The 144,179-nt window shown below is 44.0% G+C and overlaps 1 protein-coding gene across 1 annotated transcript; it reads right to left on the reverse strand.

Annotated features, from left to right (window-relative positions):
• Positions 1-2,829: 2,829 nt before the first annotated feature.
• On the reverse strand, positions 2,830-95,735 carry WLS (Wnt ligand secretion mediator). Its single transcript, XM_046645344.1, has 12 exons — positions 95,406-95,735; positions 58,143-58,415; positions 34,693-34,817; positions 29,821-29,982; positions 28,672-28,808; positions 25,644-25,812; positions 24,155-24,252; positions 23,722-23,785; positions 21,657-21,800; positions 20,369-20,452; positions 13,662-13,815; positions 2,830-3,793 (listed from the first exon to the last, which is right to left on the reverse strand). Exons 1-12 carry the CDS (start codon positions 95,509-95,511, stop codon positions 3,684-3,686), a joined length of 1,626 nt encoding a protein of 541 aa, XP_046501300.1. The 5' UTR covers positions 95,512-95,735; the 3' UTR covers positions 2,830-3,683.
• Positions 95,736-144,179: the final 48,444 nt, after the last annotated feature.

The following is a 144,179-nucleotide window of genomic DNA, read 5'->3' on the forward strand; positions in this document are numbered from 1 at the left end:
GGATTCGAACTAACGAAACACTGGGCTGCCTGCAGCGGAGCGCGCGAACTTAACCACTCGGCCACGGGGCCAGCCCCCAGGTTGATGGTTCTTAATAAGGGCTTTTTCTTACCTCTTGAAGAGTTTCTTGAACTTTCCACTGATTGAAAATGGTTGTGTTCAACCTGCATTCTTGAAACTGAAAACTTCTTGAGCAGAACTCCTGCGTGGCGTTCCATGTTTGTGGAGAAGACAGAACACACAGAGGGACAGGCTGCAACCTCTCTCCTTTCAACCTCGAGTTTCTCCTCCAACATCCATCTATTCTCTTCTGTCTCACAATGAAAGTGTCCTTCCACTCTTCCAAAGCCAACCCATCAACCCGTCTCCTTAACCCCAAATTTCTGGTCTCCCTTGGGGCACCTTCCTTGGGCTTCTGTTGCCTCATTATCATCTTGACTTCATGGCTGGCTCTCCCCACCTCAGGTTTACAAACTCAGTCCAGTTCTCTCCCCAGATTAAAAAACACAAGCCTGGCCTCTACTCTGGTTCCTCCTGGAGCCCCCACCCCACCTCTTCCCTTCCCATCAGGACCACCCATTGACTGCTCCACCCCTCTCTAACTTCTGCCCTTGCCCTTGAGAAGTTCTCACACAGGAACCATGAAATCCAGCAGGCTTCATTCAATCCTTAAATGCTGTGGAATCTCTCAGGATATCACACCTTTTTCCCCCCATGAATCTGGTTCTTTCTTTGGCTTCTTTAACATCTCGCATTTTCCTGAGAAGTGTACCTCATCTTCTTCCTCTCACCTATTGAATGTGGCCATGCCTGGTTCACACTCGGGTCCTCTTCCCGACACTTTGATGCTGTGCCCGAGGAGTGAGCTTTACTCCTCATTTGCTGCGACAATGGCTGCCAGATCTCCTGCCCTGAGTGGTCTGCTTCGCTTATCACTTCCAATTGTTAGCTTACCAATTCCTCCAGAAGATGGCTTTTAAAGCCCAGCCCAGGCAAATCCAAACCTATCATCTCGCCCCCTGTGATAGATCTTTTCTGATTGTTTCTCCAACTCCAGATGGATTTTCCATTTTTTGGAAACTGAGCCCCATCCACAGGGTAAGCTGCTAGCAGCCATCTGACTTGACTTCCTGAGCACAGTTGATTGGCACAGGCACAGGCACCTGCCTGAGGCTGAGCCGCTCACGTACTCTCTGCTAGTTTTGAAGTGGAGAGAGATAAAGATTGGGCCCAGCCGTTAATGGTACTGCCCTAGGGGGAAGGCCCATGGCTTCCTGGTGCTGGGATCCCTCAGGGCTGTCCTGGTTCCCAAGCTTTCTGGTTAATTCAACTCGCCCATGGACCCATTAGATACTCCAGTTCTAGGCAAGCCCCTCTTTTGGCTAAGCTTGCTAGACTTGGCTTTTCCTACTGATAAATGTTGTAGACCCACTGACACTTCTCTGGAAACCTCTGATTCAGTCAAGGGCCAGACCGTTCCCTCGCCCAGCAAGGGCTTGAAATTGGGCTCTGCTCTTGCTTTTCTTGAGGCCCATGTTCAGAACGCTCAGACCTTGTCAGTTCTATCTCCAAAATCACTCCCCTCCTTCCATGCTGTCTACGGCTGCCCTGTTTCCAGCCTTCGGGATCTCTTTGCTGGGCCTGTCCAGCCTTTCTGTGCTCCGGTGGTAATTCGGATCACATCATTTCTCTGCCTGAAACCCTAGGCTAAGTCTTACAGCTCTCACCACACCATTAAAGACCCTTCTCATTCTGGCTCCCAGGTGTGTGGGGCGCATCTTCTGCTAATTCCTCACCTTCTGCGTGCCAGCCAGGCCCGATGACCAGCCACATCCAGACAGTCTCTGTTCCTCACGTCCTCTGTGATTTTTGTACTTCTCTTTGCTTTTTGGGCCTGGTAAAATCACACTTCTTTTTGAAGGCCTACCTCAGGCCCTTTCCCCAAGTCCTTAGGAGAAACTCTCGCCATCCTCTGGGTCAGGGGATCACTCACCGAGTTTTAAGTTCATCTTCCCGTCCAGACTGTGAGGCACGGGCTACACTGAATTCCTGGCGCCACAGTGGTTGATCAGCAGTGGATGCAGAGCGCACTGGATCACCCACCATCACATGTTCACCAGGACAGGAAACGGCCTGAGCGGACAGCCAGAGCCCGGGCATCTCCTCCCGTCACAAAACAGGGAAAAGAAAGGATGGGGGACCTGAGTGCGTGAGTGAAGTCAACCGTGCCCCAGACCTCCAGGCAGCATGCCTGAAGACAGGACGCTCAGGAAGGTGTGTTCAGACTCCAGGAAGAACACAGTTATATGGCTTTAGAGTTTAAAAAGCATTTCCACATACGTTAACTGATTTGATTTGCACTGCAACCCCGTGAAGCAGTGAACGTTTCCAGGTGAGGGAGCAGCCAGGTCAGGTGGCTTCAACAAGGTCACCCTAGCAAATGACAGACCTTCAACAGGAGACTGCGCCTTCTCCCCTGAGACCCGGTGTTCTTTCTCTCTGCTCTACCTTGTTGCCTCTCCAACAGCAGAGTTAATAGAACAACGAAACAGACTTTTTGGGGAAGTGGGAATAAGGTGGGGGTGATGTCAGCTTCTAAATCATAGAACGTTTTTTCCCACCCTGTTTCCAAACACGCCAGCCTCGGGAGGTTAACCATGCAGTGCGGGGGATGTTACCCTATTTCCAGAAACAGATCTGCCCCCCAAACACTTCGATTTGATGGCAAAATATTTTAATTTCTCATAAAGCTATTTCCCCTACCCAATCCCCACCCCACGGACTCAACGTGAAAAAGACTCTGCACGCATGCGAACTGGTGGAACAGGATGACGTGTGCATGCACATCTGTGCATATACATAACAGGTTTATTTATATGATTGGATCTACACTTTTGGAGGCTGTCTGAAGCATCTTATCAAAAGAAAACACATTTTAAGCAAGAGGTTAAAAAAGCTTTTCAGACCCAAAGGCCGTTTAATACAATAAATCCTACTTGGGTAATTTAGCAAATGTTTTTTTAAAACCCACATCCAACAGAGCGGTTAGTATTAGATATACAGATTTGGTTTCAAGGCTGAAATGCCCCTAGTATGATAGATCTCCTCATAAAACTCAGTCATTTTATATTATGCGATAAAAAATAGGGACACATTTCTATTGACAACTTAAATATTAACTCAATAGGCTACTTGGTGATATAAATAGGAAAAAAAAAAGTGGTCATGGACTAGGAGTGAGAAGACTAGGACACCAGCCCATCTTGGACTGCAAAGGCTGTTAAAATCTATCCCGGAATCTAAAACAGGAAGAAGAGTCAAATATTCCACTCCATATAGACCCCATCTGGCCCAAACCATCCCCCAAGGAGTACACCCCCAACACATGAGGTTTACTAACCACCTGCTACTGATGGTACTATGTCACTAATTAACAATGATCACAGAAAATGTGTCATCCCAGAGGTTGTGTTATTATACACAATGCATTTAGTGGCTGCAGAAAGCTTCCTCTGAGAGCCACGGTCAGAAGGCAAACTGACAAACATCCACGCCGCCGCTCCACGAAGCCGCAGCTAGGAGACAGCAGCATCCGTGTGCACGTTGGGCTCTCTCTGGCACGCTCCCCACTCTAGTTCGAGGGGCTGGGAGCCGGGGGACAGTCCCAGCCGGGTGCTGCAGCTCTACTCCTGGGCTTCCTTGCGGGTCAGCTTGTAGATCTCGGTGGGCCCGTCCACGTGCGTGATGGTGGTAGTGAGCTGGAGCTCCTCCCCACTGTGCACACCCAGATCGCCTGAAACAGGGGTTTGGGGGGGTTAGACGTGTTCAAGGAGGAAGGAGAAGAAAGCTGGGACTCATCTCAGGAACAATGCCCCTCTTTCACATTCTGAGCTCGTAGAGAAAGCCAGGGTGAACTCCCCACCTTTGCCCTCGGACTCTGTGGTAATTTCATAGCATTTCTGTCTCCCAGAGAAGAGACATTCACAACAGATGAATCAGCTCACTGCTTCCACCATTCATAGTAATTAACATTTAACAAGCACTTACTTTGTGCCTGACGCTATTCTTGACGCTTTACAGGCGATTGTATTTGATCCTCACGAGAGCCCCCCCAAGGCGGTTGCTCTCATCCCGTCAGCTGGGAGCGAAGGAAGGTAATGGTCCCAGGTGGGAGCAGACATGCGACAGAGTGGGAACGAGGCAAGGAAGGAAGGTCTGACTTCAAGGCCGCACCCATGGGCTAAGCCAACACAGCCGCCCTGGTGCTGGGAGGGCAGGCAGGACGGGACGCACTCACTGTGAATAATTTACCAAGCGGCCCGCCATGTGAAGGCAAACAATACCTACCCCCATTTACCAACAGGTTGGGAAGGTACCATGTGTCATCCACTCAGGGACCATTAAGGGTTTTCTTCTCTAGGAAAAAGTACCAGAAATGTGCTCTGAATTTTCTGCTGCCCCCAGGATTCTGGACACAACCCCCGTGTTTTGGACTGAGCATCCATGGACAGAAGTATTCTTCTGCGAAAGTGGAACAATGCAGCCTTTTCTCAACTAACAGGAGAAAAATAAGTTTCTGTAAGTTAAACCCTTAGGGCCTGTGAACTTTCATAAGACAATTAAGGGAATGTATATCTGGCAAAGGGAAGATGGAAAATGCCAGGCCCCAGTTGTGCTCAGATTGTGGTGTGGGGGGATGCACATGTCTGTGCATATTTGAAGAACGATGAGCTGGAGAATAAGAGGTTAAAGTTATGTCTGTGGTTTTTATATTTATATTGTGCACATATGATTTCATATTTTCTGGGAGTGAAATTTTGCCTAGTTCAAAGCATGGAATTAAATAAGTAAATGCTGTTTTCAATTGGGATTCCATACCATAACTTAGAAAAAAGCTCTGGCCCTACCCTTACAACTAATGTCTTGTCACTAGTTTGAGAATTGCTGGGCGTCAGTGAATCTGACAGCCTTAGGACCCAAGGGGCCACCCACGCACTGGGCCTACTTGGCTGGTGCCCCCTCACTTGTGCCACCTGATGTTAGTTTTTCATTGTAGACCCATTTCTCAGCGCAGCTGCATCGGTCTTCTTATTAGATGTTGGCCTGAGACTCTGTACCTGAGAGATTCCCTAGTCTCAGAAGCAGGGTCATTAGCAGTTGCAGAGGATGGCTAATGGCCTTTGGGACTGTTTGGGCAAAGGTCTCATTCACAGGCCTGGGGCAGAGCAGATACTAAAGGGATATCAGCCCAGCCTCATCCGCCCTTGGGCCAGGGCATGGCGAATGGGGCACAAAGCCTGCTGTGGGTTTTTCTGGGGGATGCCTGTGGCCATGCTGAACCATTCCTTATACAATGAGCAAGATATCACATGCCACTGACTTGCGTTCTCACTGCGTTCTCACTCACTTCTAGTCCACTCCTCTTTCCAGAGCACGCATGAGCCTCCAATTTCTTGGTCAAAGCTAGTTCTGGATCTGCATATCTGTGTGAGCCATCAGAACTTCAAAGCCAGTTTCATGATCTGCATGTTTGCGAGTCATCAAAACTTCAGAGTCCTGACCACCGCAGGAGACCCGCTAACACCCCCACGTGTTTACCTAAGGAAGCCCTTCCACTGAAGACTTCTTAGAAATACACGCTAGAAGATGATTCTACTCAGGTTTTGAACAGAAAATCCTAATTCTTTCAGCTTAAAATGTGATTCCGATTAGCAGGTCCTGCACAATGTGTATGATCCTACAGACCGCTTGGAGAAACAGCCTAAATTACTTTGGCTTCTTTATTTTGACAGGCACCTATATCACAGTGCTCACCATGTGCCTGCCACCATTCTAAACACTTTACAAATATTAATGCATGCAATCTTCATTCCAGTCCTTTGACAGAGGTTCTATTGTCATCATTCCCATTGTGTTGATGAAGAAACTGAGGCACAGCGAGGTTAAGTAACTTGCCCAAAGCCCAAATTGGTAAATAGTAATGTGGGATTCAAATCGGAGCAATGAGGCTCCAGAATCCAGGCTCTCAAGCTTTAGCTGTGCTGACTCTTCGTAAATATTCTGGTTTCCAGCAGCCAATGAGACTGCCAGGGAAATACGAGTCAACGTGCAATGTGTTACAGTCAAGACCATTTCAATGATCATGAAATTAATAATTCAGCATATTAATTTTGCTTTTGTATCGGATGAAAGAGAATGTATAGCACACAATACAGGGTACTGATAGTAAGGAGAGCTGTTTTTCATGAATATTTACCATCTGCACTATTACGGGCTTAGCATGCCCTGTATTTCCTTATAAGATGTGAAGACACAGCCTCAAATAAGCAATTAATTTCTCTAATGTGACCCAGCTTGCTCCCAGCAGAGCTGGGACGAGGATCCAGATCAATGGGACTCTGGCTAGCAAAATCTAGGTTCAGTGTGTGGTTTTATTGTACCTTGAAGGCCAACTTTTTCCCTTGGGGAATGGATGAGGGAATATGGCAGTAACATAGCAGGAGTGGGGATCCCTCCATTTGTCTCCACATTCCATCGACTCCCACTCCTGCCAAGGTCTTGCTCCATCTGTCATTCTCCCTCTCTTGGCTCCTGCTGCTCAGTACACAAATACGCTCAAAGTCTCTTCTCATCTAAGACAAAAAAAACCCTTCCAAAAATGCGACACATTTCTTATTTGGGGGGGCGGTGGGGAGAAGACTAAAAAGAAAAAAATAAATTAAGAAAGGAAAAGAACAGAATTCTTCAGTTTGCAGGAAGTCGGGTTCCCTGGTTATGATGTCAATTCATCTCAGCAAATTAACAGTAAGATGAAGGCTTGTTTCTTTCTAACCATTGCAAAATGAGATCAATATCTGGCTTCGGATTTAATCTCAAAGGGCTATCATAGATGCATATCTCATCCACAGGTGTGTGGCTGCTACTTGATTTTAACTGCCTCAATTTTAACTGTGTCCTGGGGACACAGACAGCTACATAAGCTGCACTCTAACGACATAATGAGAGACATAACACAATGAGCAGCGCAGCTTCCTAAGATTAGAAGCATTTTAATGATTTGTGTATCTGTGGCTACTTTAGTAAAAAGAAGGAAAATTGCTAAGATAATTCCAAGACTGTTTCCCAGAATCTGGGAACGACCAGCAGTCTTCTAGTATTAATAAGGGCTACCTAATTCTGTCCTCACAGCCGGTAAGACAAATTAACACCCATCACCCAGACGTGGAAGCCAGAGAGCTCCCACGCCATGAGCTCCTATTTGTTTCTCGAAGTCATCACAGTCTATATTGGAGTCAGGATTCCAAACCATCTGGGTCTACCTCCAAAGCTGATGTTGTTTCCATAACACTCCTGACTTCATTTTTTTCCATATAATCGTTTCCAGTCCCACAATGACCTCCTTCCTATTCACCCTCAAAGCTAAGCTCAAATGATAACTCTCTGTAATGGAGTCCTGCTTCATAGCAGAATGAGAAAGTCCAGGAGACTGTAGTATTTCTAAAGCTAAATTATTTCCATGCAAAGGACTACTGTTGACTCTGAGCAACACAGTCCCTGGGATGTAAGTGCTTGTGGAAGCGCCCCCAAGACTTGCCTAGTACAGGCCAGTCCACCTCCTCCTGCTCTGCTCCCCATGGCTGGTCTAGCCCAGCGCACCAGCACTGGTGTCCCCATTGGGATTTAGGGAGACACCCTCAGCTAGGAAATGGGTGTGCCTTGGGATGCCCGGCTTTGGTGATCCCTTCCGAGGGATGGGGCAGAGTGGCCTTGGTGGACCAGTGTTCCGGAATCCTGGGTCCAGCCAGCTCTCAATCCCTTTCGACCATTGAGGTAGTTTAGACCAGGCTTGGGGTGAGCCACTTCCCCTCCACCTCCACACAGCCAGTGCCAGGCAACTGGAAGGAGGTGGACACAATCAAACCTAGAAGTTTTGAGTGAAACCTCAGTGTTGTGGGCTGAATGATATTTCTCCCAGATTCCCCTGCTGAAGCCCGAACCCTCAGTGCCTAAGAACATGACTACATCTGGAGAACGGGTCTTTAAAGAGGTGAGTAAGTTAAAATGAGGTCATTGGAGTGGGCCCTGTAATCCGATATGACCTATGTCCCTATAAGAAAAGGAGATCAGGTTACAGATATACACAGAGGAGGACCACGAGAAGACACAGGGAGAAGGCCAGCCAAGGAGAGAAGCCTCAGAAGCAACCAACCCTGCTGACACCTTGATCTTGGACTTTCAGCCTCCAGGACTGTGAGAAAACAAATACGTTTCTGTTGTTTAAGCTGCCCAGTCTGTGGTATTTGTTACAGCTGCCCTACAAAACTAATGCATTTAGAAAGCTAAAAGGTCCTCCCAAGAAGGTGACTGAGGTACCATCTATCAAGGTGGGGTGACAGTAATTCTAAGACTCAGAGAAGATGGTTTTATTGCCTGGCCAAGGAGAGGGCAGGTCACTGGCAGTACAGCAGCCCTCGTAGAGGCAGGAGGCAGAAAATGCTCCAGTTCAAATAGCACACGAGGAGGTACCAAGCTGGTGACGGCCTGTCTCCTGCTCCCCATCTTCATCTGGGAATGGGAAAAGGCTGTGGAGACCCACTTCAGAATCCACTTCAACCCTGGTGGTAAGACCAGTCCCATCACTGCTCACAGACATCAAGAAGCCAGGATGGCCATGGGTGGGTCATCGAACATGCAACCAGGGGAGAGCCCTCAACAAAAGGCAGCCGCATGACTCAGACCTAACATTTATTGAGGCAACAAAAGCCACAGCCACCTTTCCTGTGAAACAAGCAGCAGGAGACCTTCGAGCCCTCTGGAAGTAAAACTGACACCGAGTGGTAGCTACCCACCAAGACATGGGACCCGGGGCTGCTGTGGTGGCTTCCAGCAGAATGAATGTGCCAGACGGAAGACATTTAGTGCGAACAGAAATAGAAAGGAGCCGGCTGGCAATTCGAGTGTCTCCTTTCCCCTTAGTCACAGTCATCCAGTCAGGAATTCCGTTTCTCACTTTTTTCCTAAAACTTTCTGACCAGAATTCCACAGATGAAAGAACACAAAAATGAAAGCTATTATCAAGAATTGTCTGATTCATAAGCAGCTCCAGCTTTATTTTCCACATGAATTGCTGACTGAGGAGGTCTGGGCACTTGGTCGCACGTGCAGGGCATCGATGCTGTGCCCCTGGGAGGTGGTGCCTTCGCGCCGAGCTAGGGGCTACCAGCAGCCTACTGCAGTTCCCCTCTGCCTGCGAAGACATCCCAAATGATTCACAGATTAGCTATGGAAACAGGTAAAAAGAACAACTTTAATGAGAAGCCAGCAGAAGCAGGACAGAAAATGTGAATGGTCCTCGAAAGAAAGAGGTCTAAAATAGCTTTGCTAAATTAAAAAAAAATTATGTGTATGTGTGTATAGATGTATGTATAGATAGATGTGTGTATGAACCTGTACCCATAAAATGATTATATGTAAGCATACACATATGTAGTCATATAGATACAGTGACTGACGTGCACATGTTTATACCAGCACTGCAGCTACGATCAGTCAACCAACAAGAAGAAAGCCAGGGCGCCATAGCCCTGTGGCACCCATCAGCTTCCTGAAACATGAAAACATTCTGGCTTGGAGCTGTCCTGTCACATGTCTCAGGAGGCAGCAGAGAAGTCTTATCTCCCAGACCAGGCTACCAGCTCCCTGAGCACAAGGACTGTCTCTGTCACTCCTTTGGGCTTCACGTCACCCCATCTTATTAAACCTAGCCCAGTGCTAAGTACTAAGGCGTTCAGTGGTTCTAAGGGTCACTTTCTGATCCACACAATAAAAGAGAAGCAGGAATACATGAAGGGAAATGCCCTTTGGAAACCCAGCCTCTCTTGAACCTGACGTCTGCTTTGGTTTTCTCTGTCCATTCCTTGACCAAAAAGAGGAAGCCAAGTCTATGCTCTCGCCTTCACTTCCTTCCGACCCAGGCCCTCCTGACGCTTCTTGGCCTCCCTCTCCGCCTCCCAAACAGCCCTACTCAGTGGTTCTTTTTCCTTAACCCCTTTGACCTCCGCTCATCAGAAACTGCTTGCTGAGCTCCTGAAAATGAGCTTTTTCCAGAGGTCCATCCAGGACCCATCTCATGAAGGCAAGAGCACCATGCACCTGGGACTCATTCTCCACAGCAAGAGATCCGAATTCTTGGCTCTGGACCCTAACAGCAAGCGGGGTAGGTGGTCCAAAGCAATTTAAAAACGAAAACTTTCCACGAGAAAGGACAAGGAGCCTGGGAAGCCTGCGGGAGAAGGAATGCCATCCAGAGACGCGGAGAATTTACAAACTCAGTGTGTCCCCCCGAGAGTTCATTTGCTAGGTTTTGGTATAATATTCCAAACAAGCTTCTTCCAAAGAGTTTGCACATCTTGGCAGCCACTCCACAACTCCTAGGATACTGTGTGGTCTTGCAGCAGATGAAGAGACGAAAAGTCAGAGGGAGGAGAGAAGGAAATAACCAGAGAACCCAATGTGCAGGAGCCCCCTTCCAAATGCAAAGGTCAAGACCACGCGGGAGGGCAGGGGAAGGTACAACAGGCTGCCGGGGGCTCACGGGCTGCCGTGACGTCACAGCTGATCATGTCACCATCGCGGACCTGCTCAAATCACACGACTCTGTGTTTATGATCAGGACAGGGTCCCAAAAGAGACTGCCCACAGAACTGCTTGAAGAATGTTTTTCAACTGGGGCCCTATTGGCATTTCGGGCAGGACAATTCTTTACTGCCAGGGACTGTCTTGCTCATTGCAGGCCATTTAGCATCCCTAGAACGTGGCCACTGAATGACAGCAGCATGTCCCAGCCATAGTGACAATTCAGAACAGCCACGAACGCTTCCAAACACTGCTTGGCAAGGGATTCGGGGATATGGCGTCCTGCTGAGAATTTGCTTTGGAGCTTTCTGTGAAATTACAGATCAAGCTGTCTTCAACAAAAAAGTCTGATGGGGACTAGACTGAGTGCTATCCTCAACTGCAAGGTTTCAAGCCCAGCAGGGTGGCTGTTGTGCAGAGTAAGAAGTCCCAATGGGAGCTGCCTAATACTTTGGTTTGCAACTCAAGCATCTAGCCCAACAGGCTGGCAGGCTGGCACTCTTCCTCTGCAGGGCTGGCCATGGCTCTGGCCTTCCATGTTCTTGAAAGTGCTGGGGTTGGGCAAATTCTCACCAGTGTTTGGGAAGCCCTTATCTGTGAGAGAATCACCCTGTGGGCTGCCACTTTGTGATAGCAAGTGCTCTTCCGCCCCTTCCTTGCTAACAGGAAGAAAGAGAACCAGAGGATTTCATGGTTCAAAAGGACTTTCAGAGATCGCTTACAGTGGGGAGAAGTGGTACACAGAGAGGTTAAGCAGTTTACCAATAGTTACATAGCAAAAACAACCAGAAGAGTTTACGTACATCAAGTGCTACTATAGCACACGGTCAGCACTGCGAACCTATTACCCATTAGTGTTACCATTCCACACCCCAGGAAGTCCAGCAATTGCTCTGTGTGGTATTTTCCTGGAAGGCAGGAACTCCAGCTATTGGATTCCTGCTTAATACTCTCAAGCCAAGGACAGGACCCTGTGGTTTCTGTCAAAGTCCAACCAGATGACCATGAAATGAAATCACGATTCTTGTTCACAAGCCCAGAATCCTTTCCTGCTGGCGTTATGGAGGTCCAAGTTGGAGAGGCCATATCCTCCCATTTTCCATGCATACAGTAAAGCATTGAGTGCTGGCAGGAGAGGAAGCTGAAGGCTGCCGAGCTGACAAACTTTCTAGAAAGGAAGTCAATCAAACCAAGAGTTGGGCAGGTGGGTAGGTAAGCCAAAAGTCTTTATTCTTGCCCAAGACCCATGGCCAGAGATGGACCTGAGGGTGAGTGTGATGAGAAGTCAAGGAGTAGGGAGGAAGAGAGGCCTGATGTCTAGGATGCTCTTGCACGGGAGTGGCAGGTGCAGTACCAGAGACAGATGGGGCGGAGACCATCCCACTACGCTACACCCTCAACACAGATGCCCTCCTCTCCCTGCTCCTTCTCTCATCATCACCTGCCTTCCTGTACCTCCCTCTCAGGATCATTGGCCCATCTGTGAAATGTGAAAGCTAATCTAGAACTCTTATTTCTAAAGCATTATTTCACTCAACATTTTCAATGCACTAGTAAAACCCAGTCCTTGCCCTGGGGGAGTTAGTGCTCCAGCAGGAGAGAGGAGGCACAGTAAACTCATCTACCACGTCTACACGTGAGTGTCATGGGAACAGTGTAAGCGTATTCCCCCAGCCTGTCCGTAGAACACTAGTTCCAAAGGACAGCATCTGGGAAACGGGTCCCCGAGCCAAAGGATTTAATCATTGGGGAGTCCCCAAAGGATTTAATCATTGGGGAAATGCTATTATTATCCCACCCATTTTAAAAGACTTATAGTACAAATTAATGTACTCAAGGCATTAAGACGTCTTGCAGCAAAAACCTCATTAATGCTGATAAAAACCCAATGATTCTCAAACTTATTTGACTATTAAAACCTATCCACATCCCATGGCAACAATATTCGATTGAAGTAGTTTGCCGGACTCCAAATGAGGTGATCAGGAATAGGTTTCAAAGAGGAGGAAGCATTTTGAATGGGCCCACAAGAGGGGAGGGTTTCATCAGGCCCGGATGGAGGCAGGACAGGCATCAATTCATTCCACACACACTCGTGCAGCACTGCCTACGAGCGAGGCCAACCCTTGGTGCCACAGGAGACATGCAGGCCGTAAGGCCCTGGCCTCTGCTCCAAGGCAGAGTTAAGGGCACTGGTTCTGATTTGAGGAAGAGCAGCTTATATTTGAGGAACAGCAAGTCTGTGGCTAGGGTAACGCAGGTGTGAAAAAGACAGAAAGAATGAGGGCGGAGCCAAACAGATAGGACTGGCTTCCAAAGAGAAAGGAGCCATCAGATCAGCTGTTCACTAGGCCACCTAGTCCCTGCTGACAGCACTGGCCTAGGCTGTGGTGGCATGCCCTCTGCCATGGCTGGGGATAGACCTGGGGTAAGCCCTTCCCTTCTCTGGGCCTCATCTATAAGATGACCAGACTGGCTGAGTTCTCTTTGCAGGATCAACATCAGACAGCACATACAAGCACTTAGGACCAGACAGGGGACAGGAGGACAGCTAGTGGTTTGGATGTGTGTCAACAAACACCCCTGCAGGAAAATGAACAGGAGAAAAAGGAAGCCAGCTCTGTCTTCAGCGCTCAGGGCCCACTCCACCTGATGTCTTAGGATCGGGATGCTCAAGCTAGAAGCATAACGTGGCATACTTTCCAATGGCCAACTGTGCTCAAAAATCTAAGGAAAGCAAATTTAACTTTTTACTAAAACCGGGGCATACTATAGACTAGAATGCAATATTCCCAGTGTATTTTACAGATAAAAAGACAAATGAAGACAAAGAAATACGTGTTTTGTGCTGGCTTTTTGTGTTATGGCTCCAGAGTCCCAAGGGGTGCTCGTTCACTGTCTCCCGGTATTAGGAGACGTTTGGAGGAAAAGTTTGACTGGGGAACCCGGAGCCTTCGCTATTTAAGTCTTACAGAAACAGCAGCCTACTTGTCCTGAGTTAAGCTGTGCGAGAGACTGGAACTCACCATTGGACTGGTCATCCCCATAGTTCTTATGCGATGGTGCATACAAGAACATCAAAGCAAAGACATACAGATTCCACATCCCATAGATGCCCGTGAAGAAGGCACTGTTCACTTGCACGGTGACGCCGCCCCACTTCCAATGGCCTTCAGTCACCTATGGAAAAAGGACAGCGACATTCGACTGGAACCAAGAAGAAACATAACACCAACTCAGGAACCAACCAATACAAAAACCAAGTCCCTTTTACATATGGGCAAAGCGAAGGGCCATGTCAGCCTCCATCTTTTAATCTGAATCACACTAGGACGAGTAAATAGGGTGCTTACCATGGTCAGGCACAAAGTCAGTGGTTCTCGTCTTGTCTGCACATTAGAATCACCTGGGGGAAAGTGTCTTCCTAAAACGGCAGTACATTGCTATCCGGAATTTAAAGAAGTTGTGTTTGAGTCTAATCAGTATCCAAAACTATAATTCTTCCTCTGCTGTCTGTCTACCCTGCTCGCTGTGAACTCCCTGCGGGCAGAGACCAGTTCTGCTTCATCCACGGCTCCACGGTCAGTGCCTGACAGACCCAGGGGCTCGGTGCAGAAGGCTGATTAGACAAACAGATGAACCCTTCGAGTGCACAATGGGGAGCAGTGTGGAGAGGCAGAAAGACCCAGGCTTCCAGTCAGAGACCCGGGTTCAAGGCCAGGCTCCACCACTCCCTCTCTGTTTGCTGTAAGACAAGTAGATAAGACTCTGAACTGAAGTTTCCTTAAGTGTAAAAATAAAAACTTGCAGGGCTGCTGAGGAGAATTAAGTAAAAATATTTCTAGAAATTTCCTGGCACACAGTAAACACTCAATAAATCTTACTTATTTATACAATGTCACTCCATAGAAGTCACTCACGAAGGTAATTAGGAAATTTTCCTATGCTGTACAATTCTGCAAGAATGTTCTGAAGCTGCTTTTGTCTGTGTTAACAACTTGGTGATAGTTTGAAGGGCTGTCTGATGACATATGGATGACGCCATCTATCAACAGAACTGTTGAGCCGAGCGCTAATAATTTGTGCCAGCTCTGAGATCAGTGAATGATTTTGACCACTTCTACTTGATACAGGAAATTCTAAATGGGAGTGAAAGAAAGTATTGGACCAATGTTCCTGGGATAGCTTAATGAGGCTGGGTTACATGAACCGTCTCTAGGAGCCCCATCTAAATGTTAATGACATTCCCCAGCAGGTTGATTTCATGTCCTTTATGAGGCAGGGTGGCTATACTCATTTGGTTACCCTCTTTACAACCCATGACCCACTGGGGGCCCAGGCACTATCAAGGTATAAAACACAGGTATTTCCTTTTGAAAGACCTGGAGTGTCAGTTAACCAGGTTAACTGATTATAGACTTACCAGTTTTTGCTTGGCATGGGTAATAAATAATTTTTCGTTTTTGTGATTCATAACAAAGCACTGCCACAAACTCTTCTCTATTTTGGAAAATAATGCACTCTATGATCTGCCTAACAATGTTTATTGGCAAAGAAGGATTTCATAACCATTACTGATTTCAGAACAGGGTACCAGTATTCAAGCTACTTAGGACTTCTTAGAAAAGTCTCCAAATGTCACCCTTCTTACTTTTAAGCACAGAATATCCTAACTTTATAAAATTACAGTAAGTAGGACACCTTAAGATGATTTTTAATGCATGTAATGGAAGGAGAGAGGAAGCCTTAAGAGAGTTCCTGAAAATCTATGTGGTGATAACACAGGGAACTCTTCCAGATGTGAGTAAGGGGGGAGGTGAGGCTGGGTGAACTACAGGTAAGATGGAGAATGGCACTTCTTATTCTCCTCCACCCGATAAGGCAGCGGGCCCCTCAGCTAGAGGAAGGTCCTGAAAGAGACGCTACTTCCTGCGATGCAATCTGAGAATACTCAGTATGGACAATTTTGGTAGACTTCATTCTCACTGGGATGGGCAAGACTGATCCACCTAGGGAACACCCACTTTCATGTCTGGTACACAGTGACGCTCAACAGACAGCTGTTTGCTGAGTGACTGTGGGGAAAAGTACAGGGATGTGCAGGAAGGCCAGCGCACATACGTGGAGGTGGACAGGGGATAGAAACAGTCACTCTTAGGAGAGAAAATACTGCAGTCCATAGTAAATCACAACAATTGCATGTAAAAGTAAGAGGAGAGGTCAATAGGTAATAAGTGTTTTTTCATTTAAATATCGCTCTCTATTGTATTCCTTTATTATCACTTAAAACAAGTCGTTACAGATATTAGCAAAGCTAAGACTCTTTTGTAATAATAACAAGGATAACAATAGTTAACATTTATTCAGTACTAATGATGTGTCAGGCACTATAATAAGAAATTTACATGCAAGATGTTATTTGCTCTTTATTACCACTCTATGAGGTAGGTAGGTAATATTTCCACCCAACACAGGGGTAAACCATGACACAGAAATAATGCAGTATCTTGCTCAAGATCACTCAGCCAGAAAGTCGTGGCTCTGACTCCAAAAGAAGTGTTCTTAATCATTATACAACACGACAGGAAGAATACTACTCTAAACAAGGGTAAGTCTCTGAAGTTAGCGTATGAGGCAACTATTGTGTAAGGTCAAATTTCCTTTGAAAATTCACTGAAGTGACCATAATGCACATTATGTATACAATAAATATATACACACACAGGCTTGTATATTCAAATCTGTATAGTTATATGCACTATACGCCCCAGACGTAGCAATGTATGGTATATAATACACTGGATATATATGCAAAATACAATTTTACAGCACAACCACTGAAATGAGATGCTCATACTACGAGGGGCACAGAGGACTGAGAGTGATGGAGGAACAGCAGATTCACGCCCCCGTATCTCATGCTTACTTGGGGACACATGCATGTTGTTTAGAATGGAGATGCAGAATTACCCATACTGTTTAATTTGCGATCTCTAAATGTATTATATCTTGCTGAGGGCAAGAAGTTGAATTTGCATAAACGAACTGCACACATAGTGTCATTCTGCTGTTCAGAAACTCGACTGTGCTTTCTCCTCTCCTCTCTCAATTATTCATGCCGGAGACATCTTGAGCTCTGAGTACATTCCCACCAACACACACCACAATAAGCAGCCTCCACAGAGCAGGCCTTGTAAATCCAAAATCTTATTAATGCCAAGGCAGAGAGGTGAGAGTCACCCCCTTTCAATTTTAAGAGAGAAAAATCAGGTAGCTCCCCCCACCAAAAAAGGAAAGAAAATCATCTGCCCTCTGCCTAAGTCTTATTTCTAAAAGTCCTGGTTTTTCCTGATTTAACATTTGAACAATTTACTTTTGTGTGAAACCACCCAATTATACCCCTGGAGCCAAGTGAAGGTCAGCTCCCTTTACACCCAGTAGTCTTGACAACCAACATTCCACTTAACAACAAGATTTCCAAATCCCACACACAGGCTCTCTTACTGGAAACATTTCCTCTGTAAGAACAGAATGAAGTGATTACACACAAAAAAAGAGCCGGGGACAAGCTCTCTGGGAGTTTGCTGCATGTGGTTTGACCTGACTGTCAGGCACCTTGGGGTCCCCTCAGTGAAGGTCGGCGACCTTCTCCCCAGCCCCACACTTCTGCTCCCTCCTGCCCGCCACCTCTAAAGGGAACGCCCCTTTCTCTTCCAGGGGGAAGGGACTCAAATACCAGACTGTGATATATCAGCCCTTGGTTGCTAGGACTGAGGCCATTAAAATGGCAGGCATTAAAAGCCGGCACCTCAGTGCCCAGCTACAAAGCCGCAAGGTCACTGCATTCCACAGCTTCCCGTCGGCTTTTCATTCCTGGCCTCCGAGCGGCAATATCCCGGCGAGCTCCCCTCGCATTATATTTCATGGGGCTTAAATGCAAGCTCTCCCAGCAAGCCCGAAACTATAATGGCAGTTTTAATACCTTCCTTTTACCTAAGGCTGGGATCTATTTCAAAAAGTTACCCAATAGGTTTTCTTTCAGGCGAACTCGTTGCTGAGACATTCCAAAACGACATTAAAAAATAAATCCTCTGATGACTGTATTAATACAGTACCTGAGACACTGAGAGCCATGCCTGAGAACGTCTTACATATCTATAAATAAACCTTAAAAAAAATAACCCAGCAGGAGGAATGTGAGGAGCTAATGGAATCCAAAAGACCTCGCTGCTACCCCTTAGACTTGAAATCCACTCCAGGCTGACTGTCGCAGCAGATAAAAAAAGCCAGCCACGGGCTGGAGCCGTGTTAGAAAACACGGGGGCAATGGAGCATTAATCTTTTTCTCCAAAAAAAGCCACAAACTCGGCTCCTCGGAAGAAGGAAGGAGGAAGATTGTCCTCCTTTGCTTTAAAAGGTGCACTAATTAAATATGTACAAGGTTAAATTCAGGCAACATGTAGTACCTTAAAGCTCGGCCAAAGGTCCCTTCTTGACTTCAGGTGGAAGGGACTCTCTGCAGAGACCAGAGAGAAAGTGGGAGAGTGACTGCCACTTTCGAAGGAGGCAGAAGCGCATGTCAGGACCCAAAGTGTCCCTTCCTGCTGCCCTCCTGAGGACGCGGTGTCCCGACATGGCCTCTTCCTCCTCAGCCCACCTTCCTGAGGCTCTGATCCTCTGAGCAGCGTGCCTGCTCTCCCAGCCCTGCAGAACTGGCCGTATGAGGTGTCACGGCACGTCACCGAGGGACACGAGGACTGGAAAGCATCTGGTCCCACAAGGGAATCAATCAAGGGTTAATTTATGCCTCAGACACCCTCGATTGAGCCTCAACTGGCTGAATAAAAAACTCATTCAAGAATTTGAAATATTTTCACTGCATTTGGAGTGGAGACTGAAGGCTCCAAGCTTTTATAAACAAACAGTCTGATACAAACACAGCACTGTTGTAGGTCAAGACCAATGTGGGGAACAGAACTTAGGAAGATCTATGTGTATATTTGCTTTGTTTTTTCCAACATGAACACTGCCCAGGGGGCACAGCCAACAGGGCTCTTGGGCTCCTAACTTGGGTGGGAGGCACCCTTGGGTGTCCTTGGATAGAATTCAACGGGTCCATGAACTGGAATGGGAAAAATGTCTATCTTTATTTTTGCCAGTTGCTAACTGAAAGTTACCCATTTCTTTCAATTCTGAATGTATTAATCCCTGTAATGTCAGTAGTACCTGAAATTTTGTCACCAAGAGAAATCATGCTATTTTCATATCAATTAGTTATAGATATATATTCGTCCTCTGTAATAAGTATAACTGCAAATACATATCACCTGTCTATTTATATGATTCCCTTTGAAATTCAAAGTATTTTATTTTACTCGTGTAAAAATGTTCAAAGAAGAGCTCCATACCCTTGACCAGCTGCCCGAGGGGTCCATGGCACAGAAGAGCTCAGCAGCCCCTCTACTAGAAGGAAACGTGCAGCAGGAACGGGCAAGTCTTGTCCTAAGGCTATACCTGCACAGTATACTAACACGCTCAATGCTGGCCAAATACAGGGACGATAGAACAAGTGGCCAAAAACGTAAAAAAAGTTCTGGTCCCCGACGTATCACATGTCCTTTGGCACGACATTCACCCTTCTGGCTCTTTCTCAGAGCACAGCCATTTGTGCTCACAAGGTGCCAGGCTCTGTACAAATCGCTCTGGGAGCATTTACTTCCTGTGATCCTCACTGCCACCTTCTGTGGGTGGCATACTATTATTCTATCCATTTTACAGATAAGAAAATTGACCCTTAGAACTGTCACCTAATCCATCCACAGTCCCACCCAGCTGGAAAAAAGCATAAATGGGAAATATTTCTAAGGCCATTCGATTTCCTATTCTGCAAACTGGGATAATAATCCCTACCCTACTTACCCATGAGATTTTTGTGAAGCTCAAATGAATGATACTTAATACATTAGATTTAAATAGTACTTTCCATTTTCTAAAACAAGTCACCAATATTTTACAATTATTATCATTACCATTATTGAGATACTACAGTTGTCCCTCAGTATCCAGAGACCCCACACGGATAGGATGCTTAAGTCCCCGGATGCTCAGGTTCTGATGCCCGGATGCCCGTATCCGCAGGTTCCATATCCGTGGATTCAACCGACTGTGGATGGTTAAGCATCGTATGTGATGCGCGGTTGGTTGAATCCGCGGAAGCAGAACCCGTGCATATAGAGGGGCCGATTGTACAGCAAAATTTTGAATTTTGAGAATAACCAGCAAAAGATAATATTCTATCAAGGGGACTTTAGAATTACATTTTATGTTTAAGTGCCAACATAATTATTACAAAGGGTGGCTGGTGGACTGTGTAAAAGGATCTTGTTAATGCTAGATAGGGATCAGATCAAATTAATACTTGCTTGTTGGTGTTCTGCTACAGAGCTTGAAAAGTTTATTCCCCTTAAGTAAATGCCACACATGCACCCTTCAATCCGGCAGCAGGCTTTTAATTTATTTAGCAACTTTTTCCTCCTAGAGGCTGTACCGAAAGGGAAAATTCAGTTCACCTCTGGCGAGGTGATAACAAGTCCTAGATTGGAGCGGCCTAAAAGAACACGGCTTGATCCGCTGCCCAGCATTATAACCTCCTGCTCCTTTCTCAGTAGCTCCACGGAACGTTCTGTGCAGGTGTCCAGGGACAGTCTCGCCTGACCTCTCAGGGTCCACTCACCTGACTCACGATGAAAAAGATGACAGTCATGGCAGCACAGGCCAAGGTGATCAGCATGAGGAACTTGAACCTGAAAATTAGCCCCTAGTGGGAAAGAGAGAAAAAGTAGTTTAACATTCCACCAGCGACCACCAATCCTTTTATCAATGTAGAAATCTATACAAAGCTAATTTTAAAGGAATCTATAAAACCAAATCCCTAAGTGTGATGGTAAAATCATCTCACACGGGATAATAATCTCCTGCAGAGGTGGATGCGGCTGAAAACTTCTTGGGCCAAATATTTCCTCTGTTGGTCCCTCTCCTGAAGCAGTGGGCGCGCAGCCTGCCGATTAGATTCACAGCACGCCCAGAGGCCGCTAATTTCCCTGCTAGGCTGGTTATGCTTCTCTGCAAGGGCTCAAAGTTACCAAATCCAAGTCTTCTGTGGTGGTAATAGAATTCTGCTCCAGTGAACAAAAAGAAATGTGCATATAATCAACACGAAATGGATCTGGTTGAATTTCCAGCTCCAGGGACGGGCAGAGCTGCAGAAAGTGCCGGGTTCCCCAGAGAGCAGGATGTAAGGGAACCCGTGTTTCAGGGAGGGACGCCTCTCACTCGGGGGCTCCTATGTGCAGATCCACTGCATGAAAAATCCCTGTGGTGCTGCGGTTTCTCTTTCTCTTCTCACAGAGGAATTAGGCCCATGTCTCCAAGGACAGCCATTTAGGCGGGAGCCCAAGGGATACTTGACAAATTACGAACGTGTTGCCTGCATGAGCGATTTGAGGTGTCTCGTGAATGAGGCACATAATCTATAAACACAGATTACTGAACTCTCTCTGAGCACCTGCTGGATATTGCAGGGGAAATGTGGCCTACTGGAGTCTGGAAATCAATTACCTGGGTTGAACCCGTCTTGAGGCTGATTCTCAGCAAGGGAACCTCAACTAAAGCCTCACCCCAAGCCACAAACCCGTGGACCGGAGTCACATCTCCCCTCTAGGTAGGGTGCACCTACATTCCATCCCCAAGCTGCAGAACCTGCCGAACAAGTTTCCTGCTTACTGGGGAGAGAAAGAGATTTAGACCACAGGAAACCCCAAGATTGAGACAGGCCAGCTAGACGCCTCTCGGAGTAGAACCGAGCTTCTTATTTTGTCCAGAGATCTCACATTATATAAGAACCTCTCAACGTATACTTGAAATAAAGGCTTCCGATCTCCAGGTGCTGGTGTGTGTTTGTTTACACATCAAGCAGGAGATACGGAGCACCGGTTCCTGAACGAGCCAGGAGGTTTGCTCACCTCATAGTGCAGCCGCCGGACTTTGCTCATGGCTGGCAGGCTGGACTGCTTCCCACTGATGTTCCGAAACACCTGGAACACCATGAAGCAGAGAAACAGGAAGTACAGGCAGAGGCAGATCCCAGCCACGATGATGAAGGCCATCTGACGGGGGCCTAGTCAAGGAAACGGCAGCTGGCTGAGGACACGAACACGCCTCCTCAGCTCTGTCGGCAATACTCTTGGTCTCCAAATATTTAGGCAGTTTTCAGGGGGATAAAGTATTAAAATGGGTCATTCTAATGCCAGTGCTAGAGAGGTTTTCTGACACAGAAGTACCACGGAGAGGAATATTCCTCATTGCTTTCTAAGCCCAGTAAAAGGAGGAATGGAGCCTGGCTTGTTAGAAATGCAGAGTCTACGGCCCCCAGGCCTACTGAGTCAGGATCTTGTTTGTAACAAAGTCCCCAGGAGAATCATATGCACAATCTATTTGAAAAGCACTAAAATATTGGATATTGGTTGCAAAATGCTGATCAGGTAGAAAAAGCTGCATTGAACTCAAGAGAAGAGTTAAAATACAGGGTCCAGGACCTACTGCGGGTCTAGGGACTCAGATTCTCCGAGGGCTAGGAGACCCAGTATAACCACGTTTGGGACCCAATGGGCTAGTTCGTGCATTCCACGAGGAAGAGACTGAGACCCTGGAATCAGGACGGATGGAGTGTGGGAGGTGCGCCCGCAGGAGCTGCAAGGAATTTTGAAGGTCTTCAAGGAAAACCAGAGATGAAGTTCTGTTTGCAATCTTCTGTCGCCACAAGAAAAATCCTGTCAAATGGAACGAGGAGCAGAAGGACACATGTGGCGGGGGGCAGGCGGGGAATATACTTTGAGACCCCATAGGGTGGCTCCAAGACCTATCTTGAAAGCTCAATCTGGAACCAGGCTTGCGGTAGAGAGAGCTGGCTTGGGAGGCAGGCAACTTGATCCCAACTCCTTTCTGCTACAACTCTGCCCCCAAGTTGCATGTTTTAAAATATTTTAACAAGTGTGAATTCAGCACATATGTTTCATTAAATAATCTATCTAATGCAGTTCCTCCTTCTTTCCTGAAAACAACAGTACCCTGGAGTGAAGGGAATACAATTATTTGCTTTAGGACTTGAAACTGAATTTGCCTCCCTGGACCTCCATCATATCTGCAGAACGAAAGGGCTGAGGTAGGCTTAACATTATAGATACTCCCCATGTTGGGCAGCTAACTTTTTTTGGTGGGGGATAGGGGAGAGTGGAGCTCGACTCCTCACCTTTAAGGTAATGATACTACTGATCTCATTTGCTCACAAAGCTTCTGGGACACTAAGAAGCCAATATACACATCATGGCCGGACAGTGGTACCATCCACCCAGCACAGGACAAGATATTATCCATCAAGAAAGAATACAACTCAAGGCTGTCTCCCCATTCCAGAGGAGAGTATTTTTCTCTTGAAGCACTTAACCTATTATTCAGGAAGATAAAATATTTAAATCCACCATCCTAAAGGGATAAGCTAAGACTGTCGCTTCTGCTTCATGAAGATGACTCAGACAGAGTTTATGCCAACCAACCAGAGGCTTCAGCGATGCCTCTGGAACTAATCCCCTTAGTCTTATCTCCACTTGGTCTCAGAATGAAGAGCTGCAGCGTGGTATGCCAGCACACCAAGGTCACTGTAAGAAGTCTCGCTTCAGAAACAGGCCCTCCCACAGGGGCCCAGAGATGCACCTCCGTGGCTCCAGGGAAAAGCGAGTCATGCTTCAGTCTGCGGTAAACAAGTGTAGAATAGATAATTCAGACTGGCAACTCCGATCCCTCTGCCATGCGGACGTGGTGCAGCCTCCTCATTTTGCCTGCTCTCACTTGGGCTTGAAAGCAAGCATTAGTTCTTTCATTATTTGTCTTAATTGTGCTGTTATCTTTGGTCTAAGGATCAAAGCTCTGGCTGAGCACATATGGAGAACATTAGCAGGATTTAGAAAATGATCCTGGGGACCGGGCGGCTATGGGAAGAAATAAAACCCTGAGCCCATCAAGGAAGGATACAGCCAGCTCTGTTCCAACATCTGTGGTCCAGATACTGTAGAAGGGATTCGTGAGTTGTACCCCTCTACAAAGAGAAGCGACATGGAAAGGCAAGACACAATTAACACAGAGGAAAAGGAGAACTTTCCTTTCTACATAGTCTTCGCTTTCTAGCTGCAGGGGTGGCCGCTGCACTGTATTGAGACTAAGAAAAGTCACAAAGGACTTAAAGAGATACAGAGTTTGAAGAATATGATCAGCCCAAATACTTTGCATCTCTAAGGACCTTAATCTTTGATTTAATCCAGTCCTTATGGAGGATGTGACCTTGTCCGATGCTTTCATCCCACAGGCTCCCGACCACCATTCTCCTTTTCAAATCCTCCTTCGAAAGAGCTGGGAGTGGACACAGTGATGTGCACTTCAGGCCAGAGTCCCACAGGCACCTGCTCACCTCTCACACATGTCAAATATGAAGAGGCAAAAAGAGCCAACAGCAATTGGTCCAACTTGCTTCCAGTACCCTGCTATGTGATTCCGTTCATGCTGATCCTGAGGAAAACCAAAGTGAGAAATGAGATAAACATGAGGAGAGCAAGCAAGGCTACAGGTGAGTCAGTCATTCAGGCAATCCCTGCTGACCACCTGCTGTGTATCAAGCATCATGCCAGACTCCAGGCTCCAAGGATGAGTAAGACCCAAGTCTCTTCCTAAGGAGCTCACTCTTGTCAGCCCATCCATAAGGCTCTCACAGTAATAAGAACAGGATGCTACAGAACATCAAGAAAGGCCCAGGCGGTGGAAGTTTCATGGTCCACAAAATAACTCATTGAGAATTAAATTCCTATGTGAGTTATCACGTGTGTTTGTTAAGGCAGGGTGGTCTCCAGAGGACGAAATGGAGACTCGAAGGCATTCAGAGACGTCAAGTGTGAGAGGTCTCTTCTGGTTAGGAAAATAGATGCGCATTCCCCTTATCTTCATTCAAAATAGAATGGCTCCTCTGGATAGACATACAAGGATGCTAAGAGATGGAAAAGGAAGGAATATAAAGTGAGAAAAGGGGGAAAGTAAAAGATGATCTTAGATTCCAGGCTGGGACCCAGGTGGGACAGTGCACACCAGCTCCCTCAGGGCAATCATCTGGCTGGCTGTCCTGCTGCTGTCCCTGAGTCCCCGCCACTCCCAGTCCCTGCAGCCGAGGGCTCATTCTCAGTGCATCACTGCTGGAGGACCCCTCATGCCCACCCGGCAGTAGGCAAAAGCTGCTTTTTCCTGCTTTTTTCCTCTCCCTCTCTCCTGGAAGGGCTGCAAGGCTTCGGAAGCAATGATCACACCATAATGGAATTTAAAAGCAGCCTGCTCAGCCATGAAGCCCATGGGCCTGACATGAGGCCTAAGCTCCAGCTGGCATATCATCTTAGCCACAACATGATGATGGCACCACTCTTATTTTCATCCACGGTCCCTCCAGTCCCTCCTGAAATATCACTTGGTATCTGTGCAAACTGAGACCAGGGAGGTCACTATTTCCGGGTGATAGGGGTTACTAGGCCACCTGGACAAACCGCCAGCTGGAAAGAGCTGGGCCCACATTCTCTGGGTGGTTACCTTGGTCCTGGGGACAAGCAGAGCTGAAGCCGAAGGACAAGAAATCCAAGCCGGAGGACAAGAAATAATGATAATCATTAACATTTGTGTGTTTACTTTCTGTTAAGTATTACATTTAAATCTCACAAAACCCCTACACATTAGTGTCTAAGTCCCATGTATAGATGGAGAAACTGAGATTCAGAGCAATAAGTCACTTGCCTAAGGCCACACAGCTAGTTAGTAAGTGATAAAGCAGGAATTTGAACCAAGGGTCTGAGTTCAGAACTCACTCCTGTATCCACTTAGTTTATTCTGCCTCACCCACTGTCCCTTCCCCAGGGGGCTTTTACCATCATGTGCTCGCCACAGAAGATAATCCAGAAGGAGAGGAGCATTGCATAGAAGATGCCCTGTCGGATATCGCCAAACAACAGCATCCAGGTCCAGTCGAACCCAATGGAAAACCATTCCACTGGGATATTGATGAAAGTCATGGAAATGCCAAGGGCAAAGATGACTCTGATGGTGAGAAAATATCAGGAAAGCCACGTTATTCATCTGGAAGGCAGATTTTCAAAAATCAGGACCCAGTTTTTGGAATTGAGATGTTATATGTTGGGACTGAAGCCATATGGTCAGTTTCTTAGCTCTCATGATGGGTTTCTACACAGAGATGCAAAGTGCCTTATTTTGTTGGCACCAACTGCAGAATGAAGAAATAGACTGTTCTATGTAATTGAACCTAAACTCCTCAGTGCTCTGAACTTTATTTTGGTACCACCTCAGATTAAGAGCTTCCCACGTTTTTACTCTCCCTTGCTTTCTTAAACAGACTTCATTGAATATAATTATCCCCTTACCTATTCAGATTATTGTTAACCTGATCATTAAGAAAAGTCATTATTATTATTATGATATCCTCAGCAACTATGAATTATATAAGCATATTTATTTCAATAATAAGTGACTCCAAACAATATGAAATGCAAATTCTTTTAGCGGCTTGTTTTTAATTTGCTTTTCCCCATCACACTATTAATTGCCCTTTCTCTATCAAAATATCATTCATTTTATCACTGATTTATTCATATTTTCATTGATATCCATGAAATATATGTGTTTATTAAGCATGGATAACGTATCAGGCATTTTGTCAGGGCTGTAGACACCTAAATGAACAGGACCAGTTCTCTCACTCACAGAGATGTATTTAGTGGCTGGGCCACATCAAGTGTGACAAACAATAGGACAGAAGCATGCACAGGCTGCTACAGGACTCCAGACTGTGACAGAGGCAGAAATTGACCGGAGTTGTGAGTCAAGGTTAGGGAGACGGAAGGGCCTTCTAGGCAGAGGGAAGAGCCTGGACGGAGGCACAGAAGCCTGGGACAGCCTGAAGCATTTGGGGATCCGCACGCAGCACACATCAGGAAATGACAGGACATGATACCAGAGAAGTAAAAAAGGCTGAGCTCGGGAAGAAACCTGTATACCTCATTGGAGAAGCTGAAATCTATCTTGAAAGGACTGAGGACCCAATAAGAAGGTCAAACAATGAGGTGACACCATTCATGCATTCCTCAGTCAACAAATTTCCATTTACTGAGCTCCTACTATGTGCCAGTCACTATTCTAGATGCTGGGGCTCTAGCAGGAAACAGAGCAGCAGGGATCCTGCTCCAGTGACGCTTGCATTCAGACAGGTGAGGAGAGAAAAACAAATGTATGTATTATGAAGAAAAAGCAAGCAAGGTAAGAGAATGGAGGGCAACGGGGTGCTATTTTATATAAGGCAGACAGCAAAAAGCCTCTAAGATAAGAGACGTTACAGCAGGGCCTGAAGGAAATGAGGAATTGAGCATTTCAAATAGAGAGAACAGCGAGTGCAAAGGCCCCGGAGATGAGAGCATGCAGGCATGTCTGAACACCACCAAGGGGGATGGTGAGTAGTGGAGAAGACAAGAGATGACATCAGAGGTGGCCAGGGTCCAGGGCAAAGGAAATGAAAAGCCAATAGACAGCTTTGAGCAGAGGAATGACATGATCTAATTTATACTTAACAGGGAACACTCTGGCTGCTGTGTGAATAGAGTGCAGGAAGGAAAATGGTGGACGCAAGGAGAGCAGTTGAGAGGCTATTTCCAATAAACCAGGTGAGAAATGCAAAATGATGGTGAGTTAGATGCGGGGGTAGCAATGGAAATGGTGAGATTTCCTAGTGGGTTGGATGAGGGGATGAAAAAAAGAGAAGTAAAGGGTGACTCCAACATGTGTAGCCTGAGCAGCTGAACGGATGGAGCTACCATTTCCTAAGGCGGGAATGCCTGGGAGAGGAGCAAGTGTGAAGTGGGAGGAAATCAAGTGTTGTTTTTTTGTACGTGCTACATTTTAGTGCAAGTAAAGATATTAAGTCAACACATCTGGAATATTTGGGTCTAGAGTTGGGAAAGGCTGAAGTCGAGGATATAAATTAAGAGTCATCCGAGTGTAGATGATTTTTAAGACCATGAGACTAGAGGAGATGACCCAGTGAATGAGCAAAGCTAATGAAGAGAAGCGGTCCAGTGCCTGAGCCCCAGCTCCAAAGTTTAAGAGGTTGGAAAGATGGTGGGAAACAGCAATGGAGAGTGAGTGACGGTCAGCAAAGGATAAGCAGGAGAGGGGCGGAGGAGGCTCTGTGAAGAAAAAGGGAGTGCTCGAAGATGTCAAATGTTGGTGACGAGTCAAGAAAAGTGAGGACTGAGAAATGATCAGTGGATTTGGAATGTGGAAGCCACTGGCGATCCTGTCAAGAGCAGTTTCAATGGGGAGCAAAATGGGCTCAAGAAAGAACAGGAGGAGAAAACATACCAACAAGTTTTTGAGGAGTTCTTTTGTAAAGAAGAGCAGAAAAATGGTGTGGTGGCATCAGGGGGGAAAGTGGGAAAAGAAAGAGTTTTAAGAATGGGAGATGGTATGGAGTTAAAGTTTACATATTAATGGGGACAATCTAGCAAAAAGAGAAAAGTCAATAATATGGGAGAGAAAGGGGATCTATCTATCTACAGGAGCATCATCCTTCTGGAGGTGGGAGGGGTTGGGCTCAGTTAGGAGCAAGGCAGTTTGTCCACTGTAACAGAGAATTACCTGATTCAGCCAATGGGAATGAAGAGCAAAGACAGAGTAGAGAGCTGGACGTATGAGCGAGGTGGAACCCCCTAGGATTTAGTAGTAATGTGATGTGAAAGCTGAAGGAGAAATGATTCAGCTGATTCCTGGCCAAATCACCAGCCCAAGTGACACACCGACCACTTGTACTAGACTCCAGCAACCAGGACCACGGCAGGTAGATCATGCGAGGCCAGTGTTCCTTAAGAGTGCTCCGAAATCAGCTCTTACTTTTCCAGAAGCACTGGGGGTCGGGACATCATGGTGATCCTCCTCCAGTACCACACCATAATGATGAAGATGCTAGGCGTAAGGAAGGTCTTCATGGCAAACCACACCTTGGTGAAGCCTCCATTCTGGTGGATTCCCTAGGCAGAGACCAATCATAATTCCGAAGGTGAAGACATCTTAGTGTTATTTTCTACCAGCAAATGCATTTTGGAGAGAGGCGAGGGGAGACATTGTCTGCTGAACTTTCAAGATCAAGAGCTTTCACATTCACAGCAGGTACTGTCCTCATACACCCCTGGCCCCTCCTCGGGCATTGTAGAAATATAAATCAAAAGGGATAAAATAGACCTACTCTATACTAAGGGAATGATTGAGAACATGAGCAAAGATTTTTCCGTAAGGTTTTCATTGAAAAATTGAAGACATCTTAGATGCCCAAAAGGTTGAGATTGGTAAAATGCGTTAAGCTAAATTTATACAGTGGAATGCTAAGCAGTATTGCAAAAGTGTGCGTGTGCGTGTGTGTGTGTATAATATTCACTATATACCATTAAATGAAAAAAGCAAGGCACAAAAGAGTCAATTGAGTAAGATCTCATTTAGAAAAATTCTGGAAGCAAAACCTCAACGTTGGTTATTTCTCTAGGATATTACAGGTAATTTTTACGTTGTTCTGTGTGTTTACTCGTGCTAATTTTCTACAATAAAGATATATTTCTTGTGTGATTTTTCTTTTAGATTAAATAAAATGGTCTCCTTACTCCATGTCCTAATTTTTCCCCTTTAAACAAATAAAATGGAAAGAAACTGAAACACACTGCTCCCTGTAACGTTCGTGCTTGCAAGGTGACACGTGTGAAAAATAAATTACTTTTACCTTGGTGTAATTCATTATGCAATCGTGGTCATTACAATAAAATCTTAAATGGCACAGTAATGGCATTTCTGTCTGCTTCTGTAATCTCTCACACAAATTTCCTATCTCAGCTGTCATGGGTATGTTATTATTCCTGTCTCTCAGATGAGACAACAGACACGGAGATGCCCAGAGCGAGACGGAGGTCCCCTCCGATGCCCACGCTCAAGAACGAGTGTTCCTAGCAAGTGCTCTAATGTCACAGGCCACCTGGAGCAAGGGGATTCACTCACCACCAGCCGGATATCCTTGATCTCCCCGATGCCAACGTTGATTTTCTTCTTCTCATTGACAGGCAGCCGGATGTTTAGAAGGTAGTACTTGTGAGCCACAGACCCGATTTCCATGAAAGGAAGCACGTCACATTCATAGTAGCGGCCCTCATGCTCTGGGGTCTGGAGGAAGGGCAGAGGTTTGAGGAAGAGACTCCATCTGAACTGTCTCGCCTCTGCTTCCTGTCACCAATTCTGAACAGCGAATGCTTAAATGTGTACTTTAGAGGTCCAGGCAATAGGCCACACTGGAAGTGTGGTGTCCACCAGCTACCCCCAGCCCCTCCCCCCAGAAAAAGCAGCCACCTTTCAGGTAGAACCAGAAATTTTAGGTAAAAAGCAGAAATTTCTACTCTTAATATCTTTCTCAGCTTTTCAGTCCTCGTTCGAGCCTCGCAGCAGACTAACCTGGTCTCCTAGCGCTACAAGAGCTTTTTATTTGAGCATATCACTGGGGACCTCCAAGGCTCAGTGGAACAGTCAACTTCATCAATGTTCGGGAGGAAGCCCTTGCTAACGTTCACCACATTCTTAGACAATGGCTAATTATTTTCACAGTTTTGGCCTGCAGGAGAAACTACAAGAAGCTGAAAACATCTTCTTTTTATTGATTTGATAGAAAAAGAAGCAACTCAGAGGGACCCTTGGAATTGGGGAAGACAGAAAGGGATGAAAGGTAATAATGGGATTAGTTTGTTAGAGACACCCACTCTGAATTTCCTGCCTCCAAAATTTCCTAACTGCTCAAGAAGCAAGATGTCAGAGGGGAGCAGAAATTTTAATTAAACAAAAATTTAGCCCAGTTTCTGGAAAAGTCTCTTGGACTTCCTGTCCAATGACTAAAGAGGTACTGCCCAGAGCACGGCGGTAGGAGATTAGAGAGTAGGGGGACAGGTTGCTCTACCTCACCAGGACTCCTGGTGATGTGTCCCTGTCAAGGGGAGGGAGAGGGGGTAAATATGAGCATGTAGAGCCATGAGCTGTAGCAGCCAAGGACTTTTCCCTGATAAAAGAGATGAGTGTCTGCCATCAGCGTTGGGTTTGTATAGCAGCTTCAATGTTTGCTTGGTGTATACCTCCTGATCAAGTGACAGGGGAGACCTAATTTGTTGTTCCTAAGCCTGAATTCTCAGCACTTCCATAATTTTTTTGGTGTATTTTCAGAGCAAAATGTCCAGTGGAGAAATCAGGAGGAAGATAACAAGCAGGCTACAGTCTAACTGGTATGTGAAGGGCCTCTGCCCCTTCTGTGATCTTGGGGTGTTCTTTATTGGTCAGCCAGAGGTTAGAATAATATAGAGTCTTTGTATAGAGACAAAAGACACACATGACAGAAGCAGAGGTAGGGCAGCCATATATCTGGCTTACGCACTTCCACTCTTCCCTTCCCCATCCACAGCAGACATCACCAATCAATCGTGATAGTTTTTCATCCTCTAAGGTTTGAGGGGCTCTGATCAGAACTATCAGCAATTAGACGTGGCTTGTGAGATTGAAAAATTTCTTCTGTGGAAAGAATCCTGCTTCTTTTCCAAACCTCAGCTGCAGGCTGGATGGTTCTTCCTGTGCAGATTGTCTTCCTCTCCCCTCTGCTCCTTCCTCTCTTATCCTTACAGTCAGGGCTAGTTTTGGGGTGTGCAGGAACTCTTGAAAATATGCTATGGGCTCTAGACCAGCCTTAGATTCAGCTGCACTGACGAGGCAGACTACCCTCCGAGGAGGGCTTTCTGATGTGTTTCCACTCAGGGTCTTGTTGGATTTCCAGAAACAGAGTTCAAGTGGGAAGGGAACAAAATTTATTTAGTCTAACGCCACTGACTTGGTTATGCGTCTCACCCAAGGTCCCAAAAGTAACAGCAGCCTTCCCAGTCCAGCCCCCAGCTCTGACGGGGAGGAAGACACTCGAGAATAGCAGGAAGAAAGGACTGGTGTTGCCTCAGATGTGCCTGAAGGCAGGCGTTATGCTGTGACAAGGAGGGCACTGAACAACCAGGCAGGGGACAGACTCTAGTCCTGACCTTGTCCTTTGCTGGGTACCTTACGAAGGCCACCCACCTCATTGGCCTCACTTTTCTTCTAAGTAAAACAGGAAGGTGAAATAAGATGATCTCTCAGGTTCCTTCTAGTTCCCCATCATGCGCCTCTGGGTGTCTTCCACTTCCCTGTCCCTACAGAGAGGGGACCACCACCACCCCATGAATTTATCCAAGGTCAACAAATTAGATGCATTGGATTCTGGGATCCTGACCTGGCCCGCATTTCTCAGACACAAATTCACTGTATCCTGTCGGGCCTTTTCCTCATGCACCGAGGTTCTGCCTCCATCAGTATTTAGGGCATTTAGGAAGAAAGACACTGCCCCCCTCCTTTCCTCCCCTACCCCCTTCCACCTCCCCCAACTCCAGCATGAGACTGGCTAATTAGGACAAATTACAGCAGGTGGCAGCTAGACCTTTTTTTTTTTTTAACTTCACAATCCACCAGGGACTAAAAAGCTTTAAAGCAATTTCTCATTTAATCTTCAGACTCAAGACGAAATCTCACTGCAATCAAAAAGCAGAGATTTGATGATTCATTTCCTTCACACTTTTCAAGGTTTAATATCTTTCTTGAAAGGAATCAACACATCCGAAAGATAATTAAGCTGCCATCATTAAGCAGCAGTTGCAGGCTGCTTGATGACCTCCCCCTCACTCTGCTGCTCGGCGCCCTCCAAGGGGGGAAGTAAGGTGAGAAACGACTGTTCCCCTTTCTGAGGATGAAATTCCATATCCCAGAGATTTATATCCTTCAGCGTAGCTATTCAACCAGTCTCACCTCAGAAAGATGCAGTCAACTTGCAGTGACAGCTAGAAAGGTTTTAATTAACTTCCTCCGTTGCTTACAAAGATCTGAAAATGTTAGCTATCCCCCTCTCCTGCTACCTCCAGTTTCTCTCTACCGTCCATGTTTACCTACAGATTGCCCCCAAGGGCCTACCTGAAACAATTCCAGATGGCTTTTTGGGGTGGGGGGCTATATTTGGTCCTCAGCAGAGGGTCTAGGGTAGTGACTCTCAAACTTCATCAAGCTTAAGAGGAGGAGTTGAAATCCTATTAAAACACAGATTCCTGGTCCTACACTGAGATTTTGATTCAGCAGGTTTTGAGTGTGACCTAAGAATCTGCATTTCCTACAAGCTCCCAGCTGACACTGATGCTGTTGGTCCTCAGACCACTTTCTGCAGCTCTGGTTTAGGGAACCCGGGGAAGAGAGGCTTAACAAACTCCAGGTGTCCCGACAGGTGCTTCTGTGTAGGGTGTGTGGTTTGCCCCTGAGATCCTGGTGGCCCATCTGGGTAGCATCTCCTTTCATTCTCAAACATGTCCCAGACTGGATGTTAAAGGATAAGGTCACCCTGCTTATGTTCATTATCTCTTCTAGTCCTGATTAAGACTTCCAAGACAGGTATTATTCTCCCATTTTGCAGAAGAGAAACTGAAGCTCGGACAGATTAAGTAAGCTTGCCAAGGACCACGCGGTCAGTAAGTGATACAGCCTGGAATTGAGGCCAAGGCTGTTTTGCTCCAAATCTACACCTTTAACTAATGTTAATACTGTGAACCTGCTGCACCCCATCTTACTCCTGTTCAGGGTAGGTTGGACCCGGCTGGAACACGGTCCTCAGAGGCTCCAACCTGCTATTCTTACCATCCCACAGGGAACCCTAACCTTGCCGTGATAGGCAAGAGCAAAGTTAGGAGAGGCCAGTGCTAGGAGAGGAGAGGAACTCAATCCATCAGTGGAGCGGGCACTACGAAGCTGTCCAAATCCTTCAGGAGCAACTGATCTGAAGATGTCAAGTGACAAACAACACGATCAAGAATGTGCTTCAATGCCATCCTGCCTCTCCTGCACCCCACACAGAGAGAATGAGACCATCTCTGTACCTGAAGGCACATCAGAGACCACCGAGCAGACGGTGCGCCACGTCTCCAGCCTTGAGCAGTGTGAGCAACCCTGAGCAACAGTAACTATGGCTCCATTTCACCTTCACTGAGACTTTCAGGAGTGAGTGGGTGAGCAGGGGTGGGGGATCAGAATCTCGGGGGGCAGTGTGAGAGGGAAGCCTTGGCATTTGAAAAGAGCCCCCTGCTAATTTTCATTTGTTCCTTATACCATCAAATCCAACTGTCCTCTGAGGGTCACTGAATCAACCCTCATTTTCATTGATGAGGAAGCTAAGGCCTTTGCCCAAAAGTGTCTCCCTATTTTCAGTGCAGGACAGTAACCTCCCTCCCATGGGTGGCTAAATGAGTCCTCCTGGAAGAGGCAGAGGAGCGAGAGTCTTAAAGATGGGTCAGAAGACTGGACTAGACTCAGAAGATGAGACTAGATTCCTCCCTCAGGTGCTCGTTTTGTCTGTGGTGTTCACTGGGCGTTCTGGTCTTCACACCGGCCCACTAACTTTGGAACAGAGAGACAGCTGAGAAACACAGCAGCAGACACAAGCTCTGATGCAACACACACAGATTCTCACACCTCAGAATAACTTAGCCATGTTCTTCAGACACTTTCAGCTATTAAGCAAAGGATCAAGAGTTTATTTTTATGGAGGTATTCCAGAGAAACAACTAAATCACTTCACAGAGACAGTCCTTCTGTTCTTGCCCCCTTTGTAGGGACATGAAATATCTACATTGCTCTTTTCTCTAAGACAAAAGATAACCATCTACTTTTGTGGGTCCCGCATGCTAAGACATAAGAAACACGTCTGTTAACTGCAGAGCAAATCTCCCATAGACCTGGAGAGCAAATAAAAACTCCATCAACCTAGACATCAAGGTATCCTACCTTGGGGGACGTGAAGGTGCATTTGAGTTTCCGGGGCACTCTCTCATGGGCCATTTCAGTCCATTCAGCAAACGTATCATCACGGTAAGCCAGGGAAACATCCATGGAAACTTCTGCATTTTCTCCTGCAAGAGAAAGGATGCACAATTCAGAAATGGCTTCTGGCAAGAGACTTTGGAAAGAGTTTAAAAATTCTTATAGCCTCTGCCATGGAAACCAAGACGACAAAAGAAATATATTAGTTCCTCTCAAACTCCAAATCTGAAGGCTTAAAAGTCACAGGATGGATGTCGAAGCTGGATGCGGTGTCCTCTGCTATAACTACGCCACCATGGAGTTAAAGAGCTTCCGCTTAAACTCCTCCAGAGATGGGGGCCTCACTCTGAGGCAGCTCAGATGGTGAGACTCTGAGTCTGTGATCAGCACTTATCCTCCACTAAGTGGTCCTAGTTCTGCCCATAGTTCCTTAGGTATTGAAGCCCATGCCTCATCTGCCTGTCTCTTCTCTCCTCTCTGAGAAACGTGACCAGGTTTTTCAACCGTGCCTCGGAGTCATGATTTCAGCACCTTTGGTGCTGTCTTCTGGACACACTCTCGCCTGAAAGCACCTTCTTAAAATTTCCCCCAGGAAGCTCTCAAATATAGGATCTGCTACTTTTCCAAAACTCAAAACCCTTCTTCACATTATGGACAATGTTAATGTAAAAGATGAGGGTTTTTCTCAAATTAAAGACTTCTACACAGATGGGAATATAATAATGAGCACATAATTGTACAAATGAATGTTCACACATTCTTCCCTATCAGTAAGGACCATGAAGGGGTTTAACTTACCACAGAACTCATTAAGGAGATTAGATGAAGAAAAATTGCATCTATCCATTTACCTATTTTATACTATGTTGAGCAAGTTCAAGAACGCAGGGGTCCTAATGGGGAATGAAAAAAGCACAGACCACATTTCCAGAGTGATCAGAGAGCCAGCTCCCAGCGGGGTTATGAGATTGAGCTCAATTCTAGGCTCTGGAACCTGTGGACACATATAGGCACAGGTCACAAGGGAAACAGCTAAGAATATCCACCGTCTGGGAAATTAGTGCTTTTCTAGCCACTGACCCAGTGTGGCTGGAACCCCCCTGGACAATGTGGTGAATCCCTGATTCTCTGAGGAAATCCAGGAAGAGAAAGAAATGATGGACAAAGAAGGGCTCTGAGGCCATTCTGATGTAGAGAAAGGCCTCAGTGAACATCGGCGCCTGCTACTGTATCAGTACTAGTTAAATCCTCAGTTAAACAGGGTGAATTGACCACTTGTGTTTTCCTCCTCTCCCTCCTGAAACTCCACAAAAAAGACAGAAAAGGAAAACAAAGGTTGTTAAATCACAAGGGGAAAAAATTGTAGAGACATGAGCAGACCAGAGATTTCAACAATTTTCTTACAGATGAAAAACAGATGAAGTAGGGTTTCCTGACAGCCCCAGCGATGGGCACAGCCTAAACTCCCACAGAGGGATATTCTGGAAAAGTGAGCCAACACGTCCAGTAGACCCCCAAGCCACTCAGAATTTGAAAGTAGCAGGTGTTGCAGAAGACAGAAGTGAGGCATGGCACTGACAATAGGGTGACAGGGTCAAAGTCTGTACACAGAATCAGTGGACTCCCAGTTCTCCATATCTTTCCATCTCCGCACAGTCCAAGGGCAGACTCTGGACTTGAGGACACCAGGCAGTACAGAGACCCCAGGCTGAAAATGCGGAAGAGTCTGTGTAAGAAACTGTGGGACACTCAGCCTGGCGGAAGCCATGCTCAGAGTCTGTATTTCCGCTTGGTCAGGGGCCAGGATGGCTACAACTGTTCCTCGCTCGGCAGCCTCAGGGATCAACAGAAAGAACTAGCCAGAGCTCCAGCATTAGGCACCAAGGTGCATCCTTTTTATCTGTAGCACTGGGATTAGGAAGTGGGACTTTGAACTCTGTTGAAAGGGCACTTCCAGAACCACAGGACTCAAGAGTACAAATCTGAAAAGCTGTAAAAGAAGTCATCAGTTCACAGATTGTGCTCCTTGGAGCACTAGGGCTCAGAGCAGCCCTGGGCTGAGCCACAGACAGGAAGGGCCCCTAAACTGGGCCCCACACTTTAAAGGGTCCCGCTATGTCTGGTCCTTGTCCAGCTGTTGCCTTCCTCACTGGACAAGAAGACTCTGAAGTGAAGGGGATGTGCTCACCCAGAGCCTAACCACTTCTTCCACTTCCAGACCATGCTCCAGGAACTCAGGGCCCCAGAATACCCCACCCAGACAGCTCTGAGCCTGTTTCCATGGCCTGGGGGGGCCTCTTCCCCAGATCTGGCCTCCAAGGGGAACTGCACAACCACTCATGCCCCCTTGGGCACAGGAGTGCTCAAAAGGCTGCTGTTTGTAAGAGGATCTGAACAGAGACTGGGGTGGGCAGTTAGGGTGTCCCTGCATGGGCACCAAGGCCCTCTCTGTACAGGATGGATGGGGAAAAAGGCAGCTAGAGGCCCACACTCCCTCGTCGGTCACATTTTGGCACAGAATTCTAAGAATCCTAAATTCGAACCTGGCCTTCCAGTTCATTATGAAGGTCAATTTGTTACAATTGGTTGATAGAACTTATTTGGTTTCAGTTTATTGGCCTGATCGATCACCTTTAAATATGCAAACATATGGCAGCCAGGCCTTCACAGGTACACTTGCCCTGAGCCCCACAAATGTTAGGGGTGGGGCTGGTTCAAAGCCGGTGCCTCAGGGAAAGAGGCATCCAGACAGGCTCCCTCCTGGCCTGCTTGGAGCTTTAAGAGTCATTCTCATGCGTTGGGAATCCCTAAACTGTTTCAAAATATGCTGTTAAAAACAAACATTTTAAACACTGTTTTCATGCACAACCACTCCATATGAAGCCCGGGACTTCTACACTTTCGTTTAATTTTCCCAATAACCCTATGAAGTGGGCGTGGATATCTCCTTTGGATTAATGAGTAAACTGAGGTCCTCACATATTAAGAAACTTGTCTAAAGTCATGTTGTTGTTGGTAACCTGAGAGAGATGACTCTTTTGCCATTGTTTTAAAAGACAACCCTCTTTTTTGTATTGCTTAAAGAAAACTGGTGAACTTGTGATGAAAGAAGCCCCTCAAACTAGTCACCAAATATGAATACATAAGTCTTTAATAAAAACGAAGTCTCCATGTAAACATTCTCTCCTTCGGTCCGCACGCCCATCCCACGAATAAGAGGTTGTGTACATCACCCAAGAATACACAGCTAGTCTGTTCCAGAGCCGGGACCTCATGCGTGGTCTGGATCACTCCAGAGCCCCACACCCCTCTACTGCCTTTGTTGGTAGAAAACAAACAGTAAAATTCAAAAGAGTCAAGCACACTGCACGCAACGGGCCGCTCAACGCTGTCTGAACACCCTTCGCAGCTGTCCACAGGAGAGAAATACGCAGTGCTCCTGGAGGCTGCAAGCATGGCTGATAACATGTCTGGAACTCTCTAATCTGAGCGTTGAGGGAAGAACTGCTGAAACCTACCCAGCAGCATTTCAGAAAACTGCCTGGAGAAGTGTGGTCTGACCCAGCAGCACGGAGCTGGAAGCCTGGGGCCCTGGGCTCAGGTCAGGGTTCTGCCCCAGCCGCAGGTGTGATCAGGGACAGGCTGGGTTTGGGGGCAGCTGCTTTCAGCTCCAGCCCATGACCGTCAGGAGGCAGTAAAGGGCCACCTTCCCAGACCTGCTTTTTTCAAGAGAAGCCAGAAATTCAGATTGTTATACAACACCTCTCTATTTTGAAATGTCAGTAACTAATTCACTAAAAACAAAAACTAAACTAAAACAAAATGAAACAAAATCTCTGCGCAGGTCGGCTAATAAAACAACAGACAACCTGAGTCACTCTGGGAGGGGACACCTTTCAAACTGCTCGCCATACCACCGTTCTTTCCATTTCACTGTCAAGTGAAGTTCTTGCTACAGTTTCTGTGCCTGTTGGTGAAATTTATCACGTGCTCTGCCTAACCCTCACCGTCACCTGCTTACCTCCTGGGCAGGTGTTATCACTCCTGTCTGTGGGGTGGAGAAGTCAAGACTCGGAAAGCCTCACCCCTGGAGTCATGAGACTCAAGCTTCTAGGGCTTCATGGCCCGTAGTCCTAAAGCCTTTTGCTGTCTTTCATGGTTTACATAAACAACAGAGACCACAGGGAGACTGGCCACTTTAAGTGGCCCTCTGACCTTCCCTCACTGGACTGTGACATCACCCCCCAAGACAGACGCTCAGCTTCCTCACCCTGATGGAACTGACTTGCCTCCTAGGATTTGGGGATCATTAGATTCATTACCACATGAAAAATGCTTAGAACAGTGCAGAAAAGCACGAAGGTTAGTTATTGTTTTTATCATTTCATTAGGGAAGTGAAAGTCTTATATCTACCTTTAATACAAAATAATTCTCAGGTTTCAGAAACACGGAACTTCCCACTATGAACCCCTATCCAAAGCCGGAACACAAAACTCAGAAACAGCAAGGCACTAGGCAGAGGAAGCCAGGAAAGCTGTGAAGTCGCCCGCCTGAATCATCTTCTCTTCTGCCTCCAATGGACTGGGAAAAAGTTCACCTTTGATGACTACGTTGTATGTAGTAAACACCGGTTTCATGGCTCCTGGGATAGTGCATGGGCAATACTCCCCTTCCTGCCCCCGCCAACCCCCCGAGATAATGAAAGTGAAGAATCCAGTCAGAACTCCCTGGAGAAAGGCGGGAAGGCCAAGGCTACCCCTGGCACCTGGAGAATCTTCCCTATAAAACCAGGACACTTGTTTCACCAGTTCCATGGGGTAAAGTTGTAAGGGTATCAGCATAGGGCATTTATGGATTTGAAATGCATGGCTTCCCACACCTGTCCCAGACCAGCAGCTCTGCTATCCTGTGGGCTGTCCAAACTTCACGTTTCTCAAATGGTGGCAGAGACGCATTTTGGTTGGGTGGACAATTCACTGGCAAAATCCCAGGAAGGGAGGTGTGGAAAGGCACTGTGGTTCTTTACACTTCTTTCCATCCTGTTTTGCGGGAGGAAACCTGTGCTCCAGGGTTCTGTAGGAGCAGACCCAGACTGCAGAGCATCATTACAGGTGGAAAGATCGGTGCCTTCCCGTATGCGGAAGTATCGACCAGTCACCCCCGTAGGAAGCATTTATCTCTGTACTAATTCAACTGTACTGTCCCATCAGAGAAAAACCCTTTGCCAATCGGTTTCCGGAAGATACACGGAAAGCCAGAGAGGAGAGCAAGGCCTTCGAGGAAGCCAAAAATGGTGTGCAGACAAACAGCTCTAAAAGGCTCTGAGCACCCCCAAGAAACCTAGAGCAGCTGCTTAATACAAGAACGGTCCCTGAGGGGGGTGAAGTGATGAAAGATGAGGCTTCATTGAGGAAGCCGAGTCATCAGAAGGCTTCTCACTTACGCTTTTTGAAATGGGGATTTGCCAGGCAGGAGAGGACAACGAGTTCGGGGCCCTTAAAAATACTGGCTCTCTTTCCAACCAGTCCCAGGACTGTTCGGTTATATTGTTGATCAATTAGCTGGAAACAAAGGGGAAAAGGAGGAGGGCAAATTACATTAAGAGGAAATAAAGAATTATTTGATGGCTGTCAAAGACTTTTAGGTTCCCTGAGAAACCTTGATTTTCCTGGGCTCTTGCCCTGGGAAAAAAATTAAAGAGATTTCAAAATACTCATATGTATCCCCACGTTCCACAGGGGAGCAGCCGGTCACCGGGGTCTGTTTGGGTGACCTCAGAAGGAGAGTGTGCGGACCAGCCTCCTCCCAGCCTCCAGCAGACATATAATCTGGGGTTATTTATGCCAGCCTTCCTGCCCCGATTAAACCCTCTCTGACCTGGCTTGTATTTTCTTGACGCGTTCAATTAAGGAAATAACAAAACCAACCCTGTCCTGTATCCATGGTTAGGTCTGGCAAAAATGGACTCAGCTAATTATAAATTTGGTCCTGGCTGTTTTCTGAAGATGTCCTCCAGGCCTGGGTGTGAGCAGGCACAAAATGAATGAGTACAATTATTCTGCAAACCACCCTGGGTTTAGTTCACATCACCTCTCTCATTTTCCCCCCATCATGTCAAGTATTTGCATTGTGGAGAAATTCTTTCCACAAGTAAGAAGACACTTTTCCAAGCATCATCAAAATGGTCCCTTTCTGTATTCTGAAGCAGTGTCCCCTGGTAGGCTGTCTATGAAACACGACTAGGACAACGGAGACCATTCCTCACATCAGGCCCTTTGCCAAGTGACATCTTCTCGTTAGAAAATAGCTACTCATCACTGTTGTACCCTACAGTGCTGCTTAAAGGCTATCCATTTGGACAAGTAGGCAGGACATCAACTGTTTCGTTAACACGTGAATCCAAGGGCCACAGAATATAGACCGACCACCTCTGTTGGCGTCCGCCAGGTTGTAGAGCAGCTCTCTCCCCTTCCAACTCGGGGCACTCACCCTGAGGGGTCTCATCTGCACTTGGACGGCGGTCACCTTCTCCAGTGCAGAGTTCCCTCCTGAGTTTCACATCGGCATGCTCACTTCCAGGGGATGACTCTGCGTCCACAGTTCAGAAAGGCAAACCACCCAAGCCTGTCAACGCTCTCTGCTCATCACGTGCTGCAGGTTGATCCCATGCCCCTCGCTGCACTCCCCTTGCTCAAGGCCACCCCCATCTCAGGCCTAGAGGACTCACACATGGGCCCCTGTCCTTCACACCGTAGCCAGAGAGATGAATTCTACAATTCTTCCAAGGCCTTTATATTATCCTCCTTCTAATGCTGAAACGCCTTAAATGGCATAAAAGACCAAGATCTGGCTCCTGGTTAGCATCCCAGCTTCATATCTCATGGATCCTTCTCTACTCCTGCCACCCAAGCTGGTCACCCCGAATGTGGCCCGACCTCCTGCCTCCAGCCTTGGAAGAGAAATGGCCTGGGATCATGGCCACCTGGTGCCTGAGCAACAGGAGGCACATCCCTGAACCTCTCTACCTATAAACTTGGCATAACAGTAGTGTCCATCTCCCATGGTAGTGAGAAATAAGAGAAAGCATGTGTGAGTCACTCAGCACAGCCCTGGCATACAGCAGGCGCTCAGTAAACACTGACTGCTATTTTACGGCTGTCACTCAAGGTTTCCTACACTTGCTGCCTCCATTCAGGGTCCCTGCTAACACGCCAAGTTTTTAAAGGTGCCCCCTTCGAGAGGGTGAATTACAAAAGGTCTTTTGTCCTCTGGGGTGCAGACAGTCCTCTGCAGACAGGGCTTGGCCCCCCCTCACTCGTACCAGACCAATTCCTGCTCATCTTCTGGAATTCCAGATTCACTCCCACCTTCCCTCATCACTAAAGCTTGATGGAGTGCCCCTCCTGTGGCTCCCACAGTGCCCTGTGCGTCCAGCACTGTGACACTTACCCAACCTCAGCACAGCCACTTGAATACTCACCTTATCTCTCTCCCTACCCACCTCCCGCTCAGACTGCGAGGCTCCAGAAGCCAGGGACTGCCTCTGTCTTGTTCACAGCTCTACTACCCATGTCTGTACACAAGAGACATTCGCTAAGCATTTGCCAAATTAATAAACATCGTCCTTCTTCCTCCAAATACTCCTACAACCCAAAGTTTCCCCAGTCTCTCCATCACCTCTGTACCACACTTGTGAAGTCTATTTTCGTGGCATTCACTTTCTTTCCCCACTGCCTGCCTCCCTTCCCTACCCTGGCACATATGCACACACACACGCGCACACACGTACATGCACACGCATATCCCTTGAAAAAAGGATGTTCCTCAAATTTGACCCAACGGTCCCATCAGGGAACAACGTGCCTGTTGCCCGGGACTGGCTGGAAGGGGAGCTTTTAAGGGAAGTGATCCTGAGGGAGGCATTGTCTCCTTTGTCCTCTCCATCTGAATTATAATATGGGGTTATGCTAGTGTTCTGCTTGAGAGCGCTAGTAGGGGCAAAGGAGGAGACAGGATGTAACCACAAGGGCTAGAAACCAAAGAGTTCTCTGACCTGGTCTAGAGTCTCAGGTAGGTAGAGCAATGAAAGAGTGGGCCTTTAGGTGTGTTTCATGTCTGTCCAAGTCTATAGGGATAAAAGAATAGATGGAACTATTGGCAAGAGATTCCAGAGAAGGGAAATTGTGCAGCACTCACTGGGTACAAGATGTGGTGTAACAGGTCACATTTCTGGTAGTCTACTCCAACCATGACTGGAAAAGAAGCCCAACAGGAAATGAGAAGCCATAACGGCTCACATTGCCACCAAGATGGAATCAATATACATCCAAATTCCTTAATGCTAGATGGACCATCCAGTCCTTCACCAAATATTTTTAAGCACCTTCGAGTTTCCATGCACAATAGTGGGAATAAAAAAGACATACAAGGCAAAGTCATTGCCCTCAATCGTTCACAGTAGGGTGGGGATGGCAGGCATAGCCATAAATAAATATAATCCCATGTGGGTAGTACTACATTAGAAGTAAATATAAAGTATACAGCCAACACGAAGACATCAAGAGTGCTAGGAAGGGAGACAAGGAACGTAGGACGGAATGTATGATCTTCTGGATCACCTCATCCAGAAGAGATGATGTTCAGTTGTGAATCACAGGGTGAGTAAGTGTCCACTAGATAACGAAGTAGGAGAAGCAGTTACTGGCAGAGGAAGCTGTGTGTGTAAAATGTCACGGAAGCACAAAATAGTGTAGTGCAGTCAGAGAAATCAACTAATTCAATATGGTGGGGAATGGGAGAAGGAGTGGAGAGAAGAGACGAGGCTGGAGGGCAGGAGGGGTCTAGTGGCGAAGGGAAGAAGCTTGCTCTGGATGCAGTATCATTTTATTCAGGAGGATGTTTAAGCAAGGAGCTCTGGCCGATGTGTGAAAGGCAGACTGGGAGGGGGATGGGGGGATCTAGAGGAAACTGAGGCCCACTGTACTTACATAGTTCCCAGCAGGCTTTAGACTCTTTAATCTCATAGAAAATATCACCAAAAGGACCTTCCCTGTTTTCCAAGGAATTTGAACTTAACAAGGAACAAATCTTTTCCTAACAAAGCTACAGAAATCAGAACCATCCACGCTGGCAGGTGTTGGAACCCTGGAAAGCAGTGTGGCAACAGCTCCTCCCCATTTGACCAGAATCAACGGAAATGTGGAGAGAAAACAAACGTGACGGCTGAGGGAGGGGAACAGCTTCTCTGATCTCCCCCCAGGACCCCGGCAGGACACACAGCATTGGGAACAGCTGATTTGATGGTTACGAAAATCTACCTGCCTCTCTCTCTCTCTGAATGCAATTAGAGAGGAGAGCTTCATTCACAGTGAATCTAAAAATAGACGACGGCGAGTTCACAGACTGACAGCCACATTCCCATACAGTAACCTGAGAGGAAGGGGTGGCTAATTCAACTTAACAACTTCCAGAACAAACCGTGCAGAGGTCCAGGAGAAAGAGGAAACACAAAGGTCAGTTCTTCAAAGAGCTGGAAAAGGATAGGGTCACTCTGTGGCCGTTTATTAGCCTTCTCCAAATCCTGATGAAACCAGCCAAGGATTTGCCCAGATCTGCCCAGAGTCCCTCAGACAAGAGCTCTGGGGATGAAGCTGCTAACGGCTCCACGCAAGATCAGGCAGAAGGGCCAGGACATGCCCTCTTAACGTCACACATCACCTGGACACCTGCAAGCTAAGAAAGTCACTACATCTTCTAGACAAGACATATGAGCGTTTTTATTTTCTCCTTCCCCATATCTAAATTACACTCTGCCTTGCCTGGAGCAGGAAAAAAAAGTTATCCAGGAAATAAACCTGGATCTTTAAGGGGGAGAAACCAGGTGTCTGAAAGAAGCAAACCATTTCTTTTCCTCTCCTGGTCCGAAAACATTTCAGTTTCCCTCCTCAGTCTGCCCTCTCCAGGGAGGGGATTATGGTTGGGCTTCAAAAGGAACAAGGGAATGCTTGTGGATGGGAAGCAGATTCCCTCTGCAGCTCTCCCACAGACGGGGGCTGGCTCTCAGGGCTGCTGCCAGCCAGAGAAATGTCAGATCGCTGCAGCCCTGCATTCCCGCGCCCCGCCACCTCCATCGCCCTGGTGACTAAGCTGTTTCAACAGCTGTGTTATTGCTGGAGCCAGGCCAGCGTTCTTCACACAGAGGATTTGTTTCGTACAGCTCATGTGGGGAATTGTTGCACTCGAGATTGGGGTTCTATTGGCAGATCAGGTCCTCCCCTTGATCAATCAGCCACGGCATTCCCTGAACTCGTGCTCCTGGTGGCAATGGGACAATATCTGGCTGCTGCCCAGGCTTCCAGAGCTGGACACATTCATGACACCACAAAGAGGGTGGAGAAGCCATGTGTGTCCGCGTGAGAGAGAGAAGGAAGCATAATCAAAAACCACGACCCTTGGTGGAGCCCCAGAAGATGGCCACTGCCCCTCTCTGGATAAAAGGTGCTCACTGGAGTGTTGGGCTGGTTCCCTCATCCTCTCTTTCCCTCCAGCTCTCTACCTCAGGCTTCCCTTTCCTTTCAGGTGTTGTTGGCACCCGCTTTGCCTCTGTCTCTCCCTCAATGCATCTCTCCACAAACATGCCCCAGAACATGAAGTCTAGAGGCCATGGGCCTCCTGCCTGCTTCTCCCTCAGTCCCAGCTGCCCCCTCTCTCATTGCATGACTTACCGTCATTTACGTTCCCATCATGTCTGAAGCAAGTTGGGCCTGTTGACTTGTTCATCTCCCCGCCACCCCACATCTCTAGCCTCCCGCCCAGGATGGTAGGTGCTCGGTTACCAACTGCTTAGCCCAACTCCTTCCCACTGAGGGGTGTCTGACAGACAAAGGCATCGTATCTGTGACCCTTATTTCCTGTGGACAGGACCAGTTTCTGTTTCTAGTCCATTCTACACTCCATCCCCCTAAGAGCCCTATTAGCCTGCTCTCCCTCCTAAGTTCTTCTCACCAAGAGCAATCGGGCTATATTTTCTGATATTGAAGAGATCACAAAAATGTGAGTTTTTTCCTAAAGGAGGTCTTGTATTTTAGAAAGAAATAAAACAATGATTCCTAAAGGCTCACAGTTTGGAGTGCCTACTATGTACAGACATTTTCAGCCACACACAGATGCTGGCCAGATACAAATCTCAGAATGAGGAAACTGAGGTCCATGGCCATCCTGCTAGTGTGGGACAGAGGCAAATAAGAGCCCAGGCTCGCCTGACTCCACAGCTCAAGTTTGTTCCCATTATGTCACAAGTTAGGAGAGCTACGAGACCCGTTTCTTGCTGGAGGAAAGCCACTAATTAGCTGTTCGATTTGAGTCCGTTGCTTTACGTGTTGTATTCTTTCATTAAATAATGAAGTCGGGTCACGTGACGAATAACGTCCTTCCAGTTCTGACATTTCAAGAATGCAGACATCTAAAACACCACCAGCTGCGTCACTGCCTTCCACATCGGAGGCACTGCGGCCAAAACAAAGAACGATAAAACAATTCCTGCCCTCAGGGCACTTATAACGGAGTTGCAGTGACAAGGGATGAAAACTTGAGTTTGACTAATGTAAAACAGTTACAAATACAAAAATACCAGAGGCCATGGCAGTACCTGAGAACAAACACTGTCATAATTATAAAAGGACAATAGTCCATTTCAACAATGGTTTCTCCGCCCCCCCCCCCCCCCCCCAAATATATCTGTGATGCCACTGGCAGGAAGAGCCGGCTACCAGAAGAAATGCCGTCTGTTTCACGAGACAGCTTTGTTTCCGACAAGTTTCGTGGAGGAAAAAGTAGGCTAGAACAAGCTTTTTGTTTCCAACCCACCTTTTCTTCCTTCCCATGAATGAGGAGGGGATACAAATGAGAGCAGGCAGCCAGGGAGAAAAATAATATGGCTGGTGGTTCCTGACCTCTTGGATTCCTGCCGTCAGAGAAGCCCGAGAGGCAGCATTTAATTGTGGAAAAACCAGCCTTGCTCTCCTCTTATCTTTTTCCTCTGTGACTTAAATCCACAATTACTGGCAACCCCTCGATTCCGAGTCCCTCAGCTGGTGGTGGCAGCGATGGCTGTGTCTGTAGCTGAAAAGCAAAAGACGAGTCAGATTTTACCTGCTTCCGAAGCCAGCCTGTGGGAACACAGCCCTAACTCAGCTTTACGACGTCTCCCATTAAAAAGTTCACAGATGCCCTCCTGTTGGGAATACCACCATGCGAGGAGTCCAGATGGAAAAAAGAGAAATGCGATTCCCAGCCGCTGTATAATTCAAAGGACAAGCTACGAGTCTCAAATCCTGAATTCCACATCTCATTTCAGCACTAGATGTGTGATTTCCAATTCCTTTTCTTAAGGATCAAACTCCGAATTTCTTAACCTGGCCATTAAGGCGACTCACCGTCTGCCCCCTCTGTCATTTGGGAGCTTATCTTTTTTCTCCAATATGGAATTCTTCTACAGCCTAACAAATGGCTGACTGCCCTTTGCATACAACATGTTACTTCACAGCGGAAAAATATGGGTCTAAGTCCTGACTTTCTCATCTGCAAACCAGGTGACCATGGAAAAGTCTCTTAACTTCAGTAATTTCAGTTTGCAGAGCTCCAAGAGGTTGTCTCCCAGGTGCCTCTGCCCCCATCTTGAATTCTTAATCTATTCCCAAACATTTAACTTACCTGTTAATATGTTTACAGTCAAATATAATTAAATCATGCCTTGTGGGCCTAATCCCCTAAGGATGCTCGAAGTTCCCACATCTTCTCTTTCAGGGTGTTCTCCAGTTGTTTAAGCGCCGATCAACACGGATTTGGCACTCATGGGTCTACCTATACCATGAAGTCACAGCTCTCACCTTGAGACTCAGAAACCTCTGAATCGCATGGATGATTTTCAGAACTTCAGTTGAAATACGAATACAAAATATGTGAATGGGGCCTATGCACATTTTTCTCCCAAGGTCAAGGTCCTTGATCCACAGTTATGAACCACTGTCCTGCAGAAATGAAAAGCCGTGGCCAGTATCCACCCAGGTCCTTGTTTTGTACACCTGAGCCTGCCGCCTCCCTTTCTGGGGCTTCTACGTTTTCTCCAGAACTCACATTCCTCCTCTCTGCTCAAGGCCAAGAATAATAATAACTCACCTTCATTAAGCACTTACTATGTACCAAGCAATTACTACGCAAAAGCCTCATATGCATTATTCTAGTTTCATCCTCAAACAGTCTTATAAGGGTAGTGCTACTATTATCTCTATTTTATAGATGAAGAAAATGAAGTACAAGGAAGTTCAGAAACTTAGCAAAGGTGTCACATGATCGATAAGTGGCAGGTCAGGAATTTGCCCAAACACTGGCTTCCCAGAACAGACTCAGGCTGCCCCTGGGACTGTTTCTTTGCCGTTGAGAGCAGACAGTCACCAATTCCAGCATCTCCTTTAGGACTCCACCCTTCAAGACTCAACTAAAAGTTACCTTCTCAGTGAGTTAATCATTTCCCCTCTATGTTCACGGAATACTCTGGGCTCTTCGCACTGAACACACTGGTGTTGTTTTTTGTTTCTTTCTCTCTGAACTGGACTGTGAGCTCCTAACTCATTCTTCTGAGAACATCTCAAGTATTTACCGTGCTGAGCATGGGGTCACAAAGATGAACAAGATCCGTACCTGCCCTCAGAACTCAGTCTTGCAGGACAGAGAGAAGTCAACAAGGAAGGACCAGGAGGTTTTCTGAAACTGTGTTATGAAGGATAGGGACTTACCTCTGGATCTTAAGTCCTGAGTGAAGAAAATGCCAGCACATGGTAGAAGCCTAATAAATGACTACTGAGTGAAGGAAGGAGGTTGGGAAGGGGCCTCAGAAGCCGGACTGTTAAATTAAAAGATCCACCATCCCTTTATGAAAACTCTTTGAGGTTATTTCTACACTGACTCACCTGAAAACTGCTTCCTGTGTTGGTGTCTATGATACATTTTTTAATGTCAGACTAAAAATACACTTCCAGTACACCAACCCTGTCTGCCTACCCAAGGACTAGAATTGAACACACAGTAACACATAACAAAATAAAATACAAGAAAACTTGCTCATCTCAACACTAAGCTCACCCACTAACAAAGGGGCGTCCATCCCCACCGAACAGCATCTTCTCAAATGATTCACACCTGAGGGTCTCTGATGTCATATATTTACAAAGGCAAAGGGACACTCATGAGGTTTTTATAGAGCCAAAGAATCTTAAGTGAGTCATGGACTCTCAGCAAAGAGAGTCGGAATGGATGGGACCTTAGTGGTCATCTAGTGTAATTTCCCACTCAGAACAGGAAGCCACTCCAGGGCACTATCCACAGACTCAGGGTGGGATCAAGGCATTGGAGTCCCAAGATCATTTTCCCTTATAAACCCCCTATTTGCCCACTGGGAGACTTTGGACAAGCCATTTGACCTCTCTCATCCTCAGTTTCCTCTTTACGACAGGGAGAACTGTTGAGCTGATCAGACGAAATAAGAGTAAAGTTGTCTTAATCAGATACGATTTGGTTGCAAGTCACAGAAACTCACCCACACCAGTTTAAGTAGAAATTAGTGGGAAGGATACAAGGGTATCTCAAGAAACTTAGGGGCAGAAAAGTGCTGACAAACTTGAAGGACTGGAACCAGGGAGAGAAAGCCGTCAGGAAGAAAGTCAGCACGTGCAGTTGATCACAAGTACACGCCATGGTCCTTCATCTCCACTTTCCTCTTTGCATCTGGTTTTCCCACTCTGCCGATCAACTTTCTCTGCTCCTCCTTGAATGTGGTGCATCATGGCTGCTCAGGTGGCCCTCAGGACCTTCCAGTTTAAATGCCAATGAAAGTGGGCCTAGAAATACTGAATCCCAATTTCCTCTAAGAGAGAATCTGACTCTTCCCCCTTGGGTCAAGGGCCCATCTGAATCCAATCAGCTGTGGCCAGGGGACTGATCGTGGGGCCAGCTGCCCACTCAGCAGGTGTGGTGGAAGCCCACACTCTGAGGAGGAGACGTAGGCAAGTTCTGCAAGAAAACGACATGAGGCCAAAGCAAATGGCTGGCGACAAAGACAAGCACCAGCATCTCTGGTACAAAAGTCTTTTGAAAAGAAATTACCACCCAATGCAAGCTATCAGTACGGTCATTCGTCATCATTATGATTCCCCTCAATCAGCTTCTGCTTGATTACTATCAGTGACAGGCTGCTTACTACTTCAAGAGACAGCCTTTTCATTGCTGAAGAACTCCAACTATTAGAACTATTTTCTATGTGACAGCAACTTTTCTTAAGATACTAAATTTAAACCTTTTCCATCTTCCCCCAACCCTTACTGTTAAAGAAGGTAGAATCTTGCATGTTAGGCCAGGCCTGGGCTTTCCTTTGTGGTCATAAGATGAATAACCACTAAGGCACGAAAGACAGACTCATTGGACAATTATTTTAGGAAACAACCTAGACCAGAACGATTAAAAAACCTTCTTCCTTTAAAGAATTATGCTACCTCTCCTACTAACGCCGTTAGCAGTAACTTACTAAAGTCAAAGGGGAACTGGAACCGTTTCTAGGGTGAGTGAGTAGACAGTGGGTAGATGTTGAAGGAAATGGTTTTTTCCAGTGCAGAGTCCCTGCAGGCACTTTTGCAAGTAGAATTCTGCCTTGATTAACAGAGGATTTTTCTTCCCCAACTAACTTTCTTTTGCTTTGAAAAGCACAACCCAGAAAACAATTTTACTTCATAACACTTTCTTACATTACCCCAAATAAAAGTATGATTCCCCATAATATAGTCTCACCTGAGCTATGTGATGGCTGACTAGCATTTCAGTGCTCACAAGAGTCCCCAAAGGTAGAAGAGGAGGTGCAGGCAAAAACACCTTTCATATACTGGGGGCTCTGCTAAGGAATCTGGTGCTGCTGGCTGCTCTGCTGTCGACATTTTTCACTGATGTCACCAAGCTTTTATTTTAGTAACCAGGATATACTTGTTATGGATGCAAAGAGAATCTCCTCATTTATATTCTAAACTCAGAGCAGGAAGTGAGACACGTGGGTGATCTGCAGCTGTGGCGCTATAAACAGGACCAGCCTACCTCCTAAGTCTAGATTCTAGACAGCACTACATTCCCTGAACTACAGATTAAGAGATTTTTAAAGAAATAGAAAATACACCATTTTAGAAAGACCAGTGCAACTTTTGTCCAAGAATATTGGAGGCTGTTGTTCAGTAGAAGTATTCCCCAACCTGTCTATGGTAGTGTACTTGCTGCTATGTACCATCCACCCACTTACACGGTTGATGTACAGCTAAGAGAGCCTGCTCTGTCTCCAGCCAGCTGTGCTACAGTGGGCAAGTATCACTGGGTATAAGGTTTCTTCATCAGGTAAATTGAAGGATTAGTCCTTTAACATTTTTGAGTCAAGCACCCATTTGAAAACCTTACAAAAACTACAAGCCCTCTTACTCCAAAAATGCCCTTAAGTAAATATGACTGAAATTTTATAGAGAACATCAGGGGGCTCACTTGGCCTTTGAACTCTACCTATAGGCCTCCTGGTTGAAGATTATTAGACAGCAGCATTCTAATGTTCCTTCCAGTGCCCAAAGTCTGCAGCACATGGTTGATGTTTAGTAACAATTACTCCTCCGAATTATTCAACACCACAGATAGGTGTTCTGTTAAGACTAGAGACCAACCCAATGCAATCTACTTTCCACTGCTAAATTGACCAGTAAGCCAATAGATGACTAGAAGGAAGTAGGAGGGACGAGATATAACAAATTATAAACATTAAATAAAACAAAAAGTCTTGGGAAGGTTTTGGAGGAGCCCAACTATTTCCCAATTGGATTTTTTTATTTGGAAATACATAACAGAACACAAAACCATCGAGACAGATAGAGAGATCCAGAGAGCTTTCTAGTGATGCTGTCCAAGAAATGAGCTTACCAATTGTCACACCCAAAGAAAACAAAGCCAGAGGTTCTTATGCTCCTGCCAATACAAACATGTTCACAATGGTTCATTCCAAAGTCATGCCTGAAGAGTCCCTCAAAGGCAAAGATCATCAATGAATGAAAGCAAACAGACACGAAGTCCTTAATCTTCACTATCCTGGCTTAATCATCAAAATACGGTCTTCTTCCATGATTTTAGTTTCTTCCTATCCCAAGTCAGTAGGTAAGACTGATTCATACTAGCAAATTCTAGGTTCTCGCTTTGTTTTGAAGGGGGCACACGACTCCATAAGAAGAAAGAGGACTGGCCACGTAAGCTCGTCGCAGATGCTAACGACCGCCTAGCTTTCACCCAGCACCACAAATCCTACTCCATTTAAGTCTCCTGGTTTTTGGCATATTTTGAGCACTTCCACCTCAACTCTTTTGGGGAGGAAGGAGGGGAGGGTATAGGGAAAAGTCTGAAGTTTTTTTTTCTGCTCACATTGATGCTGGTTGAGGTAGGTAAAGAAATTTAAAAGGTAACTTTAAAACTCTTGGTGACACCAGCCTGCAATAAAAACTATCCAATCCGAAGCATTTCTTATAAACAGAGGCTGTAACATGGTCACAATCAAGAAGGTCTCTTTTTGAGGCGAGTGGAAGAGGGAATGGGAGGGTAGAATCAGATTTCTTCTCAGTGGTTGCTTCAACCTACTTTGTTAAAGAGGACTATGTAAGAAAGCGTGGAAATCCAGTCATGTCAATACCATATCACCAATGGCCTGTTCCATCATGGCCGTGTAGTTTTAGGGTGTATGGAATCCTATGCCCCATTAAGCTTTCTTCCCAAGAGGCATCTGAAAACATAGAATTAAGAACCATGACTCTTGTTAATGGCCAAGAATAAATTCATAGAAGGATTCCGTGACTTTCTTCCTTCTATAAATTCATCTCTAATCATTTTGGATAATGTGACAGTTTATTTTTTACAGTCAGCAAATCGTTGTTTTATTCTCATTGTCTTCATGTGGTGTCTGTCTAACATTGCATAATAGATGCACAAATGAACGAGCACAATCACTTCATAAAAATTCAGGCAATTTTCTTCCAGGACACTCAGCCATCTAACTTAAGAACTGTCTGGGCATAATAATATCATTCTAATTATTCTTTTGACTGGAAATACATTTTACAGAAATGTCTTAAAGAAGAAAAATCACTTGTCAGTTATAGAAATAATTCCATCTTTTCATGCAGTCATTTGCCATAATGAAACAAGCAAGTAAGACTGAATACACAGTTGCAGCTACAGCACAGGACTCAAGGCAAACATAATGACTTCATTACCTAAGAACAGAATAGACATCCTGGCTGTCCCCACTGCACACCATTTACCAAGATTTCTCCAGCCTAAGGGATTTTTAGACCCCTGAAAATCCTAGATTTACTAGTCAAGACAGATCCATCCATCTTGAGGCTTTCTGCCAATGAATCTCAGGGCTTCTATTTCAACAGTAAATTTGAAAGCTGGGCAGAGACATGTCAAAAAAAATCCCTCCTTCTTTGATCTCTGCACCCAGGTTCCTCAAAAGAAGCCCCATGGAGAGTCTGAGGTTATGTGACTTGCAGTTGTAATCAGCAGAATGACATTCTTTACAAGTGGGCACCATTTTAGCAATCCAAATCTGTATTTCACAAATACATACATAAATTGAGTGACTGATAATACACTTGCAAAAGAATGAGGTACACCCACTCGAGAGGATATTTTCAAAGAACAGATTTTGCTGTTACAGAAAAATCTAAGCCCACCCCATAGATAACCATGCATTTTTCCCAATGATTGACCAGACATCCATAGGCCAGATGTTTAGGCTGGCTTTTTTCTGACACTCTTTTAAGCCTACACACACTCCCTCCATTTCCTAACTCTTTGGCATAAAAACTGAAGTCCCATGTCCCTTAGGACTTTACAGAAGCACCATGTTTGTGCCCTGACAAACGTTAATTCCATGCCTCTGAAGTGTTCAGGAAAAAAATCAGCACTGACCCAAACATAGATTTTGGCAGATAGGTCTGCTCAAACTTTGTAATTGGTATTCACTGACAGGTCAATTACTCCTGTTTCCAAGCATCCATAAGTTCCTAGACTCATTCACTTGGCCTCCCCTCCCAGCTCTTGCAGACGACTGTTTTAAAACTGCCACCATTTGAAAGTTGGCCTGGCTACTACTTTTCAAACTTATCAGTGAATGACAATTGTAGGGGGTTTTTCGTTTTTTTCAAAAAAAGATTTTATTTTTCCTTTTTCTCCCCAAAGTCCCCTGGTACATAGTTGTATATTTTTACTTGTGGGTCCTTCTAGTTGTGGCATGTGGGACGCTGCCTCAGCATGGCCTGACGAGTGGTGCCATGTCCGCGCCCAGGATCCGAACTGGTGAAACCCTGGGCCGCTGCAGCGGAGCGCGTGAACTTAACCACTCGGCCAGGGAGCCAGCCCCAGACAATTGCAGGTTTTAAAAATGTTTATATTTAAAAGGTGAAGTAGGATTCTGCTTAAAATTACTTTTTCAGATGTTGATTACTTTTTTGCATAATATGCATGGAATTATCTTCTTTCTCAATAATCAAATATAATATACACATTCTCTAACCACTTTTATTACTATAAATTACCCTATAATGTCATCACCTCCCCCCGAGGCATCGGTCTGATTAAATCTTGGAACTGATGAAACAACGACCAGCTTTTAAAGTGTAGGTCAACGCTTTTCTTGCTTTCTGAGAGTTTAAGATCTCAAACCCTAGCTAAAACCTGTATCACCTTAAATTGAAAAGTTTAAAAAGAATAAACATTTAACACCAAATGACTAAAAGTCATTTAAAATATATAGTCCTTAGATTATTTTATCTGCTCAAAGATGCTTCAAAGGTAGGTGAAAACTCCGACCATATATATGTTGGAAAGCCCAACTTTGATTTCATCAACCAAATGTAAAATGCCTTCTCATTATTTGAAAGCTGAAACTAATTTCATAGACCTTCTAGGAAAGTTTAAAGAAAAAACCGGACTGTTCCTGACTTTTCCTTACATTTGAGGTAATATTTTTATAGTTGAATCTTTCACAAACAGGAAGTCATCCACACATAATAGGATCTTGTTCTCCACACTCTCAGCCTCTTTTCTCCTGTCCCATTTATTGCTATCAGAAAGGCATCCAAACTAAAGATAAAACAGAGAAAGTAGACAGGCAGTTTCATGCATTCTTAAAGTAAGGATCAGAGGAGAAAACAGACCTATATATCTTATAAATATTATTATAATTAAAATATATGTATATATGTATATATCTATATATATCAGTGAGCAAAAACATACCATCATTCTTTAATCAATGCCCTCCTAAGTGTCCAAACACAAAAGTATAGAGAAGACATTTAAGGAGAAAAATATTCCCACAAAACTAACAGTTAACCTTCTCATACTAAAGTCAATAGCTCCCACCCACCGCTTCTGCTCAGAAAAAGTATTTTTCGATCTGGTTTTCTGGATGGGTCTACAGCTTCAGTTATTTTATACATTTATTGAAGGAATTGTTAGTGGTCTACCTTGTTAATTTTTTAGTCTGCCCCTCTTAAGTGCAGGCCCTCAGGTTCTCAGAAATTTAAGGATTTTTTTAAAAGATAAGAATCATTAGTACAATCTTTTTCTAGATGAAGATAAAATATATTTTGGAGCTTGAATACATACTTGAGAGAGAAAAAATGTAAGATACATTCACACTTCATTTACATATAGAAGTGTTTTAGTTAAGGCCTCACCAACATGCGATTAGTATTCGTTGGGAAGGAATTCATCTGTGCAATTATTAAGATATGTAAGTAATAGGTTCCGACCACAAATTAAGACGTGTAGGACACCAGCAGCGTGTCCTACAATTCAACTCAATTCTGACACTATCCACCCAGAGAGAGCATCAGACTCCACAGCATAAGGGTTCAGTCCCACAAGACCGCCCCCACTTCAGATGCCAACAGCAGGCAGGTTGTTACCTGTGCTTCTAACTGAAGGCTGTAAATCAGAGATTCCAGCAACCCCCTCCTTGGGTTTGATTGATTTGCTAGAGCAGCTCACAGAACTCAAAAGACCCATTTACTCACTAGATTACCGATTTATTACAAAGGATATGAATCACCAGCAGATTAAGAAATACATAGAGCAAGGTCCCTAACGAAGGAGCTTCTGTGCTTGTGGACTTTGGGGCCTGGCACGGTGGCACATGGAAGTGATCTGGTTCCCCAACCTGGAAGCTCTCCAAACTCCTCCTTTTGGGTTTTTATGGAGGCTTCATTATACAGGCATCATTGATTAAATCATTGTCCATTGGCAATTGATTCAACTTCCAGCTCCTCTCCCCTCCCTGGAAATCAGGGGTGAGACTGCAAGTTCCCACCCTCTATTCCTGGTTGGTTCCCTTGGCAACCAGCCCCATCCTTAGGTGCTTCCCTAAAGTCACCTCATGAACATAAACCCAGTTGTGGGGGAAAGGGGCTTGTTATGAGTAACAACACACCCATTTCACCTTTATGCTCCGAAGAATTTTCAGGAACTGAGGACAAGAGACCAAATATTATAACAAAAGATGCTCCTGTTGCTCTTATAGCTCAGGAAATTCCAAGGGTTTTGGGAGCTGTGAGTCAGGAACTGTGGACGAAGACCAAACATATATGAGAAAAACATTTTGGTCATCTGAATGACCAAATATATATATTACTTATGAATCACAATATTGCGAGATTGCATATTCCTCTCATTACAGCATCTGTCTTTCTTTTTGGTAGGTATAAGTGTCTATTTCCCAACCACCATCTTTCCCAACCCCTGACAAGAACACGTTTTGTTCAATCTTGTGCCCTCAGCACTAGTGCTTAACACATGGTTGGGCCTTAATAAAGTCTAAATGAGTGAATGAATAAACGTGTTATGCGGCCAAGGAATAAGTCAATAGCCAAAAGAAGGGGGACCTGGGAAATACCATGCGAAGGCTTCAGCTGTTGTGCAAATCTGGAGCTTCCTGTCAGCCGTTCCTTCTACCTGGAATGCTCTCCTATTTGCCCCTACCCCACCCCCAACTCGTCAGGGTGTTCACACTTTAACATTCACCTCCTATATCTGTCTGCTCACCTCTGCACACAGACAAGCACAAACACGTACACACACACGCAAACATACATTCACACACACACCCCCTTACACACATGCACATACACACACGCCAAGGCAGCCTTCCTTTCCCTGCTCTAAGCCTCTTTTTATGCTCCCACCGTCTCCTGGGCACGCCTGGGTGGCAGCACCCAGCTCACCATACTGTAATGGCTGGTTATCTCCCTGTTATTTCCACTTGACTATAAGCCCCTTAAAGGACAGTGTCTTCATCTGTATCTGCATGTCCAGCCACCTGCACAGTGACTGGCAGTAGCAGGCACTCAAAAACAGTTTGAAATAACCCGTAAGAGATCGAATGAATGGGCACCGGGGGAGAACACTCTGTATTCCGGAAAAATATCTCAGCATAATCTGTTTGTGTGTTCCAGAGAAGAAGTCAATCAGGCACAGATACTGCTCCGACTCCTAAACAGAGGAAAATTAACATGACTGTATATCACGATGACTGCTGATAGCGGAAAATTACAATTAGAAAACTTGCTTTACCCGATGGAAAGGCCCCAGGCAGAGCTGTCTTCAACACACTTTCTTCTCTTTCCATCTTACCCCTGATCCTGCTTCAGTAAAAAATACTTTCTTCCTTCTCAACTGAAGATTCCCTACACTGTCCCCAGATGCCACACGTGGACCTGCCTCCCAGAGATCACCCGATAATCTCCTCCTCAGGAAACGCTTATATGCCCTGGGCCCTCAGTCTTGAATCACAGGTGGGTAAGCTAAAAAAAAACAAAACCTGGTTTTGTGGTGAAATGAGTACCCCTGGACTGGCATCCCCATTTTGACAGCAGTCTTTTCCTAAGGCGATGGCTTTCCTCAAAGCCCAGTGGGAAAAGACATTTTGAAACATGGGACCTTTCAGGAATCCTCAAATCACTCCATCGGGGTGAGCTTCCTCATGGCCCTGGAGAGGTGCGGAAGCTCGGTGGTTAGGGCAGCTATCCAGCCTTCTGACTTTGGGCAACCTTGCTGGTGCCCAAGTTCTCTATCTGTAAAATGAAATAATGAGACCTACCTCTAGGAATTGGTGGGAAGACAAAATGGGTTAATACAGGTAGAGTAACTCAGAAAGATGCCTAGTAAGTAGTAAGCAGTCAATAATTGTCTGCTATTAATATGATTTTACTGTTACTGGAACTGACTCTGAAAGAACCTGAAGAGAGAAATGCCCCAAGGTAGGAGGGGGCCGAGAGGAGGGTGTACTTACTGATCTGGTTGTTCAGCTTGAATGCAATGTCCAGCTGCAGGATGAACAGCATGAACTGAAACCAAGGACTCATCTCCATGCTGGGGAGGGGGATGTGGACAGAGAACACGATGTCATTGGCTTCGATTTCCCTTGGGATTGCTTCCTCGATATCTCGGATCCTGTCGCACTGGTTAGGTCCCCAAGGCATTAACCATTTTGTCTTGTGATGGTTTTTACGGACATCCACGCATTTCACTGACAGGTAAGACACTGCCGTCGTGGGCCCCGGAGCTGAAAAGAGAATGTTGTTGTTTTAGAAAAATCAGCCAGTGAAGTGCTCATTTCTGGCTAACATTCCTTCCACTCCTCTCTTCTTTCCATTTTTCGTGCTGCCTTTTATAACTTGGGATCAGTACTCCTAGGGATCTCCCAGATCCAGGCGAGGATCCTTCAGTGACCTCCAGAGGTGTCATCAAGGGCTCCTGAGAGTCTTCCCATCACGTTTGCAATCACTGTTATTTATTGAAAGAATATATTTGTAACCAGTTTGGTTCAGTTACCACCTCACACCAAACAAACGTCACAAAAACCTGAGGGCTTGGCGGTCTCTGGTGCTTCACAGAGCACCGTGCCTGAGGTCAGAAGACCAGGGTCTGAAACCTGGTTGAACACTGACTCTTAGTCAATCTTGGGTAAGTCGGTTAAATCTACAGCAGCTTCAGGACCCTCATCAGAAGAACAAAATGGCTGGTTTCTAAGACTCAACCAAGGTGGTTGTTTTGTAAGATTCTTCTTCACTCTAAAATTCTACAACCCTGCTTTTGACTGAGAGAAAAAGCTATGTTGACCTGGAGCCCCCACCTAGGGTGGTACCTGAGAGGGTAGGCACTCAAACATCAACGGATACTGCAAAGGTGCATGTGCTGAAATATGACCCCACGCATTTCAAGAGAGGGCATCCCATTTGAACGATATAACGTTCAAAAGCACTATTTCGTGATTATAAAATGGTTATATGATAATAGAAGATCTGCATAATATAGAAATTTTAAAGTTCAAAACAACATTTACCCAAAATCCCCCTAGAAGGAAGTAACTACTGTTGGAAAAATACCGAAATACTATCTGTCTCTTCTATGAGTGTGTAATCAGATAAAAATTTAAACGTGAATGAAATTGTATAACTTTAAAATCCATACTAATATTAACATACACTTTTACAAAATAGGATTCTACTATCCATAGTTTTGTAGGGTTTTTTCTTATTCACTCAGAGAAGCAGACTAGCACGGTGGTAAATAACGCCAGCCATGGAGCCAACTTGCCTGGTGTCAAATCCTGGCTCTCTCATTTCTACTTGTGTCACCACTCATGCACGCTAGAAGGTTTGGGTGAATTACCAAAGCTGTTTGTGTGTTAGTTTTATCATCTCTTAAACGGTAATAATAATAGTACCTACTCTTTGAGTCATTGTATACATTAAACAAGTTAACATATGAAAAGTACCCAGAACAGTGCTTGAGCACATAAAAAGTATAAAATTAATATTAGCTATTATATGATAAATTTTTCAACTACTGGTTACAAAATAATCAATCACATGATATACCAAATTTAATTTACCTCCTCCCCCTTGGTTTGTAAAAGTTGTCTATAAATAATAATTCTTTGTCTAACATTTTTTGTTAGTAATTTATCTTAACTTCTCCATCTGCTATCTAAATCTGTTTATGGTATATTTTAATACAGAGAAGTTCCAGGTTTTATATAGAATCTCTCTTTTCCTTTATGTTTTTTCCATGCTTTTATCTTTAGAGAGAAGTTCTTTATTCCAAATTCAATAAACAGCTGCCTTTATTAACTTCTAGTTACGTTTTACAACTTCATTTTTTTTTTAATATTTAAATAGTTGATCCATCTGGAATTTGTTTTGATATAAGAGATGACGTGAGGTTCTAGTTTTATTTTTTCTAAATATTTAAATTATTCTTTTCGGAACAGAGTCTCCTTTCTTACTGATTTATGACATCACCTTTATCTTCAATATACCAATAGATATTGCTGGACAGTCTGCTCTGTTCCATGTATTGGATTGTCAATTCATGGCCCAACACAACTTTGGTGTGTTGAATCCTATAATTGTTTTGAATCCTGTAATTGATGGTTTGCATCAATATCTGATAGAGTAAATCCTCTCCCCTAGTCCATTTCAAATTTATATCCTTTTGCTGGGATTTTCATTGAAATTACATTAAATCTATAAATTACCGTGGATAGAATCAGTATCCTTTCCAAACATTTAGTGTTCCCATCCAAGAACAGTGATTGGTTCTCCATTAACTGAAGTCCATTTTTATATCTCTCTGAAAATTTTCATAATTTTCTTCACGTGGGTCCTGCTGGTACACCATAGTTTTTAAATCAATTTATAAAACTTTTCTCTGAAAGTCAGTAGTGAAAGGAAAACATTATAAATTATGGTTTAAATATGTTTAATTCTGTGCATACCATACTCGGCATCCTGCGCTTTCAGACTTTTTATAAACAGAAATCATCTCTTACTTAATAGAGATCAGGCAGCAACGAGGAGCATATAAACCAAGAGGAGAGTCACACAGGAGACAGAAGGGTGTATTATGAACATTTTGCCTTAATTCTAATGCTCAATTACATATTTTTTTCTCTCTCTAAATATCTATCCTCATGATAAATTTTGAGTAGGAAAATGTTATGTTTGCAGAAAGCTGTGACAATGCCTACTAAAAACTACCAGAAAACACAGCAGTACGGAGCTCTAGCTGAAAATCCTCCCGTGTGGTATCCTGAACACTGCAACGCGGAGTCACCACCAATCCACGTCAGGGAAGTTTCTCTTTAAGACTCAAAATTGTGTCACTCCTAATCCATCTAAAATCAGACATCCCATTTATTATTAGAAATATGAATCAATCAAACTTTGGTTATCCTGACTCAGCTAAATAGCTCACTGACATTAGAAAGACAAATTGGCACATTTAACTGACCCCTTTTTAATGTGGTTGGAGAAATAAACAGAGAGACAAAACTCATGAATCCTATTTTTGGCTAACACACTCAAACTGACTATTTGCTGCAGAAAATAGTTACTACATTTTAAAACTTCTATTCTTCCAAAACGAACCTAACCTTTTTTCATTTCTTTATTTTTTCCTTTTGAAAAACAAGTCTCTCCCTCCTTAGACCAAAATGAAAAATAACTAGTTGAATTCCTCAGCTGAGCTCCAAAACCACATTCCAAACTTCATAACAGAGAAGCTGAACACTTCACAGGCACAAAGGCTGCATTTTTAATGGACACAGTGAACGCCTGCCTTTGTAGCTGCCTGAATTATTCTCATTCTTTCATTAGTTTAGTGTTTCTTGAATAAAGGGAAAAAATCCCAGGAATACTAACATTTTCATAAAGATCATGGCAATGAACTTGGAGAAGCCTCGAGTGCGTCTCAAGCTATACTATGAGAATCACAAATATTTCTCTTCTCTTGAATACATTAGTCCTCTAGTCTCAAAAACCTTTTGTATAACTTAAAAACCTAAAGATAATTCAACATTTTCAACGTTTCTAGTAATGCTCAAAAGGCAAAATACTTGTATTGTTCGAAAAAGTAAACAGACATTCTGATCTTCAAACATGGACAGTTAATGTGCCCCCAGTAATGTATCTACAGCTCAAGACAACTTCCTACACCAGCTAAAAGTGAACTCCCACGTGTTTCTTTATGTAGAAAGCCCACCAAAGTAAATTAAAAACAAAGCTAATAGATAGTAGAAGGGTGTTTTCATTAGCTATGGCCAAAAGTGTGACTACATGGATCACAAAACCGTCTAAAATCAAAAGAAGTTTGATTTCTGTCTTTAAATTTGAAAAAAAAAAAAATGTAAGGGATTTTATTGGAAGAGAAGAGAGAGAAATGGAAGAAGTTGAAATTGCAACTTTTGAAGAAGCCACAATCAACTAACTAACAGGTATATGTAATGAAGGCCTTACTCAGTCGGCGGACGGTTCTGGGGATTAATAGAGTTTGTATATTTAAGAAGGGGCTGGATGGATTCTGGTCAACAAACTGAGTCATGTTTGCTCAGGTGAAAGCTAAAAATAACCACTCCTCAGTACTCCTAGGATAGTAATGCAATATCACCCAGCTGCCTCCACACACATTATAAATGTCCCCTCTACCATCTGTAGCATTTAGTGGGAAAAAAGTGGGCCCAAAGCTACTTCTACATCAGTATAATTTGGGAGACAGAGCAATCTGGCCAAAAGTGAATATACCAGGCACTGTGGACTGGTTAACTTACGATAGGTTAAGACATCACTTAGAGTAGGTACAGAAGTCACAAAGCCACGAGCTACTCATTGAAAACTCTGGCACATTTTGAGTTCAGCTCTCTTTAATATGTCAAACATAGGCCATTTTTTCTTCTCTCATCTGTATTTCAACACAGTGTCTCTGGCCTCCACCCCTGCATATAGCAGAGAATTGTGAAATGTGATACTACACGACCTTTAATTTTAAAGTGATATGAACTCAACAAGACTTCTAATTCAAGGTTGTGAAAAACTGCACAAACACAACTTGAAGCCTCTTGGAAAATTCAGTAGCCCCTCAATTACATGCATTCCTGAGGCTGACACTATATTCACCAAATATGTCTTGAGTACCTACTATGTTCTAGGCACTATTAGGTGCTGGAGTGAACCTAATAGACACTAGCCATGTGGAATGTACAAATAATGAGGAAAACAGACGACAAATAAATAATTACAAGAAAAAGTAATTATAACTATGGTGGGTGCCATATTTATCCTGACATTACCTGAGAAAGGGCAACAGTCAGATATTTGGGAGGTAGGGGAAGTGAATTCACTAGAATGAGGCAAAAATTCCACTCATCATTACAATGTCACCTTGAATAAAAATGTAAGTGAACAATGACTAAGCCTGTACTTCTTTGGAAAGAATATTCATTGACTCCAGTCAGCTTCCTGTTATGGCATCTCAAATGGCTGGCCAGGTCACAAATTACTATCCAGCCAACCACTACCGCTATCATGCTCAAAGCTGAGTCAACACCAAATCATTAGCCCCTACTCCCTGCAGAACCTGTAATTAAAGAGTTGGACAGAGATACAAGACTTGGTTGCCTCCTAAAAAAGTTAAAATAAAATTAAAACAACATGCTGACATGACACACGGTCTCCGTTTAAGCCAACACAGACTATTTCTTTCTTTGCTTTATTATAAGTAAAGAAGATTCCTTGGGCAATTATCTAGGAGTATTATATTATGCGGGCACTGTGCTAACTAAAGACAGAGACAAATGACAGTCCCAGACCCCGAGTTGCTCATGGTCCAGTGTGGGAGGCTGGGAAGCTGGCAGGGAAGGGCATCCTGATTGAAACCTGCTCGGACAGAGGTTTGCACAGGATGATTCAGTTGTAAAGAGGGCTGGGAGGCCGCCTGTAGGAGGCCTGGACTTCACCTTGAAAGAGAGCTGGTGTTCGTTAGCCTGAGGGGAAAGGGGGCAGCCCAGGGGGAAGGCACTGAAGAAGAGCACGTGCTGGGTCATAGGCTATCTAGAAGATCACAGTATGTTCTGCAGATGTCTGTGTTTGAGGATGAAAATCTAACAAGAGATCCTTGAACAGGTGAGAGGCAGCATTTGTTCCCACCCTTTGCCTTCTCTAACCAGCGTTCTGCTGGGGTGCCTTGGCTTCTGCTCCCCACAGTCTCTATTCCACTCTATAGAGAACACAAAGAAGGAACAATAAAGAGACCCACAGCAACGGAAGTTTTACTGGGGGGATCTTTCCTTCTAAGACACCTATGTCTGTCCTGTAGGTAGCCACAAGGCCAGAGCTGAGCTCTGCTGGAAGGAGGAGGAGCAGGAGGCGGGGGTGGGGGGGAGACGAAGAAGCTCCTCTGCCTCCCAGAGCCTCCCATTCTGGCAACCGGGCCTCCGCAGAGCCTTTGAAGTCTCCATCACCAGGTAACAGCCTTCGCCTCAATTAGAGGAAGAATGTCTGTCTGTCTTGCAACAAAGATGATATTTAAAGATTAATCTACATTGGGCTACAAGGGGAAGGGATGTGGAGAAGAGACCAGTTAAAAGGGTAATTCACATTTACAAGCATTAACAAGCGGCACCCCTCAATTCGAAACAGAAAAGATTTTAAAGAAAAATGGTCAAACGTTTCAGAAATATTTTAAAGAGTTTTAGTTTTACAACAACAGTTGGCTAACAAAAACAAAAACAAAACAAAACTCGACACACTGATTTAGAAATCTACAGACAATTGTGAGCACATACTTTCCTCTACCGACTCAAGAGGGAGGTTGATTTAACTCTTTTTTTTCTTTTACATGGAAAGATTTGCCCTGAGCTAAAATCTGTTGCCAATCTTCCTTTTCTTTTTCCCTCCCCAAAGCCCCAGTACATAGTTGTATATCCTAGTTGTAAGTGGTTCTAGTTCCTCCAGAATGAGAGCCGCCGCCACAGCATGGCAACTGAAGGATGGGCGGTGTGGCTCTGTGACTGGGAAGCAAACTCGGGCCCCCAAAGTGATGAGCACCCAACTTTTAACCACAAGGCCCTCGGGGCTGACTCTGATTCCAAAGTCTTGAAACCTACTCTCAATTTAAAATCTGTCATCATGATTTCTGCACCTGCAAAATCATGAATGCTTGGTTTATCTATTTTTTATAATTTCATTTATTTATTATCTACTTTTTTCTCTAAAAGATTCTGGGTTACCAGAAAGTGAATATTAGACCTCATTTTAGGAAAGCAATTGAGGCTGATTTAAAAGGACAGAATTACTGTTTGGGGGCACTAAGAACTACTTGGCCTCTGTCTGTATCTACAAACATAGAGCACAAAAGCAACAGGTGGATAAGGTAAACCCCACAACTTTCACCTGACCTGTAAAAGCTAATCGCCTCAACATCCATTTCACTTTGTAATGTAGGGAAAACTTCCATTGCCTGGCTGTGAATGGTGTCTATAAGAGGTTCATAAACAACTGTCTGTTCAAATTGGTCCCAAGCTTCGACTACGTGAATACATCTATAAAATAAAGTCAAATAATTTATATGAAATGTATTGGGCATTTAGGCCCTTGGCTAATTCCAGAGTTTGCTTAGGCTGTTGGATGTGCCTCAAGGAGGGGAGGGGGGAGAGAGGGGAAGAGGAACACAGGTGGCAGAAACCAGGGAGACCAGCTGAAGTCCTCTTATTTATACAAGAATTTTTATCCAAAGGCCCCCCCCCAAACACTGAGTTAACATAAAAGAAACTTCAACTAAATTTAGAAATTAGCTTTTAAATCTGTTCAGCCGAGTTACCTCAGACATTCTGCCTGCCTTTCTTAAGCTCAAAAACCTCACACTTTAATTCTAGTTAAAAGGAAACGTGTGGGATATGCTGAACAACCGACATGGCCAGGTCATATCATCTGGTTGAGCTGTGGCGTTTTGGACAACTAGGAATTCCTTGAGCCTCTCTGGTCACCGTTCCCTCCAGGGAAGCTCCTAAAAAGATTTCTTAGTATCTGCCATAACATGTATCTGCATTTTAGAATGTCTCATTATTATGACCGCTTCAAATTTTTCAGCTAAAGAAAGTGTAAATACTTGCGTTAAACTGACTTGGTGCTTCGGAATTAACTGACTCAGTCTGTTAATTCCTTTACTGAACTTGCTCTGAAGTTGTAACAGTCAGACACTCACTCTACCTCTGCCACTGACTTTGAAGATGAAATTCTCCTATATGTCAACCCTACCAATTAAATCTTACTAGATTACTAAGTGAAATATTATTTCACAATTCAGTCTCAATTACTGGAGACCTGAAAGTGGGTGTGATTTTCGGAATTATCCTAGCTGTGCCCTAGTGCATGTAATGGGGTACGCTAAGTGCAATGTAATTCATTCTTGCCAGCAATTTTCAGTAAGTAGTTAATTACACTAACATCTGTTCGAGGAATGCTAAATTTTTAAACACAGCACAACATTCCTCTATATTAAACTACCACCACCAAAACACACAAACACAGACATCACACAGCAGAGTTGAATGCAAAGTAATTTGTACTGTACACACACAAGTCAAGCACTTATTCAACAATACAACACAGACTTATGAAGAAATGACAGACATTTTGACAGTAAAGTTTCAGAAACTGTAGCCAACAGTTGTGCAATTCATTCCGACTTAAAAAAATATTGAAAAATATTATACGTTTACATGTTAGGCTGATGAGGATTTTAAATGCTTGGCCTTCAACCTCAATTGTTCTGTAGCCAAAGATGTAGCAGCTTTGAAGAATAGAAGAATGACTCTATATTTGTCAGAAGCTACGAGGCAAACAAGCAGTGCCACTTGGCTTCCATTATTTGCCTGGCTTGTATCCCATGGAACTGAGGAGCCTTGGAACCAAGAGGAAAAAAATTAGAGTGCTTTGGGACACTGAGCCAAACTCTTACATAGTATTTGAAATGCTGTGGTAAACATGAAATTACTTTAGGCTCACGATTGGTGCCAGTTTTTTTTTTTCTCTTTTTGAAATAATAATAAAATGCACATAAAGGGCCCAGCCAGAGACTTAGCACATAAAATCTGCCAACCATTGGATGTGCTAATTGGGGGAGCAATCCTGATCCTGAATTCAGATTAATACACTGACCCTCACCTTTGGTGTCCAGCAGCAAAGAGAGACTAAATCAAGAAGCTTGACAGGAGTATATGGAATCACAGATTCTAACCTCGATCCCCGAAAAATACCTGCAATTACTGTTTCTTCATTTCTCCAGAAATACTCAAAACAGGAAAAATTAAATACATATGAAGTGAGCACAAAAGATCTCCACAGAAGAACCAAATGGCTCATCTGTTGACGCTATTGATCACTGCTCGGCAAACCAGGCATCTGGGCGGAATTTCTGACTTTGTGCCAGTGCTTCAAAATCAGCCACCTTTCAGCCAAAAGGCTGTGGAGTGCAGCCAAGACCACCTATGGAAAGTGAATTACAGCATCTTATAATTTACTACCCTGGCTGTGATCTCATAAACCCAGCATGGAGGGCCAACCAGCTCTTGTGTGGGAAATCTCTGAGAGGCCCCACAGAGCCCCCAGAGCTGCTCTGGGGAGCTCTGGGGGTAGGGGTGACACAAAGTGGGAGGACTGGCTCTGGGAGCTGGTGAACTCACCATGGACACACTTTTCTACTGAAATTTTAGGGTCAGAAAACATCAAAATTAAATCTTCCAGGAGAAACAGGTGCTTTGTTCTGAAGTACCTGTTTTATTCTGTAACAACTTCATACATCTGTTGTTCATACTTTATTATTATCAGACATTTATTACTTATAAATTACAGATATTCTACTTTTCCCAATTTACTAACGTTAATAATAAACATGAATACTAACTAATACGTGATTGCACATTACATTTTAGAGAGCACCTTCACACACACAGGTCATCTAATCCTCAGGGTAAACAGGTAAAGTCACTGTAATGGTCCCTATTGCACATGCAGAAGATCGGCGGGTTCCGTGCCACCAGTAAGGGGCACAGCCAGGAATCCTTGTCTGACTTCATATCTGGCGCTCCTTCCAATACACCACACTGCCTCTCAGTTGCCTGTTTATTGATTAGCGCTCCCAAGTGACCTGAGAGGTAATGTGCAGAGCAGAGGGATGGATAAGGAAGACTGACTGGGGCCGTAAGGAGCTCCAGAGACAAGGCACTACCTAGCACAGGGCTGGGCACCACACAGAGGGAACCAGCAGGACAGCCTACCTGGGACACTGCAGTCAACCACAGAAGACCTCCCTAGAGTTCCATAAAGGGACGGTGGAATAACAGGCTCCCCAAAATGCACTGAACCCACTTGAAACTAATGGCCACTCTCCCGTATTTTATGGGGGTTTGTTGTAACTTCAAATTCCGGGCTGGCAGTCTGGGATGTTGGCCTGGAGAGGCTGCGACTCAGAACGCATGAGACAGCTGCCATGGAAGGGTCTAGAACAGACTGCATGGGCAGAATGAGGGCCAGGGATGCAAGGCAGGGGTAACCCAAGGAGGAACTCACCGGAATTCAGGGAGGCAAACAACAGCACAGCCTGAGTCAGGAAAGGGCGGCTCTGTCCACAGAGACATTCGGGAAGTGACGGAGCAGAGCAGCCCGTGCTAAACAAGCTTTCCTCAGTGACAAGGGAGGAGAAAGGCTCCTTGTCACACACGCAGGGGCTAAAGGCCCAATGAAGAGCTTCACGCAGATTACTGCCGTACTTTTCTCCATATTCTCACCCATTTTAGAAAGACAGATAAAAGCAATTAAAAGTACAGGGCATTCTTCAGGGTCAAAAATGTAGTGGACAGTGCAAGCTGAGGCCAAGGTCAAGCAAGGTCTGTAAATGACTTTATCTGGACTTTCACAAACACGAAGAATGATCATCTCCCCTTCCCATTATTCAAAGAAAAGGTAGAACCTTATAAGTTGTGAAGTCCCTGGAACTGGAGGGAGAGGCAAATGTTAGGGGTAAAATGCAGTTTTAACATTCATATGCTTAGGAATTGGGTTTTTTAAATATTGAAATAATAAAATAAAGAAAAATCACTGTGTAATTTTAAATACTGTAATATTTTCATCAGTTCTAGATGCCACCTCCTTCGTTCGATCTGTTCAATACCTGTAAGGGACCAGCATCTGAGGCTGCCACCAACTTCCCCCCAGTAACGAATGACCCCTACTTCCTCTGATGCCAGTACCACCTGGGCTATGTCTTCGTTATAGCATTCTCCTTTATTTGCAAACATAGCTTCTAAACTCTACAAAATTATCGCTCCACAGGGGAGGGACCGTGTCTTATTCCTCCTATGGCACCAAGCACAGAGAGTTGAACACGTAAGTCCTCCAAACGCAAACTGAACTATTTACATTAAAGGGTCTCTACGTCATAATAAACACATTAATGTTAAGTTATGCTTGACTTACCTAACGAGCTTTTATCAAACACCTATTAGACATCATTCAAAAAATGCCCTAGTGGATTGGACCCATGGCCTGCCTATATGAAAGTACAGTTAGGACTAGCATTCAGAGAGTTTGGGAAGAAGTCGTGGCTGCCTTCCATGATGCCAACCACCCAACGTTACACATGTGTCCCCATTTCCACATGTGCTCATTTTCACCTTTGATGGTTCTTGCAGATCTGTGTCAACCTACATATAAAATGAATACTGAATTTTGAGGATCAAAATGAACTTGTCCTAAACTGGAACACTATCACCCCAAACCACAGGAAACAAAGTAAATTTACACATCAAAAGAATGTGTATGAGACAGACAACAGGCAAGCAAAAACATGGTAATTTTGGAAAAATTTCTCCCAAAGGGTTTGTAGCCAATATTAAAATTGTGGGAGCATGTTTAGATAACCTCTCTTTAGCATTTTTCCTGGAAATTGAGGTTCTGAAAGGCAGGACTGGGGTTATTTATGCTATCCCAGCACTGCCTTGAGGGATCAAGGCCTGTCCAATGAAAGAAAATAGGAGAGAACATGTTCACATCTAAGCCCTAAATGTACATAATTAATGGCTGCATATTTGAAGATTTTATAACAACCTATCATCTTAAGAATATACATAGGAAAAATTTTGGCCACTTCATTAACACCCTCCAAACAAGTTCTCCCAGAGAAAAGCAAACACCCCCTTTTATAGGCATCAAGTCCAACTTTTGAGATCAAATGTCAAAATCTCAGATCTACAAGTCTCAAATCTAAAATCTACAAAACAGGTTCAGACAGAGACCTGGGCATAGGAATCTTCTGCTGCGCGTATGTTCCATTTACCCAGAAGCTTGAAACGAATTTTCCTTCCTGGTGCAATGAATTACATCTGAAAGTTCTCAAAGAACTAGTAAAGAAAAGCAATGGAATACTTCTGGTGGGGAAGCAACTGTGGAGCATCAAGTCTTGAGATGACACATGGAGCTTCTGAACGGAGACAGGCAGATGCCATTGTCATTGGAGGGAAAAACTATTTAGGAGGGAGAATTTGCAGGTGCTTTGACTTCCATGGGATGTAGGTGAGAGAAAGAAGTCAAGGATGTCCCCAAGTTTCTTTCACGGGCAGCAGATGGATGATAATGTCATTTGCTAGGAGAGGAATCAAAGGAAAAGGAGTGATATGTCATATCACACATAGAATGTGTAGAAGCTGGAAGTGTAGAGCTTGTTAGTAAAGAGCTCAGTTTGTATGTTGGGGGAGGCGGTTACAGACAAAAGGCGAAACATGTGAATGACTAAGATTTGGAAGAGGAATTAGATTTATTCTAGGTGGTTCCAAAGCTGTAAGTTCTAGGGAAGGGAATCTGAGATCAATAAAAATCAGAGGATCCAAAGTCAACCTGACCGGTGGGAGACAATGAGCTGCCCACACCTGTGTGAGTGGACGTGCTCCTGCTCTTGACACCTGCTGAGTCACAGTGCAGAGGACCTGTGCGCACGGGTTGGGGACGGAAAGCCAGCCTTTAGGGCCTTCTCCATCGTTAACATTCCACGAGCACTCTTCATTTAGAGCTTCAATTCCAGGCCACAAATTGGTCTGCTATTCCTGAACCACTGCAAGTTTGAGAAGACTCTTGAAGGAATGAATCATCCCAGGAATCAGGATTGTCGAGTTCTAGTACTAGATATGTCAGATGTGTCACTAATCAGGCAAACGATTCAACCAAGCCTGGACCCCAGTTCTCGCAACTGTAAAAGGCAGTATTTTAACTACTAGACACTTCTAACTTACAAATTCTATGACTCTAAAAGGGAATTTATATACTCTATGCTGTGAGGAAAGTCATCTTTTAAAGTTAAAGAAAAGTCCTTTTAAATTAGGGTCAATTTATATGTCAAGAGTACAGGCTGCCAAAGCTTGCCCATCTAGGCGCCTTCTCCTTCCTTTTCCTTGTATTTTCACATCTGTTAGAGGATGAAACCTTAATCCTCCAACTCTATTCTGTTGCTGTTAGGGGTTGGGAAGGGTATTGTCTATCTTCCAACAACTGGGGAGACCAATGAACTATTCCAGAAAGCAAGGAAGTTACAGCCAACTGTATACATAAAACTTCATACTGATGTATTCAGCACAATGAAATAAACCCCCCCATGATATATACTATGGTAAAGTGGGTCCAATCCAGACATCATAAAAATGTTTAGGGAAAAAAACAAAACACCATTCCAGCTTCCAGCCAATAGCACATACACTCACAGTATAAAACAACACAAAGACATTCCAATACAATGAAATAATTTGGAGCATGTCCAACCTCTATTTTTCAGGACGATGGAAATAAGCTCAACAGAGCCGAGTCTATTATTCAGAAGAAATGGAAGTCGTGGCATACCCTGCCCTAAGCCAAAAGATCATTGAAAAATTTGCTAATGAGACATCAATTCAGAACATTCATTCAGATTTTCATTTAAACTGCTGGGTTCTTAATATATTTCAAAATTTACCCAGATTACCGTCTACAGAAAAATTCCATAAGAGAAAACAACGATTACAGTGCAGCAAGGGAACTGCCTCCACAGGAAGTGTTCCTTACGTTGCTGGAGGCATCCACAAAGACAGAGTAAGAAAAATTAAAAGCAAGGGCTCTAGACTCAGAAAATCTGGGGTTCAAATCCCAGCTCCGTTACTTCCTAGCAATTTAGTTAAGCAATTTACATAGCCTTCCAAAATGCCGGTTTCCCCCTGTAAAATTTTACTGAGAGCACCCACCTCATAGCTTTGTTGTGAAGGTAAAAGAATTGATAGAAAGAGCATATTTCCACCCCCTGCGCACGCCTTGAGGCTTTAATAAATGTTAACTATTGATAATAACAACGCTGCCCACAGACAGAGAGGAATCTGGTGGGAGATGGTGACATACTCCTTGCTGTCTCTCCTGTCCTCTCCCCGCAAGGCATGTGTTAATTAACACTCCAGGAACTAGAAGGTCCAGATCTTGAGTCATTACAAACAAGGGTTTTGCTTGTCTCTCAGTGAACAGTCCCAACAATCAGAGATGATTCTCGCAGAATTTTAACCTGAACATCTAAGATGTCATCCCTGAGAAATATCCCAGGGACACCCTAAGCAGCCTGTTGTTTGAAGGAACAGAGAATTAGCCCTTAGTTTTCTCCTCAGCGAAATGGGATTATAACATCTTTTTTCACAATTATTTTCACAAATTATTAGAAAATAATGACAGCCCAAAGTGTTAGCATGGGTCTTCCCTAACCCTTCCCCCTCCCTGCTGATAAAGAGAACGCTGGTCTGGCCTGCTCTGCTGCATGCCCTCCCCTTCATACAATGAGGGTTCACCTATTGCTAGATGCATTCTTTGGGTTTTCATGATACGCAATCAAGAGAAAGGGGACAGTAGAAGAGACAGGCTCGGGCTGGGGAGGAGTTGTATCAGGGGAAATCGGGGGATTTTAGAAGAGAGGCTGGAAGCATCAGTGTGGATGGGAAATAAAAGGGGGATTTCTAGAGGTGTTGCTACAGATTATATGCCTGCTTTACCGTCTCTCGACAATATGAATAAAGAACTGAAGTTATTAAATCATTTTAAATTCATTTTTGGTTGATTGCCCATTTCTTTGACATTATCACTACTTCGAGAATAGACCTTTTAGATCAGTCACGTCTTTAATAGGGGTAGCATGAGGAAATAAGATAGGTACAACCATTAGCACATGACACTGGGAAGATTGAAAAGACTGATGTTTTAGAAAGGCATGTTAGGTCTACAGGGCTGGACTATCTGAGGTTAGAGCTACAGCAACACTACATCATCATCTTATTTCAATGTTTTGTCCAAAGACTTGGCTCCTCACAGTCAGAAAACCACACTTGCCAGTGCCCTCTCAGTACCCCAGCTGCCCTGCCGATCCCTCTACCAGGGGCCTCAACCCCAGCACTGCCGACCTTTGGGTGGACTGACAGCGGGGCGGGGCTGTCCTGTGCATTGTAGGATATTCAGCAACAGCCCTGGCTTCTACCCATTAGATGCCAGTATAATTGTCAGTAGCACCTATCCTCCTCCCCGGCAAGTCGTAAAAATCAAAAATGTCTCCAGATACTGTCAAATATCCCTTGGGGACAAAACCACTCCTGATTGAGAACTGCTTTACCTCAATCACCCAGGATTACAAGAAAAATTCATACTCCATTAAGCCGTTCTGTGACATTCTCATTTCAGAGGCTGCGGCTACTACAGGGGTTCCAAATTCTCAACAATTCATACCCATTACAGCTGCCTACATGCTGGATGGGCTGCATCAGGCTGTCACCTACAAATTATAAATGATTACAACAGCTCCCATTTGCTAGATATTTCTTATGTGCCAGGCATTGTGCTAGGGGATTTTATTCGATTGATTTTCATTCTTATACAGCAGTAACTGGTAGATATCATTATCTCCATTTCAAGACAAGTAAAATGAGGCTCTGAAATGTAAATAACTCATCCAAGGTCACAGCTAACAAGTGGCTGAACTGGGGTCTGAACCTGAATCCATCCATCCCGAGTCTCTCTTTGTCTTAGGCCACACTATTTCTCCCAATGGGAAAAACCAGTGCTGACATATGGGAAATGCATCTGGCATAAGTTACATGAGTTAAAATGGCAAGACCGGTGCAGCGACTGTTGTAGAACTTGGTGTTCTCTGCAATAAGCAGACCACCAGTAATATCAATGTTTTTGTTCTAAGGATACTAGCAAGTTGAATTTTGAATTATGGATTTTCTACTGAAAACAGGAAAATGGTGGTTTTCTCTAAGTAGAAACCACAAGCAGTAGCTGGTTGCCATGGTAGCAGGGGTAAACTTAATCTTGACTGGGAATACAATCACCAGACAGGGACAGCAAGTATGGTAAGTTAGAGTCTAAACCAAATAAGGGGCATTTTTCACCTGGAAAGACAAATTCAAAGGAGAGAAATAATAGTCACTCTCAATTATTTGAAAGGCCACCATCTAACAGAAGGGAAGCACGTGTTCTAGATTATTCCAAAAGGAAAATCCAGGATTCATGAGTGGAAATTACAATGTGGTAATGGAAGCCAATTTTCCACTGAATGATAAGAAAGAACATTTAACCAGCATAGTATTTCAACTGGTTTGAAAAATTAAACAAAGCTGTCTAGTGAGCAGCTCATCAATGGAATGGAAAGGAGCTGGCAGGGAGGTCGTCTCTGTTGGGAGACACGTGGGTGAGGCTGGACTAGACGAACTCCCAAGCCCGTTACAAAACAAGGAGCTGTTTCTCTAAAGAACTGGGAAATTGCGAATTCCTGTTGAAAACAGACAAATGGAGGGTGGGGGCAGTGGGATCGCCACTGGTCAGAAGAACCAGCTCTTCACCACAATAGGAGAGGTAAATTCCAGTCTTGCCTGTGAAGGAAATATCACTGAGGTGAGTCAGAGCCAAGAGGGGAGACCTTGCAGGGCATTCTTCCCTCTGTTCTGAATAGGTGATCAAGGACCGGGCAGAGGGGTAAAGAAGACCAAGAATCAAGCAGCTTGATTTTTCTTTCTTCCGTCCTCCAACCCTAAGACACTGTGACGCCTCTTTCTTAGAATTTACAGCCACCTCTCACTATTTTGGCTTCAAAACCGCATTTAATTTTTAAAAGAAAACAGACACGCAGCTAGAGGATACTAGGATAATAGCTGATGAGGGGTTTCACTACCCTTGATTTGCCCTCAGCCAACAATTCATTATAAAACATCTCACCACTAGATTCAGGGAAGGGACAGAACAGGGCTCACCTCAAGCTCTCCTCTTGGAAAACCAACCACTTTGTAAATTTGCAGGACCTGTCTTGGAAAATAAAATTGTTACAAAGTCAACCTCTGCTAAGGCACCTCTGCTAAACCTAAAAGAATAACAGGTTTTCAAAAAAAAAAAAACACCTCGACTGATGCATCTTTCCATATTAAATATGAATAATACTTAAGAGAATTTTCCCTATCTCTTCATCTCCAGGGCAGTCAAAGCATTTACAGTCCCATTATTTTACACAACACCTGTTAAGTGGGAACCAAAGATTATTATCCTCCTTTGATTTCTAAGAAAGCAACTACAGAGAGATTAACCCCGTGGTCCAAGGTTGCTCAGTAAAATGAGATGCTTGAGTTTTCCACTCCGCATTTGCTCAGGGACTTGGTCCTACAAAGTAACCCAATCTTGTAAACTCACCAAAACCTCCAAGTCTCAGTCCTCTCTTCCCCCAATCCTCATACACACATGAAATTTTCACAATCTAAGCATAAATCTACCACCATGTAGATCTTGGACAAGGGTCTCCCACTAGACCAGTGCTATGTGTGCAAGAAGCCTGCCACGACACGCGACATGGCTTTTCAGGCAGAATCCACCCACTCCCTCATCAAGTCACGCTGATTCTGCCCCACCACGTCTGGGAAATTTTTAACCCCTCGATTAGCCATTAACAATTGGTTTAACTCAGGCGAGACAGAGGACAAAATAATAGTGTTTTTAAAAAATGCCTCCAGCATTCTGATGACAAAGGAGCCATGATTAACGAAGTTCCCTTTGTGTCCCAGCTCCATTCTGAGAGCAAGAGAAAGAGCTTTCCACCCGCCTTTGTTGATTGCTGAGTATCTTCCTACTTGTCTCATCACCCACACAATCTGTTCATAGCCCAAAGAGACAATCCAGCCAGGCTGTGGAGAGTTCCTAAAACACTGATGTCGTGAAAGCAGACAGGGTGAACAGGACCTCATCTCACAAAGAATGACGGGACATTCAGCAAAAGAGTTCACAAAGGGAAACACAGACGGAAGGCCCTGGGCTCAATGGATTTGCCCACAATGTCTAACACAATGCCCGTCCTATGGGTATTTATAAAGCTTCTCATCAATTTATAGCCACCTCCAGGTTTTGTCCCCCAAACTCCATTACTTTTAGAACAGAGGGTTTTTAAAGAAAATCAACAAGTTAAGGAAGTCCAAACCACTGCTTTAAGGATCTTGAGTCTCTCTAGACCTTTAAACATGAAAACAGCAAGTTAGACAAAGATTACAGTTCCAGCACAACCACCTCAGCGGGTTGAGATGATACATATAAAACACTCAGCACATTGCCCGGCACACTAAATGCTCAACTAATATTACCAAATATTTTTATGACATGCTGCTCTGTTTTATTAATGACATTTTTATACTTGTCCTGCCCGTCTACTCAGCTAAGATAGTGCCAGCTTATTTGTCTTCGGTGCATTACAAACACTAAGTGCCTTCCCATCCGTCATCTTATTCAAGCCTACAGATCCGGGGCCATTTATAGATGAGATCCTAAAAGCAAACCAGGTCTCGGAGCCAGCAGTGGGAGATTCCCTGAGATCTCAACTCGTTAGTCTCACATCCAGTGCTTTCTGTCCATAATACCACAAATGAGCAGACTGTCATGTCTTGCGCCTCTTTGTATTCCCCAGAATTTAGCAAGGTGCTAAGATATACCTTAATCACCATCTACAACAAATTTCTAATGTGTAGGTAACCTAAAGACTCTGGGGATTTATTTTAGTGCCTTTAACAAAAAGAAAAGAAATAGGTAGAAAAGACCAACACGTTTGGCTTTGAGGAAAGACATGCCTCTGTTTTTATCTGCCAAGACATTACCAGGTCGACTTAGCAAATAATAAAGGCAGGAAGCAGTGTGAGGGACTGAATGATATGTCTAAGAAGGCACATGGGGCCGAGCCAGCTCTCCTGACAGTCGGCTCATGGCTTGCTCTATGAAGTGCATTCTTCATTCAGTGCCTTGAATGAGGTTAATCTTGTCCTGGATTACGCACAGCAAGTTGTGCTTCAAATGACCACCCCAGACTTCAAAGGCCCAGGTCCAACTCCCTAATTCTTCAAAAAAATATTTTTAACTGATCTAAAAAGTGCTTAGAATACTTCGTCTATCTCACCCAACTTTGACCTTAACAACAAACTGCATTATTTTACTGATCTTGTCTCTCCAATCAAATTTAGGTTGCTCAAAGGCAAATCTGTGTGTGCACTTCTTCTGCAGCCCATGACTAATCCAGTTCAGAGATGGTAGTAACATGCGCTGGCTCGTTCCTTGTTCCTCCTCACAGACTCCTAGATGTCCCAAAGAAACCTAGAGACATCGTAACGTCTACCAAAGCTTCCCAACCTTCCCCAGAAATACTGGTCTGCTTGGACAGTCATTAAAACTTCTCTTGTGCCTTCAAGAACCTCATTTTAGCTGCTGGGACATCCTGTTGCCATCCATTTCACAGAGACATCCAGCCCAGCAGGAGCACGTGTTACAATGAGCTTCGCTTCAAAGCCAGCAACCTGGCCAAGTTCCAGGAATTGTCACTAATGATCTTCACAAGCCACTTGGTGCTCGGACAGTGGTACAGCACACACATACCCACACACACACACACCCCATTTCAACCACTGCTCTAGTTGGAAGAACTGTGTCTAACAGAGGTTGGTTCCACACCTGATTTTACTTTTTCATTGTTACAGAAGAACTGTTCCATCAAACACGAGCAAACTCTCCAAATACACCTTCTGCAGCAGAGTAGTAGTGTCCATGAACCTATGTTTAAACCAAAGACATAGCAAGTACATCAGTCTGGGCTCTTCTGGTTGCAAGAGACAGGAAATCCTACTCAAAGTTGCTTGAGCAAAAATTAATTAATCAATCAATTAGTAAAGCGAAGTTGAAAAAAGTCCAGAGACAGAATGGTCTTTAGATAGTGGTCGTTTTGAGAAATCAAATTGCATCAACAGATCTCCCGTCTCCACAGTCACTGAATTCCACCTTACATATTATTAGCTTCATTCTCAGGCTTCATCAGAAGGACTCGCGCAGTTCCAGGCTCATATTAACTGGGTTCATGTTCAGTAAGAAAAAGAGAGGACCTTTCTTCCTGGTAGTTTCCACACAATCCTCAGACTACACTGTGATTGGATTAACTTGAGCCCCATGTCTACTGTGGCTTGGTCACATGCCCATCACTGGAGTCAGAGGTGAAGATTCTCTTCAAGCACCGGGACTGAGACTGGTGAGAGGAAAGTGCCACAGAGGAAACTCAGGTTCTGCCACCAATAGAATTCAGCTGAACCATTCTCCCCTAAGTCTTCTCTCTTTCCCCGATCTCTAAGAAGTTGTATTACAGGGATGATCAGCTTTGAAAATAGCATACTAAAGGAAAGAAAGAACCAGGCAAGTCATAAAATAATATAAATAGCTGGGAAGCATATGATAATAGGTTCGCCCTCACTTGTAATTACAGAAATGTACATTAAAATAAAAAGATATTCTTGGCACACTGGCAAAAAAATTTAAATAAAAGTAACACTCAGTACTGGCCAAGACACAGGGAGACAGACACTTCTAGACTTGACTAATAGGTTACATGGTGGTTATACTGATCACTGACAGGCAAGTTAGCGCTTATAAAAATCTTTAAAAATGGATGTGCCTTTTGACCTAAGATAAATTCACAAAGTGAAATTGCTAAGGAAATTAAGGGTATGGATAAATATTTAACTACGAGGAAGGTTTTCCCAGTATTGCTATTGTATAGCCCCCAAATTGGAAATATCATCAATGTCCAACAATACGAGATTGGGTAATTTAATTATGGTACATCCATTCTATGGGATAGCATATCTACACCAAAAATGGCCTTTCAGTGCAAATTTACTGGCATGTCTTAAATAAGGGAGAAAGGCACACCACAGAAGAGTTCACCCAGAGGGTGCCATAACACAGCGCCACTCACCAGCTAAAACTAGTCAATGAGTTTCACCCTCATCTCCCAGGCACTCCCTGGCTGCTGCTTTAAGATTTTTAAGGGTTCTAAAGACCCAGATTCTGCCTAGGGAAAGACCAAAACATCTGGAGACCCTCAGCAGGCTAAAATTTGTTGTTCCTTCAAATAGATAATCTCTACATATTTGTTTAACAATTGTTTAGTGCTACTTGGGGGAAAGTGAAGAAGACGAGCCACAGATGGCATATACTTGTCCTGGAAGATAGCTTGAAAAGTAATGTTTGGTTAATATACAGTGACTTCTATAACAAACCATTCTCTATAAAAAAAACTAAGCATTTTTCCTGTTCTTCATCCTATCATCATATGGCAACTAATCTTCAAATCCCTAGAGTAATTCCCAGCATAAATAAATTTCACCAAATTAAATCTTCTCAAAGAAAACTCACCACAACACAGCTATTCTCCATCTCAGTTTCCAAAACTTTGACATGGGAATATCCTCGGTGGACTGGCCTATCTTAGAGTGTTGGTGAGATCAAGTGAGATGACTTCTATGAAAGTGCTTTGAAGAGGATAAAAGCACTGTAAAAGTGTGGAATCAGGAGTATGAACTCATCGCCCAGGTTTAATACACGCTTGACAAAGCATCTCAGAGTCACATCAAGCCTTGGCTCCACCATAACCTTTGCGTTCTTTTCCTGTAGTCGGTTCTGAAAACCAGATGTTGGCCTGCAAAGTTTCCCTGCCACAAAAGGACAGGACCTTCTCTACTTTGAAATTGGCCAAAGCAACTGTGACTATAAAACCATGGTGTTACTGGCTGTTGAAACTTAGGTAATTAAATAGTGGGGGGAAATGCCAAAGATAATCTGAAAAGCAGAGAGACATGCCTGGTATAGCCTGAACCTGAAATGGAAAAGGTCAGCAGCATGAACAGGTAGGGGGTTAATGGTTTTCATAATATCTCATTCAAGCCATGGCAATTAAAAGACCTAGAAGATGTAAACTTCTCAAAGTGAGAATTCTTTTAGAATTAGCACACAGTACTACTATTAGCAATATTTTGTAGCACTCCAAATATCTTCCTAAAGGAAATTACTGCTTTAAAATAGAAAAGTTCTTGCTTGGTAGAGCTGTGCCTCTATACTACGTGTTTCTTCCACAGCCTTCTTCCCATTTTGAAGAATGGTAAAAGTATAAACACGGATGGGTCAATAGTAAGTGCACCAACGTTCTTAAATGCCCTTCTTTTTACACCTCACCCCAATTACATCCCTCCCTTGAGGATATTTACAATCCTCTATGACACATGCTCTGTACCTTCTTGGTTCAAGGAAAACACACCTACAGCATTTCAAATTAACTACTGACCCTTACTCTCACACTATAAACAAACCCTTTTCAAAATCTCAATTGCATTGTGTCCACATTGATTAAAGCTTGAAGCCTGGTGACCTCATGTGGTGTTAACTTCTCCCATGCACCAACAGCATTCTGCCTTTCTACTCAATTACCCCCTTTGGTGCCAGAGGATCGCTACCCAATGAACACACACAATGGACTTCTGCTTCATTACACTAACCAACAGCAGGATAGAAATAAGCAGAAGAGGAATAAACAAGCTAATTTATCATGAGGACAGAGCAAGCTTTCACCAGTCTCGCCACGGAAAACTTCAGTGTTAACGTGAATATCAATAGTCTGGGGGTGACGTTTATGATCTTACAGATTATAGACAGAGCCACGACAGAACTGCAGTGATTAAAGAATTTTTCAGATTAGCAGGTGTGAACAACAGGCACACAAAACCTAGGCCTTAAAGCTCTGGGGTCCTCCACAAAACCTACCGAATAATTATTTGGGGAGGCACAATCCAGAGGTTTGGATAATGTGGACTGACACCCTGGTAATTTGCCCCAAGTGTTCGACCTAACTGTGGGGCCCCTCTTATTCATCTTTGAAGAGGTGGTCAGGAGGGACACCCCCGCCTTTGTGAGAGGGGTCTGGATGCCCCCCTTCATTAGGCATGGCAGGGCACAGGGCTGATTGAATTAACAACTTCGGAGGGCTTCAGTCCCAGTTCCCAGACATTAGCACCATCATCCAGAACAAATTAAAAGTCTCACAGCAATTAAGCAGATTTTGAAAATGAATTTCCCATGGTTCAGTGGCTCAACAAGGCATCCTGAGCTAAGTGTTAGAGAAGAGTTTAGAAGGAGGAGAGGAGGAACTGACTGCTGAATTTCCAAAGTAAACAGACAATTGGTAGAGGCATAAACAATAAACTTGGAGCCTCTGCTAACTAGGCTTTTGCACAAAACCAGAAATACTCAGTCACAGAAGGTGAAAGAATAAAAAAGTAACACAGAATTGTTGTATTAAAATGACGGATTTCAGGAGGATTTTTTCCTTTTTTTAATTCTGTTAACATCATTGTATTCTTATTTTAAAATATGAATAAAAATTTGGAGGGGACAAAATGCATGTTTCTAGTCACCAGATTTTAAATTCACAGAAGCAATCTAAACCTGATTCTAGAACCATCTACATCTCTCAGAACCAGTATAGTATAGCCAGGTTCAGAGCAGGCAGAAAACCTCTTATGCCAGCCTCCCAAAGAACTCTGGGTGATTTCACTCAAGGAACTCATTCCCGGGTTAAAAGAATAAGACTAATAATAAAATAGTACTTAGCATATTCAAAGTGTTTACTATATGCCAGGCATATTGTGTACACATATTATCTCATTTAATCTTGTCACATATTATGTCATTTAATCCTCACAGCAACGTCAGGAGACAAGCACTACTACTCCCACTTTACCCATTTGAGAGATGAAGCAGCTCAGGCTCTGAGATTAAGTAGCTTGTTTAAGGCCACAGAGCAAGCAAGTGGTGGAGCCAGGATTTGTATCCAGTCCTTCTGACCCCAAAGTTCTTGCTTACATTTAGAATAGGAAAAAAAAAAAAAAAGTGTCATTATTGTACAGGGAGGCAGTATATGAAGACGTGATGACCCAGATGAGGAGGACCTCCTGTCGCCTTTCTTCCAAGCCCCATTTTCTCTTTGTCACCACCACCTCCCTCTCGTCTTACTCGGTGCCGTCTCTGTGTCCCCTCCCCTCCGAGACTCGCACCTCCAGCTGGAAGATCTGCCTAAGAGAAGTCCAAGTCCAGCCTTTGTGTGGCTTTCTCCTTGGCTTTTGCTTCCTTCCCTCTCAGCTTACATCTGCTTCTTAAATCTCTGTTCCCTCATCTCCACCTGGCTCCACCAGAAAGTCAACAGGCCCAGGTTCCTCTTGGCCTGCAGGCACATATTCAGCACAGCACGTTTCAGTCCCTTCCTTCAGGAACCTGGAAGAATGTGTGGATGAATTCATTCCCGCCCACCGGCTCCGCAAGCTGAACACAATGGAATGCAGAGGTGGTTACTAGAATGTATTATGCTTTCTTGTCAAGGGCAGTATAAAAGGTGACATCATAAATACATTATTGATCTCTAAGAAGACCCATAAATACACCTGCAAAATTCTTAGAAGTGAAACTTTAAAAAGATGAATTTTCCATCTTTAAAAGTTTACAGAAAATTAAGCAAACTACATGAAGCAGAAGAAACACATTTATTTCCTAAAGACAAGTCACAAAATTTCAATGATCATTCAACATTCTCATTTGAATATTCAAAATTTGGAAATACATATACTAACGTGTGTTCCCTTCCTCCCAGTGAACTTTACCAACCAAGCTAGACAACTAGTCAGTCCATTCTCTGCCTTTATGGTCAAGGAAGGACCAAATATACAGACCGAACATAATAGTAATCAGCGTAATGGCAGGCAGAGGTATGGAGGCCTTCCACCAGCGGGCGGGAAACTTGGTCCAAATCTATTCTCTCACTGCGACTTCTCTGGGCCTTAGTTTCCACAATACAATAGGAGAGGTCCCTTTCCAAAACTCCAAAAATTATACACTGTTATAAATTTAAGCATATAAACCACGAGGGTGACACAATCTTTTTAAGTTCAAGCGAATAATAAGAAACCTCCTCTCATTTACATTATAAAAGAATAGCCTGGAATTAATGTGACAAGTCTTGGGGCAGGCCTTAAGGTTGAAGTGTTTTAGCGAGCTCTGCACTAGGTCCAAAATGCAAGGCATTTATCTACTTATTTCTTCAACAAGTCTACTGGACACCAACCCTGTTCTCCCCTGTGGTCACCGCAGGAGACCAAGGTGGGCAGATCAGGCCGTCCTCGCTGTCAGGTCACTTAGAGTCTTATGGGGTTTATATAGTCATATTTATTTATTTATTTATTTTTTTTTTTTTTTAAAGATTTTATTTTTTCCTTTTTCTCCCCAAAGCCCCCCGGTACATAGTTGTGTATTCTTCGTTGTGGGTTCTTCTAGTTGTGGCATGTGGGACGCTGCCTCAGCGTGGTCTGATGAGCAGTGCCATGTCCGCGCCCAGGATTTGAACTAACGAAACACTGGGCCGCCTGCAGCGGAGCGCGCGAACTTAACCACTCGGCCACGGGGCCAGCCCCCTAGTCATATTTATTTTTATTTATAATTTCTTATATTAAAGCACTATAATTCTAGTTAATATTTCAGTAGTAGTTAATATTTTATAAAAGATCATCATTTCTTCCTCGAAGTTTGACTTGCAAAGGTCTTTGTGATTTACATTACATCTAGAAGCAAAAAAGACAATTTTCCAATGGCTGATGACCCCAATTCTCTAATGTAAAACAGAAGAACCACTGGGATGCACTCTGCAGCAAGTACGGATGGCAACTCTCGTCCACGTATTGGGTGATATCCATTTAACAGTCTTGCTATCTGGGCTTACCTATGAGATAAAGAGCCATGAAAACCGGTCTTGCATTTGAAAAAGCAAAATGTAAGACTCAAGTTAAACGCTGGTGAAAACTACCACTAACTGTATCAAAAAGTAAGTTAATGGCTCTAATTCACCAAATGTGTAAACAACATGCTTCTCGAACCGCTGGCTAGCATGGAGGATGCCTGACAGAAGGCTGTCAGACAGGGTTGCTGGGTTCCTAATTTTATGCAATACACTAAGAGGCAGAGATAACCTGCCATCATAGGCCTAACCAGACATAGGATGACAAAAAAAAAAATTAATTAGCGACAACTTCAAATTCAGGGAAATGGCAAACACATATTGACTGATCTAACACGTATGCACAGGCAACATATTCTCTCATTTTACTCTCACAACTCCCTGTAAGGGAGAAATTTTCAGATGAGGAAACTGAGACTCATAGCATGTTAACAGTTTGTCCAGGTTACAAAGCAAGTGTGATAACAAACCAGTTCACACCCTTTGATCAACCATAAAACCACAAGCCATCAGTCAGAAATCTGACTGCCTTGGACAGAAGGATCAGTAAGTTTATCACTGAACAGAAACATCATATGGAAAAGCTTGAGCCAGCACCATGTTGCATTATAGTGTGACTGCTTCCTAGGAATCCGACCAGAAGCCCAAGTCATCAAAGCCAACTTTCCAAAAAACTGTAGCACTTCTGCTCAGCCAGGAGAGTTATCCTAAAGTGAGACTCGAACAGAGCGAACGGCCTCTCTGGACTGAGCCGGTACCAGGACCTCACTCAAGTCTGACCCAGAAATATCATCGCCTCAAAGACATACCAATGCTGATTTTGTTCAAAGCCCCAAAGTACGGCTCATCCTTCTCCCAAACTATATTTTCTCTCTTTCTCTTTTTTAACAAGTGGGTGAGGTAGGGGAGGAGGGGAATGGGGGAATTCTTGTGATATCTGTAAAAAAAAAAAATGCTAATTGAAAGGTGACCTTAGTATCCTTTTAGACTACAAATCTTGGGTATCTACAAATTATCCTGTTTCTTTCCACTTCATCAACTATTATTCAGAAATACCACATCTCACAGAGTGAAACTCTGTTCTGTTTGGGCATGTTCAAAGAATGGGGCTGGGAATTTAACACCAACTCTTTCGTGGACCTGCCAATTCTGTAAAATTAGAAGGAAGGGTGACTAAAAGGATGTTTAAAGTCCCAGAGTTGCCCATCACAGCCAAGCGCCCCCACTCCACCCACCCCACCTCACCACTCTGGAGAAGCTGATCCTTTCTAAGAAGAGGTGTGTTCTAAAAGTGACAGCAAGGCCCCTGGCGCAGTAAAAGTCTTATCTACAACTCCCCTTAGCCCAGGCACGCAGGGACTAAAGCTGGAGCCCATTTCCCACAAGCCAGAACTAGCTCAACAGAACAGAGAAAAGAAAGGAATGTGGGACGTGTCTTTTCTGCATTTGAGGCATTCCGTTCTCGGGCGAGTTACAACCTAAATGAGAGCAGATAAAATACAGAAGAACCCAGAGTAAAAGGAACAGAGCCTCAAAAAGACCTGATCTGCCTTGGAAGAGGCTGGATTTAATAAACATGGAACCCAACTTCTTGGTTGTGATCACCCAAAGGCAAGCATGTTAAACAGAGACTTAAAAATCAACATTCATTATGGCTAAATCAGAGAAGGCAGGAAAACATCATCCTTTCTGACTCCACTTAGTTTCAACAAAAAGAAAGGCAGAGAAGAAAGAATTTACAGTGTAATATCTGCAGCTCCGGGATCACAAAAACACGCTTGTCACATACAGCCACACGGGGCCCTCAACATTTTAAATCCTACTTTGGCAATTTGAGTTTTCTGCTTGCAATTACCTTCAGAGTGAAGAAATGGTAGAAACAAAGGATGAACAATTATGTTGTTTCTTTTGTATGTAAATCAGACTGAAAAAAAATACAAGGTATGTCATTTCCCCCAAAATCACTACAACTTCAGAATTACGCTTGCCACAAACGGACCCCGAAAGCTCAAAAGTTACTCACAGAATTTGAGTCAAAGATGCCTCTGATTGATGACGTCTTCAAACTGAACACGAGGATGGTACTCTGGTTGAATTAGTAAGGACCATAGTCAGGGGATCTTTTTTTTAAGTTTTAAATTTACAACATTTTTCTCAAGCAAGAGGAAGGGAATGTACCACGCCCTCAGCAAGCCAAGAAGGAATTTAGTTGTGTGTGTGTTTTTAATTCTGTAGTGTTCTTCCACATAGAACAGCTTAACATCATATCTAATTCTATTGTTCCATAAGAAAGTAAGTATACAAAGGAAAAAGGAGAGGACGTTAAGTCATTGGTATCTTATTTTTAAGTAAAAGCAAAGTCAATAGAGCTATAGGAACCACACGTTGGGAATTTGCTGCACGTTATCTCTACGGCCTTGGACAGAAATCAGATGATCCTGATGCTGAAAACTCAGAGCACATATACATTTGGAGCACTGACTGACATTAGAATGTGAGTCTAAGCCATAGCTCTGCTTCTAATTGTGTAAACTGAGTCCCTTCCCTTTCCTGGGCCTCTGATTCCTCCTCAAAGAAGGTAGGACAGGATGGTCTCCGAGGCCCTTCCAACCTTACAATTTAATAGCAACAAGCTCCACACTTTCATTCAGGCCAAACCACACCAAAGTGGATGGACACAGTGGACCCAAAAAGCCACACTCATGGCAAGCAAAAAGATCACACAGCTTTAGAGTAGATTCAATGATCCTATCAGCCTATCAGGTCAGGCTGGTTCCAAGGGGGCTGCTGAGATAGGAAAATACCCACCTACAGCACAGAGGCCCTGGAACCCTGGGCGTTCTCCCCTTTCTCTTCTTTGTCCTCATGTTACCTATCATAATCCTACACCTCTCTGCTGCTGGTGAGTTTCTGTGGCAAATTGTCCCAACTGCTGTAGATTTAGAAAATGGCATAACCAAGCTCTAGTAAAAGTGTGTCTAAAGCAAAAGTTAATAGATAGACCTTGAGTAAAAGCTTGAGGGGTTCTCTTGAGAGTAAAATACACCCGCCTTAGGAGAAAGATTTAGACTTGTGTTCTTATTTCCTAGTTCTCTGCAACAATACCAATATCTATTCTCCAGGGAAGGCTCGTGAGGCGACATCTGCTTAGAACACGGAAGTCAGCGCTGGAAAGCAGGATGGCCTCTCTGTGCACTCTCACACCCACACGGAGCGGTGCTTTGGGTTATTCCTAGTCCCTCTGCCTCAACAGACCCATGAATCTGGAGGTGTTTGACAAAGCAGTGGTGACTCAGAAAAAAAAAAGGATAGAAAATAAACAATGCCATGGTTAAGTTTCCCCAGATCTAAGAACAGAGAGGGACAGAGAAGGAAAAGTAGGAGAGATGGATATGGGGTGAAGCAGACGGTTTCAGGGACAGGTCCTCTGGGAATCACATCTCTGGTGGGCCTGGTTCAACGAGACGCCCGAACAGGTGCCATGTCCTCAAGATAGCAGATTCCTCACGAGAGTCATCCGTGACATGGCAGGGCTCTGTCCCACATCGCAGCTGAGGGCGAGAGCCAAGGAGCTTCTGTGACCTATTTGAGATCACTGAGACCACACGTCATCGGCCGTCGTCAAGTTTCTCTCCACTACATGATGCTGCCTTGAGACCAGGCGTGCTCTCTTCGGGAGGGACTCAGCCAGGACTAGGCAGCAGTTGACTGGCCCCCAACCAGCTCTCATGAGCTTAGCCTTATTAATCTGGGGCTTGAAGAAAAAACTGAGCCAATCATTTACAGACTTTCTTGCTAAAGAAAAATCATAATGCCTTGCCAAAACAAATGTAATAACTTGGCCTCTTCTTTCAATTACCTCTGCTTTCTTGGAAATGTGTTTTGTGGATAAAGCCTCCGAGTTAACCCAGAGAATTAACCAGAAGTTTAAGAAGGCCCTATAATTCCCGTGGGCCAGCGAAGAAAGAACACCCCTTTACCAGAGAATATTAAGAGGACAGAACTGGAAGGAAAAAGATGGAGGAGAAGACTGTCCTTGGAGGCCCAGGATCTAAACAGGCAGAGCTCAGGCTGGGGGAGGTGGACGGCATCGGAAGTAGGGTTTAAAAGTCCAGGTAGAAGCTGCGTCCCAAAGAAATGGTCACACGTTTACAAAAGCCTTAGTTTTTCTTTCCTGAGTCCATATTCTCCTGCCATCTCCCTTCTGCACACCCACGTGCCCCTCCCCTGTCCTCGCAGCTATATTCAGGACCAGTGTGTAGGCTACGTCCAGGCGGCATCCAGGACGTCGGTTATTTTGACATGTTTTCAATTACAACTCTCAGTCGCTCTTCGCTGTATGTAATAATTTCTTTTTGCGGGGAGCTGGGGTATAATTTTCTCAGGTTCAGCCCTCCCCAGCACGGCCTGCAAGCACCAGTCAACCTTCACATCGGCTGGCGTAAGCAGTTAATATGTATTTGGAATTGGGATCATTTGCTCAGGAAGTAACTGGGTCACGGATTAGTGCCCATGCAGTGACAGAGGTATGTGGTTTGGGAAAGGGGGAGAAGCAGAAAAAGGGGAGACCAGCTTTCATCTTCTGCTGAATCTGTGTAGCATCACAGTAGTTCCATCATACTCGACCTTTGTCCCCTGTAGAAATTGAAGGGACGACAGGAGGAGAGCGTCTTAGACTACAGTCACGGATCATGGGCCTGAGTGCCAGACCTCTCATTTACGATCTCTGTGACCTCGGAAAAATTCCTTCAGTCTCAGATTCATCTGAAAACTGGAGACAGTGCCTGCTTCTCTAGGTTGTTATGATCATTAAATGGATCAAAACATGTAAAATGCTTTCCACAGTCAACCAGTAAATCCTCAAAAAGCAACGAATCCTAAGAGGCCAAATCTCTCCCTACTGGTCAGGTGACAATCTGAGTATTGCTTTTGCTCCCCTGAAAGATTAATTAGAGGTGTGGAGGGGTGGGTGGGAGAGGCAGTAGTACAAGGCTAAAGAATCTTAGTTATTTTTTTATCCTAAAACATATGAGTTGCTCTTTTCTGTTATTTAGCAATCTTTTTAGATTAGCCCTATTATGAAAAGGGAAATTGCAAAACATTTCATCATCAAGTTTGAGAACTTCAATACCTCCGGCTCCTCCCCTCCATTCCCATCTCCATCCCCATCTGGGCACCTTCTCTGGAAACTGTCCATATCTGGCATCCTTGTCTCTCAGGCCACCACTACAGCACCTCAGAGAAGACACAAGATCCAAAGGAAATAGACATGATCATTTCATGTCTTGATGCTCCTGTCTCCCACCATCTCTTAGAGTCTCGATCAAAACTGAGGGCAGCAAATCTTTCAATAGAGAAAGTCTATCAGCATTTTTCCCAAAGAACAAAATGTACCTATTCACAGTGTCAGCATGGAAGCGTCCAGTTTGAAATGCCCTCATTATTATGCATGGGTGTGTATATAAACAAAATTATCCTTTGGGGAACAGAATTTTCAACATTCAACAAGATGCTCCTCTTTCAATTGCTCTCCATCACTGCCAATTCACACCCTCTAAATCCTCTCCAACTTCAGTTGATTTCTCCCTTCTCTTCCTTTGAAAAAGTCCAGACTTATATAACTATATAAAGATGTTAAAATCATGAACTAGAGAAAACAAAATCAAATAATCTTCCTTAAAGTAGCAGAACTCAAACACATTATGGTTAATGAACTCGGCTGCTCAGCCAATTGAATGATTCATAGAATTACAAGGACTCGTTAGAACTTGTAAGACATTGGTTGCACTGGCATATGCAGACTTCTCAAAAGGCGTCCTCTCTCAGCCTGGGCGAGGCACTGCTTTGCTATGTAGAACTGAACTCCATTTCCTTTATCATACTGGTTGATAGTTCTTCCTTTTGATATCTTACCCAATGATTAAAAATGAGAAATCAGTTGCATTTGTGGTGTTACTTGTCATGTCTTTCTGCATTCACATCATTTTTATTCAGTCCTAAAAGTCACAGCTTTGGGATGTGGGGCAGGATTACCTAATGGCTGAGAATTCTGGCTCTAATCTCAGATTGACTGGAGTCCAATCCCAGCTTTGACCCTGACTAGCAAGGTCTCTTGAGCAATTTTACTAGCCCTTTCTGCACGTCAGTTTACTTATGTGTAAAATGGGTACAACAGTACCAACTTGCCAAGGCTTTGCGCGGAATAAATTAGATAAGGTCTGGCACATAGCACACATTTAACACATGTTAACTATTATATCATTAATATATTTATTTCAACATGAAATATTAATATAATTATTTGACGGTATAATTAACAGGGCTTCTCATTTCACATGTTCTCAAATTCCCAGCAAAGGAGTGAGAGCGATCTTGATGCTAGAGACCTCATCATAGCAACTCCTTTGCGGTGACCTAGGATTAAGAGGGGCTTTTTTCCACCTCTGGCTTCCCAAGCCCTCTTTCCTGGCCCCGTCTCAGCGCTGTAGCCTATCCTGGGCACACCACTGGCTCTGATCAATATGTCACACATTAGGCAGGTGACACACGTCAGCTCTAAGCTAAGGACCTTCATCCAATCTCAAATTCTAAATCTCTATAGAAACACCTTTATGAAGGAGATAAGGTAAGAATCTTTCCTCAGTCTATACAGATTTTTAAAACTTTGAAAGGCCAAACTATTGCAAAATGTCAACTAGCTAGGAAAGGCTTTTAGTCTAGACGCGCGTTCCAGGCAGGGGACTTGCAAACCTTACAGAGCCACACATCACACTATTATCTCACGGAAATATTTCTCACTTTGAACAGGGAAAAGGGAATGTTCCAGTAGAAGGCTAGACAGTCTGTACTGAACAATTAGGCGAAAACAAGGTAAGAGATTGTTGGCACAAGCACGATTCTGTTGCAATAACCAAGAAGATAGTTTAGTTTTTTACAAGTCAAATAACGTAACTTCAATTATAAAAATTTCCCATCCTTCACAAGAAATTTTTGAGGTTTCACAGTATTCCTACAGACCACGTCAGATACTCTGGTAGTTAACAAAGAGGGAAAAATGCCATGGTTTAGTTAGGTAGGAAATTTTACAAAATCAAAAGCAGAATCAAATACAAAAAAAAAGTGGCTAACATCAACCAAAAGCCAATTAATTAGTTCTTTTCAAGATTCTCCCCAGATACCCAAACAGTACAGGATTACAAGTATTGCATTATTAATATATGCTAAAATATAATAAATGCCACACAAGCTTAAAACCTACTGTACTGGGAAGCAAACCATTACGTACTCCGCATGCCTGTAATTTTATTTAATTTCTTAAAATTCTGCAACTTCCAAATAAATGATAATAGCAGAAACAAAAATTCACATGAATGGACCACAATCAGGACCCTTACTAGTTCCCATTTAAACAATAATAGCACAATAGTATGAGCTACACTATTGAAAGACAGTAAATACGTCCGTGTGAAAATTGAGAAAACTGATTACATATGTGTGTATGTATACGTGTTATATTTATACATGTAATATTCTCAGCATTAAAAAACAAACAAAAAAAGGCTGCTCACTTAGTGAGCTTTTGAAAGAGCAATCCTGTCTAAAGAAAGAGTAATTGGCAAATTGTCGAAACTTCTTTGGAGTTCACATGTGGAATATTCTCATTCATGGGTATGCTTAAAACAATGCAATGATTTTCCATCCATCCAATCCTGATCTTCATACTTGTAACAGTTTTAGAACAGGTGGGAAGTGACCTGCTTTTCAACCATTCTATCTCCCAGGCATGCCTAATTTGAAGCTGAGCAAATTGCACATAATGGGCCAGGGACTCAAGTTCACGATTTTTCATCGGCTGCGCTCTTGTTTCAGGGCACATGGTCCCCACGGCCTCCCCCTTCCACCACCTGCAGCTGCCTCTCCATGAACTGAATTCACCAAACGTGAAATCAAAGGAAAATTACTTTTTAAATTTTCTGCAGGCTTATTTTTAAGGAGGATAAAGATTAAGCTGTATCTTTAAAAATATTTTCTTTTCCTTCAGGGGTTCTTAAACTTTTAAATGAATTCTAAATACTACAGAAGCTAATGCAAAATCTCATTAAAGATTTAGCAGTATACAGACACTGGCATGAGGAAAACAAACAAACAAAACAAGCACACACAAAAAACCTTGGTTCTAAGAAGGCCATTGGGGTAGGGGTGTTTTTAAGCCGGCTAAACCCAAACCCAATCCCTCCCATTTGCCTTGTTATCTGTTTAAATTTTCCCTGTCAGTTCTAGAAAGCTGTAACCAAACATCGGTCTAAACATCATATAAAACTCTTTCAAATACTGAAAATTCGTACAATTCTATAACTGTAAGAGACTTTAAACTCATTAATCTACCAATGAGGACACTGAAGCCTGGGGTTAAGTGGTCACTTTGGGGTGCATGGTAGGCCTATCGTTTGGGGGGGGCTGTATTTTGGTTTTGTGTATATGTGTGTGCCGTACCCACATCCTTAAAATCAGGAGCTTTGCCATCTAGTCCCGCCCCTTCCTAGGACGCCATGTTTCCTTTCATCGGGGACAACAGTGATCAAAAAGGAACACATTTTATGGCCAAATCAAAGCAAAGATCCTACTTTCTCACTTGGCCTCTGCAGATGTATTAGAAAGACACTTCACACCCAGGACCCTGACGTCTTAAGCAGCAGCAGAGCGGAGCAGTGAAGAGGCCTCTTCTTGCTGGGGAGAGCAGAAGAGGAGTTTCTGAACTTGACTTCGACTTTCCAGCCTATGAACTGCTCCTTCCACCCCGACTCCACTCACCCACTTTGTGGAAGTTGTATTCTCTGCTCAGTTTCACCTGCTTTCCAGTTTAGGGAAGTTTGGTGGGAAAATATATCACTTACCGTTTGTTGACATTTATTTCCTATGTTTGGGTCGTGGTGGCATACCCACATTCCTAGGGTTCTCTAACCACAAAAAAAAAATTACTCTCTAAATGGACGAGATAAAGGGGAAGTCGTTGTTCAAAGTGTTTAACCTGGACTGGTCCTGATCTTTCTGGTCTTCTGGCTAGAAGTGGGGACCCAGCCTTAGTATCGTTTGAACGTTGTTCAAAGTGTTTAACCTGGACTGGACCTGATCTTTCTGGTCTTCTGGCTAGAAGTGGGGACCCAGCCTTAGTATCGGCAGAAGGAGAACTGAGCAGTAAACTTCCACAACAACTGGCCCCAAAAAGTGTGATACGTGGATATTGTCTTTTTCTAGGAAAGTGGGAACTAAAGCAGTTTATTGAGTGAGGGGAATCTAGTTAGAGTTAGGACCTATCACTAACTTTTTGAGATTGTTATTGAGTGTGGTCACTAACCAATTTCTCTGGGAAAAGCAACCATGGGCACCACTCGCTGCAGACAAACGCCTCTTTGAACATACAACTGTTTGGATCCTACAGCAACTGTAACGTCCAGCAGCCACTCACCAGTGCCCTGGGACCTTCTCCACAGTCCTAAGAATCCAGAAACCATACTAGTTCCAGAAGCGCCCTAAGAAACCTGCAACAATGGATAATGGGCTCTTCAAGGCCAGCAGGTCAGCTTTAGAAAAGAAAAAGAAACATACACCAACAAACACCAGGGAACTACGTGTAATGGTTCGCTGCTTGTGTGAAAACCTCAAAGAGGATGAAGGTCAGACAGGGATAATAGGCCAATTTAATTCTGAAAGCACAAGGTGCAAGAAATTTTAATTATGGTCTGCCACTGAAATCACACAAGATCCAATGGCATCTAACTGCAACTGCTCATCAACGGAGCCGAGAGGTGTAATTGTAACCGCTGCATAATCACTGTGAGGGCGCAGGGAAGGCAGCCTTCAGCTCCCAGCAGACAATGTATTAAGAGCCTCGAAAAATCCAATACAGGGAAACATGGAGATTGCACGTAGCCAAACAGGAGCTCATAGCAGGAAAGCCCAACCGGAGTGTGTGCGCGCGCGTGTGCGTTGGCGGGGTTGAGGGTTCCAGGAATAAAAAGATTAAGGTGTTTGGCCCAAATTGAGGACATGAGCTTGGAAAACTCTGAAGCCCTTTCTGCTTTGTAGATACATACATAGAGAAAGGCATGCTCTCCTCCAGAAATTTCTCTCCTCCGGGAAGCTTTACCCACTCTCCTTTGTTTAAACAATTAGCTTGGATGTTACAGAGATTTACAGAATCAGACTGCCTTTAATTTGTTCCCATCAAACCCAAGTCTGGCGACAAAACGCCACACAGAGGACTCGAGTGCCCAAGCTTGTGCAGCTCTCACCACCACCACCACGCCGCCGCCGCCCGCGCCGCGCGGGCTCTCGCAAAGGGACCGGCGGAAAAGCCCCTCGGTGGACTCTCCACTCCGCAAAGTTTTACCAATCCGCGAAATAAGGAAGCAAAACCTCCCATCCGCGCGCGTTGCAAAGTTGGCGCCGAAGTTTGTGCCGGGAGGTCCTAAATCTCGAGGGGGAGGGGGACACGAGTGTGCAGAGACCGGAGGTTGGATGGAGATGGAGAGACAGCGAGAGGAAGAGTTTTTCCGAGTGGAACGTCCATGAGACCATCTTCTTCACCCGGAAGCCAGTTTGGCTCCAAGAGGTCCGGGTGTTGCACGCCAGGGGAGGTCTCCCAGGGTGGGCGCCGTCGCCTGGGGACCGGGGAGCTGTCACCTGCGGGGGGCGGCGCGGGGGCGGGGGCCGCTCTCCCAGGCGCGGCGGGAGGACCAGGGGCCCCAGACTTTCCGGCTATCGGGGCTCTAAGAAGTGGCAGAGGGGAGATTCTCAAGAGGGCAGAAGGCCAAAAGCAACACCTTTCGGATACGCTTTTCCCCTCCGACCTCTCCAACTTCCCGCAGCGCCAGCCGAGGACTTTCTCCCACCGCCCCGCACGCCATCCCGCCTCCTGGCCCACCGCTCGGACCTGTCGACCGAGACGGCGGGGAGGGCGAGGGCGGGGTCGGGGAGGTGCGGCGAGGAAGCAGAGGGCGCGGAGGTCGGGACCCAAAATGCCAACTCTCACCCCCCAGCTGAGACGACCAAACGCATTTACACAGGCGGGGACCGCAGCCCGGTAACAGGGCTCCGGGTTTGCGCCGGGCGCTGTTCCCCCGACTCTTCTGTTGTTCCTAATGAAGTCGATTATGTTGCCCTCCGGGAGCTGATTGGGAGGGAACGGAGAGGAAAAGGGGGGAACGCGGGAAAAAGCGGGGGGAGACGGGGAGCAGCAATCAACTTTGTAACCCAGCGCTTCCTCGCGCGATCCGTCGCCATGCTGAAGATTCCCACCCCCGCCACCCCCCTCCTTCCTTTCAAGTGGATACTGAAACTAGGCCAAAAGTTTTTCCCCTCCTTTTCTCTTAGCCACTAGACTGGATTGTGCCCCACGGAGCCCCATGGAGCTCTGCTTTCTTAAGCACAATAGCCGGACTAATTAGATCATAGAAGCAAGGCAGTGATACTGTAACAAGTAGCCCGAGAGGCAAAGAGGGAAGGGGCCCGAAAGAGAGAAAGGGGAAAAGTTTGCAGCTCTCGCACTTACCAATCAAGCCTCCCACCAGAAAGGCGATGATTTGGAACACGAGCAGAATCCCACCAACAATACACAGCTTCTTGGTGCTCATGTTTTCTATAATTGCCCCAGCCATTTTTGCGCCCCCCTTTTTCTTTCCTCCTTAAAATAAATGTTTTAGGGTGTGCTTTTTGCTCCCTCTCCTCTCACGCTCCCTCCTCCCTCGCCTCCTTTCTGGGCGCTGCAAAACTTCGGGGGTGCGGGAGCGCGGCGAGGATGGGACCGACCGGGACGCCGGGCGCCCGCACGGATTCCCCCGGCGCAGCCGGCTCGGGCTCCCCCAATGCCTGGAGCTGTGATTGTGGCCGCTCCGCCGCCTGTGGACGCTTAAAGGAGCAGGGAAGCGGATCACATGACGCCGCCTCCCTCCCTTTCTTCCTCCCTCCCTCTCGCGCTTCCTCCCTCCCTCCCCACCTCCCTCTCTTCCTCTCCCCCTGGCCCGCCCGTACGGGGCTCGGAGCTGCGGCGGGGCTGGCGTCCCGCTCCCGGGGCTGGCGGGCAGCCTGTCCCGCCAGGGGCTGGTGTCGTTTTGGGGTTGATGTTGTTGTTATGTGGGTCCCCCCTACTCCGCCTCTCACACGTTTCCTTTTCTGGTGCGAGATTTAAATCACCCGTGGTCAGCTTTGCAGACCTTTAACTTACGCGTTGACTTTAGGAAACGGTCCCCACCCCCGAATGCTAGAGCTCTCTTTAGGAAAGAGGAGGAGAATTTTTAAAGGGACCCAACAGATGCTTAAGCCAAAGCACAGAGATGCAGAATAAAGTCTCAGCTCGGGCTTCCTCCTACCTGATCCCGGCCTCGGTTACTGGGCACGTACCCCGCTGAATCCCCCACTGCGCCCCTGGAGGAACCGGGCCCTCCTGGAGGAACCCTGCGCTCCAGCCAAATCAGCCCGCTGTGCATTGCCATGTTATCCCCCGCTCCAAGGTTTCCAGAGCCTTGACCTGGCTCGCGCCTTAAAAGAAAATATATTCATTCTACTCCATCGGAGTTTTAAACTTTATTTAAACGTCAACTCGTCTGAAAAAGCTTTCCAATTTTCCAAACCACCTCCACGTTATATCACCGGGAACTGAGCCCCTACAATCCCTGTGTTTACATGCTTACCTCCAAATGTAGGGACTTGTGTGTACAGGTTTGTCTCCACCCTTGAGCCGGAAACTCCACGGGGATAGGGACCGAGTTTTGTTCATCTTTGTATGCCCCGTGGTGCCTAACAAAATTCTAGCTATAGCAGGTCCTGCATAGACGTCTGTGGAATGAGTAAGTAAGTGAATGTGAAAGCAAGCTCACGGTTTGCATTTCAAAAGCCTGCAAGAGACCTTAGTTGATTTCGATGGTACACATGTAAGTTGTAATGTTTGTTGGCTCTTTGTGAGGATATATTTATACTGGTACTTAACTTCCAGGGGGAAAGCCGGTGTGGGACTCTTTAGACATGTCCTGCTCTAGGAAACCTTGAATTCCTGGGCCTGCTTTCTCCTTGTTTCATAAACTGATCACTTGGCCAGTACAACTACGTTGCTGAAAGACTCCCACTTTGGCACATGTGCAATTTTCACCACCCACCACACCTCACACCCCTGGTTTCTTTCTCTCCCCTGGACGTACACTTTCTTCACACCAAGGGAATAGCACAAGACCTCGCTCCTCCTCTACTCTGTTCCTGAACTTTCATTGCCCTTCTGGAAGATTCCAGGCAGATTACACTTAATAGAGGTGTTCACTTCCCATCTCCTTAAGGACAGGTACTGAACCTTATGTACATAAAACTCCATTTCCCTGGAGTCTAACAGTTCTTAACAATTCTGGGGATATAGTCATTGTTTATTCCTTCTTTCCTTCAACCCTTTAACCAACAGTTAAGCACTGAGCCTTAACCTGTTCCAGGCTTTCTTCTCTCAGCACTTGAGGATACCGAGAGGTGACGACACTGGCCCCTGTCCTGGAGGAGCCCTGGTGTAGCTGTTACTCACTGTGTAGTGATTAGTGACCTTTACTCTGGAGAACACTAGATCAGATGGGAAGAAGCAGACAGAACTGTTGTCAATAGTAGTGCTCAGAAGCATTTGGTCCCCAAACATAGCTAGACCAGTGTGGGTTATTTCTTTCCTTCTTTACCTTTCAGAAACTTACCTCCTTCTTTTTCTCCTAAGTTGCAGGACATCATAAAAAGAAGCAAGAATGCCCTTCTCACCTCTGCCGCTAGTTAACTAGACATTCTGTGTCCTCATCTCAGCAAGCTGCCAACTTCCACACATTTGAATAATAATGATGCCTTTGGGTTGCAATTTCTTTTTTAATACCAGGGGATTTTTTTAAATGAGGTTGATAGGATTCAATATCAAGATTTACTCTCCATTTGACACTATGTTTCACTATTTCAGAAGAAAGAAATGGTGTCCCACGCTCTTCAAATATGCATTGGATCTACAAGAAATTCTTGGCTAGTTGAATCGGTTTATTTGTTTAAGATTAGTGAGCTCCTCAACTCATTTTTCTATCAACTGCTACACACTCTCCCCCCATCAGCTCCCAAATGCCTCTCTTTAGAGTAACTGGCCTAAGTCCTTAGGTTCCAGTTTCCTCATCTGGAAACAAGAAGCTTGGAATAAAATACTGGTTCCCCACCAAAGTGATCCCCTATTTTGAAAGGGTCCTGGTTATATAACCATTTTAATTAAAAAGAGATACTTCTAGTTGCTAATCAATGCTTCTAACTTGCATGAGATCACCAATATCGCCACCCTGAGTGTGGCGCAGACACCTGCAGTATCCATCACCATGAACAACACTTAAAAAATTTGCAATTTCGGTTATGTCTTCTTAAATATTAGTAGTGATTGTCAAATCCGGATTTCCCAAAGGAATAACACAGACAAGTAGAAAAGAGCGTGAATGTTTGAGCTGGTCACACGTGGGATGGAGCCCAGATCCCAGCTCTGTCCCTTGCTGTGTGTGATTGTGGCCCATCACTCAGGCACCTACCCACTCTGAGGCTCAGTTTGCTCATCTGTAAAGTGGAGATAATAATAGCATGTACCCCATGGTATTCTTGCAAGATAGGATGATGATGACGACGATGATTATATTTAGGAACCCTTAAGGGGAATCAATAACTTTGTGCTAAAAACTAGTAAAACTCGTCACTAATTAGTTCTTTCTCAGCTCTCAAGTTTTGTCATGTTATGATTATTTCTTGAAGCATATTTTAGGAGCAGTCTGGGTGATTAACTCTACTTGACAAGGGTGCTGATAAGGCCAACATCTAATATTGAACCCTGAACAACACCCGGTGAACTTTAAACATAGAAACATTCTATTCTAAAAACTGCTCCCAATCACCAATAAAACACTTGTTTTGGGTCATCAGGTAGATTGTCCCAGAAACTGGGATAATCCAAGGGTGCCATCCAACTCTGCCAACAGAAATTGATCATTCCAGCTCATTTCTCTAGACTTTAAGTTGAAGATCCTGAGTTATCCATCGTTTTATTTGAAGGATTTGGCATATGGAAGGTCATATTGATGCTCAGTGCGTATTTATTGAATGGATGGATGAATGAATATATGAATAAATGATTATCTAACGGAAGGTGGATTAACTGCATCTCCTCCCACCCCACCACCCTCACCCACAATCCCAGAGAGCATTTACTGCCAAATGCCTATCTGGCACATATATCCTGGGCTATAGTTTGCACATGTATCTATATACATATGTGCTGTGTTGTCACCCCTGGCTTGCAAGCTGCTTATAAACAAGGAGAGTGTGACCTGAGCCTTTGCCTCTCTCCCAGCCCCAGCACAGCACCTTGCATGGAGGAGGGCCCCATTCCTGGAGTTGAAGAAGCCCCCTTGGGAAGCCCAGGGCAGCATATCATTATTGTCATTGCAGTAAATGCGATGTAGACATCTGAAAAAACTGCACACACCGCCTTCCCAGAGGGACCGAACAAGAGTAACAATCCCACTCTGAGGCTTGATTCTCACAAAGAGCTTTTATCCATAAACGGCATCCATGCTCCTCTGTTGCTGGTGTTTCCTCGTAGTTAGTGCCTGTGGATGTGAGCAGGCACTTTGGGTTCACACTCTATTATTCAGTGCCACTTTTCACTCAGTGTATGTGTATATCTATATATGAATATATGTATTCACAGCTTCTTTTAAAATGCTTATTCTTTTTTTTCCAACAGAACTCCCTTCCCTTCTTTCTCTAAGAGCCCCATTGTCTTGTTTTGTACGTAAATACAAGAGCCTTTCTAGCACCTCCTTTCACCCTCTAACCTTAGGTAACAGCCATTCGGAAGACTCTACTTCACCCTGACCAGCAGATAAAACCAGCCCCTCCCTTTTTACACATCAGCACCCCCCCCGAAAATCTGCCTTTCTCGTTTACTTTTCTAGTCCATGTGCATTTCAGACATTAGACTTATTCACTCCCAGCTCTAAGTCTGACTGGTTACATAAATAAACTGGAGAAAATTACTTACCTTTCTGAGATTTACTTTTCCCCTTTCTCAAAAAAAAAAAAAAAATGATAATACCAACCTCATAGGTTGTGGTGAACATTAAATGAAAGAAAGTGACAGAGTGCCCAGCACAGAGCCTGAGACAAGTGGACACTCAGCAGATGCTTTGGCATATTATAAGGTAGGAGGCTTCTGTTCCCAGATAGCAAAAACACCAAACCAAACAAAGAACTATAAAACCCCTAATTATTGTCTCTTACGAAATTGCCTCTTTGAACCCAGGCAATTTGGAAGGGGCAGGGAAAAATCTTCATAGGTTTACACAGGCCCCTGGTGGGAGCAGCTGACAGCCTCAAGTAGCCAGTGGGCCCCTGTTGTTTCCCAGGCCGACAGAGGCTGCGGCTGACTGAGGGCTGGGATGCCCCCAGGGTGCCAACCTCTGATGGTGTGAGCTGGGTTCTTGGAGCAGAGGTGGGGGAAAGGGCTTTTTCTCTTCACCAGGTTCCACAGCATAGGCCTCATGGGGTCTGAGCTGACGGCTCCCCGAGCCCCATGCCCTGATGACTGCTCTCCCTCCCTGTCTCGCCATGTACTCTGTCATGCTCACAAGCTCCTCTCCATCTGCTCCTCCCCAAGGAGAGTGGCCATGGGAGGAGAGCGGGGACAGACGGAGACACAGCCGCCCTGGATGGTGATCCTGTGGTATGTAGACAACACTTAGCACCATGGCACAGAGTCGGCACACAAATTGTATTGAATGAATGATGAATGAACATGTTCCTGTCCCTGGCTCTCCTGGGGTTCAGGAATATGCTCACAGATGGCCGATGGCAGAAAGAGGGCTGAAACTGAACCTCAGTCTTAGACCCTCTGGGGTGAGAATAGGCCCTGACGTGGACCCAAGCCCAATCCTTAACCCGTGCTAATTGCGAATCAGCTCAGAATCGTCTGAGTAGCTTGGCATGAAGGCCAATCTCCAATAAAAACAGCCTCAGGCATCTCTGTGTCATATGAAAGGAAAAGTTCTATGAGGATAGAACACATGAAAGTCCAGAATCTCTAAGATTTCTTCTTTGCATTAGCCAAAGAAAACTGGGATGGCTGGGAGTGAGGGAGGGCAGGTAACCCCCCAGATGTCAGATCCACTGGCAGCCAATAGCCCTAACAATAATGTTAACAATTACAAGAATAACAAGATCTTATATGGATTGCTTCCTACGGGCCAAACACTCTGCTAAATACTTTACATGTGTCATCACCACTAATCCACACGACAACCCCACGAGGTAGGTACGGGTTTCATCAGTTTAAAAGGGGAAAGCTGGTTCAGAGACGTTAAGGAATATCCCCTTGGCCATCCTGCTGGTAAACTGGGGAGTTGAAATTCTAATGTGGATGCAACACACCATTCATTGAATCGCCAAATATGCATTGAGGTCCTGCAAGTACCAGGAACTGATCTAGATTCTGGGGAAGAGCAGTGGGCCTGACACAGGCCTTGCCCTCATGCAGCCTACACTGGAAAGCTCCCCCAGAGCCTTGGTTCTCATCTCCTTTACGTCAGCTGTGTTCTTTGAACTCACCAAAGAAAGAACCCCCACAAGGCTGTGGGAGTGAGCCGAAATCCAGTCCTTGGTGTGCTGAGGACCTCCTGCCTGCTATCCCAGGGGCCCTCAGGGGACATCCATTCAGAAACCCCTCCTCCCGGGGTTGTAAGACACGGCGGGCTGTTCATGTTTCCCACTGCCCCTTTGTTTATGCAGTCGACTCTGTTTCCTTCCTCAGCGCCCTCCTCCCACTCAGATTAAACGCCCTCCCATAAAGCCTTTAGTCTCTGCCCTTCCTTCTCTGCTGCTGTTTGCCACTAAGGCTTTTCCAAGTTGAAGATCAATTTTCAAGTCAAATGACTCATGAAAGTAATTGTCAGGCATAATTTCAGAGTGTTTTGAGGACATTCTTGAAGAACACACGTTAGCAAAAGACATTCAGTGCACAAAATTAACTTTGGCTTGGCTAGCCTGCAAATTGATTCCTGAAATATCTTTATTTATTTTGTTGCCATGATATGAATCCCTAATAAAGGCCCTCTTTACCAAAGATTTCAAGTTGCTTTATCAATATTATTCATTTTACTGTAACAATACATGAGGGGAACAATTCCCGATTTCTGATACATGTTACCTTTCTAAGAAATCTGATACCTGAAGCCTAAATTATTTGATGATGCTTTCTTTTGTTTATTTTATAAATATTCGTTACGTGTTTACCATATGCCAGGTATCCGGCAAGTGCAGGGATACAGATACAAAAGGACAGACACGCTCTTGCTCTCACGAAGCTTAGAATCTCAGATGTGTAAAAGGGTCTTGGTGATGCAGTGGTTACATTAGACAAGATCGTAAGTCCTGAAGAATCACTGGTTAGGAGGCGTGGGAGAGACCTCAGATCTGAGAAACAGGGAGGATGGGTGTTCTCCTTGGCTGGATGCACTGCAGGTCCCCCGGTCTGGCTCCGTTTGACCTGCTCAGAGTCGGCCAAGTGTACCCGTGAAGAGTGTGCACCCTGGAGCCAGGCCACCCGGGGTCTGAATCCTGGCTTTGCCACCTTCTAGTTGTGTGCCTGGGGCCAGTTGGGGTAATTGTTTTGTCACTCAGTACCCTCATCTGCAAAATGGAAATAATAATACCCTTCCTAAATGTGAAGATTAAATGGGATAATCTGTGTAAAGCGTTTAAAACCGTGCCTGAAACATAGCAAGTCAATGTGTTTGCTAAAAAAAAAAAGAAAAAAGTAAGTTTTTTCCTTTTCTGCCACTCCCACAAGGGTAGCTTGGATTCTGTTCACCTTAAACATCTTGATAAATCCCCAAAGCAAAACATGTTGTTGGATATCTATCCCTTAGTAATTATTAGCATTGCTATTATCTATTACTAATTTATTGGGCATCTCCTGTATGCCAGGTGCTGTTATAATTACCGGAGGCAGTGTGAGAAGCAAGATAAGGACTGAACAGATCTGGGTGGAATCCTGGGACCTTGGACAAGTAACCTGACCTCTCAGAGCCTCGGCCAAGTGCCCTGTAAAACGGAGATGATGGCGACTTCACAAAGACTGTGCTGAAGGCTGAATACATTCAATGCATGGGGGCTGGGCAGCCCTGGGGGTCTAGTGGCTGAGACCTGGCGCTCTCATCACCACGGCCCAGGTTCGATTCCTGGTCAGGGAACCACACCACCCATCTGTCAGTTGTCACACTGTGGTGGCTGCATGTTGCTGTGATGCTGAAAGCTATGCCACCGGTATTTCAAATACAAGCAGGGCCTCCCATGGTGGAGAGGTTTCAGTGGAGCTTCCAGACTAAGACAGACTAGGAAGAAGGACCTGGCCACCCATTTCCGAAAAACGTGTCCGTGAAAACCCCATGAATCGTGGTGGAGCATTGTCTGGTAGAGACGGTGACCCAAAGAGTTGACGCAAAGAGACCAGGCAGCTTCAGGCCTGCTGTATATAGGGGGCGCCAGCACTAACAAAAACAACAAAGAAAGAACTTAGCCAAGTGCCAGTCTTTTGATAAGCACTCAGTAATGAGAACTAGACGAGGGGGTAGGAAGAGGAGTGGGATAACCTTAGAGGGGGCTGCCATTATTTAGTTAGAAAACTGAGGTCCGATGCCCTCTATCCCTGGCCCCGTTCCACCCCTTCCTGGCGGCCACGTTCCTCTCAACTCCAGTTCCCTGTATCCTTGTTGACAACTCTCTCACCGAACAGCCGGGACACGCAGCCTCCAGGCCTGCTTGTGGGAACTCTGTCTTTCAAGTATCACACACACTTGGAGAAACTTCTTGGTTCTCCTGCCTCATAGGCAGAGCGGGATCTCCCTAGGGGGAGCCCTCACACAGCTGTGTCTATTATTTCCCTCCACACGCTACCCAATATTACAGTTACTTGGGCACTTGTCAGATCTACTCCAGTAAGTCACAGATTTTTTAAGATAAAAGACTGTGTTTTCCTCAGAAGTCTATTTATTTAATTCTAGTAGAATCCCAGGCTCTGTAGTGATTCTTCCAGATCTTTCTCTCTTCATCTCCCCTCAAAACAAGTGATCTATTTTATTGGAGAAGTTGGGGGAAGGAGCCATTGGGCGTAAACATTCTCAGCCTCCAACTGACCCATATGTTCCTATGGCTGATCTCCCAGGGAGCAATGAGCCATGTCCTGGGCAAAGCATACACTTGCTTGTGCACGTCTGCCTTTACTTACGCTCTCAGACCTGTTTGAGAGAGCTGGCCAGCACAACCTAACGGTTAGGAACACGTGTTCTGTTTAGCCCCTGCCCCCCAGGTAAGATTAAGGATCAAGTGAGTTAGCACATGAAAAGTACTTACTAGATAGAGTACTTAGCGCATAGTATACACTCAGTAAATGTTACCTGTTAGTTACCCTCCCAGGTCACATATCTCAAGGCCATCCTTGATGATTGTCCCTACATCCAATCAGTTATCCAGAGCAGATTCCGCCTCCCTTATTCATAATGAGCTAGCTTCTCCTCTTCATCCTCCCACCTCTCTTTAAGTCCAGACTCTCATCATCTCTCCAACTTGGACTACTGAAGACCTTCCCAATCAAGTGTCCAGTCTCTGGTTTCTTACTAGAGATAATCTAGTCTGCACAGCTTCCGAAGTGTGAGCATGAGAAAACACAGATCTGTTTTCCTCACTTTCTGGACATAACTCCACAACATATTCCTACTGCCTACAAATAAAGTCTATCTTTTTAAGCCTGTATCTAGCAAAATCTCACTGGGTACTCTAAGATCCAGCTACTTTGGACTACCTTTTGTTCCGAGACTCACCAAGGCGCTTCTTTGTACCTTATTATGTATAATTCACAGCCTAGTTCACGTCTTTCTCCTCATAACACAATCATTAGGATAGACCAGTTGACCCCAAGGTGGTGTCACCAAGCTATGGTTCCAAGAGATCCCTCCTCTTGTATTACTATTTCAGAGTCTGGCTATCTGGGACCCAAATGGAAACCTAGAAATCACCCTAGACTTTTCCTTTCTAAATATAGTTAACAGATTCTGAGAATATTATCTGCCAGGCATCGTAAATGACACATCATTATCAGAACACCAAACGCTTATGCTTACTATGTGACAGGCACTGTTTTGAGTGATTTAGACAGACAGATAGAATATATAAACATATAACACTTAGAACTAGTAAAATAAAAACACGTAGCTCAGATTGTTGCGCTGCGAATTAAATGTTCTACATGCACTCTTGTCTACATCACCGACAGCCTTTTCTCCTCACCACAACCGTTGGAGATACGTGCTATGCCTCTATGATAGACACTGGGGAAATTTGGGCGTAGAGAAGATTAGTAATTTACCCAGGATCCCACAGCTAATAAACACTGAAGCTGAGCTTCCACCCAATCAGTGTAGCACCGAAGTTCACGCTCTTAAGTTGCTCTCTTCTGCCTTTGGCGCAAATAGCAGTCATAGCAACATCCCGCAAAGGTTTCTCTGTAGCAGGCACTACTCTGAATATATTACATGTATCACTTCATTCAGTTCTCAGAGCATCCTCTAAGAGGTGGGTGCTATTTTTCTCCTTGATTACCTGTGCAAATAAAGTTCACGTAAAGAAAACTAAACAAAAATTCAAACTGGAAACCCAGAAAAATCTGGAAGTGAATATTGACTTCGAGAGAGTATGCATTTACTCTTCAAAAAAGGCTTGTTGCAGAATTCCTTGGAATTTTAGATTTCTCAGATCGTTTAATACAAACTTCCAGGTACTTTTCCAGTATGAGAGTCAGAGTCTGCTTACTCATTCAACCATCCACCCGTTCAGCAAACATTAATGGAGCTCCTACTGTATGCAAGACACTAAGTGCTTCAGAGAATGTTTCTTCTCTCAAGAAAATAAAAATCTAGCAAATGAAAAGGACATTAAAGCCAAAAAGTACAAAGAAGTATGACACGTAGAATTGCAGAGAGATTAAGAGAACAGACTCTAGTGCCAGACAGACTTTGTTCAAAGCCTGGCTTTGCTACTTCCTTCCTGTGCGACCTTGGGAAATACATTTAAACTATTTATGCCTCATTTTTTTTCTCAGCACTGACATTCTACGATTGCTGTCAAGATTTTAAGATTTAATATATTTAAAGACTTTGATTAGTGCCAGAAACATGGTAACACTAAGAAAAGGGCAGCTAGAGTTAGCAGTGGTAGAAGTTGTCATTGTCATCCTATTACCACATAAGCATCCGCTGGCATTGGAAAACAGTGTACTTTACAAAGAGAGAGTGCTCATTTTATACTGGAGAAAGAAAGGAGTTCAGATAAGTCTATAGAGAAAAAAATAACTCTAGACGATCTTTAAAAGATGAGTAGGTGTTCTCCAGGTAGACGAAAAGAAAATATAGATGGGCAAGGTTACAATCAGGGAAGGGGACAGTAACTCCAGAAGCCCATACATGGGTGGTATGGTATGTCATTGTGTCGCCAGCATATTGCTCTGGAGACCTGTAGCCGTGGGAGATAGGAATATAGCAAGGGTGGAGAGGTGGTGTTCTCGTTATGATTAGAGATCTTTGAAAGCTCTCATTTGAAACCATGTTTACTACCAGACTGGGAATAATAACACCTTCTCCTGTGTTTGTATAGCCCCAATTCTGTACAATTTTAAGATGATATCGCAGTAATCTTCACAACCTTGGAGGTCTGGCCAATTATAGTTATCATCATTTTCCATATAGGAAAGCAGAAGTACATGAAAGGGAAGGCAGAAAAACAGGCTTGCTCAAAAAGTTATTGGTGGATCTAGAAACGAGACTCTAATTTGCAGCTCACCAAAGTGTCCAAAATAACAAGATCATACTAATTCCATACTATCTCCCAATTTTTCTCCTTGTCATGGATAAATAGAGCAAAATGTTATAGCTGAAAAGTCTAGGGAGGAGTGAAAAGACAATCAGAAATAGTGATGAGCTGTGCAGAAAATGTTGGATGAACTATGCGACCAGTTTGTGACAAGGAGCAGGAAGGATGTGTTGAGGATAAGTTGAGTTGTTTGCCAGAAGGACAGTTTTAATTAATTAATTAATTATTCTTTGGCAAGAATTGACGTCTTAATGTATTAAAGCTGTCCCATCAACAAACATAGGCTCTCTTTTATTGATTTGAGTCTTCTTTAGAGCTTCTCAGTCAAATTTTATAATTTATAGGAAAGAAGTCTGAAACTTCTTTTGTTAGATTTACCCTTAAATATCTGGATTTTTTGCTTCTATTATAAATGATAATTTAAAAAATACAAAAAAATTTTAAACTGTTATTTAGTTTGTTACTGATATATATAAATACAATTAATGTACTCTATTGACCTTCTCTCCGGTGACCTTGCAAAATTAATTTATTCTTATAATTTATTTGTGGATTATTTTGATTTTTTTACATGAACAATCATGTCACATATAAATAATGATAATTTTATTTCTTTCTTTCGAAACTTTATAGCTTTTATTTTGTTTTCTTGCCTTGTTGTAATGGCTAGTTCCTCCAGTACAACGTAGAGTTGAAAAGTCACCACTATTATTCGATATCTGTTTTAGAAATGCTAGCCAGTGCAACTGGACAAGAGAGTAAAAGGAGAGGCAAGAAGGAAACAAACCTGTAATTATTTGTAATTGATATAATTATAAACCTAAAAAATACAAACAATTCAAATAAAAAATTATTTCAAGCAATAAAAGAATTCGCTAATATGGCTAATCACAAATTTAATATAAAAGTCAATTAATTTATTTTAGAATAATGATTATGTATCCAAAAGTAGAATGGAAGGAAATGTCTCATTCACAGTTACTATGAAAAGTTGAAGTTTCTAGGAATGAATGTAACAAGAAAACACAGAAATTTAAAATTCTTCTGAAGTACATAACAGAAGAATTAAGTAAATGAAAAGACATCTTTAATTTGAATAGAAGACTCAAAATTTAAAAAGACATCAGTTATCTTTGAGTCAACCACAAATGTGAACAAGACTTTTGAGGTTTTTTTGAAACTGGAACTAAATGATGCTAAAATTCATATTAAAAATGTACACATAAAAAATTCTAAAGGAGAAGAATTATGAGGGGTGTAACAATAAAGTATTTAAAATTGTGTTTCCCTGACCTTAAATTGGACAAACAGATTAATGCGAATCCATAATAATCCTGAATAATTATCAGAATTTAATAAATGGTAAAAGCACTTTAATAAATGAGAAAGATATGAATTCTTGAATAAATAGTGTTGGTAAAACTGGTCGAACATTTGAAGAACATATAGCTGAATTTTCCTCTTCTTCTACGTTAAAATGTGAAAAAGAAACTTAAATGAGAAAAAATATAATACCTAGAGGAGGACATGTGATAATATTAATTCATAAATAATTGGGGCATGAGAAAGGTCTTTCTAAGCATTTTCAAGCTATACAGGAAAAGTTAACAGCTAAATTTATACCTTAATATTTTGAATTTTTATCAATTTTAAAACTTTATGCAGTAAAAAAGGGAAAAAAGAAAGACAAAAACAGGGCTTGGCCCCGTGGCCGAGTGGTTAAGTTTGGGCGCTCCACTGCAGGCGGCCCAGTGTTTCGTTGGTTCGAATCCTGGGCGCGGACATGACACTGCTCATCAAACCACGCTGAGGCAGCGTCCCACATGCCACAACTAGAAGGACCCACAACGAAGAACATACAACTATGTAGGGGGGAGCTTTGGGGCGAAAAAGGAAAAAATAAAATCTTAAAAAAAAAAAGAAAGACAAAAACAGATTGGAAAAAATATTTACAATACATACGACAAAGCATTTTTAATAAACAAAAAATTCTCGCAAATAAGTAAATAAAAGATAATGCCATAGAAAAAATGGGCAAGGGAGTTGACAGAAGAAATACGATTAGATAATTAACACGTGTAAAGATACTCAACCATATTCATATTTTAAAGTGTGCAAAAGAAAAATTGACTTTTTTCTATCCAATTAAAAAATTAAAAGATTAAGTAAACCCAAGACTGAAGGGAAATCAGTATTTCTATGTATTGTTGATAGTATAAATTATTATAAACCCCTTATAGGAAATCTATCAACATCTTTCCAAATTGCTAATGAGCATATCCCTTCACCTCCATCTTTAAATTTATCCTACTCAATACCTGCAAAAGTTTTCAGAGGTACATGTACAGGAATGCCACAATTTTATTGTAGTCTTGCTTTTAATTGTGTTACGGGCTGACCTGTGTCTGCTCAGAGTGCCTATGTTGAAGCCGTAACCCCCCGTCCTCCAGAATGTAACTGTGGTTGGAGAGAGGGCTTTGAAAGAGGTGACTAAATTAAGATGAGGCTGTCAGGGTGGGCCCTAATCTAATCTGACCAGTGTCCCCATGAGAAGAGACTAGGACAAGAGAGGTGTACAGAAGAAAGACCTCACGAAGACAGAGAGAGAAAACAGTCATCTACAACCTGAGGAGACAGGCCTCAGAAGCAAACCTGCCCTGTGAACGCCTTAATCTCTGGCTTCTGGCCTCCAGAACTGTGAGAAAAGGAATTTCTGTTGTTTAAGACACCCAGTATGTGGTGTTGTGTTATGGGGACCCTGGGAAACTAATGCAGATAGTGAATGTGAAATCTTTTCCATGGCTCTAAGAGGAAGACAAGGTTACCAGCGATTATCTCAGAAAGTGGGATGGCAGAGTGGGGTGGACAGAAGGCGGGGAAACTTTGTTTTCCATTATGTCCTTCTGTTCTATTAATTTTTTAAATATTCAACCTGTATTACCACTGTAATAAAATAGTTAATTTTTAAAAAGCAGCGGAGAATTTGTGTCAGTTTTGTGTGGATGCGTGTGCGTCAATTTTTTAAATCCTGGGAAAATTGCCAAGAAATCTCCCTTGAGAGCATAAAAAGTTTCTCGTCTTATTTATTTTTGATTTGCTATTTCTTCGTGATCTAGCTTTACAAATAAATGCAATTCATTTTGACTCTTTTGGTTGGTTCAATTGCTAGTATTTCAGGAGTATTGTTTTCTATTGTTTTTCTTTCCTAAATCTTTGCATTGATTTCATCTTCTTCCAAAACTTGAGAAATTATAACTTTGTGCACTCAAGAATTGCATTGGGGTATTTAGAAAAATCCCTCAACTTAAAGTTGAATTCTTTTTTTTTTTTAAGATTGGCACCTGGGTTAACAACTGTTGCCTATCTTTTTTTTTCTTTTTAAGGATTGGCACCTGGGCTAACAACTGATGCCAATCTTTTTTTTTTCCCTGCTTTATCTCCCCAACCCCCCCCGTACACAGTTGTATATCTTAGTTGCAGGTCCTTCTAGTTGTGGGATGTGGAACGCCGCCTCAATGTGGCCTGAGAAGTGGTGCCATGTCACGCCCAGGATCTGAACCCTGGGCCGCCGCAATGGAGTGTGTGAACCTAACCACTCGGCTACGGAGCTGGCCCCGAGTTCTTTATTTTTTGAGAAGACATCATCCAACGTAATATAACACAAAACAAGTAATAACCAGGCGGTTATAATAACACTCTGTTTTAATTACAATCTAGGTCAGAAGGGTTAGGGCTAAATACGTAGGAGACAGCCCTGCTGTTGGGCAATATTCCACTATAAAGACAAATCAACAGCCCAGTTCAAATCTCCTTAGAGGTATGATCCTCAGATAGCTAAGGGAATAGAGAAATGGTACAGGCACTAATTATTAGTCGGCCTTAGATGTTAGTATAACTCTAATGCCAACATTTTTTCCCCTTTTTTTAAGACAATATCATTGAAGTCTAAGTAACTATCTTACTCTGGTTAAAAACATGGTGGTATGAATTAGTTGATAAATGGAGAATATGAAGTTTAATTAACACACCTGAAAATTGTCCAGATGTTCTTTAAGCAGAGAGATTACAGAATAGGAGAGGGTGAGAGGCACTAACTGAGCCCCGGGAATGTCCTTGGGGCCTAACTCCTCAAGCCTCTTCACAGCTGGCTTGCTTAGGTCTGTGGGCTTCACTGTCGTTATCATCGAATTGAAGAAGCATTTTTCGTGTGGGCCTCCTATGGGGCTGGAGCTTCTCTTAGGTCCTGTGGGGGCAGCAAAAGATGTAGATGAAATCTGAAGGGGCCGAGGTGCCATGGAGAGCATTAAGAATCAGCTCCCAGACTTGAGCAGAGGGGAGGCCGTCCTTAGGCAGCACTTTGGTCTCAGGAGGAGGAACTGCAGAGTAAAAGGACAAGAGAGGAAATACCATGGACTTGAGGGAAATTCTACAGACTATTGCCTTCAAGGCTCATGGTTAGGATCCATTAGATACTCATGTGTAGCTTATTCATTTGGTCATTCACTTTGTTCAACAAGTATTTATTTGGTGCCTATATATGCCAGGCATTATGCCAGACACTTGGAATAAAATGATATGTCACAAGGCCTTCCTGACTTTCAGGAGCTCACAGATAAAGGGCATTGACAAAAAGTAAACTAATGCCTTGGTTTTCTAAATCCTTTTTTAAGATACCTGGAGAAGTCCTAGATTTAAACACAAACAGGGATTGTGTTTTTTTTTTTTTATCCAAAATGGTCCACTGTTGAGAAACTATGAGCTTCTCTGTGTTTACAAAAATGCTTAGCACAAAGTTAAGAGAAAGGAGAAGAGAGTGTGGCCCCTCTGGATTCGAATCCCAATTCTGCAGCTTCCTAGGTATGTGCACTTGCCTAAAGTTTTAGGCTGTCTGTGCTCCAGTTTCTTTATCTGAGGATATCAAACTGAGGTTAACGCTAGTGCTTAATTCACAGAATGGTTATGAGGATTAAAGTAGCTACACATGTGAAGTTTAATACTGCGCAGCTCATAGTAAGTACTGAGTTATATTTATATTTACATATTTCAGATTTAAAGAAACATTACCAGCTTCAACATTCGAAAAGAAAACTAAAATTAATTAATTAAAATTAGGCATCTTTACAATCTAGAATCGTCATCTAATCACTTGCAATTCGATTTCTAATATTTCTCTTTTTTTCCCTTCTTCTCCCCAAAGCACCCCAGTACATAGTCATATATTTTAGTTGTGGGTCCTTCTAGTCAGGGCACTTGGGACGCCGCCTCAGCATGGCCTGATGAGCAGTGCTAGGTCCACGCCCAGGATTCCGACCAGTGAAACCCTGGGCCTCCGATTCAGAGAGCGTGAACCCAACCACTCGGCCACGGGGCTGGCCCTGCAATTTGATTTCATTCATATACTCAGGAGGGGATAGAGATGCATTTTAATATGTTTGGCATGACATGAGGAAAAGCTTCCCATAGTTAAATCTCTAGGTACCATAAGGATTATAAAACATGCCTGAGCACAGAAAAGAACTATTATCAAGCACTGTGCTGGAGGCTCTGCCTACATCACTGATCCACGATGTCTTATCTGCAAATGTGAAATCCAAAAGGCTCTGAAAACCAAGCTCTCACGAGGTTATTTATAATTTGTGCTTATCCCACTTCATATGAATATATTCATATGTTTTCCTGAAGAAATGTTAATGTCTATAACAGATTTGAGTATTTTACAGAAGTCATTCGCTTCCTTCTTCCTGACGTGTATTTCCCTCCCTTTGGACTTGGCCATAGGACTTGCTTTGGCTGATGGAATGTGAGTGGAGGTGATGAGAGCAGGGGCTTTAGATGTGCCTGTGAGGGTTGGGTTGGCTTGCCTCTGGCCTTCCTGTGATTCACCCTGAGAAAGCCAGCCCACGGAAACTGCTGATCCAAGAGGAATGAGGAGAAATGCAGACTAGCCTCCCCAAACTACAATCTAGAGCAATCCCAGCCAATTCCGGCCGAGCCCAGATGACCTGCAGCTGAAGCAGTCACCGCAGCTGACCCGCAGACCTATGAGGAAGAAAAACATATGTTTGCTTTTTGCATTGGGTTTTGGAATGTTTTTTAGGGGTTATCAAAGCAATAGCTGACTAATACAATGTACATGATTTGGGAGAGCTACCCCAGATTCTGTTGGGGGTGTTGCATAATATACAGTATGTACACAATACTTCCTTTGTAAACATGCTCTCTAAATTTTGAAACACATTTGGCCTTGTTTTAGATAAGAAATTGTAGTCTTGCATTTTATATAATTATTACAACACTCCAATAGGATATTACCGTTTTATGAACGAGGAGTCTTTTATGGATAATTTGAGTCTCAGATGGGTTAAACAACTTGTTGAAGGTTTTACCACTAGTAATTGGGAGAGCCAAGATTTGATTCCTGGATTCTGACCCAGAACTGTATTCTTAAACATTAGGCTATTCTGTTTTTCATAGATGGTACTAATTTCTAGTAAAAATATACAACGCAGAAAAAAACATGATTTCATTGCAGCCATGCGTATTATTTTTACTGTTAAAAAATTTCTACTAACTTCTATCCTCAATTCTTGGGAAAAAGATCATAAACACTTTGCATTTGTGAGATAGTCAATATAGGCTTTTTTTCCTAGGAAATTGAAACATTAGGAGAAATGCTAGTTTGAAATATCATTTCAATGGTGGGAATAAATTAAATCCCTGAAAGATAACACGTTTTAACTGTTTCTTGTCTACTATTGCTGTGGATTGACTGCTAATATTCCGAATTCACAATAAACCACCCATCTTTGCCATGAAGGCAGGTTTTGATGTCAGTCTCATGACTGATTTCATAAATCAGACTGAGGAAGATTGTTGTGATATTTCCTTTTGGGGATTTTCATCGAGTATTAGATTTCTGCTGAATAATGTTAGTACTTAGTTAATCTTTTTTAGAAATTATCTGGTTTTTAAATGTAAAATTAACAAATTATATCAATCATTATATTACTGTCAGAAATTTGAAACTTTACCTCGTTTAAGGCAAATGTGCCTAAGTTTCTTTCATTTCCTGGTCAGAATCAGTTACCTGACTCTTCTTTAGGTGAAAAGAAAGTTCATAAAATAAGAATAAAACAAAATTAAACAAAATCATGAATTTTAGCTTCCACTAGAGGTGATTCAGTCTCTTTCTAGGTTGAATAATTTGGCTCTTCTTACCTCCCCGAGACTTAAGAGGCATAAGAGAAATTTCCAATTTTATGAAAGTACTCTGGCTCAGAATTATGGTATCTTGCCAACAAAGATAGATTCCATCAAAAAATTCTAAGATTAATTGAACTGAACAGTAGAGGACAACAGCAAAGTCAACAACTATTAATTCTTAGATTTCACATTTCTTTGAAATTTGCAAAGCAGTGGAATCAACATTTTATACAAAAATGATCATTCTAATGATAAAACATGACTATAATATTTTATTGATTTTTCTAATTAAAACAGTAATACCAATCAGTAGAATATGTGAGTCAAAAATTCTTTTGAAGTAAAAAGAAAACAACCGATCACTCACAATCTCATGTCCAAAATATAACAAGTGAATATTTCAATGTATTGTACAAAAACATCAATAAGAGGATAACATGATGGTTTGGAGTAATTCAAACTTTATTCTTCATTTATTTAAGTTGTTCCTAGACTTACGAGATATAGTGCCTTAAATAGTTTATTGTTTTGACTCCGTCATGATAGAAACGGTTGAGTTCTCTGAATTTCTTGCTTTCCTCATAATTTAGTTTCTATGTGCCTATATATCTGGTTTCTATAGATAGAAATGACAGAGAAATAATTTCTGAGTTAGCTGCTTTCTCCATGCTGTCTTTTCTTTGTGTCCTATAAACGGAAGGAAAGTGATCAGAGGCCAGGAAATGGGCAGGGTTTCTAATATGTGGTTGAAAAAGCTGGAAAATTTTAGTTTTATTAGTCACTAGCTTAAAATGTTTCAAAAACGAAAAAAAAGAAAACTAATATACCAATCCACAAATCACTTTCCTCAAACCCTTTGGAGTCAATATATACATATTGTCTCTGTTTAGAACTTTTTTCAAACCTCAACTGAGTACGTAGGTTCGGTAATATCTTCAAGGGGGCAGAAAGGACTAGGTGGAGGCATCTGTTCGGATTCTTGGTGGAAAATGGATCTTGGGAAGAGAGACACGTGCCACCCATGTCTGTGAGCAACAAGGGTTAGTGCATTAATGATACCCACTGGGTTGGTTTGTCGGGTTTCTTTGTAGGGAGGGTAGGAGTGGAGAAGGTTGATTCATTCGTTTGTTTATTTTATAAGCAACCCCAAACTATGATTAAAACAGCACCAAAACTCAAGGGCAGGTCTGTGCAGTTTAGTCAACTTGTAAACAACATTCTTTTGGGGAGTCGAATAACATATCTGCCTTTGATTTAAAACTCTCTACCAAACCAAAATGAAGATGTTTTAAGTTTACCCTACCTTCCTCAAGAAAGAGTAGGTTTTCCAAATGGACTTTGACTTCTTTGGTGCCAAGGTTCCCATTAGCCCCTGTATTCATCAATCAGCTGAAAGGCCAGCCTCAAAACACCGCCTTCAGGCTGCATGAAGGGCACCTGCTGGCTGTCAGCCCCACCTGTAGGCTTCCTCAATCTGTCTCTCTTTTTGCCAACACAGCCACGGCCCAGAGAATCTTCATATAAGTTCAGAACTGAAAATAGAAATAATAATAGAAATCATCAGAAAGAAAATAGGACTAATCCCTCTGAACTGGATGCGAGATCAAGGTAATGTGATAGAATTTTTGCCACTCATGAAGAAGAATCCTATTATTAATGTTAAATATATCCAGGGCACTTCAAATCTATAACCTGAAGCTTAAGTCCCTAAAGAATTATGAATATTAGATTTTAGTCTCATACTTTTTGTTGTTCTGTCCTCATTTCTCAAAATCTTTTTATAAATCAGAGTTTATGGGTTTGTCAGCACTGATGTCAATGGTGTATGAGTTTGTTTACTCTTTTTCATTCTAGGAATTACTGGAATCAAGAATAAAAGGTCGTCTAGCCCATTGACATAGCAGGGCCTTCAAACTTCTCTTCCACGAAGGCTTAGAGTGACGATGGCATTCATGCACAGCATCTCACAAATTTTCTCAACGCTGTGAGATTAATTGTCCCCAGTCACCATGGAAATTTAGGCTCAGAGAGCTAAGGGACTGTTACAAGGCACATGTACTGAATGGTGGCACGAGGTGTAAAAGCCAGATCTCCTGCCTCCCAGCACACACCATCTCATGGGGAGACAGAGTAAACTGGGAACACAGGGGACCTCCTGGGCCCATCAGCTCTGCATGGTCAGGAAAGCACACAGAGATCCCATACTCCTCCTCTCCCCATGCCCCCACCTTTTTATTTTCCACCTGGTGAACTTGACTGTGGGAGCCAGTCTTTGGGAGGAAATAGGCAGTGCCCTGGGGATATTATCAGCTTCAGTGAGGGGAGTTGGGCTGTGGAGGTGGAGGAAAGAATTGGTGCCAAATAGCCAGTCCTGGTGTTGGCAAGATGACGAGTACAGGCGTGCCCACCTCTTCTCCAGGGCTGGCTCCCTCCTTACGCTCCTGGCCTCAGGTGCCCTCAAAGTCCTCACCAAAGAACCCCCACGTGCAGTGACTGAGAACGTTTCTGCTGCTCTGCTTGCTTTCCTTTTCCCTGGGTCCTGCTGGAAAAATATTGCTGGGAACCCCATCACTTTGGGAACAGACGAAAGAACCTTTGAAAATCGACATGAGAAGATCTGCACAGATTGTTAGCAGTGTTCCTCCCGGGAAGAGGAAGACTTTCACTTTTAAACACTTCTGCAGTGTTTGAATTTTTAAGATTGTGTATCAGTTTATATTAAATAACAAGCAAATACTTGAAAATCTATATAAATGCTATCAGTTGTGCAATGAAAAAAATCAGTATTTCTGCTTTTGGACGCTTCTTGTAAAAACTCTCATTGACTCCTTGTAGTATTACTTCCCTCTTTGCAAGTTTATGTGATAAAGCACTTTGAAAGGTGGCACAATGTGAGGGGAACAGTGTATGATCTGAAGTTGACTGATGCAGATTTGCATCTGGGCTCCCCCAATAACTTGCTATGTGACCTTAGGTAAATCACTCAACCTCTCTGAACCTTGGTTTTCTGTAATACAAGTTGACTAAATAATGCCTACAGGTTCTCCCTCATCATTCATTGACAGATTAGACCATTATTCCTACTGTGTGGCATGTTGCTAGTAGCCCCTTGGTGTCCATTCTCTTTGCCCTTTACTAGAACTCCCCAGCCTCCTCTGTCATCAATGGGATATGAGCAGAAGAGATATTTGCAACCTCGGGGTGCACCTTTAGAAGCAAAAACATGTCTTTCCCCTGAACCTTTCCCCCTTTCTGCTTCCTGGATGCTGACCAGAGAGGTATTGGCAATCCACCTTCAACCACAAGGAGAGGACAACGCCATCAGGCATGGCAGAGGGAGAAATAACTTGGGCCTTTAACCTATGAAGCTGCTTTATTGTCCTTTATTGCTAGAATGTTCTATGAGAAAGAAATATACTGTTATCTTGTTTAAACTACTTTTGATAAGTTGGGCTTTTGTTTTAGCAGTTGAACTTGGAGTGGGAAGTGAAGACTAGGTTTATTCTGCTTTCCCCACCTTTGTTTTCATTCACCTTTCTTTAATTCTCTGTGGATTTAAACAAAGATGAGGTCCCATAGTAGGAAATCACAATCATAAACTCTAAGCATATCATAGTTATGACTGACACTCAGCTTGATCCTATGGTTGTTGGGTAGCCAGGTAATTATTTGTATACATATTTTATCAGATACACAGAATTGAGTGTTTTGAGTGCAGGATCTGTGTCTTATTGATCTTTCCATCCACAATAGCATCCTGCACAGAGCCCGTCGTATTGCAAATGCCCAGTGAATAAATGCATGGTCAACACTCTTGTGAGACAGAGATGGTGTATCTAGTTACGTAAGATAATAACCCTGACCTCTGGCTTTCATGGATCTTATGACTGGGGTTGATGCCACCTAGCTGGTCAACCAGGGTAGTGGCCACAGTAATTAGTTCACAGATGGGCACATGACAAAGGCTAGGTCAATCAGAAGCAATTATTCCAGGACTTTTGTCTGAAGTGTAGGTAAAGAACATTCTGTTGGGGTTGTATCTTGGAGGTGCCAGCAGACATTTTTCTCCCAGAAATGGAGAACCTTTCTGAGAACACCCAGTGGAAGGAATAGCAGAGAAAGGGCAAGGCCAAATTCTGATGACATGTCTCAGCCTCTGGATCCAGCCCTACTCATGACTTTTTCAGTTAAGTGAGCCAATACATTACTCTTTTTTGTTTAGCATGGTTTCAGTTTATCCTAACTAATAAATAACACATGGGTTCTAGCACTGGATCGTTAGTCTTGGGGAGTCATTTCACCTCTCTGGGCCAATTTTGAATATTGAGAGAATTGGATTTGATGATTTCTAAGGCCCTTTCTGGCTCTAATTTTCATGATTCTTTCTTCAAGGGTATATGAGTCAGTTAGGGTAATGCTAGTTGCTGTTGCAGATAGCCACCAGCATCTCGGTGACATAATAAAAGATGTTTATTTCTCGCTCATATAAAGTCTACAATAGGTATCTGATTGGCAGGTGGCTCTCCTCCAAATGAAGATTCAGGGCTTCTTTTATCTTGTGATTCTGCTGTCTTCAACCTGTGACCTCCAAGGTCACCTTGCTTATTGTCACTAAGCCAGGGGAATAGAAAAGAAAATAAAGGTTGTACGTTATGGAGGGAGAGAAGGTTATTGAGCAGGTCTACAATGAGAACATACCACTTTTGTTCACCTTCTATTAGCTAAAACATGATCACATTTAATTGCAAACAAGACTGGAAAATGTTCTAGGAAGAAGTGAAAATAGATTTGGTGAGCAGTTACCCTTTCTGCCACAGTAAGCCCTTGGCCCATGTTTCGGAGCTGGTTCCGTATCCCTCATGCAAGTTGGTTAACTATATGTGCTCCTTTTTACATCCCAGCAGCTGGTCCTGTTTGCCCTGAAAGGGACTATAATTAAGAGAACTCACTGAGTCTAGACAGTGGCAAGTTGACTAGACGAAAGTTGACTTAGTTTGCGGAAAATACTGAAAGGCGTTCCTTAGGTTTGCTTCTACTTCTAGGCTTGGTTTCTGCAGGGTGGTTAAGGGAGAGGGATGCTTGGACTTTCAGGCTGGGTTTGCATTTGCGGGGGGAAGGGATATAAAAGCACCAGTCATCATTCATACGCCAAAGCTTTGTTGCACATCTCCACTCTACTGGGCAGCAGCACCGGTGAAGGCTACTGACAGCGTTGGCAGCACTTTGTGCAGCAAGGAATGGGCGAGTACTCCAGTGGATTTCCCCTTCAAACTGCCATCTCTCTTGTCTACTTGTGGCCTCTTTGCTGGCTTCATGCCTCTCTCCCCCAGGCAGAGGGAGATGATGGAAGGGACCTCCTGTCTCAAGACCTGTTTTGTACTTCCCTGAAGTGAGAAATTCATCTTATTTGGTTCCTTTCAAGTTGTTTAAGGATTATTTTCCTCTACCGTGAGACAAGCCAGGACCTATATTTAAAATAAAGATTCTCTACCAGATGTGGAATATTCGAGAAGTCATATACAGAAATGCCTGATCTTGACTGCCCAACCCCACATTCCTCACTCCACTGTCCTTCTCTTATGTGTCATCATATTTATGCCTCCACTTGAGTCTCTATAGTTTAAGGCAGCATTTGATTTGTTAAAAAGTTATTTTATTGGGGTCATATCGGCTTACAACATTCTATAAATTTAAGGTGTACATCGCTATATTTCAGTTTCTGTATAGACTGCATCGCGTTCACCGAGAATAGTCCAGTTTTTATCCATCACCATACATATGTGCCCCTTTACCCCTTTCGCCCTCCCTCCCTCCACCCCATTCTCCTCTGGTAACCACTAATCTATTCTCCGTATCTATATGTGTGTTTATCTTCCACATATGACTGAGATCATACAGTATTTGTCTTTCTCTGACTTATTTTGCTCAGCATAATATCCTCAAGGTCCATCCATGTTAGCTCTCTTTCCTGCCTAACGCTTTCTTGCTTTCTTTCGTAGTTCTCTAGGCTTGGTGATTCTGAGTTAATATCTTCCATGTAACATTCTTCTCCAGACACAACTCAAACTGTCATCTCTGAGGGCAGCTCCTGCTCCAACTGCCAGGATCACTGGGGTAAGTTCCACACATGTTCTCCATCACTCTATCAGCTTTTCTCTCTTGTCCAGTATGATAGTATTTGTATTTTTGTCTGCCCATCATACTCATTCTACCCCCTTTTTCTGGTAACAGAATCCTACATGGGAATAATCAAATGACCAAGTAAGCTTTACAGTCATAAAGGACCACAATCCACAATCTACTTTTTTAACCTCTGCCAGAGTCATGTGGAGAAAGAGATGAGAAAGGATGTTATTTCCTTTCTGAATATCCCAATCAGTTGCATATAATTATATATATAATTACACAATGTTATTTTATATATAAGTGTATATACGTTAAGAAAGAAAATATGATAGGTATTACCTAGACTTAGTTACCTATCCTTTGGGTTACCCAGGACAGTCCTGGTCTACATCTATTGTCCTGGCATAATTGACAAAGCCCCTTTCAAGCTCAGAAGTGTTCCAATATGGTCACTCTAACTAGACTAGTTGCAAAAGGGATCTTATGTGAGATGGAGTATAATTAAATACTGAAAGGGAGTGGGGATATCAGAAAAAGTTATGCAATTTCCTTTGCTGGAAGCTCCTAAAATGTATTACTCAACTGAATGTTCTAAGAAAATGTGTCTATTTCCAAGGGGCTGGACAATAAATTTTGTTTCTGATAGCATCAGAAACACAGAAATTTCAAAATACGTCCTGGATAAACTGATGGTCATAGGGATATAAATTCTGTTAAAAACGTCCAGAAGTTTCTAGTTTATGCTTGGATTATCTTAATATTTGGCTTAATGATTTTAATGAAATCTTAGCTATGTTCTTGATTTTTGTTTACATTTATTTTCTCAAACCATAGGCAGATGTCAGAGCCCACTCAGTGTCTCTAAAATAGTCTCTGAGTCATTCCCAGTTGCGTGTCACATTGTCAGCACCCCCCAAGAACAATCACAGAGAACATGCTAGCAAAGGATGCTCGGGTTAACACCGAAAATGGAATGCTATCAATGCCCCTTGACTTCTGATCGAACAGCTTTTTGCTAAAGCTGTCTTCATAGGTTTCATAGTAATAGCTAGCTCATACATCCTACTTCTTGGTGTTTGATTTCATCTCTGTTGCTCAACTGTAAGCTCCTGCCTCCTTAGTTTTTGTGGTGCAGACTGCTTCTTCTCCTACATCCATTCTCTCTTTTCCTATGATAATAGTGCTTTTCCCCTCTAGTCCACACTTTTTTGCTGGTAACATGGCTGCCAGCTAGAGACTAAGCACATTTGCCAGCCCCCTGGAAGCCAGGCATGGCCATCTTCTTAAGTCTTTGACTTTTGAATGTGAGCATTATTTCTACATTGTTTGCTTAAAGGAAAATTCTTGCCCTTGACTTGTTCTATTTTCCCTTCCTGAGTACTGGAATCAAGATGTGCCAGCCACCCAGCTTTGACCATGAGGACAATGACTGTGCCTAAGGCCTTGCTATGCAAAGTGCAGCCCTTGGACCAGCAGCATCTGCATCCTTTGGATGCTTTTCAGAAATATAGAATCTTGGGTCCCATTCTAGGCACACTGAACCAGAATCTGCATTTTAGCAAGATCTTCAGGTGATCTGAATTCACACTAACAGTTGAGAAGCACTGCCTTTGTAGGGGTCATGGATCAATGGGATGGAAGGAATTCAGGTCTCAATTATTTTGTTGAGCAGAGGTGTCTGTGTCTGCCGGCCTGGTCCTCCAATCTTTAGACTGTTATCAGAGAGCACAAGACAGTTTTACCTTACTTAACCCATTGAATTTTGGGGTCTCTTTTTGAGCTCTACCCTAACTTAAAGGTTTTTATGCCTTGTAATAGCAAAGGTATTTTTAAAACCTCTGCCAGAGTCTTGTGGAGAAAGAAGAGAAAGGATATTTTCTTTCTGAACATTCTGGAGTGTCCCCTCCACCCTTTAGGAAAGAACCTAAATTTAACCCAAACCATGTTGATTTATCTGGGGCCTTGAGAGTGGGGAGTGCTCTCACCCCATCCTCCTGAGTATCACTCTGCACATTCCAACAATCATTTTTGGTCTCCTTGAGGATGCTGAGTTAAAAAGCTTGATATAAATATTAAATGAACTGAATGCACAATGTCTCCGGAGATGGTTTCATCATTTTTTTTTCCCGAAGACCCAAATCCTAACTAGCAGCATTAATCAAATAGACCACATTTATTTTAAAGTACATTGGGGCATGCATGCTCTTCTTTTAATATATAGATTTTCACCCGCTATTTAATTTAACAACAACCATTTCTCCTTACTTCTTCCTTTCCATCTCTAGTTTGGTAAATGCGTTCTCTGCACTTGCAATTCCTCTGCTTCAATTCAACAAATATTTACTTAATGCCTCTGAAGTGCTAGGTATTATATTAAATGCTAGAAAAATAGTAGAGAATAAGATGAAACAGATCTGGCCATATACAGCTCACAGTCCAATTGGGCAGAAGACCAATGAACAAGCAATTACACAGCTGAAGAATGTTAAGAAATGCAAAGTACTTAAAATACTTGCAATAATGCTCATTTACTGAATAAATGAAGAAATTAATTAACTATTAACACTTTCTCACCAAGCCTCCATGGAGATAAGGAGTACAGTACCCTTATTTTCCCTTTCCTGCCTTCTTCATTGCTTTGGGTTCATCTTGGTCTTTCTTCTTGTTCAAGAGACGTTGGGTAATTAACCAGCTAAAAATAAGGGCTTACAGTTAATGCATATGGAAAATGACTGGAAAGGAACTCAGCAAAATGAAAATAGTTGTATTTAGTGGTAAGATTCTGGCTTATTTTATTCTTTTCTTTGTCATTATAATATTGATTGTACAATGCATTCAAATTGGGAATAAAAAGGGCATGTTTGGGTGTGAGTTAGTTTTCCTCATCACTTTATAAGGGGATGAGGTTGCATTTCCTGTGCAATACCAATATCTCATTGGGGTCCATTGGGACTGACTGATGTCATTTTCCTTCCTGCCTGCCTAATGCACACAAGCCACTGCAACATCCAATTTCTAGTATTTGGTCTATAGAGGGCCCATATTTCCATTTCTGTATTGCCAAACAACTCTGAGTTTTATGTATTATCTTCATCTAGTACTCATACCCGGTGGTCTTCTCTGAGGCATCAATCAAAGGTCAAGGCCTTTTTCACAACATCACTGATCTTTCTTGAAAATCCATGGATTGTGGATAGGTCAGATAGTGAAGTGGTAATTGATGAAGTAAAGAGGAAGTTTCTCAGGGCAGGAGATAAAGGGGGGGACTAACAAAACAAACCACTATTGGGTGAGGCACTTCTGAGGCTGGGGTTCTGCCCAGGAAAACCACACTGTCAGTCTATCACTGCATAAGGAACCATCCCCAAAATTAGTGGCTTAAAACAACAGCAGCCCTATTTTTGCCCATAATTCTCCACTTTTGGCAGGGCTGGGGTTGTGAGGCAGCTCATCTCTGCTCTGTATGGTATTGGCTGAGATGGCTCACCTCGGCTGGAGGATCTCAGATGGCTTCACTCCCATGGCTGGAGCTCCAGCGCGGGTGGCTGGAAGCACCAAGCATGGTTGGGCCGGTTTCTCTCCATATGGCCTCTCTGTCCAGCAGGATAGATGGACTCCTTTATATGGTGTCTCCCAAAGCCTTCCAACAGAGTGAAAATACATTTCAATGCTTCACAAAGCTTGGTGCAGTGCTACTTCTGTTCTTTCTCTTGGTCAAAGCAAGTCACAAGGCCATCCTAGATTTAAGGGAAAGGAAAATAGACACCACTTCTAGATGAGAGGCCAGCAGATGTGTAGGATGAGGAGGGGTTGTTGGTGACTATCTCTGCATATAATCTGTCACACACTGCAGGTCACCCTCAGTAATGCCCACTGAAGACCCAGTGAACATCCACAGCACCATGAAGATTACAGAGGAGGAGAGATTAATGCCACAAAGGGCATGCAGGTAGGAAACACGAAGTTAAGATTATGGTTACAACAATACCACAACTAAAAGGTCTAAAATGTGTCAACCTTAACAAGTTAATATCACATTAAATCATTCAATACATCAACCTGCGAGGTTGGTTCCATTTATTTACTTACAACTGAAAAAGCAGAGGCTTTTTTCTTTGTCACATCTTCCTCTCATTTAACGTATATTTTCTTTGGAACTTATATGTATTTATATATTTCTTTATTCAGTTTATTTTGTTGTGGTTCATTGTATGTATTCTTATAAACTATCCTAATTCCACAAGGCAGATATATAGATAAATAAATAGTTTGCTACATAAATATGTTACTATTTATCCATCTTAAATCAGATTCAGGGAGGTTTAGTGACTTGATCACTATTACAATGCAAGATGGAACCTAACCTGGTACTTAACTTTTCTGGACCTGAGAGAGCTAAAATAATAAAATCCTAATTGTATTCCCCATTTCAGATTTTCTTAAACTCCTGGGTTACACAAGGCTCACATGATTATTAAACATAGAGACATTGAATATAGAAAATAATTTTATAAAGTAATGTCTTATTTCAACTTCAGTTTACCTGAATTAAATTCAGCAAATATTTACAAAGCAATGACCTTGTGCCCGGTACCCATCTGTGTCGCTGGAGCACCTCAGTGAAGAAAACAGATCTTCCTGCTCGTGAAGAACTCACTTTCTAAAAACGGCCTCTTGTAAACAGAAAAAAACAAGTCATATCATTGTGGAAAAAGGATTTGCAAATGTGGTTATAGAGATTGAGCAGGAGCTTATAATGATTTTATCGTATCATCAATTTTTTTCTTGAAATTTTTGTCGAAGGAAATTGAATGCTGGCATTTTCCCCTTGAGTGAGAAATCTGTGTGAGATTTTCCCCTGGCAGTATCTCCCTCAGCCTTGAACTCCTTTGGGCATCTGAATCCTAGCAATGATTTTTGACACACATTCCAATTCATCATCTAAAGATTTCTTCATGCCTCCCACCAGCACTCCTCTCCTTTTTGGCAGAGTCTCGGAAGACAGACTCTCGATATTTCAGGAATGACCTTTCATTTCTTCTTACCCTTCAAAGCTGAACACAGATACAGGCTGAAGTCCAGTAAACACCCATTGGAGGCTATCGATCTGCCATTAGGGGATATCTTCTATCATCTCACAATTTTATTTATCGCTTTTTTGTTACTATTTTTCACTCCTTATAAAATTAGAAGGGCAGATACAATAAACTATTCACGTAAAAGAAAAACAAAATTGTTACCGTCCTGGCAGGAGTCAGCACCATTTGAAAGTTCAAATTCTCGCTCATTGGGTGATGTGTAGAAGTCTAAAATTAGCTTAGCGCTGTCATTTTAGGAGTGTCAATGTGCAACGTATACAATTTCATACATTAAAAGGATCCAAATATGAAAAATTGAGAACCACCTTTATGAGAGCAGCTCATGATCCTGAAGTTCTTACAATTCAGCAAAGAAGGCCAGACAGATAGTGTAAAATGACAGAGAACAATGCAGGGCAGCACAGACAAAAGCGAAATGAATGACTTGAGGACTAAATGGATGGATGGGGCAGAAAACAGGATGTTTTGATGCGGGTGATGTACTAGGTGCTTGTCTCATTGCACCCTCCCTACAACACAGTCTTACTGATCAGGATCTTGAGTGAAACCCAAGAGTCATTAAGAAGCCTGCTTATGGAGCATAAATCCAGTTTGTCTAAGTTTAGACCTCAAATAATTAACATTTGGATTGATTCAAAATGCACAGAATTCAATCAAATTGAACATTTTTCAGCTTTTTCATAAGACTGTGAAGATACCACAAAGGAATGTACTTGGAATTAGAAATACCTGAGTTTGAATCCTGAGCCACATTTCCTACTCGCAGCACCTGGAGTAACTCAGTTTTCACGTCTTTAGAATAGAAAGAATGACACCACCTATGGAGCCTGTGGGCTTGAACTAGACCCTTCAGGGAACGAGACTCACAAAGGGCTGGGTAAAGAGAAGGGCCAAGTATATGAATACAAGTTGAACACGGTATTATTGTTAGTCCCACGCTGTCTGAGGCTGGAAACAATAGAAGAAAATGAACAGTTATCCCAGTCTGCTTCTTCATGTTCACAGGCTCAAGAGGGAGCTTGAAATAGTTTTCTGAATGAGGTTTGGGAATTCTTTGTGGACTTCAGTTACCCATCCTACTGCTGGACCTCATTAGCCCACGTAATTGACACTGGCTCTGGATAATAAGGACAACTGGAATCCCCAGCTCAGAGGCAGCCGCTCTGGCGTTACTCATTCCCCATTCTCTCAAACACACCAGCAGCTGGCCCTCAAACACACAACCTCAGAAGCTAGGGAGAAAGAACCGAAATTCTTCCACTATTGTATTTCCTGTGATCTCAGCCTACGTGGCAGCTTTTGTTTCTGTCCATATTTTTGCAACATGTGGCCGAACAACGGCAGCATAGAAATCTTTGATATTGGCTTCTTTAGAACACGCCTTCTTCACGGAGGACAATGTTTTTGGAGGACAAGGAGGTGAGAATTGGTTGTTAGGGGGTGAGAAAAACCAGACACTACAATGGTTGGTGGCCCTTCACAGTATCTAAATAGATATACACTAGATCTGTGGTAACAAAAGTTCACGGGGAGGGGACGATTAGGGGAAAAAAAGTCTAAAAAGGCTCATTAGGGGAGGTGATAATGAAAAAGAAGAGAGCTTGAGAAACACTGCCTTAGAGAGAACAGAAAGTTCTCCAGCTCAGTTTTTGACTCCAGGAAGAAGACAGGAGACAGGCCTCTTCTTGCCGCTCCATTCTATGAGGGCAGTTCCAGTGGTCCCCGTTCATCATGACCGCTGCCCAGGAGGAGGGCTCTGAAGACAGGCTTCTGGGTTTGCAGCCCGGTTCGACCACGTACAGCTATGCGATCTTGAGCTCGTTAACCTCTCTGCGCCTCTTTGTTTTTCATTTCTAAAATGAGTATTGCAATACCTGGCACTTAAGGTTGCTGTGAGGGATGTAGCAACCGCCCTATATTTAAAAAAAAAAGAGTCAGCTGCAGTCACGCCCACCTTTGTGAAAGAGTTCTGGTGTCCTTCAATCCACATCTTCTAGGTGACCAAATCCAGGCAACATAATTTTTTTAACTTTGAGAATTTTGAAAAATATGGAATATGTAAAAATAGAATAAAGAGCAGACATAATATATATTTCCACCAAGTGAAAAGTTAATTTATGTTAGGATTTTGTCATATTTGCTTTAGTCTTTATTGATGTACATGAATTTTCCATTACACAAGTCATGTGTGTATATACACGCTCCTTTTTGTCCTCCATACCTCTAGTCCTACTACCGTGAAGCAAACTTTTTCAAAGTGCCTACTGCCTGCCAGGTCTGTTCATTCTGAATGGGCAGCCTGAGAGGCGAGTGATCCTGTGGGGCATAGCCCTCTACCCAGACTAGGAAGATGTCTTCATTCAGGGTAAGACCCAAATGATACTTTCTCCATTGACTGAAACAATATTTCTGGTGCACCTTCTGTGGTGGAGATGATTTTGAACTGGGAGCAGAACTGTAGCACCAGGCCCAGGAGTCCGCTTTGCAGAATGAAAATCCAGGTAGCTGGAGTGAAGGAGTTAAAGGGGTCTCCACACGTGAGGTGGCATTCCAGATATTTCTCACAAATGCTAATAAATAACCCAAGATGGGGTTCAGGGCGGGCCACCCCAAGATGCGCCACTCTGGTATGCAGATTGAGCTGAAGACGATAAAGACTCAGAAGACTCAGGAAGCACATGTGGCCTTCCCTCCCCGAAACTGCTGAAAAGAATTGAAGATAGAAGGCCTGATCCAGGAGGGGCTAATACCACGAGACGACTACAGTATAATGTAAAATAGGTGTGATAGGAAAGGCACCAAGAGCCCATGTTACCGAAATCCTGTCTGTCAGGCCACACTCTCTACAGGGGGCCCAGTCAACAGTCATCTAACAAACATTTGCTTTTCCATCTCCATGTGAATTGCCTTCCTCCCCTTTGAAGTCCCAAAACACTACCCCCAACATCGTCCTTTGTCTTTAGTTGAGGTGATATTTAAGGGGATGACTTTGGCCATTGTGGTGAGTTGCTCAATTTTCCTGGGTTTCTCCCATATGTACGTGCTATTACAGCCTGTTTTATTTTCTCCTGCTAACCTGCCTTTCTAAGTATTTGACCAGCCGTGAGAATCCTAAGGGAAAGTGTGTGTAGCGGGTTCTCCCTCTTCCTCTACACCCACTTCCCCAATTACTAACAAATCCGACAGTGCCATGTGCAGATGACGCATCCTTTGTCTTTAGAGTGTAGATCTCAGCAAAGGAACATGTGAGCTGCTGGTTGAGGACCAGACCTGGGAGCCACACTGGCTTGTGTCCCAGCCGAGTGTTCTTGCCGTGGAGAAGTCTACTGTCAGCAAATGCCTGGAAGGGGAAGGAGTGGAAGTTTTGAGTCCCGAGTCCTGAGGGAGGCAGCCCTGGGAAGGGGCATTGCCTGGGTCCTCAGCTCTAGGCTGTGACCAAGGGGCTGGAATCTTGTGTAGATGGCAGATGCAGACAGCAGAGGGATGTCCTCAGGTGTAGTTTCCTACTCAGGCAGTGGAGCCTGGAGACAGTTTGTTTAGATAACAGAGGTTGCAGGATAATGGCCACTGCGGGGGAGCAGCACGCCCTCTCCAGGGGGTAACTCTTAGATCTTGGGATCTGGCTCAGAGAGGAAACGACATGTGGTGCTCTGCAGAGGGCCGGCAAAGAGGGGTGGAGCGCCCCACACGGCTTTAATTAGGGCTGAAATGTGTTTTCTCTCTCTCTCTCTTCCTTCAGGTTAAAAGCAAAAATAAATATTTAAATGTTTTGGTATACTCCGCTAAACTGTAATTATTGATATTAATAATGATAATAACAACACTACCCACCCTGTATGCAGTGCTTCCCAGGGCCAGGCCCAGCGTGGGCTGCTGTCACCCCAGCACGGGTTGGCAGGAGGGGGCTCCCCATCACTCCCTCACCCACTGGTTAGAGAACATTTGCAAAGCCCTTTCCACGTGCTGGGCCTGGTGCCGCTGCCTCAGAAAGTTTCCAGTCTACCACAACTAGCAGGGGAAATGGGACAAGTACAAGCCACATTTTTATTTTGCTCATTTGAAATTGGTGGAGGAAAGGGGTGGCCCCTGGACCAGAGCAGAAATGCTGCCTAGTGCTGGCTTTTAGCTCATGGCAAAAGAAAACAACAGGTCTTATGAAATTTGTTTCTACTTCCAAACCAACTGCTGGGGTGGGGCTTGGAAAGGATGGGACAGGATGGGAATACGTGAAACCCAACATGACTGTAGGACCTGCTGAGCAGAAACCCACTCTGTGGTCCCCTCTGCCTGCTGCCTGGTGCTCACTGTGAACCCAGCACAGAGCAGCCCTTGGAAAGCACTTACTTGTCTGCCTCCAACAGACTGTAAACCAATATAGTCACACTCCTTTGGGGCAGGGGGTATCCTATTTATCTTTTTTACCCCAGGACCTGGAGCATTTTAAAAAGCTCATTTAACTTCATTAAAATGAACAGATGAATGAACGAACAGATGCATGGATTCCTCTTGGGCGATTCTCCTGCACACATAAGCCTGGACACACAGATTCATGCAGAGGACCAAACCACACGCGCTCATATATATTCCCAGAGAGATGGACACTGCTCTCATGACCAACATCCTCCCTTCGCTGGCCCGCCATCTTGTGTGGCCACCTCCTCCACCCACTCCTCTTCCATGCCCAGCTCTGCCAGCTCAGTCCCCTCCCGCCACCATCACCCTTCAGACCTCCCTCTCTCAGCTGACACAGGAGACTTTTAAGCTTACTGACCAAGCTAATGTAACCATCTTCCTAGAACAAGAGCACAGTAGCTTCCAGAAGCTGTGGCAATTTAACTCTATATGGCCCTGGAAGGGATTTAGCCCAGCATTTGTTGTCTGTCAGGAGAAACTCTTATTTGGGGGACTTTTCACCTGGGCAGGAGAGAGGGCTCGGCTCTTGAGAGCGAGACTCAGGTAGGATCCAGAGGTGAAGACTGCCGAGCTTCTGCAGTGTGCAGGTGTGTGTGCAGGTGGGTGTGAGGGAGCCAGTGTGCAGGTGTGTGTGCGGGTGGGTGTGAGGGAGCGGAGGAACTAACCTTACAGGGTATCTTTGATGTCCTAGACATTCTGCTAGATGCTTCAATGGGATAACACATCTAATCACCATGAATTGAAAGGTTCCACAGAGGCGCCATAATTCTCATTTTGCAACTGAGGAAGCCAAGGCTGAGAATGGAAAGGGGCTTGCCCAGGCTAACAGTTAAGAAGTGATCACCTCAGGAACTATGCAGATTCCTAAAGCTGGGCCACTAGGTAAGTTTTCATTCTGACCTGATATCCATTATGTACACAAAAGACTGTCAGTATTACAGACACCCAAAGACAGGACAGAGTCAGTCTTTGCCTTTAGATTACGAGGGAGGACTCCAAGTGTGTGCATCACTGTGATCCCTGTGGAAATGCTCCATGAGAGGTCTGAGCAACTTTCTGGGAAGGTCAGGAGAGAACGTTTGCTAATGAGGGAAAACGCAGCGTTTGAGCTGGACCGTAAAGGTGAGTATTTTTTCTCTAGGAGCACATGATGCTGTCAGGGAGGAAAAGCTTTTCTTCTGCCCTCTTATGTTCAGTAACTGGAGGCCTGTGAATTAAATTGACAAAAGACAGATTTTTATTCACATACGTATATGCAAGAGTTCACAGAAAAATGTGACCCAAAACCAATGACTTAACTATGGATGCAAGAGGCATCCTCAGAAAGGAGGCAGAAGATGCAGCCCCCGCAATCCAAAGTCACCCCCAACAACAGCCAAACAGAAAGAAAGTAAAGGCCCTCATTGCCATATGCAATCTCAGCACTAGCAAGGCGACGAGGAAAGACACAGAAACCCCCTGGGAGCTGGCAGTGGTCAGGAGGGCACCAGACACAAATGGGGTACCCAGATTCCCACATTTCTGTTCAGCCGACTACAAATTCCCAGAGCACCCGATCTGATGGTTGGCTCCCTGCAGATGCAGGCCCGACAATCTGCACCGCTGGCAGGTGGGGACTCAGAGAGATGCTCTCACTGAATCCCGGCCAAGCTCTCAGGACATAAAATGAGGCAAACGGGACACAATGGCTATTCCTGGGAGGGAAAGCATCTGTGATCAAGAGTGGTCAAAACTGAGAGTCACCCAAGAGCCATAATTCCTAAAAATTAGTTCCTTCAAGTGTTTTCTCCTGCCAATCTAAGTTTAAAAAGAAAAGGCAAAAAGAAGCTCTTACCATTCGTCTTCAGCCAGACTCCAAGCAGAAATCTGGGAGAGAGACTGGCAAAGAAAGCTTAGCCTTGCCAGCTTCATCAGAGGTCCCCAGGTCTCAGCTTCAGTCTCCAGAGCAAACAGGGACAGAAGTCCCCACCATCGCATCCTCGTTGCCAAACTGTCAAGGAGAAAAACCTTTTCCTCTGTCTCTTTAGGTTCAGTCATTGGAGCTCTGCAAATTAAACTGACAAAAGACAGATTAGCAAGAGAAAAGACAGACTTCTATTCACATTTGTACAATGTACATGAGAGTTCACAAAAAAATGAGACTCAAGGAGGCAGTTAGAATTTGGGGCTTATCGACTATCTTAACAGGGGAAGAGGAGGAGGAGAAAGACACTTATTGGAAAATGAATGACTTTTAGGAAAGATAACTGGACCCTTAGGAGAACAGATAGTTTTGGACAATGTCTGTTCAGGTGTGGTGCTGATTTCTATTCAGCAGTGATGAGAGCCAGGCTTCCCTGGTCGCTCCTGGGGAGGGAGTTCATGACACGGAGTTCTCCTGATTCTTTGGGGGGCTGTGCTCTTAGGCAGACAAGGAAGGTAAGGGAAAAGCCTTCTCAAATGCTTTCAGCTCAACGTAATTTTTATTCCACGGTGGAGTATTCTGGGCCCCTTCAGTGCAGAGAAAGGCAATAATGTTTTCATACTTATTACTGCTTTGCGAAAAATATGCCAGGAATACGTCTTACCTTAACTGAAGCAGGAGGTTCTAATGGGGTCCTTTTGACTCTCTGGCATTCGGAGACCCAAAAAGCCAACTACGCACTTTAGAGCTGCTTCTTCCCCTTCTGTTCGTCATCATCATCATCATCATCATCTTGCTCACTCTTCCCTGAGCCTGAGGTCAGAGGTGAACTGAGTGAGAGGACTAGGCATAAAGGTCAGCACTGGGTTTGCAAACACTGACTGGCATATTACTTGATTTTTATATAAAAATCTGAAAGCTTAGTTTTTGTTTTTTTTTGAGGAAGATTAGCTCTGAGCTAACATCTGCCGCCAAGTCTGCCACAGTATGGCTTGACAAGCAGTGCATGGGTCCACACCTGGGATCTGAACCAGTGAACCCTGGGCTGCAGAAGTGGAACGTGCAAACTTAACTGCTGCGCCACTGGGCCGGCCCCTGAAAGCTTAGTTTTTTAAGGTCATAAAATAAGAGTAAGTACTAAAAAAAATAAATAAGAGTAAATACTAAATGTCTATGGCATTAAAAACATTCATGTACCTAGCTCATAGGCCAGGGGGAAATGTGTTTTTGTCTTCCAGAGATTTTGACCTCAATGTAACAGGCCCATGCAGAGGGTCAGGGCCATTTAAGATAAAATTCCTAGAGGAATGACTCTAAGGCTTGTGATCTGAATAGGTTTATAAAATACAAATAGATGGTTGGACATAAGAATGAATCTGAGTTCTCATATATGGGAGCCGTAGTCCTGGCTTGCAAACCTCAGGCTCCACAGTGGAATAATGAATTTTCTAAGAAGAAACACAGGTTTAGATTTAACTGATGGAAAATGAGGGCAGAAACACATCAAAAGAGGACCCCTGCAGTGAGAAGCATTAAAGATACATTTTTTTCTGGAATTCTAAGAGCCTTGGATTTTGACATGTTCTGCAACTGACACCCAATGGGCCCTCAGGGTATGGAAACAGTATTTTTTTAAGCATCTTAGAATAATTTGGGGAAAAGAAAAAAGGTATAATTATTACATTAAAAAATCTTTTTTAGATTTAATAAACTGCAAATAACCTAGCCTAGTAAGCTTCTTAAAATTCTTGCTTCAAATAAGAATAATAACCATTGTAAGTATGATTATTGGTATTTTCACAACTCCTGAAACGCCTTTTCATAGATATTTCATTTGAAAACAATAATATGAACTTACTGTATCCACTGATGACTCGTACATTGGCAAGTCTAAAGAAATAGGCCAGTACTTGAAAATAGGTTTTGCAAATGAATCTTCTTCCCCATGAGAGTGTTTAAATGTGAATTTGTAAGGCAAGTCCTTTCTTACAATAGTGCAAAGTGAAGAAAACAATAAAGGTATTTTATAAGAAAGTGGAAATTAAAAATGAAAAAAAAAAAATACACAGTAGGACCACTGCAGGTGTCTTAGGGACATTTGTGGAGACTGGAAGAAAACCCTCTCCTTTAGGGTGAACACAGCAAGGTCACAGAGCACACAGCCCGGCAAGAGAAGCACAGGCTGGATTTCAGCCCCATGCCATTTCCACTGGGTGCCCTTGTATAATGCACAACCTGCCCAACATTATGTGTCCACCCTGCAGTATAACATGAAAATATGCTGCCATTTGTGTACACATACACACACTCTTACATATGCATAGACCGTCTCTGAAAAGATACACAAGGAACTGATAACACTGGGTGCCGCTGGGGAGGAGATGTGGGTGAGGATGGTGAGAGGCAGACACGTTTCCTTGAATCTCCCTTGGTGTTTCCTGAATGGTGTAATTATTTTACGTATTACTTATTAAAAATAAAAAATTGAAAGGAGTAATGAGAATGGTTTGGCCATTAAGAGAAGAGTGGCCACCCCTGGGAAGAGCAGGAAAGGTTTTCCCAGGGAAGTGGGATTGGTCATCTGTCTCGGGGCCTGAATAGGATTTCAGTTAACAGACAGTGGGGGGCCTTCTGAGGGGAGAGAGAAGGATGAGAGCAAAGGGCAGAGGTCAGTGAGGGGAAGACCCCCTAGAGAACTCAGTAGGCCTGTTTGCCGCATAGTAGGTCTGTGTTGGGAGGGGCGGAGCACAAAGTCTGGAGTCATAATGTGGAAGACCTTGGTTCTAGGCTGAGGCATAGAGTTTCCATAGTAGATAAAAAAATGAAAGATTTGTAGCTGGAGATGACATCAGATCTCATCTCTAACAAATTTATATATTATAACTTTTCTTGGAAAAAGGAAATTAAAAAAATAAAAGTGCTTATTAGATTAGCAAATGCTGGCAATATCATATCAGTTATCTGAGGTTGTATTCTTTAGAAAAACGCATTGTTTTCAATTTTTCCACACTCAGTAGAAACCTGAGTTACTAATCAAATTATTATTGAAATTTTAACTGCACTGGAATCTAAAAAGTTTTAATCCCAACTCTAAGTAAGAAAACTATAACATAACAGTAAATAAGATCAAGAAGGGGGGAAAAAAACCCCACCCAATAATAACCAAGAAAATCAAAATCAGAAAACATGAGCCTCTAGATTACAGGTCAGGTTTTGAGCCAGTATGAAGCAAATGAAAATAGACTTCCAACTCTGAGATTATGAATTTCTGTATTGTAGGAGCTTCTCTCTCTCTTTAAACCTTTCAACATATTAATTTAAAATTTTGTGTGCATAAATGCTTTTCCTAGGTTATTGTCAGAAAATGAATTGTAGATATCATACAGATTCTGGAGGAATGGAAAATGTATTTAAATTAAAATGAGAAGCTTAAATTGGATAGATGTGAATGAAATGCTTCATAGAAGGTATCCATAGAAACCACTTGAAATAAAGAGAAATGTTAATTCTTTGTAAATTGAGCTCCCAGAATCAAAATGAGAGTGAGACATTCAGCTCAGGTGCGAAGACACTTTGGCCTTATCTACACGAAACACACTAATGGACAATTATTTTTTTTTTGGCCATAGTCTCAGCTGACAGTCACAATCAATTTATGACCACATAGTTGGTGAGATAGATTCAGCTAGTAACAGAGCTAAGATACGAGGGCCCAACGTGTGGATTTAATCAAGCGTGTGATCAGAGAACCATGCTTGTGCTGTCCCAAACTTCCAGTAGTTTCTTGACCACACAAGAAATTAAACTTTACCACTCTGTAGGGATTATACAAGCAATTTGGGGACATCATTAACAATTATTTGTAAAAGAATAAATTTTCCTATGCGAACTTCCGGAGAAAAGTCTCCGATTTCCATATTCCCTTCCAGGCCTGTGCATGAGCAGACATTCAGATTGCTGCACTCACAATGTTTGGAATTCAAGGCTCTGCTTCTGTTTATATGTATATAATGTAAGCATTTTCTTGTTACTACATTTCTTCTTAATTTCTTAATTTTCCTTTGTCATGATCACAACTGACATTACTGAGTGGTTGGTGATTTCAGGAATGCTAACTCTTCATTATTACCGACTGCAATAATTCATTATTGCTAATGCGAGCTCTTTCCTGCTCCTCTCGTTATAGGTAGCTCCATAATGAACGACTTTTGACCTCACTCACTTCAGCTGCTGTTTGCTAGACCTGCTGTTTATAATGGCCTCAGACAGTCTCAAACATTTTGGCTACAGGACATTTTTATACTCTTAAGAATTATTGAGGATCCAAAGAGCTATTGTTTATGTGGCTTACCAGCTGATATTTACCATATTAGAAGTTGAATTGAGACATTTTAAAAATATTTGTTTTAAAATAATAACAAATTCATTTTATATTAACATAAATAATTTTTATGGAAAATAACTATGTTTTCCCAAATTAAAAAAACTTCGTGAGAAGAGTGGTATTGTTTAACATTTTGCAAATCTCTTTAATGTCTGGGTCAGTGGAAGACAGCTGGATTCCCATTTCTACTTCTGCATTCCATCTGTTGCAGTATCTCACTCCACGCAGACCCTGGAAAACTGAGTGAAAAAGGCATGAACCTCTTAGTATCATCACGAAGACAGTTTTGCCCTGAAAGGGTATTGCTTATCCCCAGGGTCTTCAACCACACCTTGAAAACCCACATGTACACCCTGGTAAGTATGGAAAATTATCACGTGGCTATAGGGCAACGTCGTCTGCAGTCCTCGAAGACACGTCCCAGAGAAGAGTTGTCATTTATTTTGCTGGTTATAGAAACTGATCATGGTGATCGTTTACTGCCAAGGTCTCTTCCTATTTTACGTTCTCTGCAGGTCAGGAAATTCTTACTGGGTGCTAGTGAATTAAGTTTCAAATGTCATAGTCATTCACATTAACTTTTCTAATTAGAATCGAAGTATTCTAGAGCTGGCAATGCTGAAAGAGAAACCCACAAGAACATCTGGTCAACGATGAGATGGGGACCACTGGTTGTTTGGAAAATAATTTTAGGGCGGCTCACTTTAGGTAGCGCACCGCCGAGATGCTCAGAAACGCAGAGTAAGGTGGTGAGAGAGCTGCCTCCTGTTGGATTCTCTTCCCACCCGGTCACAGCGAGGAGAAGGTCTCAGCTTCCGTTCGTCAGCATGAATTCCACAGACCTCCACTAACTTGTGGTGTCTAATTAACTTGCATATTTTCCACTTTAACATAAGGTTAACCTGTCTTAGAACCTTAGGAAGGCAAGACTTTCGAGCTAGAATGTAATGATATTATTTTTATCATCTTATTTTTTTATTACCAGCTATTTACAGCAAGTCATTTTGGTTTTTAATTTAATAAAGTTTAATTTTAAAATATTTGGTTTTAAAAAGTGCGTTGACTTAAAGAAAAATAGCTGTGAAATAATAGTATGAATGGGATGAGTAATAAATGGGATGAGTAATAAAGTAAATGACTGAGGTTTTGAAAAAAAGGATTTAATTCTACCCTCAATTTACAGGTAGGAAAATCAAGGCATAGAGAAAATTGACATGTTTGAGGTGGCCACAGTCCGAGCCTTCAACTCTGGCCTCCCGACTCTCAATCAAGAACTCTTTCTACTGCAGCACACTGGGTGCTGATGTCTCACAGTTGACATTTCAGCGTTAGGGCCTGCCCCCGCCCAGAAGCCAGCCGCACCCACGTTGCAGCCCCTGTGCATTCCAGGCTCCCTGTGGGATCCTGGGCAGACTGCTTAGCTTCTGTCTCCTCAGTTTCTTCATTTGTGAAGTCGACATAATACCTATTTCATCTTAACATTTCACCAAAGTTAAATGAGATACTATTTTAAATGGTTTAAAATGGCTCCTGGCACTCGATAGACAGAGCTATTTTTATTAGCTGAAGTTACTCCTAGTGAACCGCAGAGCATTTGGAGCAAAAGAATCTTCTTCGCCAGGGCTTGGCTCCAGTGTGTGTGAACTGCATCTGCCACTTGGATCCTTAATTAAAGGTTGGAAACCATCTCATTTCTCTGGAGGAGCCTAACACGCCTACGGTTGCAGGGAACGAAGGTAGAAAGTGTTAACTGGGAAACTTTGCAACCAAGGGTTAAATAGCCTTGAAGCGAAAGCCAAAGAAGAATCCTGGCCTCTGGCGTGTGATGCAAAGCCAAGCGTGTTTGCCTTTGTGAGCCCAGGAATGCTGCTGGTGAGCCTTGTTTGTTGTGGAAACTGACATGATCAAAGTGGGGGGAATTAAAACGATCCATCAGAATAATAGTCAAGGCTGTATGTGAACTCCCCAGACGGAGCCTTGAACCTGAGGGCTCCCACTGAGGACAGACAGGCCAGCTGACAGCAGCTGGGAAGAAAAGAATAACGTCTCTCTAGGCAGCCGTGTGCAGCTGGGAGATAAAGACCCTGGGTGGGAAACCAGATGAGAACTCAGCTTGGGCAAGACGCAAGGGTGAAATGAAATGCTGACCTTGTGCGCCTTAGGATTCTTGCAACGCCAAGGTCGTGGTTTTCAGGTGTCAGTTTTTAGAGTGGAGTTACTAAACAAGGCAGTGCCTTTTAGTTTTAAAGCATTTGTGGATGGGGAAACTGTGCTAATTGCGATGGAGATCCTGTGCCAATTGCTCTGGAGTGTTCTAAGGCATGATGTCATGCTTCTCCCCATATTAATTTCCAAATGTTGAAAATTTCCCATCATGATTAAATAGAATTAAGGGTCCCTAAGTGGCTGGCATGATTTTGGATTGTTTGCTCGCTTAGTGCTTTATCCCAGGATGAGGATTAGTAAAACTCTTTGATATTCTATCAAGTATGAAATGACCTTGGAGCCCCAACTGTTGCTAAGCTAGAATGCCTGCCCCAGGCATCTGAGGAATCCTAACCAGAAGGCTGGGTAAGACCTTAAAGAAGTCCAGTCCTACAGACATATTTTAGAGATGGGGAAACTGAGGCCCAAAGCGAGGACACGATTTCCTTGATCTTACAAAGTCTTCTGCTTTGCAGCCCAACGTTCTCCTGTTGCCACGTGGAAGAGACCTCAGAAAATGGAGCACTGGCCACTTGAGAATAGTGCCCACTTGAGCTCGTGTCGCCTCCTGGGCATCTGTAGTTTGAAACGCTGCAAGGATATCACTCTCGTTTTTACTTGTGAAAATAATAATAACGATCCTGCCTTTTGTTTTGATTTTTTCCTGTGTACCTTTTAATCTCTGTCCCTCCCATGGCACACTTCGCCAGGACTCTGGTGGACCGGGTAGGTAGATAGATGCAGAATGAGGTTTTTATTACGATCACTGACACACTCAATACTGCGCCAAAGAGAGAACTTAATATTCATAATACCTGACATTGAGCGCTTTCCAAATCACAAAGCGCTTTCGAGTCTCTTCCTCCATTAACCCCTGAGCAGTCCTGGGGCGCCAGAGCAGTTACTACCACCATCCGTCTCAGGGATGCGCTGGGCGCGGCAGAGAGCGCGCGCGGCCTGCCCGGGTCCCGCGGCCTGGGGGCAGCGGAGCGGGACCGGCTCGTCTTCAGCCCCAGGGCTGTCAGGTCGGCAAGTCCCGTGGGTGCCCGGGTGCAGAGGCCCGCACTCTCAGGGTACATTCTCTGAACTCTCGACTTGGTGGGAGTTTCAGGCAATTCTGCAAAAAGGCAGAGGGAGGGCCTAGGGGAATCGGAGAAAAATGCTCAGACGGCCCGGGGGAGGGGAAGGCAGTCTGGAAGTCTTGCATTTACAAAGGTAAGAATAACTGAAAGGTTTGAGTCTGCAGACTCCAGAGATGAAATCCCAGGAAGAGGTTCCTTCTTGTCCTTTCTCGGGGCTCCCAGCAACTGCTTTCTCGAGGAAAACACTCGGCGTAGGAGCTCTCTCCAATCTGCCTTGCTGGAGCGCAGGCCCTGAGCCCTGAGGGGTCTGGACTCCCATTCGGCGGAGGAGGGGGAGCCCGCAGGCCTCCTGCCGAGAAGCCCGGGGCCGGGAAGGGGAAGTCGGCTCACATCAAAGCAGGAGGAGAACCCCGGGGCCCCTGGGCCTGGCCCCTCCTCTCGGACAAGGCTCTGCCCCTGCTAATCTCCTGCCAGGCCCCACCCCTTTCCCACCCTTCATCCAGATTCTCTCCCATCCAAACATCACTCAAGTAGGGAACCCAGAAAAAGAACGCTGGGCTCTCCGGCTGTTTGTTTTTGGAAACCACTTATGGAGCAAGACGCGGGGCCCACAAATGTGGACCCTTCGGCAAGGACCCTCCACCCCCACCCCAGTTGGTTACCAAATGAGGCCAATTCATTCTCTGGAATGTAGCAGCCGGGCCATGATGATTGATACTGACAGGGGGGCTTTCATGTAGCGATATCCCCGGCCACCGACTGGGAGGCAGAGAGAAAGAACTCTCTGGAATTCACAACATTCCCCCTCCAATTAATCCCCAGTCGCCCCGCTGTGTGTGAATGGGTCGTGCTGGGGATTCGGAGCTCCGGTGCGGGGATTTGCTGATTCCTCTGCGCCCCCTGCGGAGAGGTGATACCGAGAGCAAATAATCAGTGTGCAGGCGGAGGCGAGGGATGAATCGGCGCGCCTGGGCCTGGCTGCACTATTTGTACACTTTTAGGCACCTCGGAAACTGGGTTTGCAGACAAAAACCTGTGCTGAGGGGCCCTCAAGCCCCGACCTTTTGTAGGCCCGGATCGCTGCCGCCTCTCCCGCTGGTTCAAGATCCCGAGACTCGTCTCAGAAAGGAGTCGTCCCGGGGCCCCTGTCCTAGACGCAGAGGGGACCGGAGCCCTGATTCCAGCCTTGGCCTGGCCTGCCCACCTCTCCCGCCTCATCGCACGCTCACCCGCGTCACGACTGGAGTTCAGCTCGGTGTTTGCATGCGACTGAATTGCGGTTTTCAGTCTAAGGCCACTGCCTCTCAAGATGCTGTTTATTTTTCACGCACAGCAGCAGGGTCCCGTCTGAGTAAGCTTTCCCCACTGGCAAGAATAAACTGTGGCTCCTCTGTGTTTTCCAGCATCCGTGACAGCCCAACGTGTGTTCTGTGTTGCTGGCTGTGCGTCTGTCCCTGTCCACTTCAGGGCCTCCATAGTCCCCGACTGTAAACTCCTAACTGGCATGTCCGGAGCACGCACTGCATCCTGGCACCGACAGTCTACCCACCGTCACTTTTAACCCTCAACATGATCTCTGGAGCAGGCTGCATCCTCAGCTTTATTTTACAGAGAGGACTGAGTGACTTAGGAGTCTCTAACGGCCAGCATGGGGTACAGACTGGAAGTGCTGACTAGTAAGTAGCTGGAGTCCGCTTCCAACAGGATCTGTCGCTCAGACAACCCCTGGTTCCCACAGCCATTGCCTTTGTTCCGCTCTCCCTGCTTCTCACCAGGAGCGCCCGCCACAGAGCTTCTTGCCTCCAGCATGCAGACCCTCACCCTCTCCACAGGGCAGCCAGCGGGCAACCCCCATCTGCCTCTCCTCGGCTTGATCTTGTCAGAGGCTTCCGGAGCACGCAGAAGGAAGTTCAAACTCCTCAGCTTAGCACACAAGCCCCTTTATGGTGGGCACCTGGAAAGAATTAAAGAAAGATGGAGCCGATAATCCTAATGACCTCTTGGAGGAGTTTGCTGGAAGGGCTGTGAAGGGAAGAAGGGCCCCTTCCTCCTGGACTCTGGGGTCTGCTCCTGGGCCTGGCTCCCTGAGGCCAGTTTCCACTCTGACTCTGCCCCCATCTTGTCCTCTGAGCTGTTGTCACTATCTGCTTGCCTTCCTGGGTCCCTCTTCCTTCCTTCAGATGGAAGGCGGTAGATGCAGATTTTACCTCTGGTTTCAGGATATCTGAAGGGGGTTCGAGACAAACACTTTGGATTTTAAGGGGTTTTGTTGCCAGGAACCCCAGGGCACTAGACAAAAACTGTGACAACATCACTAACTATCCAATGCTCAATGTCAGCCCATCTGCATTTTCATGACTTGCCCGCCAAGAAATTACCTTTTGCACACTGAATTTGGGTTTTCATGGATCAGCTGACGGTGAACTGTTCAGGTTCTTCCATGGGCCTGCTCGTCACTGCTCAGTTTCAGCAGTAGCATCTTTGTTTTCATACCAGTGTTACAACCGTTATTTAAGGATTTCATTATAAGGTGTCCCTGTTTTATAAAAACACATATACAACAGAAATAGTCAACATTCTGTCAAGGAATATTTATTGAGATGCTGTTACAAGTGTGGGGGGAACTGTGGTGAACAGGACAGTCAAATTCTCTGCATTGTGTGGCTTGCGTCAGGAGGACTGAAAAAGGCAATGTGCAGACAGAAATATGCAAGATGGTGGTAAGCGGCACAAGGAAATAAACCGGGGGGATGTGACAGAGAAGTGGTTGGGACAGTTTAGGTTGGTTAGAGGAAGGGCTTCCTAAGCAGGTGACGTCTGAGCCAAGACAAGAGTGATAAGAAGGATCCATCCATGCAAGTGATTGGAAGTAGAACGTCCCAGGAAGGTGCCAAGGACCTGGGGTGGGAGAAGCTCGCCTTCTTTGAAGACACGGGAAGGCGGTAGAAGGGCTGAGGTATTCTGAGTGAGCAGAGGATGTGTGTGGGGTCTGGGAGGAGATGTGAGTGATAGATCTTTAGGGTCTTGAAGGCTAAGGGCTTTCACACTTTGTGACCCATCGTAAGAAACACGTTACATTGCAGTCCACTACACATATATACGCATCTAAAAGAGAAGTTCCATGAAATAATCCTTATCTTTACACAATAAACTCTGACATTTCTTATCCTATTTTGTTTTTAACTGCCAACCCTTACCCAGTGCACTGATTTCACAACTTAGTAAGTGGCTTCGTTTGGGAAGCTCTGTCCCAAACGCTGTAAGGACTTTGGATTGTATCTTCAGTATAATTGGAAACCTCTGGAAAGTTGTAAGCAGAGGAGTAACATGACCTGGCATACCTTTTTAGGAACTCATTTTGGCTGCTGTTTAAGAGCGGGTTGTATGGGGTGGCTGAGAGCAGCAGGAGGGACACCAGGTAGGGAGCTGTCTCATTTCATCCAGAAGAGAAATGATGATGGCCTGGGCTAGAGCAGTAGCAGAGAGCTTGAGAGAAGTCCATGAATGCTACACATTTTGGAGGTAACGCCAGCATTGGATGTGGGATGTGAAGAGAGAGGAGGCAAGGAGGACTCCAAGAGCTGGCTGGTTGGTTGTTCTTAGCAATGTGTGGTGTTGTCATTTGCTGAGATGAAAAAGTGGGGACGATCAAGCTTTGGGGAATGGGAACATTGTTTTGGCTCTTTCAAGTTTAGGATACTTATATTCACTTATCAAATACAGCTTCTTGCAGATGTCACATAGGGAGTTAGACAAGAGACCAGAGTTAGTAAGGGAGCTTTGGTGAAAGATCAGGGCTGGCAATGAAGCTATGAGAGGTAGTGGATATTACAAATGGATATTATTTAAAGCCATGGGACCACAGGTATTTACCCAGAGAGAGTGTGTGTCTAGAGAAGAGCATTGGGCTTAGGATCACTTTCTGGACCACATCAACATTAACAGGTCTAGCAGTGAGGGAGCACTTCCATTCTGAAACTGATGCTCCTTGTAACAGAATGGAATAGGAAAAATCATTAGATCCACTGAAAGTCTCAAGTAGTCATCCATTGGACTTAAGGCGGGCAACTGTGTGTTAAATTACAGAAGAAAAACTAAATCTGAGAATATATGTGAAATGCTGGTAGGCATCATCTAAAGTGTAATTAGGAAATTTATAATACATTTAACTTTCTAGGGATAGAACACCTTTCCCATAGTTTGCATGACCTCCTGTAGAACTTGCACCTGTACAACTTTAGTCCTGTTTATCGAGGAGTTCTTTACAAAAATTGGGGACCATCTGTGTAGGAGAACTTATTCTTTGACTCTGTTTAAAGCAGTGCTCTTACTCTCTCACATCTGTGTTAGATGTTCTAGCTGAGGAGTCTATATGCTCATCCAATCTAACTTTTCTTCCTGGGACTGGAGCACATCTATTTTCTCCCTCCTTGGTAAGAAGATTCTACCCTTGGTCCTCCATTTCTCCCTCTCTTGCAGTCAGGATGTCGTACTTGTGTAAGCCCTTCTGAGAAACAGAAGACTCTTCACTCAGCCTTCCATCTTTGCTTCTATCCTTCCTTCCTTTTCTTTCTTTCTTTCTCTCCTTCTCTCTTTTCTTCCTTTTCTTGTTTCCTTCCTTTCCTTCTTTGTTTCTTTCTCTGTCTTCCTCCCTTTTTTGTCCCTTTCTCAAGGGCACTGGTTTTCAAATGTCAAATGAAATTTTAAGTTAAAGCCTAAATAGAAAATACACGATAAAATACTGGTGCCCTTCCCTTCCCTTTGGGGGGACCCCAGTAGCAACTGCATGAAATCCTAGGGCTCCACAGATCATCACGGAAGTCGATTCATTTCCTCTTTGAGAAGACGTCGGGGAAGAGAAATCTCTAATGTCTATGAGCCAGTTGTTTCCTGAGAGAAGGCAAATTAAGATTATTCCCTGTCACAGGATTTTTGTTAGGATTTTACCCTCAAGGCATAG

The sequence above is a fragment of the Equus quagga genome, chromosome 18 (genome assembly GCF_021613505.1).
Source record: "Equus quagga isolate Etosha38 chromosome 18, UCLA_HA_Equagga_1.0, whole genome shotgun sequence".
In the NCBI taxonomy this organism is placed as follows: domain Eukaryota; kingdom Metazoa; phylum Chordata; class Mammalia; order Perissodactyla; family Equidae; genus Equus; species Equus quagga.

Coding starts and splice junctions, on each gene's coding strand:
- WLS (XM_046645344.1), bottom strand. CDS start 95,511: ATGGCTGGGGCAATTATAGAAAACATGAGCACCAAGAAGCTGTGTATT. Junction 25,813..28,671: donor CCCCCAGTGCTTCTGGAAAA/GTAAGAGCTGAT, acceptor TCTCACCATCAG/AGTCATCTTTGCCCTTGGCA. Junction 21,801..23,721: donor ATGTTGGAACAGAGCTGGCT/GTATCCTTCCTT, acceptor GGCCCCCGTCAG/ATGGCCTTCATCATCGTGGC.